The sequence below is a fragment of the Loxodonta africana genome, chromosome 23, assembly GCF_030014295.1.
Source record: "Loxodonta africana isolate mLoxAfr1 chromosome 23, mLoxAfr1.hap2, whole genome shotgun sequence".
Classification (NCBI taxonomy): Eukaryota; Metazoa; Chordata; class Mammalia; order Proboscidea; family Elephantidae; genus Loxodonta; species Loxodonta africana.
Genome location: NC_087364.1, coordinates 77,328,941 through 77,465,624, shown reverse-complemented (window position 1 = coordinate 77,465,624; position 136,684 = coordinate 77,328,941). Strand labels below are relative to the sequence as shown.

Below are 136,684 nucleotides of genomic sequence, written 5' to 3'. Positions count from 1 at the left end.
TCCCCTGTGCTGTTACCCTGCTCCTTCCAGAAAGGCCAAATTGAATTTCAAAAGTTTAACCTACTCCTTAAACAGGCCCCTTCCTTTTCTAGCACATGTAGGGCCGGAATTATTTTCTGGCCCCCAAAAACAATTTTTCTAGCATATTTCTCTAGAGTTTGATGTTTATGGATCTACCTTAGTGAGAGATACGAAATCAATAAATTCTAAGATGAACAAAAGCAACACTGTTCAAACAAATCTTGGCCACCTTTGTCCCATCAAACCAACATTCAGTCCGGCCTAGACTCTGTTGATTATTGTTCTGTCTGGCTTTCTATTTAATATGTCTCATCTCTGCTGTGCTTTCTCTTAAAATGCCAATTCCATAAATTTCCTGAAACCTTAAGGCACAGGAAAAATCTGCTTTTCACCTTCATTAACTGTCCCCAAATCCAACCCAAATAGCAATCATTTGTGTATGTTATGCTTATCTTCCTATTCCTCCCTCTCAATTTTGTCCAAATCCTTTGTAACCACTTGAGAGTTTGTTGTTGTTGGGTGCCATCATGTCAATTCTGATTCATAGTGACAATAGAAAGAAACACTGCCCAGCCCTGTGCCATCCTCACAATTGTTGCTATGCTTGAGCCCACTGTTGCACCACTGTGTCAATCCATCTGATTGAGGACCTTCCTCTTTTTCACTGACCCTCTATTTTACAAAGCATGATATCCTTCTCCAGGGACAGAGCTTTTCTGATGATGTGTTCAAAGTATGTGAGACGTAGTCTTGCCATCCTTGCTTCTAAGGAGCATTCCGGCTGCACTTCTTCCAAGACAGATTTATTCATTCTGTTGGTAGTCCATAATATATTCAATATCTTCACCAACGCCATAATTCAAAGGCGTCAATTCTTCTTTGGTCTTCTTTATTCATTGTCCAGCTTTTGCATGCATAAGTGGAGATTGAAAACACCATGGCTTGGGTCAGGCACACCTTAGTCCTCAGAGTGACATCTTGGCTTCTCAACACTTTAAAGAGGTCTTTTGCAGCCAATTTGCCCAGTGCAATGCATCTTTTGATTTCTTGACTGCTGCTTCCATGGGTGTTGATTGTGGATCCAAGTAAAATGAAATCCTTGACAACCTCAATCTTTTCTCCATTTATGATGATGTTGCTTACTGGTCCAGTTGTGCTTTTGAATGATCTTCAGCAAAATTTTTCTTGCATGTGCTATTAATGATATTGTTTGATAATTTCTGCATTCGGTTGGGTCACCTCTCTTGAGAATAGGCGTAAATATGGATCTCTTCCAGGGGGTTGGCCAGGTAGCTGTCTTCCAACTTTTTTGGCATAGACGACTGAGCACTTCCAGCACTGCAACCATTTGTTGCAACATCTCAATTGATGTTCCATCAATTCCTGGAGCCTTATTTTTCACCAGTGCCTTCAGTGCAGCTTGGACTTCTTCCTAAGGTACCATCAGTTCCTGATCATACGTTACCTCTTGAAATGGTTGAACATCGACCAATTCTGTTTGGTATAGTGACTCTGTGTACTCCTTCATCTTCTTTTGATGCTTCCTGCATCATTTAATATTTTCCCCATAGAATCATTCAGTATTGCAACTCAAGGCCAGAATTTTTTCTTCAGTTATTTCAGCTTGAGAAATGTTGAGCCTATTCTTCCCTTTTGGTTTTCTATCTCCAGGTCTTTGCACATGTCATCTTAATACTTTACTTTGTCTTCTTGAGCAGCCCTTTGTTCACTTCTTTTACTTCATCACTTCTTCCATCTGGTTTAGCTACTTGACATTCAAGAGCAAGTTTCAGAGTCTCTTCTGACATCCATTTTGGTCTTTTCTTTCTTTCCTGACTTTTTAATGACCTCTTACTTTCTTCATGTATGATGTCCTTGATATCATTCCACAACTCTTCTGGTCTTTGGTCATTAGTGTTCAGTGCATCAAACCTATTCTTGAGATGGTCTCTAAATTCAGGTGGGATATACTCAAGGTCATACTTCGGCTCTCATGGACCTGTTTTAAACTTCTTCAGCTTCAACTTGAACTTGGGTATGAGCAATTGCTGGTCTGTTCTACAGTCAGCCCCTGGCCTTGTTCTCACAGATGATATTGAGCTTTTCCATCATCTCTTTTCACAGATGTAGTGGATTTGATTCCTGTGTATTCCATCTGGCAGGGTCCACATGCATAGTCACCATTTATGTTGTTGAAAAAAGGTAATTAAAATGAAGAGGTCATTGGTCTTACAAAATTTTATCAGGGGATCTCCAGCATTGTTTCTATTACCAAGGCCATATTTTCCAACTACCGGTCCTTCTTTGTTTCCAACTTTCTTGTTCCAATCACCAGTAAATTATCAATGCATCCTGATTGCATATTTGATCAATTTCATACTGCAGAAGCTGGTAAAAGTCTTCAGTTTCTTCCTCTTTGGCCTTAGTGGTTGGTGCATAAATTTGAATAATAGTCATATTAATTGGTCTTCCTTATTAAAAAAAAAAAAAAAAACTCTTTGCCATCGAGTCGATTCTGCCCCATAGAGTTTCCAAGGAGCATCTGGTGGATTAAAACTGTTAAACTTTTTGTTAGCAGCCATAGCTCTTAACCACTACACCACCAGGTTTTCCAGTCTTCCTTGTAGGCAAATGGTATGATCCAGTCACTGACAGCATTGTACTTCAAGATAGATCTTGAAAAGCTCTTTTTGATGATGAATGCAACGCCATTCCTCTTCAAGTTGTCATTTCCAGCATAGTAGATCACATGGTTCTCCAATTCTAAATGGCCAGTACCAGTCCGTTTCAGCTCACTAATGCCTAGATATTGATGTTTAGGTGTTCCATTTCATTTTTGATGATTTCCAACTTTCCTAGATTCATACTTCGTACATCCCATGTTCCGATTGTTAGTGGATGCTTGCAGCTGTTTTTTTCTCATTTTGAGTCATGCCACATCAGGAAATCAAGGTCCCGAAAGATTTAATCCATCCGTATCATTAAGGTCAACTCGACTTTGACGAGGCAGCTTTTCCCCAGGCGTATTTGAGTGCCTTCTAACCTGAGGAACTCCTCTTCCAGCACAATGTTCCACTGCTATTCACAGGCTTTCACTGGCTAATTCTTTTCAGAAATAGGCCACCAGGTCCTTCTTCCTAGTCCGTCTTAGTCTGGAAGATCGGCTAAAACCAGTCTACCACGGGTGGCCCTGCTGGTATTTGAATAGTCGCGGCATAGCTTCCAACATCACAGCAACACAGAAGTCCCCACGTACGACAAACTGACAAATGCGAGAGTTATCATATGACCTAGCCGTTTAACTCCTAGGTATATACACAAGATAAATGAAAATATATGTTCATACAAAAACTTGCTTTTTCACAGCAGCATTACTTGTAATAGCCAAAAAATAGAAACAACCCAAATGACCATCAACTGACGAATGAATAAACAATATGTGGTATATCCATACAATAGAATATTTTCAGTCATAAAAAGGAATGAAGTACTAATATGTGCTAAAACATGAGCTTTGAAAATGCTATGCTAAGTGAAAGAAATCAGACACAGTAGGCCACATATTGTACAATTAATTTTATGAAATATGCAGAATAGGCAAATTCATAGAGGCAGGAAATAGATTCGTGGTTCCCAGGAGCTAGGGATCAAAAGGAGCCCTGGCAACACAGTGGTGAGGAGCCAAAGATCAGTAGTTCAAATCCAAGTCACTCCTTGAAAACCCTATAGGGGCAGTTGAAATCTGTTCTATAGGGTCACTGTTGGAATTGACCTCACGGCAACGGGTTTGGTTTTTGGTTTTAGGGGTAGAGTAAGGAGTGACTGCTAACAGGCTGGAGTTTTTCTTTTTGGGGTGATTGATGCATAACTTTGTAAATGTACTAAAAACCACAGAGCTGTACATTTTAAAATGGTAAAGTTTATGTTATGTGAATCATATTGCAAAAAAAAATTAATGAGAAAAAAAACCTAGCATCAGATCATGATCTTCCACTGCTTAAACTCTTCAGTAGATTTCTGTACCACTCAAATAAAATCCAACACTCTTACCTTGGCCTGTGTGGTGCTACATGATATGTCCCCTACCTGCTTCTCTTATCTCACCCCCACATCACTCCTCTGCCCCCCGCCATGTCCCATTTACATCACATTCCAGGCACACAAGCCTTCCCACTTAAAACTCAAGTCTTTATACTTAAATCTTCCTCCTGCTTGTAGTGTTTTTTTTTGAGAGCTTCTCACAGCAGCCTCCTTCTTATGGAGGTCTTAGATTAATGTCACATCTTCAGAGAGGCCTCCCTGACTACCCCCATCACTGTCTTATCACTATCTGAAATTATTTATTTATTTACTCTCTCCTAGGGAAAAATACTTTCCTGCAGAGCAGAAAATTTGTCTGTCTTGCTCACTGCTATAATCCAAGCACTGAGAACAATGCCTGGCATAATGTAACTGCTCAAAAAACATATATTTTGAGTGAATGAAGGGCTTAATTTGTGTACATTGGAAATTTAGACATTTCGGTGGTATTCAGGGTACTGACCAAGCTGGTGGCTTTGAATGAAAACCTCAGAAACGCTAATTTTGGACACATTGAGGCCATGTATATAGCATCGAGAATAGATTTGCTATGTTGAATACTAATGACCAAAGACCAGAAGAATTGTGGAATTACATCAAGGACATAGTACATGAAGAAAGCAAGAGTCATTAAAAAGACAGGAAAGAAAGAAAAGACCAAAGTGGATGTCAGAAGAGACTCTGAAACTTTCTCTTGAACATCGAGTAGCTAAAGCAAATGAAAGAAATGATGAAGTAAGAGAGCTGAACAGAAGATTTCAAAGGGCGGATCAAAAAGACAGAGTAAAATATTATAATGACATGTGCAAAGAGCTGGAGTTAGGAAACCAAAAGGGAAAAACACACTCGGCATTTCTCAAGCTGAAGGAACTGAAGACAAAATCCAAGCCTCAAGGTGCAATGTTGAAGGGCTCTGTGTGCTGGGTTTTCACTGGGTTTGGTGGGCAAAATATTAAAAGACGCAGGAAGCATCAAAAGAAGATGAAGGAATACACAGAGTCATTATATCAAAAAGAACTGGTAAACATCCAACCAATTAGGAGGTAGCATATGATCAGGAACCAATGGTATTGAACAAAGAAGTCCAAGCTTCATTGAAGGCACTGGCGAAAAATAAGGCTCCACGAATTGACAGAATGCCAACTGAGATGTTTCAACAAACAGATGCAGTGCTGGAGGTGTTCACTCGTCCATGTCAAGAAATTTGGAAGACAGCTACCTGGCCGACCCACGGGAAGAGATCCATATTTATGCCTATTCCAAATAAAGGTGACCCAACTGAATGTGGAAATTATCAAACAATATCAGTAATATCACACACAAGTAATATTTTGCTGAAGATCATTCAGAAGTGACTACAGCATTCAAAAGACAGGGAACTGCCAGAAATTCAAGCTGGATTCAGAAGAGGATGTGGAATGTGGGATATCATTGCTGATGTCTTATGGATCCCGGCTGAAAACAGAGTACCAGAAAGATGCTTTTCTGTGTTTTAATGACTATGCAAAGGCATTCGACTGTGTGGATCATAACAAGTCGTGGATAACATTGAGAAGAACGATAATTCCAAAACACTTAATTGTGCTCATGTGGAGCCTATATTTAGACCAAGAGGCAGTTGTTCAAACAGAACAAGGGGATCCTGCGTGGTTTAAATTCAGGAAAGGTGTGTGTCAGGGTTGTATCCTTTTACCATACTTATTCAATCTGTATGCTGAGCAAATAATTCAAGAAGTTGGACTACGTGAAGAAGAGCAGGGCATCAGGATTGGAGGAGGACTCTTTAACGACCTGCATTATGCAGACAACGCAAGCTTGCTTGCTGAGAGTGAAGAGGACTTGGAACACTACCGATCAAGATCAAAGACGACAGCCTTCGGTATGGATTACTCCTCAACATAAACAAAAATCCTCACAACTGGACCAATAAACAACATCATGGTAAATGGAGAAAACCTTGAAGTTGTCAAGGATTTTATTTTACTTAGATTCACAATCAACACCCATGGAAGCAGTAGTCAAAAAATCAAAAGATACATTACATTGGGCAAATATGCTGCAAAAGATCTCTTTAAAGTGTTAAAAAGCAAAGATGTCACCTTGAAGACTAAGATGTGCCTGACCCAAGCCATGGGTTTTCAATCACCTCATATGCACGTGAAAGCAGGGCAATGAATAAGGAAGACCAAAGAAGAATTGATGCATATGAATTACGATGTTGGTGAAGAATATTGACTATACCGGGGACAACCAAAAGAACAAACGAACCTGTTTTGAAAGAAGTACAACCAGGATACTCCTTAGAAGTTGAGGATGGTGAGAATTTGTCTCACATACTTTGGATGTGTAATTAGGAGGGATCAGTCCCTGGAGAAAGACATCATGCTTGGTAAAGTAGAGGGTCAGCAAAAAAGAGGAAGACCAGATGGATTGACACAATGGCTGCAACAATGGGCTCAAGCATAATAACAATTTTTAGGATGGCGCGGGACCGGGCAGTGTTTCGTTCTTTTGTATGTAGGGTTGCTATGATTTGGAATTGACTCAGCAGTACCTAATAACAACGTATAGCATATAAACCAAAACCAAACCAAAACCCCTGCGGTCAAGTTGATTCTGACTCATAGCAACCCTATAGGACAGAGTAGAACTGCCCCATAGAGTTTCCAAGGAGCACCTGGTGGATTCGAACTGCCCATCTTTTGGTTAGCAGCCATAGCACTTAACCACTATGCCGCCAGGATTTCCATATAGCATATAGGAAGGGGAATAAGGAGCAGGGAGAGTGGGAAAATGTACCCCACCACCATTGCAAATTTCCCAAAGAAAAAATTTTGTAGTTGTGGAAGCCGTAATAAAATTGCCCCAAGTTTATTAAATTGGCCATATAAATCATGTAATATAATTCCCAATTCTGTTTGTTCCCTGAGAGTGGAGGCACAGAGACTAGATGTGGGCGCACTGGAGATCAAAGGGGAGGATGGTTGTATGGCAGCACAGTGAGGTGTCCCTGTGATTGCTGCTCAGCTCAGCCTCCAGGCTCATGCTTTGCTCCCAGAAAGGGGCAGTAATAAAGAACAAAGGCCCTGTAAACCACAAAGCACAAAGCACATCTGCTCTGGGGCCCAGGAAGAAGATAAGCTAGGCGAGAAGAGTGGCATGACAGCCATCAAGAATGAAGGAGAGAAAATAAACACACCAGTGTTGGGAGTGGAAAGAGATATCAGGGCACCAGGCACCACATGGCTAATGCCAGGAGAGGCAAATGAGGCTGCCCGACCCTTCCCAGAGGAAGACACCATCAGGGTTCTGTGTAAGGTCTGTGTAATATCTGAGGCCTGGCGTCTCTGTATTTTGCTGGTAAAGACTAAGACACACTACTGTGTGTTACAATATAACATAGGAGACAGTCTTCATACTCTGTTATTCAAATGAGGGAAATATTCTGTTTTTATTCTGAGATGGTCTATGAATCATATATGACATAAATTAAGTGGAGGCAACATTGGGGGGACCATCTGTCACTGTATATTTCAGTGAATTTGATCATCAGGCAAAAGAAAATTCTTACCTCTAAACTAAGCTGGGTAGAAAATGAATATAAAGATAATTTAGGTTTAGATTATCAAATGAGGAAAAAAATTATTGAAGCAGGAAAAGAAAATCTTGGAGGGATGTGAAGTAAAGTGGTACAAGAAAGTAAAGACTAGTTTGGAAATTATAACCAACATTGTGGAATGTAATGAGTCAAGTTTTAAGCTCAAAAACAGAAGACTTTGGTAGGGGAAAAAAAAAACTATATATATACATATATGTTGTGGTGGTGGTTTGTGCCACTGACATGATTTGACTCATACAGATCCTATAGGACAGAGTAGAACTGCCCCATAGGGTTTCCAAGACTGTAATCTTTACAGAGCAGACTGCCACCTCTTTCTTCAGCATATGTGTGTGTGTGTGTGTGTGTGTGTGTGTGTGTGTGTGTGTGTATATACACCCATTGCCGTTGAGTCCACTTTGACTCAGTGACCCTATACATTATGTATATATACATATATCGGTATGTGTATCAGTTCGGACAATTACATGAAATGCTGTAAGTGAATGTGTTTAGAAAGGTTAGAAAGTTTAAATATGAGAAGGTGAGAAGGGCATAACGTAGCCCAGTCACCCAAACACACTGACATAACATCTAGGAACATCTTAAACCATGGATTAGACCCATTTCAGATTATAAGAAGGACCCTAGTGCTGGCTTGTATTGGTTTAGATTTCCAGAGCCGCTTGCTAGGTGGCCTCCATTGAAAAGCCACCCTGCACACTTCTATTGCCCAGCTAATCTGTCCAAAATAGGCCTTTAATCACTATAAAACTCAATGCCTTCCCAGGAGTTACTAAATCAACTCTGAACTCTGGCTCTCCAGCCCTCCTTACCTATTCAGCTTTCCTTCTTAGTACTCCCCAGCACACATCCCTCTCTCAGGTTTGTCTCTCCGCTGTCCTGCTTGTGGGCCTTTGCCCAAGATGCTGCCTTTTCCTGAAATGTATGCTGTCTCTTGTCTGACTAGCCAAATGCCATCCTTCTGTCAAGATAGAGCTGACATTTCAATTCCACCACAGGTCTTTCTTGATTGCCCCTTTCTTTGAACTAAAACACAATTGCTCAAATACATATATTCTGCCATGTAGTATACCATGGACTGCCAGAAGAATGAACAAATCTGTCTTGGAAGAAGTACAGCCAGAATGCACCCTAGAAGTGAGAATGGCAAGACTTTGTCTCATGTACTTTAGACATGTTATCAGGAAGGACATCATGCTTGGTAAAGTAGAGGGTCAGCAAAAAAGAGGAAGACCCTCAACAAGATAGACTGACACAGTGGTTGCAACAGTGGGCTCAAACATAGCAATGATTGTAATGATGGCACAGGACAGGGTAGTGTTTCATTCTACTGTACATAGGGTTGCTATGGGTTGGAACCAACTTTACAGCACCTAACTACAACAACATGTATTATTCACTATTGTTTTAGTTGTATTAGTTCCAGGGAATAGAAGCAAAAGAAGAGAGAAATTAATAAAAGAGAAGGAAGAATAAAGAAGAGTGAAAGTCAAGACAGAACCCCCATTTTAGATCTCCAGTTTGGACGTGGGTGTTTTGGTAGGTAGATAGAGGAAGTAAAGCAAGGGGTAAGAGTGATCCCAGAAGCCTTCGATGCACGGAATGAAGTAGAATTAGTTGTAATGAGCACCGTGCTTAACGTGTCTCTTGGCAATAATATATTAAGTGTTCAGCACTATGAGGAATAAGAAATTTACCACATGGATGCTCTGGAAGATAATGGAAGCTTGGAATGCAAATTCTCAGGTCCCATTCCAGACATACTTAATTAGAAACTCTGGTGGTAGGGCCCACCAATTTGTGTTTCAATAAGCACTCCAAGTGATTCAGATGCATGGTAATGTTAGAGAACCACTGCATTAGACCATAGGAACTTTAAAAAGTATATTTATTATACGAAAATACTTCTATAATACATTATGTACTTCATTGCCTTCTGGAACAGAAGTACTACTTTCTTGTGGAGCCAGAGTCACCACGATAAACATCACTCCTTGTCCAGTGCCATTGTAATAGTCAGCATACCAGACAGGAACTCTTGGGCACCACGCTGCCAGGCACACAGTCCATCTGGTCACCCTGTCCTGGGCGATGGATGGCAACTGTAGGTTTGGGTCCACCATCTATAACAATACTGCGAGGGTTCTTTAGCTTGAGGTTTATAAAAACAATATAGGGACCAATGGAAAGTAATTGAGTCACAGTATAAAAGAAAACTCAAGCAGTTACTACTTATACCCACACTTAATACTATAACAAATACTGCACAGAGGCATGATGGTTTCATATTCTAATGGCTCTTCACTAAAGAAGTGATGGCAATTCTTAGGAAATGTTTCTGTTCTCAACTGGGTTTCACTTCTTGTATTATCCAGGCTTTACAGACTCTCCACCAAGTAACGCGCTCTGTTCTTATTCCATACTAGTTTTCCCAGGAGCAAATGCCTACTTACTGGTCATTTGAAAAAATTCTCAAAACCTGCATCTGCAACTGCTCAAAGTTCAGATTTCTAATAAGACATCATCCCAGCTGTTGACTTTGAGAGTTTAGCTTTCCTTGAGTTCATTGTGCTGAACCTGCCACCAGCTTCCTACTACATGGGATCGGCTCCTTTTCCCACACTTGCATCTTTTTGCAAACTCAGGCCCTCTATATTCTGCCCATATGGAGGCTGTCAGTGAAGTTTATATCCAGTTCCTTCTGGTGAGGAATAACTTCTAGCTTGAGTCCAAACAAAACAAAATTTCCATGGGTCCAAGGGTATATGCATATGAAATTTTACAGATATTACCAAAATGCCTTTCAGAGGAATTATACCAGTGTTCCCCAGAAATGTATGAGGGTGCCTGTTTCCCCACAGCCTCATTGAGAGAGAAGGAAAATTCTTTTTACTTTGAATTTCTTAGGATGCTATGACAGTTACCATTAGAAGAACTTCAAGCATTTCTCTCCAGGTGCTGACCCTTTCATTCTGATAAAGTTTTCTTCTTCTTTTTTTTTAATTGAAATAATTAAATTGATTCCACCTAACCTCAAAATTTATAAAGCAAACACTGACATAATTAAGGGGAAAAACAGGTTTACAATATAGTAAAGAAGAAAAAAAAATCCCATTGCTGTCGAGTCATTTCTGACTCATAGTGACCCTATAATAGCAAAGAACTTTAATATACCACTCTCAGTAATGGATAGAACAACTGGAAAGAAGATCAATAAAGAAACAGAATACTTGAACAACACTATTAGCCAACTAGACCTAACAGACATGTATAGAGCACTGTTAGCCAACTAGACCTAACAGACATGTATAGAACACTGTTAGCCAACTAGACCTAACAGACATATATAGAGCACTGTTAGCCAACTAGACCTAACAGACATGTATAGAGCACTGTTAGCCAACTAGACCTAACAGACATATATAGAGCACTGTTAGCCAACTAGACCTAACAGACATGTATAGAGCACTGTTAGCCAACTAGACCTAACAGACATATATACAGCACTGTTAGCCAACTAGACCTAACAGACATGTATAGAGCACTGTTAGCCAACTAGACCTAACAGACATATATACAGCACTGTTAGCCAACTAGACCTAACAGACATGTATAGAGCACTGTTAGCCAACTAGACCTAACAGACATATATACAGCACTGTTAGCCAACTAGACCTAACAGACATGTATAGAGCACTGTTAGCCAACTAGACCTAACAGACATATATAGAGCACTGTTAGCCAACTAGACCTAACAGACATATATAGAGCACTGTTAGCCAACTAGACCTAACAGACATATATACAGCACTGTTAGCCAACTAGACCTAACAGACATGTATAGAGCACTGTTAGCCAACTAGACCTAACAGACATATATACAGCACTGTTAGCCAACTAGACCTAACAGACATGTATAGAGCACTGTTAGCCAACTAGACCTAACAGACATATATAGAGCACTGTTAGCCAACTAGACCTAACAGACATGTATAGAGCACTGTTAGCCAACTAGACCTAACAGACATATATAGAGCACTGTTAGCCAACTAGACCTAACAGACATGTATAGAGCACTGTTAGCCAACTAGACCTAACAGACATGTATAGAACACTCCGCCTGACAACAGCTCAGTGTACAGCCTACTCCAGTGCACACGAATCATTCTCCAGAATAGACCATGTCTTAGGACGCAAAGCAAGTCTCAATAAACTTAAAAAGATTGAAATCATACAAAGTGTATTTTCTGACCACAATAAAATGGAATTAGAATTAATAATAGGAAAAAAAAGTGGAAAATACACAAATATGTGGAAACTAATTAACACACTACTAAGCAACCAATGGAGCCCTGATAGCACAGTTGTTAAGAGCTTGGCTGCTAACCAAAAGGGTGCAAGTTCAAATCCACCAGCCATTCCTTGGAAACCCTATGGGCCAGTTCTACTCTGCCCTATAGGGTTGTTATGAGTTGGAATCAACTTGATAGCAACAGGTTTGGTTTGGGTTTTTTTAAGCAACCAATGGATCAAAGAAGAAATCAAGAGAGAAATAAAAAATACACTTAGAATTGAACAAGAATGAAAAGACAACATACCAAAACCTATGGAATACAAGGAAGGCAGTACTCAGAAAGAAATTTACAGTAATAAATGCTTACATTAAAAATGAAGAGAGGTCCCAAATCAATAGCATAACTGTACAACTCGAGAATTAGAAAAGAAAGACAAACTAAGCCCATAGCTACCAGAAGAAAAGAAATAATAAAGATCAGAGCAGAAATAAATGAAATAGAGAATAGGATAGCAGTAGAGAGAATCAACAAAACCAGAAGTTTTTTTTTTTTTTTTAAGGTCAATAAAATCAACGAATTTTGGTTAGACTGACAAAGAAAAAGATAGAGAAGGTGCAAATACTTAAAATTATAAATTAAAGTGGGGACATTACAACCCATCCTACAGAAATTAAAAGAATTGAACTGAGAACTTACTGTGAACCTAGTTTCTCACAAGTATAAAAATCACAGAATTTACAATCTTGACGTATTTGTAAAGAACTCTATCCTTTTTCGCTTTGAAGAAGAGTCAAGAGTTTTAAAATCAAAAGAACTCTGGCCAAAATGGTGGCTTAGTCAGACACACCACACCATCCCTCTACAGCAAAGACCGAAGAAACCAAGTCAAAGAGATATGGAGGACAACCCTGGAACCCTAAGCATCAAAAAAAAGGTTAAAGAAATAGATCAAACACTAATTGGAAGAAAAGACTCACTGAAAACAGCGAAGAAGAAGAGATGGAGTAGAGATGCCCTGCATAGCATGGCCATCTTGAGACAAAGACAGCAGCAATCACGGGTGAGGAGCAAAGAAGGCAACTTCACAGAATTCCCAACAAGACACAACGTATCTGTATAAACATACCCAGAGAGAAATAGGGTTCTGATCTCTGACTGTGCCCAGTGGGAAGACCAAGCACACCTGCCTGGTGACCAGAGAGGCATACTCCCTTCCACCCTCTGGTGATTAGTGCCACAACCCCCTCATCCCTGAAGCTCCAAGCACCGGCAACCAAGGTATGAATCCCACTTAATGCCCACCCAACCCCAACCGCCACCATCCTCCCCCCCACCCTGATGACCCCACTAAGTGGCAGCAGGCCATCCCAGCAAGGCACCAGCCACTTGCTCCCCCTACCCACCAACCCAGCCAAGCTCCCTCGCCCCTCCCCATGCCCAGTGAGAAGTGGCAGGAGTATGACCAAACGTGCACCTACTCACCACACCCTCCACCCTTCCTCCGCCCAATGAGAAGTAGTGGTGGCGAAATCATGCATGTCCCCGCCTGCTGTTTGCCTCCCTCCCCCCCAACCTGGTGGGGTGCAGCAACTGTGCACCCACACATGCACCCACCCATGGGTCATGACTCATCTGGTTTGGCAAGAGGTGGCAGCAGCACAGCCACACACATGCACACCTGCTGCTCCCTCCCCCCACTCACTACTAGTCCCTTTTCCCCGGTCACCTGGCAAGGGACGGTGAACATGCAACCATGTGCATTCCTAGCCAACAGTCACACTCACACCCTCCCCCCACTTGGTAAGAAGTGGTGGCACATGACCTCGCAGGCACCCATCTGCAACTCACCCTCCATCCAGTGGGAGGCAGTGACCTGTCTTCACTAGCCAGTCACACCCACAACACCTGCTACTCCACCCACTCACCAAGTGCCACTGCCCACTCCTGCACCACTGGACTGGTGACAGATGGCAGCCAACACCCACCCAACCCACCCTCAGCTGCACCACAAGACCAGTGAACAGACCCAGCCACTACCCCATCCACCCAGAGACAGGTGGTAAGTGCTCCAGCGTGGCCACACTAGAAACCAGAGTATCACATCCATTCCACCTGCCTGGATACATCAAAACAAAACATTAAAAAAATCAGGATACAGCAAACACACACACAATTAATAAATAAATAATAATAACACCTTAATGCCTCAAAAACAACAGACATTATCAAATTGCCTAAAGAAGCGGGACAAGATAGCTCCAGCAAGTGACCAAAATAAAGACCCAGGAAACCTCCCTGAGGAAGAAATAGAAATGGAGCTACCGATAAAGAATTCAGAAAACTTATATATAGGGCCCAGCAAGAGATCAAGAAAGAGATCAAGGAAAATACAGACAAAAATCAAGAAAAACACAGACAAAACTCTAGAAGAATTCAGGAAAATGATACAAGAACGAAATGACAAAGTAAATAGGCAATTAGGAATCATACAAAAACAGCATCTAGAAATCCAGAAGATTAACACTAGATTTTCAGAAATAGATAACACATTGGAAGGACAAATGAGTAGGATTGAAGCAATGGAAGACAGAATCAGTGAAGTAGAAGGCAAAGCCCTTGATACCAATCTGTTAGAGGAGCAATCAGAAAAAAGGATGAAGAGAGCCTAAGAGTTATGTGGGACACTTTAGAGAGGAATAATTTACATGTGATCAGAATTCCAGAACAGGAAGCGACCAAAAAAAAAAGCGGAGAGAAAATTTTCAAAAACTTGCTGGCAGAAAACTTCCCTAATATCATGAAAGACCAGAAACTGTCCATCCAAGAAGCTCAATGAAACCCAAATAGAATAGACTCCCCCTAAAATCAGCAAGACATATTATAATCAAACTTTCTCAAACCAAAGACAAAGAAAGAATTCTGAGAACATCTGGGGAAAGATGAAATGTTATCTGCAAAGGAAAACCAATAAGACTAAGCTCTGATTTCTTGGCAGAAACCATGTAGGCAAGAAGGCAGTGGGATGACATGTACAAAACCCCAAAAGAAAAAAAAATTGCCAACCAAGAATTATATACCCAGCAAAACTGTCCCTTAAATATGATGGCAAAATTATGACATTTCCAGATAAACAGAAATTAAGGCAATTCGTGAAAACCAGACCAACTTCACAAGGAAATACTAAAAAGAGTCCTTCAGACAGAGAACCAACATCAGACAACAACCTCAGATTAAGACACATGACAACATCACCTAGAAACCATATAAACCAGATAAAGAATTACAAAAATAAAACAAAGCTACAAGAGTGAAAATAGGGATCCAGAGATGCCAATCTTTAAAAAACAACAACTTCAAAACAAAACAAAAAAAGGAATAAATGGTGTAGTTACAGAACTTCCATATGAACAGGAAGTCAAAGTGATATCAAGATACAACAGACTGTTTTAAACTTAGAAAGATAAAAGTAAATTTCAGGCTTGCCACAATAATAATAATAATAAACCTTCTTACCAAAACAAAAAAGAAGAAAATCATAAAGACTCAGTACACACAATATCAACAGCAATGAAGGAAATGAAAAGGAAATTCATAACCAAAAAGAACTCAGCACAGAAAAGTATACAGAACAAAGAAATCTAGTACTAGCACCACACACACTCACAAAAGCACGACAAAATGACAGCAGGAAATTCATACCTATCGATAATTACACTGAATGTAAATGGATTAAATACACCATTCAAGAGACAGAGAGTGGCAAAATGGATAAGAAAACCTGACCCACCAATATACTGCCTACAAGAGACACACCTTAGACACAAAAATAAAAATAAGCTAAAAATCAAAGGCTGGAAAAAAATATAACAAGTAAACAGCAACAAAAAAGTGCAGGAGTGGCAATATTAATTTCTGATAAAACTAACTTTAAGGCAAAAACCAATGTAAAGACGAGGAAAAAGGGCCTTATATAATATTAAAGTGTCAATCCAACAAGAGGACATAACCAGAATAAATATCTATGCACCAAATGAAAGAACTCCAAAATACATACAACAAACTTTAACAGAATTGAAAAAAGAAATAGACAATGCCACAATAATAGTAGGAGAATTTAACATACCATTTTCAATGAAGGACAGAACAACTAGAAAGAAACTCAAAAAAGATGCAGAAGATCTAAACAAAAATATCAACCAAATTAATTTCATAGACATACGCACAGAACACTCCACCCAACGACAGCACAGTACACATTCTTTTCCAGCACACAGGGATCACTCTCCAGTATAGACCATATGTTAGGCCACAAAGCAAGCCTCAATAAATTCAAAAACATCAAAATAATACAAAGCACCTTCTTGGATAGCAATGCTATAAAATTAGAAGTCAATTACAGAAAGAACAATGGGAAAAATCAAATACATGGAAACTGAATAACACCCTGCTTAAAAACCACTGGGTAATAGAAGAAATAAAAAAGTGAAATAAAAAAAAAATCCTAGAATAAAATGAGAATGAAAACATACCAAAACCTTCGGGACACAGCAAAAGCAAAGCTCAGAGGTCAATTAATAGCAATAAACACACACATCAAAAAGGAAGAGAGAGCCAAAATCAACACCTTAACCCTACAACTCCAACAAATAGAAAAAGAACAGCAAAAAAAGCCCACAGTCACCAGAAGAAAGACAATAATAAAGACTAAATCAGAAATAAATGACACAGAAAAACAATAGAAGGAATCAATAGGACTAGAAGTTGGTTCTTTGAAAGGATTAATAAAACTGACAAACCACTGGTTAAATTAACAAAGAAAAAGGAGGACAAGATGCAGATAACACAAATAAGAAATGAGAAGGGTGACATTGAAATGGAACCAACTGAAATAAAAAGGATAATAACAGAATACTATGAAGAACTGTACTCCAAAAACTTTGAAGCCTAGAAGGAATGGATGAATTTCTAGAAACACACTATCTACCTAAACTAACACAAACTGAGGTAGAAAATTTGAACAGAACCATAACAAAAGAAAAAATGGAAAAGGATATTAAAAAAAAAAAAAAATCCCATAAAAAAAAAAAACCCTGGCCCAGATGGCTTCACTAGAGAATTCTACCAAACATTCAGAGAAGAACAGCCACCAATTCTGCCCAAACTATTCCAAAACATAGAAAAGGATGGAATACTCCTGAATTAATTCTATGAAGCAAGCATAGCCCTGATACCAAAGCCAGGCAAAAACACCAACAACGACATCAAAATTATAGACCAATATCCCTCATGAATATAGAAACAAAAATTCTCAACAAAATCCTAGCCAATAGAATCCAACACCATATCAAAAAAATAAAACATCGTGACCAAGGGGGATTCATACTAGGTATGCAAGGATGGTTCAACATTAGAAAATCAATCAATGTATTCTACCACATAAATAAACCAAGGGAAAAAAAAACACATGATCATCTCAATAGATGCAGAAAAGGCATTTGATAAAATCCAACACCCATTCCTGATAAAAACTTTCAGCAAGATAGGAATAGAAGGGAAATTCCTCAACACAATTAAGGGCATATATACCAAGCCAACAGTCAACATTATTCTCAATGGAGAGAGACAGAAAGCATTCCTCTTGAGAACGGGAACTAGACTAGGATGCCCTTTATCACCACTCTTATTCAGTATAATACTGGAAATCCTAGCCAGAGCAATAAGGCAAAAGAGGGAAATAAAAGGCATCCAAATTGGTAAGGAAGAAATAAAATTATCCCTATTTGCAGATGATATAATCCCACACATAGAAAATCCCAGACATTCTACATGAAAGCTACTGGAAGTAATAGAAGGAAGGATTCAGCAAAGTGGCAGGGTACAAGATCGACATAAAAAAATCAGTTTCCTCTACGCTAACAAAGAAAACTCTGAAAAGGAAATCAGGAAAAAAATACCATTTACAATAGCCCCCCAAAAGATAAAACACTTAGGAATAAACCTAACCAAAGATGTAAAAGACTTATACAAAGAAAACTACAAAACACTACTGCAAGAGACCTACGTAAATGGAATATTTCACAGATGAAGAAGAATTTTGGGATTTTGGACTTGGAGTGATTTAAGACTCTTGCTATGATATGATGGAGTGAATATGTATTACATGTGGCAAGGACAATAATTTGGGGGAGCCAAAGGGTAGAATGTCATGGATTGAATTGTGTCCCCCCAAAATATGTGTATCAATATGGCTAGGCCGTGATTCCTGGTATTGTGTGATTGTCTACCATTTTGCCATCTGATGTGATTTTTCTATGTGTTGTAAATCCCAGACCTATGATGTTAATGAGGTGGGATAGGTGGTAGATATGTTAATGAAGCAGGACTCAATCTACAACATTGGATTTTGTCTTGAGGCAATCTCTTTTGAGATATAAAAGAGAGAAGCGAGCAGAGAGACGGGGGTTCCTCATACCACCAAGAAAGCAGTGCCGGGAGCAGAGCATGTCCTTTGGACCCGGGGTCCCTGCACTGAGAAGCTCCTAGACCAAGGGAAGATTGATGACAAGGACCTTCCCTCAGAGCTGACAGAGAGAGAAAGCCTTCCCCTGGAGCTTGCACCCTGAATTTGGACTTCTATCATAGGTTGTGAGCGAGTAAACTTCTGTTTGTTGAAGTCATCCACTTGTGGTATTTCTGTTATAGCAGCCATAGATAACTAAGACAGTTCCTTGTGCTGCTATAACAGGAATACCACAAATGGATTGTTTTAACAAACAGAAATTTATTCTCTCACAGTTCAGGAGGCTAGAAGTTTGAATTCAGGGTGCAAACTCCAGGGGAAGGCTTTCTCTCTCTGTCGGTTCTGGGGGAAGGCTCTTGTCTACTTTCAACATCTGTGGGCCCAGAGTTCCTTGAAGATCTACATATATCTTGGCATACATCTTCCCCTGGGTCTAGGAAGTTCTAAGTGCAGGGACCCCAGGTAGAAAGGACATTCTTTGCTCCTGGCTCTTCTGTCTTGGTAATAGTCAGGTCTCTCTTTCTCTCCTGGCTTCTGTCTCCTTTTATCTCTTGTAAGATAAAAGGTGATGCAGGCCACACCCCAGGGAAACTCCCCTTACACTGAATCAGGTCTGTAACAGGAGTAAGGGAGGTAACTTAAGGAAGGGTGGTGCATCCCACTGAAATCCTCATTAACATAGCCTAGTCATGCCTCATTAACAGAACAGACAACTCACTCTGAAATGGGACCATAACCACAGGCATAGAGGCTAGGATTTACAACACATAATTACACCTGATCACAAAATGGATGATGACCACACAATACTGGGAATCATGGCCTAGTCAAGTTGACACAAATTTTGGGGGGACACAATTTGATCCATGACAGATAGGAAGACTTAACATTGTGAAAATGTCAATATTAATCAAAGAGATCTATAGGTGTAATGCAATCCCAATCCAGATTCCATCAACATTCTGTAAAGAGATGGAAAAACTAATCACCAACTTTAAATGGAAAGAAAAGAGACCTTGGATGAGAAAAGCACTACTGAAGACGAAGAGCAAAGTAGGAGGCCTCATAGTTCCTGATCTCAAACTAATCACCAACTTTAAATGGAAAGAAAAGAGACCTTGGATAAGAAAAGCACTACTGAAGACAAAGAGAGAAGTAGGAAGCCTCATACTTCCTGATCTCAAACCTACTGTACTACCACAGTGGTCAAAACAGCCTGGTACTGGTACAACAACAGACATACTATACAGCCACGGTGGTCAAAACAGCCTGGTATTGGTACAACAGACACATAGACCAATGGAACAGAATTGAGAATCCAGAAGTAAGGCCCTCCACCTATGGACAGCAGATATTTAACAAAGGGCCTAAATCTGTTAAATGAGGAAGAGAGGGTCTCTTTAACAAACGGTTTTGGCAAAACTAGATATCCATTTGCAGAAAAATGGAACAGGATCCATATACAAAACTAACTCAAGATGGATCAAAGACATAAATATAAAATGTAAAACTATAAAGATCATGGAAGGAAAAAATAGGGGCAAACCTAAGGACCCTAATTTATGGCATAAATAGACTATCAAATACAACTAAAAACGCACAAACAGCAGAAGATAAACTAGACAACTGGGACCTCCTAAAAATTAAACACTCATGCATATCAAAAAACTTCTCCAAAAGGGTAAAAAAGAGAAACTATGGACTGGGAAAAAAAAATTGACAATGATGTACCTGACAAGGGACTAATCTCTAAAATATTTACAGAAAACTTCAACACTTCAACAACAAAAAGACGAACAATCTAATTAAAAAGCGGGCAAAGGACATGAACTGACACTTCACCAAGGAAGACGTTAAGAGAGCCAACAAACTCGTGAAGAGATGCTCTCAGTCATTAGCCAGTGTTGTAGTTGTGGTGCCCGCTCCACCAGGAAGCCTCAACCTGAAGGCACACAACCCTTCTGCTCTCTGGGCCAGGAAGCCCACGGTGCGACCTCCTGCTAGTCTCCTGGTTCTGCTGCCACCACTCACTCCTGCTACTGCTGCGCCACCGTCTCTTGCTGTCTTATATGTTATAGCTCTCTCTCTGTCTCCTGGGTCTAGGAGGCTCCCAGTGCGGGGACCCTGGATCCAAAGGAAGCACGCCACTCTCAGCTCTTCTTTCTTGATGGTTGTGAGGTCTCTCCTCTGTTCTGGAATTGGTTCTCTTTTAAGTCTAGTGGAATGGCAAAACTGACCAACCTCCTCATTAGCGTTCCCATATGCCTTATTTGCATGGCCCCACCCCCACAAGGGTGCCATGCACCTTATTTGCATTATTAGAAACGCTGTCCCATTCTCTTGGTGGGCCACAAGCACCTAATTGCAGAGTCCTACCCAATCATTGTGTGGGAGTCACAAAGATTATGTCTAGAAGGGCCATATTAAGTAATTCATTGCTTTGCACTGGGAGAAGGGGTGAATAGAGCATTGTAATTGACAGCCTCTCTAGGGCTATGTGAAGCAGAGCTGGAGTTCTCCAATGGAGGGGATAAGCTAAGCAACAGCAAATAAGACCAATTATCATATCTTCCCAGCAATTCTGATTCAGAAATAACTACAACATTGGCTTATGGATCTTCATGATTAAAAAATTTTAAAAATCACTGGCAACATTCCCCAGTTCCCCATATCCTCTCTTAGTCTCCTGCTCTCTTAATTATCTGGGCTCTGTTATGTTCAGTCGGGGAGCTCACAGCAACTCCTGTCCCAGGTATGCAAAACAAGCATGCATTTAAACTTGCTATGTGTCTGGTTGGAAACCCTGGTGGCGTAGTGGTTAAGTGCTACAGCTGCTAACCAAAGGGCCAGCAGTTCGAATCTGCCAGGCGCTCCTTGGAAACTCTATGGCGTAGTTCTACTCTGTCCTATAGGGTCACTATGAGTCAGAATCGACTCGACAGCACTAGGTTTGTATGTGTCTGGTTTACGACTTTCCTTGGTATGCTTGGAAAAGAAATCGAAGATATTTAGGACACTGGGGTGTGCTGGACTTTGCCACATATGTTATCTCATTCAATTCTCACAACAATACATTTGACGAATCTAAGATGAAGAAAGGCAAGGTCACAGAGTATAAACATGACAGAGCAGGGACCTGAGCCTAGGCTTTGCACCTCCAAACTTGTGCCCTGTTCCAGGTGCACCACCTTCACAGGTAGTAGTAATAATAAAAATAACTCTTGTAAGTTTATAAGTACAGAAAATGACTGGTACTGAAATAAACACAATTAAAAAATATATATTATTAAGAAAAATGTTCTCCTCAGCAGCAACTAGCACACCCTGAGCCCAGATGGTGGTTTCTAAAACCGAGTGCTGCTCCTTTAAAAAATCATCTATATAAGACCAAACAGTCAACAATTACTTTAAGGCAAACAAAGGTGAGAGGGTAAAGGGACAGGGAAACTAGATTATTGCAAATGGAACAACCAGAATAGAAATAATGAGAATACTGACACATTGTGAAGAATGTAACCAATGTCACTGAACAATTTGTGTAGAAATTCTTGAATGGGAACCTAATCTTCTGTGTATACTTTCACTGAAAACACAATAAAATATTATTTAAAAAGAAAATGCACGGGAGCTAGCCTGAAAGAACTCCCAGTAGTCAAACCTGCAACACTTTGAGGAACAAAATAAATAATGTAGAACTAATAAATTATAACCCAAAGTCCAAACTTACATAACTAGATGATTGAATAAATAAACGAGGAAGAACAGACAAATGTGCCTTCCATGTTGTTGCTGTTAGGTGCCGTCGAGTCGGTTCCGACCCATAGCAACCCTATGCACCCTATCCCTTCCATATAAATTCCAAATAATTTTTGTAGATACCGCCACCTCTCCAGGAAGTGGAGCTTAATCCCCTTAACTCCTTGAATCTGGGCTGAGCTTCATGATTTCCTTCCAAAAACGAAGTGTGGAAAGGGGAAGAGAGTAACTTTACTTTGGAAAACCTAGTAAACACTACCTTAACCAAGTGACCCAGGTTAACATAACCAGTGATGAGTCACATTGATAGCATGTACTCCTGATATGGTGTAATGGGAAGGGCACATCCACTCTGTGGTCATCCTCTAAAAAACCCATAACCCCGGTTTAGCCATGAGAAAAACATCAGACAAACTCAAATTGAGGGACTTGCTGCAAAATACCTGACCAGTGCTCTTCAAAACTGTGAAGGTCAAGAAAATTAAGGAAAGCCTGAGGAACTGTCACAAACCAGAGAAGAAGACTAAGGAGCCATGACAACTAAATGTAATGTGGAATCCTGGGTTGGATCTGAGAACAGAAAAAAGACATTAGTGAAATCCAAATAAAGTCTGGAATATTAGTTTCTTATTATGACAGATATACTGTGTAAGATATTAACAACAGAGGAAACCAGGTGAAGGTCTCCAGAAACTCTCTGTACTGCCTTTGCAACTTTCTTGTAAATCTAAAACTACCCAAAAATAAAAAAAATATTTTTTGAAGAAAGGTACCAATTTACCAATCGCTTAAAATGTAATTAAAAAACAGAAACCAGAAAGAAGATTTCATATACATTCAGTAGGAAAGGAGAATAAAAATAGATTGCATATTTTTCATATTAATTATTGTACATATCTTTTTAAAAAATAATCCTGGGGTGATGCTACTGAATTACCGCACATTAGGAGAAAATAGAGAGGTAAAAGAGAGGACGGGGCAAGTCCAGAGATTAGAGTGTGGCTTAAGGAAGCCGGAGTGACAGAGGAAGCCTGCTCTGCCTCGTTTCCCGTCAACTCCTACCTTGCCCCACACTGTGACCCAGTTGGCATTGAGCTCTGTAACCCAGAAAGCCACACTTTGATTGATGAGGGAGGTCATTAAAATTGGGGAATGTGGTATCTACTCCCTTTCCACATCCCAGATTATCCAAAACTGTCTGGGTCAAAAGCTGGCAATTGGTGAGGGTGAGAAGAATCTAAACTACTCGGGAAATTTCAGGTACGATTGACCTTTCTACCCCAGGTGTGTCCAATCGGCTCCGATGAAAGTTGTTTAGAAAAATAAACTGCAGAGTCATTTTCCCTTTCATGGATGGAGGCACTGATTCATATCCAAAAACTATCTAAAACAATTATTCCCACTATTAACATTGATTTTCATAGATCCCTGGGGCTTAAATGACTACAAGTGTTGCTCTAGAGGAAAGCATTTAAGTAAGAATAAAAAACTTAACTTATACTTACTTCTTTGCTAGAAGCTGACAATCATAAAGAGTTTACAATTTAAAAAACTTAACTGGTTTTTAAGCAACGCTATAAGTTGGAATTGACAGCACTGGGTTTGGTTTAGGTATCTGGTTTTACTCTCCAGCGAGGCAGACATTAGCAGGTATTATTTCCATTTTATAAATGAGAAAACGTGAGGATCTGAGTAATTAGGTAAATGGTTGAGGGGCATACAACTAATAAGTAGCTAAACAAGGTTTAGAAGATCAGAACCCAGGCTATCTGGTTGTGATTCTTGACACTACCCACCAATCCACATGGTTTTCCATGCTGGTAACTGCGTGCTCTCAGCCTGCCTGGCATGACAGGTTCCTTCATAAGCTCAAAGCTTCTAGTTTGAATGGGGTGAAGGTAGACTCTGGTATGTTCTAGGGATAGATTGTGCCTCTCACACTGGCAGGAGAGCTTAGCCTCATCATGCATTGTCAACAAGGAGAAGTGGACTTTTTCATAGCCATAGTTGCACAAAAAGCACTGGGTTCCAGGAAAGGTAGAGGAGATTTCTTACATGGCATTTCAAACATCTCCAATGAAATGATATGATGTCTGAGATTTGCCTTAAAGCAATGCAGGGAGCAGAGGGGAAAGGGGCTCAGATGAAATAGAAATGGCTACATGTTGGAAGGAGCCCTGGTGGCGCAGTGGTTAAGAGCTCAGCTGCTAACCAAACGTTCAGCAGTTCAAATCCACCAGCCGCTCCTTAGAAACGTTATGTTGCAGTTCATCTCTGTCCTGTAGGGTCGCTATGAGTCAGAATTAACTTGATGGCAATGCGTTTTTGTTTGTTTATATATTGATAAATGTTAAAACTAATTAATGAGTACACACAGCTTCATTACACAATTTCCTCTACTTTTGTATGTTTGAAAATTTACATCATAAAAATTAACCAGATTAAGCAGCAAATATAGAAATAAAGAACAACAAAACTAGATCTTGGGAGAAAAAAATTAGGTACTAAATTTTGAAGGAAATAACTGTATTAGTTAGGGTAGGCTAAACTGCTTTAACAGCAGAGGCTCTGCTCCATTATAGGACTCAGCCTAATAGAGGTTCTGCCGTTTTCAACATGTGGCTTCCAAAGACATTCTGCTTGTCACTATCTCAGCTCATGGGAAAGAGGAAAGAAGCACAATGTCCAGTCTCTTGAAAGCACAGTCCAGAGGTGGCACACATTACTTCTGTTCACATTCCATTCACGAGGGCTTAACCCATTGCTGTCGAGTTGATTCCAATTCATAGCAACCCGTTTATGGAAGCAGACTACCGTATCTTTCTCCCGCAGAGTGGCCGGTGGGTTTGAACCACCAACCTTTTAGTTATATCAGCCAAGAGCTTTTAACCACTGGGCCACCAGACCTCCTTAGCAAGGGCTTAGTCACATGAAATACGTAGCTACAAAAGAGGCTGGGAAATGTGGTTCCTGGTTCCACAGGAATGACCTAGCTACATCTGCTGTGGAAGAAAGAGAGAATACATTTTGGTGCTACAACAATGTAGGAGACTTGGTTATTAACATAGAAGGAGGCCGATTTACCATAAAGCTTATGAAACTTAAACTTCAGGGCCTCTTACTTGCATGGGTTCCTTCCTGTTAGGGGCCTGTAGTAGTTACCTATTGGTATATAACCCATTACCCCCAAAACTTAAAAGCTTAAAACAATAAACTTTTTATGATTTCATACAGTTTATGAGAGTCGGGAATCTGGGGCAGCTTAGCTGGGTGATTCTGGTTCAGGATATCTCCTGAGGTTGCAGTCAAGCTGTCAACCAAGGATGTACTTACCCGAAGGCTTGCCTGGGGCTAGAGGATCCACTTCCAAGACGGCTCACCCACATGGCTAGAGGCAAGAGGCCTTAGTTTCTCACCATGTGGGCCTCTCCAGGGGGCTGTCTGAGGTCCTCACAACAGGTAGTTAGGTTCCGCCAGAGTGAGTGGCCCGAGAGAGAGGCTAAATCTATAATGTCTTTCATAGCCTAGCCTCAGAAGTGACATACCATTACTCCTACCGTATCCTGTTGGTTTCTTAGACCAAACCCAGTGCAATATGGGAGAGGTACTATAGGACATAAATACCAGAACATAGGAATAACTGGGAGGCGTCCTGGAGTCTGGTTACCATCAGGCCCTACTAATATGTTTACATGGTCATATGGTTTTGTAAAACTTGCCAAAATATCTTTATATTCTTTTTCTTAACGGGTTCTAAATTGTATAAACTTTTGCCCTCACAAAACAAGAATCCTTTTCTTATATGACCTAGCATGACACTTTTAAAATGGTTGTAGAACTTAGTGAAACTGTTCTACAAACGAAGCCACAGTAACTAAAGTCTGAAGGGAGTTAAGCACTTTTTTAAACGTATGTGTTTCGATTATCATTAGTGCTGTCTAGTTTGCACACTGATAACTTATTATCGATGCCGGGCAAGGAGATGGGAGATCTGGATTCTGATCTAGGCTCTACTTCTAGCAAACTAGGTGATATTCTTTTCATAAGGTACAGCTTCCTTTCTGAGCTGGCTTTTCTTGTCAGCACAACGCGGGCTTGTATTAACTGATCTGTGAGAGAACTTCCAGCCAGCTCTAAACATCTGTGATTTAATGATATCTCTCTATGCCTCAAGTTCTTCATCCATAAAATGGCAGTAATAGTACCTACTAGTTGCAGTAGTGGTTAAATGAAGTAGCCTATGGGTGATTCTTGGTGACCTTATTAAAAGCAGGAGCAGAGAAGGTAGGTGCCAAATTTCAGTGTAAGGGGTGAACGGGAGGTGAAGTGGTTATTGTATCTGATTCTCAATCATCCATCTTCCCCCCAAATTGGAGAATCTCATTCCCCTTGCTATTGACTTGTTTAGAAACATATTAGTATCCTAGTTTTAGACAATAGAGTATACTTCCACTAGTTTAAGTAGAAAGGACTTTATTACAGGTTATTGATTCGCTTACAGGATGTCTGGGAGGGCTGAAGAACCAAGCTCAGATGTTGCACAAACATTGACAAGTCAGCCAGAAGAAATGCCCAGTCATACCGTGGGAACTTTCCAGCAGATATGTCTCTGCTTGATACCCCTGAATCCAGGATCTGGTCACCAGAACGTCTACAACAGCTGCAGTAGAAAAAAATAAAAACCTCTACAACTGCACTTGCCAGAAGAATCGCATGGCCTCTGCCTTGTGATGCTCGCTTCTGCCTGCCAAGTCTGGCAGGGGTGTATCTGCTTGGCAGAAAGCTTGAGTAACCCTAGCTACACTTCAATGGAGTCTTGAATTACAGTCTTTAGCTTTCCAGCTTCTAAAGCTCAGGAAGGCAAGCTCCAATGGGATTGGAATAGTACGGAAAGAGCCAGTTAATAATACCTGCCACTGCCCATCACTTTGGCTACTCAGCATCCATTTGCCCTCTTCTCACACAAATTTTCAACCTACAATTGTAACAATAGCATACTCTTACCTCTAATAATGGAACTATCTCTTGTACCAAAGAAGTTACAATCATCTCTTTTTGAGGCACGGAATCTCATCAGTAACTTCATTTATCATTGGGTAATGTTTTTTCCTCCTCTGGTTGAGTCACAACTAAGTATTGATATAATGAAATCTGTGGACTAAATTGTGAAGTTAACCACAAATGACACGACAAGGGAGAAAAGAACACAGTAAGAAAGAAAATAAAGGCAGCTACTACAGGTCATGAGGCTATAGCTGGTATTCATAACTTCCTTCCTCCATGACCTATTCCATGCTTCCTTTGCCCTCAGCCAGAAGCTCAAATGGATGGAATCATTTATCTGATGAGATGACCCAAACCTTCCTTTCTAAAAGGTCTGAGTCTTGCATGATTCTGACATATAGATTCCACAGGTTTTTCACTCGTTTTTATCACCGGACATGGTAGCAGCAAAAGACAGAAGATGTCCTAGCTTCCAAATATGCTCTTTCTTGCCTTCGTTGTGTGGTAGAAACCCTATTTCCTCTTTAAAATCAGGATCAAACACCCCAGCAATTACATGAAAATTTTTTTTTCTTATTCATGAGGCAAGAAAAGTCCAAAATGATCAGTTGTCAGTCTCAATCTCCATTTCACAGTAACCACTTTTTAAAAAAAAATTGTGGTAAAGACAACCATTTGCCATTTCAACGCTTTTTACACGCACAGTTTAGTGACACTGATTACGTTCACCATGTTCTGCAACCATCCATCACCACTACACATTTCCAAAATTTTCCATCACACTTATCAGCTCAGTGTCCTGTATACAATGATTATCCCTTTCTCCCTCCCTCCCACCTGCCCCTGGTAACCACTGATAAACCCTGGTCTCTATACACTTTCCTATTCTAGATATATCATATAAGTGGAATCACACAATATTTATTCTTTTGTGACTGACTTATTTCACTCAGAATAATGTTTTCAAGGTTCATCCATACTGTAGCATGTATCAGGCCTTTGTTTTTCTTTATGGCTGAATAATATTTCACTGAGTGTATATACTACATTCTGTTTAGCCATTCATCTGTTGATGGACGTTTAGACTGTCTCCACTTTTTGCTTATTGTGAATAATGCTGCAGTAAACATTGATGTACAAGCACCTGTTTGCACTCCTGCTTTCAATTCTTTGGGGGTATATACCTAGGAGTGGGCTTGAGGGATGACATGGTAATTCCATGTGTAACTTTCTGAGGAACCATTAAACAGTGTCTATACCATTTTATAATCCAACTGGCAATGGAAGAGGATTTCAGTTTCTCCACATTATTGCCAACACTTGTTGTTTTCCATTTTTTTAATCACAGTCATCCTAGTGGTGGTGAAGTGATGTCTCATTGTGGTTTTGATTTGCATTTCATTAATCACTGATAACATTGAGCATCTTTTCATGTGCTTTTTGGCATTTGTATATCCTTTTTGGTGAAGTGTCTATTCAAGTCCTTTGCCCAATTTTTTTTTTTTTTTTATTTAGAAATTTTATAAAAAGTATTTTTGGTAGCTAAGGGCTATAATTTGAGCAGGCAATATTTTCACTGAGTTCCTGAAAAGGGGGAAAAAAGATAGCAGAAGAGAGGGATGATAAGCCCTGCACCATTTGAATTTATTTACTCTAAGCAAATTTTAAGCCTACAAATGAGGAAACAAGATTTGATTGTTATTTGGAAAGTCTTTAGCTGGAAAATGTTGGGTTTCTTGATCAAAGGACAAATCATTTAGACAAGTATGCCTGCCAGGCAGCTAACCTGTCGCTGGGATGTCAGCATTCATTTCAACAACAGGGTAACTAGCATCTTTCCAAATGGCCAAAGACAATTTTTAGGCTGGATCAGGGAGACCAGATGAAAACCCATTTTAAGTTTCTACTAGTGATGCTTACACAGAAAAGTATCTCCTACTCCAGGATCCTTCAGCATTCGGTCATTATCCATTAGAAGACCCTGAGGAGAGTGTTTTTATTTTTTATTCTGCTTTAAGGGAAAGTTTACAATTCAAGTCAGTTTTTCATACAAAAACTTATACATTGTTATGTGACCCTAGTTGCTCTCCTTATGATGTGACAGCACTCTCCTCCTCTCCACCCTGTGTATTTCCCATGTCCATTCAACCAATTACCATCCCCCTCTGCCTTCTTATCTCGCCTCCAGACGGGAGCTGCCCACATAGCCTCATGTGTCTACTTGAGCTAAGAAGCACACTCCTCACCAGTACCATATTATGCCTTATAGTCCAGTCTAATCTTTGTCTGAAGAATTGGCTTCGGGAAAGGTTTTAGTTTTGGGCTAATGGAGAGTCTGGGGGTCATGACCTCTGGGGTCCCTCCAGTCTCAGTCAGACCATTAAGTCTGGTCTTTTTTACTAGAATTTGAGATGTGCATCCTACTTTTCTCCTGCTTCATCAGGGATTCTCTGTTGTGTTCCCTATCAGGGCAGTCATTTGTATTTTGGACGGGGGCGGGAGGCACCATCTAGTTCTTCCTGTCTCAGGCTGATGGAGTCTCTGGTTTATGTGACGCTTTCTTTCTCTTGGGCTCGTATTTTCCTTGTGTCTTTGGTGTTCTTCATTTTCCTTTGCTCCAGGTGGGTTGAGACAAATTGATGCATCTTAGATGGCCACTTGCTAGCTTTTAAGACCCCAGATGCCACTCACGAGAGCAGGATGCAGAATGTTTTCTTAATACACTTTGTTACGACAATTGACCTAGATGTCCCCTGAAACGATGGTCCCCAGACTCCCACCCCTGCTATTCTGTCCCTCGAAGTGTTTGGTTGTATTCAGGAAACTTCTTAGCTTTTGGATTAGTTCAGTTGTGCTGACTTCCCCTGTATTGCGTGTTGCCCTTCCCTTCACCTAAAATAATTCTCGTCTACTATCTAATTAGTGAATAATTTCTCCCTCCCTCCCCATCCTCATAACCATCAAAGAATGTTTTCTTCTGTGTTTAAACATTTTCTTATAATAGTGGTCTCATACAATATTTGTCCTTTTGCAACTGACTAATTTCACTCAGCATAATGCCTTCCAGATTTCTCCACGTCATGAGATGTTTCACAGATTCATCATTGTTCTTTATCGTTGCGTAGTGTTCCATTGTGTGAATATACCAGATTTTGTTTATCCACTCATCCATTGATGGGCACCTTGGTTGCTTCAATCTTTTTGCTATTGTAAACAGTGCTGCAATGAACATGGGTGTGCATATATCTATTTGTGCGAGTGCTCTTATTTCTCTAGGATATATTCCAAGGAGTGGGATTGCTGGACTGTATGGTAGTTCTATTTCTAGCTTTTTAAGAAAGCACCAAATCGGTTTCCAAAGTGGTTGTACCATTTTACATTTCCACCAGCAGTGCATAAGTTTTCTAGTCTCTCCACAACCTGGAGAATGTTTTTAGAAATCATGTTGAAATGACCATGGCTTCATGATGATCTGTGTATTCCAGGCCCCAACTTTCCTTCCAAAGGCTTGAACAGCTGTGCAGCCTCTGAAACAAAACTGGTCCTAAAACATTATAAGGCAGAATAACTCTACAAACACCTTTCCTCCTCTCCACACACTTCGCCTTAAGAAAAGTCCTTCTGTACTCTTCATATACTGACAATAATTCTTAGTTAAATCAAGTATACATATGTAGGCATATGTGCTGAGTCCAACAACCATTACCTTTGTCCTTTTTTTGATTCGGTTGTCTTTTTGTTTTTAAGTTTTAAGAGTTCTTTATATATTCTGGATATTAAACTCTTATCCAATCTGTGGTTCTCAAAAATTTTTTGCCGATCTATAGGTCATCTCTTCACTTTCTTGATAAAGTCCTTTGATCAACACAAGTTTTTAATTTTGATGAATCCAATTTATCTACTTTGTCTTTTGTTGCTCGTGCTTTTGGTGTCATATCTAAGAATTAGTTTGTTAAAAACTAGGTCCCGAAGTATGACCCCTATGTTTTCTTCTAAGAGTTTTATAGTTTTAGTTCTTACATTAGGTCCTTGATCCATTTTGAGTAAATTTTCATATATGGTGTGAGGTATGGGTCCAGCTTCATACTTACGCATGTGGAAATTCAGCTGTTAAATGTAACTGCTTTTGTGTCTCCTGATAGAATTATTCCTCCCTTGAGTAATAAGACCACTAGACCAGCAGAGTTAAAAGTCTCTGGAATAGGAAACAAAAATTTAGTGGGCAGGCCATTAAATTTATTGGTGACTGTCTTAGTCATCTAGTGGTGCTGTAACAGAAATACAACAAGTGAATGGCTTCAACAAACGGAAGTTCATCCTCTCACAGTCTCATAGGCTAGAAGTCCAAATTCAGGGTATCGGCTCCAGGAGAAGGCTTTCTCTGTCGGCTCTGGAGGAAGGTCCTTGTCATCAATCTTCCCCTGGACTAGGAGCTTCTACATGCAGGAACCCCGGGTCCAAAGGACATGCTCTGCTCCCAGCACTGCTTTCTTGGTGGTATGAGGAACCCCTGTCTCTCTGCTCGCTTCTCTCAAAAGAGATTGGCTCAAGACACAATCCAATCTTGGAGATTTGGTCCTGCCTCATTAATATAACTGTCACCTATTCCACCTCATTAACATCATAGAGGTAGGATTTACAACACACAGGAAAATCATACCAGATGGCAAAATGGTGGACAATCACACAATACTGGGAATCATGGCCTAGCCAAATCGATATACATATTGTGGGGGACACAATTCAATTCATGACAGTGACTATGGAAGAAATGCATTTACTGCATCCTAACTTATAGCATTACAACCTCACAAGGTATTGTTCCCCAGTTGGTACATTAACTGGCTCTCCCAAAGAACCTTCTACATTTCTAAAAGCCCATTCATTTCTGAGTGATGGGCTACATGGTAAGACCAGTAAATCTCAATAGTACCAGCTCAAAGCTTTATTTCGTTTACCATTAAACAAATTTCCTAGTCAGAAGCAATGGTGAATGGGATATCATTACAGTGAATAAGGTACTTAGTACATCTATGAATAATGATGCAGGTAAAAATTTGGTGTGTAGGGGAAGTAAACCATATCCATAATAAATATATACAATCAGCTCTCAATAGTAACGGTAGTTATGCTCTATAAAGTGACTACAAACACTGAATTAGCAAATACTGAACGATTGCTCCTCGGGGAAATACAGGATTGAGTTTCTATGAGCCTCTGATCACATTTTCATTCACTGATCAATACATAACCTTGTTTTATGTGTGTTTTGTTTAAAGATACCTTATGTAATACACACTGTTGATTCAGAGCTCTGTAACTCAGGCTTGAACAAAGTTTATCTAACATGTATTTTCTCCATAAGGCAGGTCATAGCCTTCCTGTGCCTAAGAAAATTAGACAGCACTTTAGCACCATGGAAAATCTGATGGTATAGTGGTTAAGAGCTATGGTTGGCAGTTTGAATCTACCAGGTGCTCCTTAGAAACCCTATAGGGCAGTTCTACTCTGTCCTTTCGGGTCACTATGAGGTGGAATTGACTCAAAGGCAATGGGTTTTTTTTTTAGCACTATAGTTGGAGGTCATTTTAAACTGAAATCAGCAACACAAAAGCATAAAAATGTGAAAAACATGGCACTAGGTAGACTTTAAAAATGACACTTTTTCACAGTATCAGAGCTGAAACAAAGAGGCAGTGCATCACCTTTTTCAGTCTCAACTGGAGACATGTACATCGACCAACTCAAAAATTTTCACTGCTCTCTGCATGTCTGTAAATGACTGTAAAAGCGCTGCGAGTATTTATTTTGGGATTATAAATTTTAGTGATTAGGCAATTTGCAGGTACGAAATCTGTGAGTAATGAAGATCAGCTGTATTACATAAAATTGCTGCCTCCCTCCACAATGGAAAAAAACAAAACAAAAAACCTGTTGCCGTTGAGTTGATTCCGACTCATAGTGACCCTACAGACCTATATAATCAAACTACCACTAAATGGCTGGCTGGTATTCCAGGGTTGGGGAGTGGATCAGGAGATCAAATATTGATCACTGCTGCAGGTATTGTAGGCACTCAAGAGTGGAAGTAGCCAAATCAGCCCTAGTAGAGGGAGCCAATATTGAACCTATGCATAATCTCCTTCGCTGCCACCATGGGGACTTCCTAATGAGCCTATTGAACAAGCACTTAGATGCCTGGAGAAAAGCCATCTTGTCTACCTAATTACTGAGAATCTCCTCTACAGACGGAGTCCTTTGACAAGCATCCACATGATATACAGTGATTTTTATACTCTGGGCCCAATCTAAAGATATCCATCCACACAATTTTTCCCTCCCATCTCCTTGTCACAATCTTTCAGCTTTATTCTTTTCATAACCTGACTTACCTCTCCACCCAGGAATCAGTACAGGTGCACACCTCAGGCCACCTCCTTCCTGAGAAAATAGACCACGAGATGTTTCCTACAAAGCTCACACATGGGCATCTGCTTGGGAGAAGCTTGTTACGTAAGAAAACTTCAATGATGATTCCTTTTTCCCTGTGAGGTAGGAGGCCAGGTAATCTCCTGAAAGTGAGGAAGCATGTGACAGGGTCCAAGGTTTGAGGAATTCAGAAGATTGCAATAGCTACTCATGATACAGCGTGGATTTGGAAAACAAAGAAAGGATTTGGGGACAGTTCTGAAGGTGAATAGTGTTTTCCAAGAATTAACCAAGAATTATACGGTTGTGTGATTTTCTCCAGCAGCCCTACTATAAGCCACTGACAATACAGAAATCATCACAATAGACAAATACAGCATGTTTACTGCAGCCTCAAAACTATTCACTCATCTATGTTTAAATAAAGGAGTCCTGGGGTCCAGTGGTAAGTGATCCGCTGTTAACGGAAAGGTCAGTAGTTCAAACCCACGAGCTGCTCTGGAGAAGAAAGACGTGGTAGTCTGCTTCTGCAAAGATTTACAGCCTTGGAAACTCTATGGGGGCAGTTCTACTCTGTCCTATAGGGCTACTATGAGTTTAAATATGTTTAAATATAATGACTATTTCACAAAATCAATTTGCTGGTATGCTAGTTAAATCAGGGTTATTATTTAGATATTAGATTTTTAATAGCATCTTTTGTTAAGGCATGAGAGTAATGTATAAAAATTATTTTTCCAAAAAAGTATTATTTGGAATAATCATCTTTTAAAATCTGTAAAATTGATTGGTAACAGTGGTTGCCTCTGGGAGAGGAACTAGGTGGCTGAAGGACAAGGGCGGAGAGAGATTCACTTTTCTCTACATACTCCTTTGTTCCTTTTGAATTTTATGCCTATGCAGCCCCTTGGTGTGCCCAGCCTGACCTAGCACAAGTACAGCTCTCTGTAAGACGGTGAAAGGACAGGGATCTGTGCAGCCGTGGGCCTTCTGTCCATGAGGTCCTGCCTATACCAAACGACACCTACTGATGTCTTTCTAAGCCATTTTCTTGACACCAACTGATCAGGATATTTACCATACCTGTGTGGTGGAAATATGGATATCTCTGATGAGAATAGGAATGAATTTTTTCCCCTATTTTTCCAAACTTTCTATAAATTGCATGTTTATTAGTTTATAATCAGGGAAAAATGTATCATAAAATTTTTTGTTATATTTTGTCATGTGTTCATCCATTCATTTATCCATGCATTCAACCAACTTTAATTGAATATTTATTTTTTGTGGGTACTAGAAAACCCTATGCTATGTGTTCTAGGAAATACAGAGCTAAAAAGAGGAAGTGTCTAGTTGCCTCAATCTTTTTTGACCGGAACAGGTTATAAATAAGAAGTGATGCCTGCCTTCCAGTATTTACAGACATGTCAGGGATGCAAACATGTAGAAAAATACCCAATCAGACAGAATGACTTAAAAGCTCTATCCAACAAGCAATGTGCTGTATGAGTACAGACTACATGACTACATCCTGGGCATATCACTAAAGGTATCTAAGCTAAGTTTTGAAGGATGAGTAGAATTTTAGAGAAGAGAAAGAGATACGAAGTGCATTCCAGGTGGAGGAAACAGCACGGGCAACGCCATGGAAACGTGAACATGCACGGCAAGTTTGGAAAAACAGTCACAGTGCAGTGAGATAAGAATACAGGGAAACACTTAGTGGGAGAGGATGCCAGAAAAGAATGGATAAGTCATACAGGACCTTAAAGAGTAACCTGAGGTATGTATTGAGGAGCCACGTCTATGAGAAGGGAGGAACAAGTTCCACCCTGTTTTAGGAAGATGTCATGTTTTAGGCAGAAAGTATGATGACAGAAAGATCCTAGACTTTGAAGTTAAGGAGACCTAAATTTGAATCTTGTCTTTTACTCACTAGCAATATAATTTGGGGCAAGTTGCTTAACTTCTCTATTTCTCAATTTCCTCATCTCAGACTACAGTTGACAAATGAATGACTTGGCACTTTCATGACACATAGTAGATGTTAAAAAACTTATTACTATTATTCTGTGAGCATACCTCCTGTATAAACATTTCATAAAACTGATTTGTCCAAGTATGTTTTCCTTTTATGTTGGTTGGCCTCTCATGTGTTGTGAGGCTGCTAGAAACATTGCCATGCCTTACCACCTTTGACCCATAGCAGACCTTCGATAAATGTTTTCTGGTTAAAGAAATGGATGTTTATTGTGTGGATTGTAAAATGCAGTAGAGATCAATAATGGCTCTCCAAAATAGTGCAGAAATAGGACAGATGAATTCAATATAGATAAACGTTAATATAAAAGCACTGGAAGAAAATAATTCAGATCACGCTAATATTGGGTTCTTATCTGTCAAAACACAACCAAAGAAAATAATGTAAAACATAAATAATTTGTTCACAGAAACTATCTACCTATGTTCTCTCTAGGATAGTACCTCGGTGCCATGAACTGTAAAGGGAAACTCTATTCACCCTGATTTTAGAAATGTAGTATTCATATATCAAAGGCGAACAGGTATTGACCATGAAAAGACAAAAGAATTTCTTATGTGCAAAAAAAAATCAAGTAGCAGCAAATAAAATTATATAAATTTACAAGTAGGTTTATGAAAATAGAAAATAGACATCTTGTAATACTTCTTCAGAAAATCCCCCAAAAATCTAGGTCACGTACACAGGATTTCCTTGTTTGGTGCGGTGGGTTCACTTACAGCTCCAAAGTCCAGATCAGAAATTGCTTTGGAGAAGTCCAGGTTATTTTCAACAGCTCTTCAAATTCTGCAACACTGAGGGGAAAGGAATATTCCATAAACTATAAGGTAAAATGAAATTGTTTCAAACCTCTGATGAGTGTTGCACTTATTACTATCTGTGTTCATAGTTTGGTTTCTTTAGCACAGTTAAATTTTAACCTGAGCAATGCCTCTTCAATGATCCAAAACAGGGCATTCTAATTTTTATCGTGCAAGATACTGTATTGCTCCAAGATACTCTTTAAACCTTGAAGTCACCTTTAAACTAAATAGCATTTTAGCTCAAAAAGAATGCTACTCTTGAGAATTGTGCTCTTTTAAAAAATTGTCTCTGTAAGACCAAAGGGACAACAGTTACCATAAAGCATGGATGAGAAGTCTGTGGGCAGTGAGAGGAAGTTAACAGGGGTCTACACAATGTGATTATGTATTAGAATGTCGACACAATGTGAAGAATGTAACAAATGTCACTAAACATTATGCCTAGAAACTGTTGAAGGGCAGCATGATTTGCTGTACATTTTCACCAAAAATACAATAAAATATTTTTAAAAAAAAGTAAAGGATCTGAACAAATTGTGAAAGGATTAATTCACTGGGTAAGAAAAGACTGGCTGTGTGTAGTACTGAGGTTAAGGAGCTGGGAAATAAGGTAGGCGGAACTCACTTTGGGTCCAGATTCACATGCCATCACGCCTTCCATGAGCCACAGATAAACTGGTTAATGCTATCTGGGCTTACCCGTGGTGGAGCTATACTAGTACATTAACTTAATGAAGAGTGGACAGAAAGAGGTAGGTCACCTACCTCGGATTTCCTTGCTTGGTGAGATGGGTTCACTTAGGGCTTAAAGTCCAGGTCAGAAATCATTTTGGAGATGTCCAGATCGGAACCTAGAACTTATACGTTCATCAAAATCTGGATTAAAAAAAATATATATATATATATATTTTTCCTTTTTAAGCTCAATGTTTGTTTGGAGAACTGGAACCAGTTACAAAGAATTCAAAAACAACTTGCTAACAAAACTATCCTTTTTCCATTTAAGGGTGTTTCATCATTCATTTAATTTGATGTTTTTGTGTGAAAATTTTTAGGGATAGGAAAGTTTCCCAGATGTTCTACACCAGAAAGCACAACCTTTGCACTCACTCCAAAATGTCTCTCTAATTCACCTTAATATTTCACATTAGTGATTTTCAACTGGGCTGGCTGGATGGGCTTGATCTGTGTCTTACAGTTTGAAAAATCTACCAGTGTTTGGAATGCATAGGGTCTGTACTTTCTCACCTCCAGATACTATGTTCACATACACACACACTCACATACACACACTCTCTTACATACACGCACACACTCACATACACACACACTCACACACACACACACTCTTACATGCACACACTCTCACATACACACACACACTCAGGGTCTACATCACTACAGCTAGGATTTTATCCTATTCCATTACAGCACCTTGTCACAGAAGAAAAACATAGCCACCAAATGAGCAGATTTTATCAAGCTTAATTTTCTTGGTTTGTATTAGGAAAACAACAGTCATATTGAATACCCTTTTTAAATTACACATGCCCTCCCACCTTGAGAATTATTGTTCTAAGCTTACCATTCTATTCTTCTGCTAACTGCACCATTTCCTTAAATATATTCCTCACACCTTTATCATGGCAAAATTCCAATTTATAATAAAGCATGCGTGACATTATAAAAGATTGCTTTAATAAATTCTGGGTAAGTTTCTACATAAGTGTAATGTCTCCATAATACACTGTGACATTTGCTGTCACTTATTAAATTCACTTTTTTGGTTTTGGCTTCCCCCCAAATTTTATTCACTTTTCAAAAAATTGCATTTAATATAGTAAGGCACCACAGTCTTTTGATTGAATCTACAGGGCCAGAGATGTAAATTATAGATCTTACTGAAGCAGTCATAAAATTTTAAACATGAATTTTTTACTTACTTTATTTAAAATAATCTTTATTAAAAATCATTCAACTATTTGTTATTTAAAATATTTTAAAGCCACTTTTAAAAGTAATTCAGCACCATTATTGACAACTTCAGGGGCATTGGCGGTTGAGTGGTAGAATTCTCACCTACCACGGAAGATACCTGAACCATCTATCTGTCAGTTAAGCTTGTGTTGCTATGATGCTGAACAGATTTCAGCAGAGATTCCAGACTAAGGCTGACTAGGAAGAAAGACCTGGGTATCTCCTTCCAAAAATTAGCCAGTGAAAACCCTATGGATTATGATAGTCCAATCTGCAACGGATCACGGGAACGGTGCAGGTCCAGGCAGTGTTTCATTCCATTGTACGTGGGGTCACCAGGAGTCAGGGGCGACTCCACAACTAGTAACAGCAAGAATAACCTTTGTTATTCAGCCGACACAGGGGGCCTATGGTGTGGTCTTAAAACCAGTGCCATCCAGTCGATTCCTACTCATAATGGTGTGGTTATAGGAACACAAAAATCTCTAGCCAGGCTCTAGAGTGGGTACCCAAACACTGCAAAGTTTATTTCTAATTCTTTCTTGAGTATGTCACTTCATTATTGAATTCTAATTTGTTATTCTTTCATTTCTTATTTAATTTTCTTAAGGTCTTTTATCTTATTTTGAAATAATAGTGTTTTGGCCTGTGTTTTGAGTATGTCTTTTTGGTGTACTGTAATTATTTAAAGGGATATTATTTTTCTCCTTATTCTCTTTGTTCTTCTCATTCTTTTTTTTCCTATAATAATTTTGTGTGGCATTTGACATCGATATTCTTCCATTGCTCACTTTTATGTGAATTTAGTTCTCCTGAACTTTTAGGACGCTTAGTTCAACTTTGGTTGTTAAAATATGACAGCATGCTTTCTGAGGCTTCCTGGCTGTCCCCTCCCCCACCTTAGTCTAGGCCTGCTCTGTCATCCTTTGGCCCAGTCCTGCTGTGCTCCTAGCACTTTCTCCTCCACCAGAAGGAAGCCCTGGCAGGTCTGTTGGAGAATTCATGGGACCACTCCCTCAAGCCCTCTGTATCCTAGTTCTGCCACTTACTAGCTGTGTGACCTTGGACAAATTGCTCTACCTCTCTGTGCTTCCATTTACTCATCTGAAAAATGGGGATCAAGTAATAGGATAATGAGTTTTCATTCGTGAGGTTTTTAAAACATTGCTTGATGCTAAGCGAGCACTTTCTGAATGTTTCTTTAATACATAAAATATCCATCAGCTCCCTCTTTATGAACTTACCTTTCTGAAGTTGTAAAAGTTCTTGCTCAGCTGATCTCAAACCTTCAGCCCTCCTCAGTGCCTCTGGGGATCTATTCATGTCTATTCATAGGTAAAGCTTTAATTTGCCCTATCAACATATGTCACACAATTTTTGTTTTCCCTAACAAACTCAAGAGAAAGGAAAACTGCTCAGTGTCACCCAGCTAAAAACACAAATGCCCATGGTCTCCCTTGTAGTCAGGAAAGGACATTTCTCATTATATTTTGTTTCACTTTTCCCCTTCCCTAGACTCACTTGGGAGTTAGAGGTAACTTTACTTGCATGAGGAGCCCTGGAGCACATGCTGCTAACCAAAAGGTCGGCAGTTCAAACCCACAGAAAGATGAGGCAGTCTGCTTCCATAAAGATTTACAGCCTCAGAAGCCCTATGGGGGCAGTTCTACTCTGTCCTATAGGGTTGCTGAGTTGGAATCAACTTGATGGCAGTGGGTTTGGGTTATTTGCAAACAATCATAGGACTTCCCGCTGTTAGTGTGACCCCATGTGTGCAGAGTAGAACTGCTCCATACGGTTTTCAAGGCTGTGACCTCTCTGAAACAGATCGTCAGGCCTGTCTTCCCAGGTGCCTCTGGGTGGGTTCAAACTGCCAACCTTTAGGTTATTAGTTGATTGCTTAACCACGTGTGCAGCCCAGAGCATCCTCAACACCTGGTTTCTTTAGCAAAATTGGGAAACAATCTTTTGAGTAAAAAAGGGCTCTGTGAAACCTTAAATGTCCAGAACACGTTAAGGTTTTTGAAATTGTTGCTCTTTGTAGTTTATTATTTATTGCTGCAAGTTTCTGTTATCTCTAGTCAGTGTGCCATGTCTTCAACCTATAAATGACACCATTGGGACAACTGATGAAACTGAATAAGGTCCAAATTCAGGGTGTCGGCTCCAGGGGAAGGCTTTCTCTGTCGGCTCCGGAGGAAGGTCCTTATCCTCCATCTTCCCTTGGTTGAGAAGCTTCTCAGGTGCAGGGACCCCGGATCCAGAGGACATGCTCTGCTCCTGGTACTGCTTTCTCGGTGGTATGAGATCCCCAGCTCTCTGCTTGCTTCCCTTTCATCTCTTGAGAGATAAAAGGTGGTGCAGGCCACACCCTAGGGAAACTCATCACCTTGGATCAAGGTGACCTGAGTAAGAAGTGTGTTACAATCCCATCCTAATCCTCTCCACATAAAATTACAATCACAGATTAGAGGACAGCCACACAATACTGGGAATCATGGCCTAACCAAGTTGATGTATTTTTTGGGGGACAAAATTTAATCTATGACAGTCCAGTACAAAATGAAAACATGAGGCCCCTTGCTAAAAAATTAAGAATTTTAAGACAATGACAGCAGAGCTTAAACCAAGCATGGGGCCCTTCTAAGGGCAGAGCAGTTTTAAGTGCAAGCCCTGTATGACTGTACAGGTCACGCGGCCACGAAGCTGGCCCTGACTACACTACACACTAAACATTATACACGACAGTACTCTATACTCTTGGACATTCACTACACTCTGCTACACATTACACTATATACACTAAGATTACACAACACTATACAAACACTTAGGTATATGCTAAGTGGTTGTTTGTATACGGTCAAGTGGGTGTAAATTGTACATATTGTCTATCTCCCCCCTTGTTATTCTGAGTATTGTAATATGGTTGATACCTTGTGAAAAGAGCAATACAGCTGTTTAAATTATTCCTAAAGGGAGCTGGCACATCAAGGGTGCTGAAATGAGTGATCTGTGAGTGTACCCTTCGGAGTACTTCACATGCCACAGGAGTGCCTCCAAGAGGACTGACAGATTCAGCGAGGAAACAGATATGTGCAGGTATTAAGAGTTCTATGGCAAATTTAAATTACCCATCTGAAGAGTTTTTAATGCTAAGGACTACCTGGACTAGTGAATGCTAAGTAACTTTTTTTCTTCTTTTCACGTGGTCAATAGAAGTATATGAAAAAAATAAGAACAAAGATGTAACAGTTGAGCAGGAATTTCCTATCTCTAGAAATTAAATAGCTCTTCTAGACCATCTGGGTATTGATAAATATTTTTCTACTGCTCTAAGAGATTCTATAATATCCTTGAATTAATCAAGTAACAGTATTATTGGTCATTAGTTGGCTTGATCAGTCCACAAGTTAAATGTTTCCTCTGATGTTTCTACTTATAAGTAGAACTAAAAACTTGGCAAGTCTAATTTGGGATCAGCATGGTAGCTTATGTTCTGCCATGTAGAACATCAGAGTTTGATTAGACAAAAGGCAAAGAGTACATACAAGACATTCTAATACCTAATGGGCTCTAAATACGGTGGTCTAATACTTACCAGGCTCTAATTCTCGGTAGTAATAAAAACAGGAGCCTTTAAAAGGTCCCACTGAGGATGTAACCCTGGTGAAAATGTAACCCTGGGTGGTGCAAACCCACTGACACCTCGAAGGAAAGCCTGATGATCCACTTTCAAAAAATCAGTCACTGGAAAATGTATGGAGCACACTCCTACTCTGACATATATGGGGCTGCCATGAGTCAGAGCTGACTGGATGGCAACTGGCTGATTTTTTACCAAGAGTGTTGGGATAAGCCTTTAGGTGGAAGGACACGGGTTTCCAGGATTTCAATAGAGGGGGTAAGGAATGAGAAAAACATGGGAATACTTGTTGTTAAAGGTTTTTCCTAAGTCCATCATCAAGTTATCGGTGGTAACTAAGTCCAAATGGCACACCAGGAGCTACGGACCTTTGACTTCTGGAGGCATTCTGGAGACTGTTGAAACTCTATTTGAGAAGTTTATCCAAGACATTTCAGGGCTTTGTATAACATGGTGACAGACCTACAAATAGAAAGCTGATAAATCCTATGAGGTATGTATTTCAAGACTAACTTCTATGCCTTTAGTCAATCTTGCACTATTTTTTAATTCATGCTCTAGAATTATAGTTATATGCATATACATGGTACTGTATGTCACATATAATCTACGGCTCAGTGAAGAACAGCTGATAAATGCATTCAAATCCTACTTACATGTGATTATCCAAGGCAGCTATTGGTTTTAGGTCATCAGTTCTGTCTTCATTAAAGTTATTAAAGCCACTCATAGTCCCAAGAACTAATTTCCACCAGTCCTACACTACTATTCTCAAATTTCACAACAGAACCTATAATCCAAGTGTAAGATATTACTTAAGGTAGGACCCTATCATTTTTTACAAATACAAAAGGAGCTCTGTTTAATGCATTTGCCCTTTGCGATCTCCATACTTAACACCTTCTACTTTAAATACTACAATGAATTTTTAAAATTATTATATTATATACACTTGTGTATATGACATGAAGAATTTTCCCATGGTATTCACTGAAGACTGAATGGGCTACAACATAAAGAAATACTGAGTTCCCATTAATGAATGTTTTGTATGCAGAGGTTGGAAAATCAGTTGATGTGGATGTTGAAGTGAGAATTCAAGCACAAAATATGTGAACTAGATAACACTTACGTTCTCTTCCAACTCTGAGACATCATGAATATGAAAAAATTCTTACAGGTTTTGAACAAGGCAGAGGATGGGGCACTGGGAATTCAGAGGAGGCAAATGAGAGTTACACAGTGGAGATACCCTATTTATTCAAAACAATGTGGCACTGACCGGAAGTGGAACGCAGGAGAAAAGGAGGACAAAAATCAAAGGCCTCTATGTTTTCAGTCTAAGAAACAAGTAGAGTACCATTAATAGAAACAAGAAATGAAAAGAATTAAGAATTAACAGATTTTTCTTTTTTCGTTGTTTTGATTTTGAAGGAACCCCCCTGAACAAGGTGACTAAAAATAGCGGTTAACCCTGTATTTGTTCTGTTTGTTGATATCAGAAGTGATTCCAAGAGGTCAGTCCAGATGTGGCAGGAAACCCCACTTGTGCTTGGACTAGTGGGGGCAAGGCCCTGAGAAAGGAGCTAGTACAGGAAAACTAAAATACCTGGCAAATGGGCTGGAATTCCAGACCAGAGGTAATTCAAGCCTGTATTCCCAGAAGAGTTAATGGGGATACATTCTCTTTGAGGATTGACTCAAGAGCTGGGACAGGCTTGATCCTTGAAGGAGCTGTAGTGGCAGAGTATATGAGATTCAAGATAACACTAAGGAACTCAAAATAGACTCAACAGGTTCAGTGGAACGTCTTTTTTTTTTTTTTAATTAATTTTTATTGTGCTTTAAGTTAAAGTTTACAAATCAGGTCTCTCATACGAAAATTTACATATGCCCTGCTATACACTCCTAATTGCTCTCCCTCTAGTGAGACAGCACAGTTCTTCCCTCCACTCTCTCCTTGTGTTCATTCACGTAGCTTCTGGCCCCCTCTGCCCTCTTATTTCCCCTCCAGACAGGAGATGCCAACATAGTCTCATGTATCAACTTGATCCAAGAAGCTCATTCTTTACCAGCATCATTTTCCATCCCATATTCCAGTCCAATCCCTGTCTGAAGAGTTGCCTTTGGGAATGGTTCCTCTCTTAGGCTAACAGAAGGTCTGGGGACCATGCCCTTCAGGGTCCTAAGTCTGGTCTTTTTATGAGAATTTGGGGTCTGCATCCCACTGCTCTCCTGCTCCCTCAGGAGTTCTCTGTTGTGTACCCTGTCAGGGCAGTCATCGCTTGTAGCTGGGCACCATCTAGTTCTTCCGGTCTCAGGCTGATGTAGTCTTTGGTTTATGTGGTCGTTTCTCTTAGGCTCATAATTACCTTGTGTCTTTGGTGTTCTTCATTATTCCTTGCTCCCAGTGGGTTGAGACCAATTGATGCATCTTATATGGCCACTTGCTAGTGTTTAAGACCCCAGACGCCACTCTCCAAAGTGGGATGCAGAATGTTTTCTTAATAGATTTTATTATGCCAATTGACTTAGATGTCCCCTGAAACCATAGTCCTTAAACCCCCACCCCTGCAATGCTGGCCTTTGAAGCGTTTAGTTTATTCAGGAAACTTCTTTGCTTTTGGTTAACTCCAGTTTTGTTGACCTCTCCTGTATTGTGTATTGTCTTTCCCTTTCCCTAAAATAAAACTTATCTACTATCTCATTAGTGAATACCTCCTCCCTTCCTCCCTACCTCCCCCCTCTCATAACCATCAAAGAGTATTTTCTTTCTTTAAACTATTTCTCCAGTTCTTATAAGCGGTCTTATACAAAATCTGTCCTTTTGCAACTGACTAATTTCACTCAGCATAACATCTTCCAGATTTCTCCATGTTATGAAATGTTTCATGGATTCATCATTGTTCTTTATCGATGTGTAGTATTCCATTGTGTGACTATACCACAATTGATGTAACCATTGATCCGTTTGATGGGCACCTTGGTTGCTTCCATCTTTTTGCTATTGTGAACAGTGTGGCAGTGAACATGGGTGTGCATATATCTGTGTAAAGACTCTTAATTCTCTAGGATACATTACAAGGAGTGGGATTGCTGGATCGTATGGTAGTTCTATTTCTGGTTTTTTAAGGAAGTGCCAAATCAATTTCCAAAATGGTTATACCATTTTACACTCCCACCAGCAGTGTATAAGTGTTCCAGTCTTTCCACAACCTCTCCAGCATTTATTATTATGTGTTTTTTGGATTAATGCCAGCCCTGTTGGAATGAGATGGAATCTCATTGTAGTTTTGATCTGCATTTCTCTAATGGGAGCCAGTCTTTGAGAAGAATGTCCCAAAGAAAACTGTGTTTGAGAAAACTCAAAACTACAGAGATCCAGGAAAATATTGCATAAATCTATTCAGAAAGTAATATGGAATTGGATATTATTGGCCTGCAAATTTTTTCCTTGAAACACAAAATATTTAGTACATTCTCCAAGTAAGAGATACAAAACCATTATTTTAAATACTCATAACCTTGAAATTTTGCATGTCATATCATCTATTACTGTGATGCCTAATCACCCTTATTTTAACTCTTTACTTACTTTAGGGTTGAGACCACCTTACAATGAGACCTGTTAGACCTGTTCTCAAATGTGTCCTGTGGACCAGCAGCATCAGTATCATCTGAGCTCGTGTCAGAAATTCAAATCTTTAGGCCCTATTCCAGACCCACTGAAACTGAAACTCTGGGAATGGAGTCCACCAATCTGTTTTATGCCCTCCAGGTGATTCTGATGCACTCCAAAGTTAAGAACCACTGCATTAGGCATTTCACCAAAAGGTCAGCAGTTCGAATTCACCAGCCACTCCTTGGAAACCCTATTGGGCAGTTCCACTCTGTTCTATTGGAATCGACTTGATGGCAACAGGTTTGGTTTGGCTTTTTGTATATTGTACTTAAGAAGGAGCCCTGGTGGCACAGTGCTTGAGAGCTACAGCGTGCTATGGCTGCTAACCAAAAAGGTTGGCTGTTTGAATCCACCAGCTGCTCCTTGGAAAACCTATGGGGCAGTTCTACTCTGTCCTACAGGGCCACTATGAGTTGGAATCGACTGGACGGTAGCAGCTTTGGGTTTTTTTTGTCTGTTTTTATACTTAAGGAGCCCTGGTGGTGCAGTGGCTGAAGCATTCAGCTGCCAATGGTTTGAACCTACCAGCTGCTCTGTGGGAGAAAGATGTCGTAGTCTGCTTCCATAAAGATTTTGCAGCCTTGGAAACCCTACGGGGTGGTTCTACTCCGTCCTATAGTGTTGCTATGAGTCGATGGCAATGGGTTTGGTTTTTTCTTTTTTGGTATACTGTATTTGGTTGATACTATAGAGACGCTATGAGTCGGAATTGACTCAAAGGCAGTGGGTTTGGGTTTTTATTATTATTAAGGCAAAACTTTAAATTCGAGGGAGGACAGTGATCCGTCTAGGCACACTGATTTCAAGTTTCCAGAAACTATTCTGCTTAACACTAACGTCTCAAGGTACACCCTGATAAAGTTCCTAACATTATTAGAACAAGGAAACTTTTCTTTTCTTTTAAAAGAACACCTACTGCCATCTAGTTCTGGGGACTCCTTGAGAAACACTACCCCAAGTCATAATGTTAGTCTCCTTGAATATCTGGCTTCACAAGTAACTCCTCTGTGTTTTTCATTTTTTTTTAATTAAACACAAATAATATATGTCTTTTGTTTTCCAGTATTTTAGGCCCAAATAAAAAGCAAGTGCAAAAAGCTATAGAAAGTCTATGCATGTCTGCCTGGCAGCAATACAAATAGGTATTGTATTCATTCTACACATGAATTCTAGGTTTTTCAACAATTGAATAAAAAGTCAAAGTTAAGTTTTTTTAAAAGAGAAAAACTGGGTGGCTCATTACAATCAAATTAATATCAGTGCTAGCATTTTAATTCACAATCTATTGCCATTTGGGGACTTCAATCAAAATAGAGTAGTTTTCTCCATGCTCCTCAAGTTATAAGTCAGATGAATAAACCAGTTAGGCCAATTGTTGTACCTCGGATGGCCACTTGCAAGCTTTTAAGACCCCAGAAACTACGCAACAAACTAGGAGGTGGAACAGAAGCACTGAACACATTACTAGGCCAATTAACTGGGATGTCCCATGAAACCATGACCCTAAACCTCCAAACCAAGGAACCAAATCCCATGAGGTGTTTGTGTATAAGCAGCCTCAGCACCTACATTTTTTTTTTTGTCGTTGTTGTAAATATACCACACATCTTTTGCAATTTGACTTTTTACAGGTGTACAACTTATTGACAGCAATTACATTAATCGGCTGTGCAACCCTAGCCTTAATCAATGCAGTTTTTCCATCACTGTAAACCAAAACTCAGTACTCCACAAGCAATACCCCCCACCCTTTCTGCCTTCCTTCTGCCCCTGGTAACCACTAATAAACATTGGTCTCCAAACATTTGCCTGTTCTTGTCTTTTTATACAGGTGAGGTCATAAAACATTTGTCTTTTTGTTGTGACTGACTTTTTTCACTCAGCATAATGTCTTCAAGCTCTATCTATACCATAGCATGTATCAAGACTTCATTTCTCTTACTGGCTGAGTAGTATTCCATTGTATGTATATACCACATTTTTTCACCCATTCATCTGTTCACGGGCATTTAGGTTGTTTCCACCTTTTGGCTATTGTGAATAGCGCTGCAATGAACACTGGTGTACAAGTATCTTTTTGAGTCTCTGCATCCAAGTCTTTTGGATATGTACCTAAGAGTGGAGTTGCTGGGTCATATGGTAGTTTTATTTTTAGGTTTTTGAGGAACAACCACACCGTTTTCCACAATGCTATATCATTTTGCATTCTCAGCAGCAATGGATAAGACTTCTAATTTCCCCACATCCTCACCAAAAAAAAAAAAACATTAAACATCTGAAACCTCTTAATCGGAGTTAGGCCTGCCATATTATGCCAGTTAGATTGCTGATCTGCCTTTTAGACCTATTATCAAAGAACTTCTTTGCCCTGCTGATAAATTCTGTTTCTTCTGTCTGGAAAGAACTGGGAATAAAGACACTAAACATTAAACTAGGTAGCAAATGGGTGGTGTGTGAGAAAATTTCAAATGAAAAATTTAGGCTGGCAAAGAGAGTACCTAAGACTTATAATCAAAGACAATTGTCTTAGCAAAGTGTCACAACTATTTTTAAACATGTAGGAGGTTTTGCCCTGAAACTTGTATCTGAGCTATTCCCTTAACTTTAACCCTGGAATGAGCATGATACCAAATCCAAAATTCTTAGCACAGAGCCCAGTGTAAATTAGAAGCCTTAACAATTCAATTTATATTTTTATCAAAAAATGTTAACTTGCTTTTCAATTATAAGAACAAACATTTTAGGAAGCTTAGATTCAAATCAGTCATTCATGCTTGATTTGACAAATAGTCACTAAGAGCATACTATCTGCCAAGTACTGCTAGGTTTTGGGTATAAGGTAATGTGCAGAATGCATAAGGTCATTGACTCCAGGGAGCTTACTGTCTAGAGACGGAGACAGTCCTTAAAGAGACATTAAGCAAATTAAATTACAAGCAGCGGTTATTATTTATATTGCATCCTCCTCAGTTAGTAGCTGTGATCACACCCTTCTATTAGGAGTATTCTGTAGAGAGAATCTCAAGTTGTTGTTTAACCATCAGAAACAAGTACTTGTAGCTGGGAGACATGAAGACTTCTGTAATAGTAGACATTCTATAACCATCATGAAAGCCATCATGGAATTTATTCCAAGGAGTACTGTCATCTATACATGCATGTTGACAGGATAACTTTAATCATAGGGTGAGAATTCATCTGTAATCTGTCTTCCTGAACTCTGCTCACAATCAACTGAAAAACTACTGGAGAGCACACACATGCTACAACTTTTCAGCTGCAATTTCTAAACTAATTTTGAAAAAACATCAGCGCTCCAGCATGCAAATACAATGTTTATTCAATCAAATATTTCGCTGGAAAATAAAGATTTATAATGAGCTTCATAATCTGCATTTTAAAATTTGCATTGAATTTTACATTCGAGTTAACCTTCTGTGTGAATGCACAACTTCTGTTTGCCATAGCCCAGTTGAAGGCACACAAGTATTGAGAACTGCAAAGGTATTATTCTGCTCAGAAGTTTTACCTCCCCCAACCCACACACACATTATGACACCGCATGTGACTCCTAGGAGCCCTGGTGGAAGTGGTTAAGCATTCGGCTGCTAACCGAATTAGGCTGCTAGCCAAATTCGTATCCACCAGCCGCTCCTTGGAAACCCTGTGGGGCAGTTCTACTCTGAGTCGCTATGACTCAGAATCCACTCAACGGCAGCGCGTTTTATGTGACTCCCAAAGTCCTCCCGCTCTTCATCCCCATGCCCCGAAACGAACTCAGCGCGTTTATACTCTTTTTTATTTTTATTTTTCCCTCCTTTGACATTAGAAGTGTTTCCTCAACGCACATTTGCCATTTTAAACGTTTTATCGCTGCACGTTGTTCTATTAAAAAAAAAAAAAAAAAAACCAGTAAAGAAGTGGGAGGGAAGGGGACACGGAGTTACAGGCCCTGGAGGGGTGTGCACCAAGGTGTCCCCTACCTGGCCAAGTTCAAGCACCCCTAACCCCGCTGCTCCTCCTCCCGGCCTGAGGTGCCGCTCGCTACCTCACGTAGCCCTGCACATTTCAGCGCCATTATTGGCTATTTAAATATACCTTTAAATCATTTTCTCCTTCCCTTTTCTAAAACACTTGAATATGTTCTTTAGTGTCTGTGTTATTTCTGTCTCCGGTAACGACGGTCCCGGTACAGACGTGTACCCTCTCTCAGTAGCTGCGACTTTACCTTAGCACGTCAGGTGCGATGGTCCCCGGCCTCCAGGGCTTCGTACAGTGCCTTGTGGCCAGGTAGCTTCTTGAACTTCCGAAATCCCTGAGGTGAGTCCGCACGGGCGGCCTTCCCAAGTTCCTACCTGTTGGGGCACCTGGTCTGAGGGGAGCAATCAGGTTTGTGCAACTGGCCTCTTGGCGTTCCACCCACCGTGCCCTCCGCTTTCCGCTGCGCCGCCGGCACCCACCTGGTCCCTGCCGACCTAGGCCCTGAGGCCCGGCCGCAGGCGCCGGGGATCCCCTCCCGGGGAATGGTGCTGGGGGTTCCCCGAGCCGGCACGGGCCCGAGGTGCAACTCCCTTCCCCGCACAGCCGGGAGAGAGCAAGGAACGCCCTGAAGGAGAGGGCTCGCCGGCGGAAAAAAAAGAACGTGCCCGTGCCCTGACGTGTGGGGACGCCCAGACAACCGGGAGAACCACCTAACCCTGCCCAGCACCAGGCCTCCCCTGCCCCTCAGAATTCCACTTCTCCTCAGCTTCCTCCCCTCAGGCCCCGGCTTCCTCCCCTCAGCCCTCGGCTTCCTCCCCTCAGGCCCCGACTTCCTCCCCTCAGCCCTCGGCTTCCTCCCCTCAGCCCCCGGCTTTCTCCCCTCAGTCTTCGGCTTCCTACCCTCAGCCCTCGGATTCCTCCCCGCAGCCCCGCGGCACGTGGTCCCTCCCCTCAACCCCGAGGCACGTGGCCCGGCCCCGCCCGGCCCCGCCCCTCCCAGCCCTCCAGTCCGCGGGCCCTTTCTTCCCAGCGCCGCTCGCTTCCTCTCTCGGTTCGCTCTTCCGCCCCCGTTCTCCATCGCCCTTTCGGATTGGTCGAGCGCACCGGGGCCGGGTTGGCCAATCGGCGAGCTGGGCTGGCGGGGATGGGCGTGGCCGCGGCGCCGGGGCCCTCACATCGAGGCTGCCTCCCCCTCTCAGCCGGCAGCACATTCCGCCGCCGTTGCCGCCGCCCGGCCCGCAGTTGTCTTCGCCGGAGCTGCCGTCGCGCCAGGGTTAGGGCGGGGGGCGGGCGGGGAAAGGAGGAGGAGGCCGAGGCGGGGGCGAGGGGGGAGGACGCGGCGGCGCGGCAGGCGTAGCGGCTCAGGCGGCGGCCGGTTCCTGGGAGTGTCGGTGCGGCGCGGTGGTTGGGCGGATCCCGCGGGGCCCGGGCGGGGGAAGGAGGCGCCGGCCCGGCCATGGCGGACAACGAGAAAGTGGACAACCAGCGGCTCAAGAATTTCAAGAACAAAGGCCGCGACTTGGAGGTAGAGTCGGGGGCGCCGCAGGGTGGGGGCCGGGGCCTGGGCCTGGGGCCGGTCTCCGCCGGGACTCGGAGCGCGGGCAGTCGGGGCGGGCGCCGCCGCCGGGCCGCGGGGGAATGGCGCTGGGCCGGCCGCTGCGTGACGCTTGTGCTCGCGCGCCGGGAAGTTTGTCGGGCCTGCTCCGCCTCCGCGGGAGCGACGTGCGGTGCGGCCGGTGCGGCCGGCGCGGCCTAGGCCCGCCCGGGGGAGTCGGCCCGGCGCGGCGGCCGCGAGGGGCCGGGCGGCGGGTGCGGGGCCGGCGTGCGAGCGCGGCGCGGCCGGGCCCGCTCCCCGGCCGCCGCGGAGGTTCCGGCCCCGGCTCGGCCCCAGGTTGGACGCCGCGCCTGCGGGGAGGGCGGCGTGGGGCGAGCGAGCGGGGCGCGGAAGTTCCTCGGCGAGGCCCCGGGCGGCCGGCGGCGTCCGAACTGCGGGAGCCGGGTTCCCTGTCGGGGGCGCGGTTCCCTGTCGGGGGCCCGGTTCCCTGTGGAAAGCCCGCGGGCGCGAGCGCCGCCCTGCCGACGGTAGCAGCCCTTGCAGCCGCCCGTTTGACCCTGGACGCGGCCGGTTCGGGACCCGGCTCGCCGGGTGCGCTCTTCAGGAGAGGCTCCCCTTCCTTCAGCCAGCCCTCGGCTCTCCTGACTCCCTCCTGCCGCGCTGCGAGCGCTGAGGTCCAGACGGGTTTACGGACCTGTCATCCCTCCACCTGCTGGTGCTGGGGGAGGGGGCGGGCTCCGGAATGGCCCAGTCACGTTCGATTATTAAAGAACGGAAAAAAAAGAAAAAGCTTCATTGTCTTAGCTGCTGCTGCTCTCGAAGTTCTCAGGCTACAAAAGGTGTGTGGGTTAGACACACGCAGAAATCCCTGCGATTTCTGGCAGAAGACGTGTTCCCTTCGGCCTTCAGACCGAGTGAATGGTGTGGGGAGGCTTTGGATGCCTCCCTTCTGCGTCCGAATCCAGGGCCTCTTTCTGAAGACACAGTGGTCGGTGGTGTGTTTTATGTTGCTTCTCTACACATTTTTATACAGAGGTCTTCAAATTCGCACCTTATGGTTTCTGAACTTAGAGCATTTGCTTGACTGAGTAATAACAATTTTGGGGGCTTTCCACAAAGCCATTGCATCTTTTTTTTTTGTTATTCAATCTTAATATAAGGTAGATTTTGCTGTTTTAGTGGCCATTCAATCTTACTATAAGGTAGTTTATACTGTTAATGGGTTTCAATATGGGAGTTAAGTGTCTGGGAATGTGGTTTATTTTAAAGCTAATCTTTGTGATCTTTTTATAAAAATTTAAATATTGATATATAATTTACATACTATAAAATTCACTCATTTAAATATACAATTTATGATTTTTAGTAAATTTTCCAGGTTGTGCAACAATGTGATGAACAATTTTTTATTATATTTATTTAGAATGAGAAAAAAAATCACTAATTGTAAATTTTAAAAAGCTGCCCAAGTACTACAAAGTTACAAAATCCTGAAAAATAGCAATTACATGCTTAAAAATATACTATAATCCTTTTTTTCTCTTTTCTGACTGGATTTTTTAAACAGCTTTATCCATTTTAGGGTGCAATTTAATGGTTTTTAGGGTATTCAGAGTTGTGCAGTCATCGCTGCAGTCAATTTTAGAATGTTTTCCTCAACCCAGAAAGAAACCAGTCACTCTCCAGTGCCTCCTCACCCCATCTCAGCCCTAGACAATCTCTGGTCTACTCTTTGTGTCTTCAGACTTGCCTATTGGGGGCATTTGATACAAATGGAATTACATTACATGGGATCTTTGGTGACAGGCTTCTTTCACGTACCATATTTTCAAGGTTGATCCATGTTGTGGTAGGTATTACTTACTAGCTCATTCCTTTTATTGCCGAGTAATAGTTCATTGTAGGAATATAACAGGTTTTGTTTATCCATTCATCTCAGTTGGTAGACAGTTGGGTTGTTTCCGCTTTTTAATTGTTATGAATAATACCTCTGTGAATATTCATACACAAGTTTTTGTGTACACGTTTCAATTTCTCTTGGGTATATACATACCTAGGAGTGTAATCGTCGGGTCATAAGGTAACTTAATGTTTATCCTGTTGACAGACTGTCAGACTATTTTCTAAAGCAGCTATCCCATGATCCTTATTTTTTAGATGGATATTTCCCATAACTCTATACCCCTTATTACTTGAGTAAAAATAAGACAAAGTAGTGAGTCTATAGTAAAAGAATATTGTGCTTTGTGATTCTTAAAAACGTAACTATAAATACACATTAGGCACATTTTTGAGAAGTTCATAGTGTCTTATGGGCGTCATCTGGTGACTTTGATATCCTCCTAAGTGCACTAAGGATAGGATTATTTTCACATTCTATATAGGGAAACGATGTATGACTTTGATGAAGAGTCATACTTTCTCTTAATTATGACTTACTCAGAGTCACATATATAGCTGTAATGAAATAGAAACATCTTTTATTACCCAAGAGAGCACTAGAGTGGTCTCCTTTGTGTATTTGTTAATTACACACATGCTTATATCTCTCAAAATGCCTGTTATGCCCGTGCCTCCCACCCCCGGGCCCATGGCTACTGTGTTGTGTTACAACAAGGTTTAGGAACAAATTGCTTTTTGGTTATGTCTTACCATGACATCTGAGAACCACATATGTAATTTAAAATTTTCTGCTAACCCTAACCCTGGTGGTGTAGTGGTTAAATGCTATGGCTGCTAACCTAAAGGTCAGCAGTTCAAACCTGCCAGGCGCTCCTTGGAAACTATGGGGCAGTTCTACTCTGTCCTGTAGGGTCTCTATGAGTCAGAATCGACTCGACTCCAACGGGTTTTTGGGTAGCCACATTAAACAAAAGTTAAAAGAAACAGGTGAATTAATTTTAGTAATGTTTATTTAGTCTAGTATATCCACACTAGCATTTCAACATGTGATCAGTGTAAAAAAATTTGGTAAGATTTTATGTTCTTTCCATACTAAGGAAACCCTGGTGGCATAATGGTTAAGTGCCACGGCTGCTAACCAAGAGATTGGCAGTTCACATCCGCCAGGCTCTCCTTGGAAAGTCTATGGGGGCAGTTCTCTTCTGTCCTGTAGGGTTGCTATGAGTTGGAATCGACTCGATGGCAGTGGTTTTTTCCATACTAAGTCCTCAAAGTCCAGTTTGTAATTTATACTTAAAGCATATCTCAGTTTGGACTAGTGCTTAAAAGCCACATATGGCTATGGCTGTCATGTTGTACAGCACAGATACAGAGGATAGCATATAGAGTGAGGTAATTGTATTACTTTTTGGTTAGAAATATCACCGTTTGTTTTATTAGAAATGATGACGAGTACAGAGTCCTAGGGTTTAGTTTCTCTCATCTCTAACTTTATTTGTGACCTTGGGGGAATCACTTAGTTTTATGGTTCTTTCATCCGTAAAACTAGAGGTACTTGATATCGGCTTCATGAGTGTTGTGAAGATTAATAGGTGAAGATGCCTGGCAATTCTCTATCACTTTCAACTTTCCTGTGTGGGAGGAGAGAGGGGATTTTATGAGATTAATTGTAATTCTCTTACTCTTATTTTGAGTTGGTTCTCTGTGTGCATATATAGCTTAAGTTACATTGAATTTACAATTAATGGGGAAATTTTTAAATACAGAGACGTGTAATTGCTTATATTCCAATCATTGATGGGCAGTTTGGGCTCAAGAAATGAGTGACCCTTCAAAAGTCATAATTTCTAAGTTATGTTGCTGAAACTGATGCATGACTTCTAGTGTACCGTTCTGGCTACTCCACAGTGTAACTTTAATGAAAGACAGAAACATCAAAGAAGGCATATGTGGATATTTCATTTAAAATAATTTTCAGAAACTGTCAGATGATACTCACCAAGACATGCCTCTTCACTAGTGTGGTAGAAGGATCACCACTATTAAAGAATAATAACCATAGAAAGGGTATACAAAGCAGCACAGGAAATGAATAGTGACCAATCTTCAAATAAAAAACTTGTCAGAATAAAGCAAACTGAGCTCATCTAGTTTATGTTTTAAGGAGCCCTGGGGGTGCATTGGTTAAGGGCTCCGCTGCTACCTGTGGCCCCAACCCACCAGCGGCTCCAAGAAAGAAAACACCTGGACCTGGCAATCTGCTGCTGTAAAGATTACAGACTAGGAGACCCTGTGGAATGGCTCTACTTTGGTACGTTGGGTTGCTGTGAGTCGAAATTGACTCAGTGGCATAGAACAACAAGAAGCTTGTTTTAAAAGTAGAGAGGAATGCTCTTGTAGATTTTTAAAATTATTTTTACAGACGTCCCTAGAGTACCCACGTTCAAATAGAGTTGATACATAAAGCCTAAATGTTACGAAAGTAATTACATCCTATAAAAAGGGAACTTCAGAATGCAATTTATCATAAATATAAAAGAATGTTAAAATGCTACATAATTAGAAACATGTGACTGTCCACAGAACATAAAATATCAAGTCAACCTGAACTTTTAAAATCATGTTAGCAAAATTACTTGCTTCGTTGGCAGAAGTTTAATAAATTGATGAACTGTTTTGTTTAGGCATAGCCTTAGTGATTTGCTAAACTGTACAGAGTGAGAAGCATTGTTAAGCTGTTAAGTCTGGTTAACTTTTAGAGACTGACCTCTCTCATCACAAATCTTGGACCATATGTACCATTCTTAAAATAACTACTGTCTTATTTTTCATATAATAGTCCAAGCATGTGACAATATGAAATATCTGATAAAAATATAGTTAAGAATTAATTATATGATGGTTTTTCTACTTCCTCTCACTTTTCATGTATGTAGTAAAATCTGTCCTTGAATCCTGATTTTGGAACAGAGGGAGGAGTGTGACGAGCACCTACTGTATATGCTTTTGATATAACTTCTGTATATGCTCTTAACTTTATTCTCATTTCTTGCAGTCTTATATAAATAGAAATTATTATTACGTTCATTTTAAAGAAGGAAAAAGTAGCTTAATAGCATAACAGTCAAGGGAATGATTTTAACTCGTGAGTTAAAGTAAAGCTTACCTTTTATTATGCCATACTACTTCCTTTGAACTTTTCTCAGCTTCTCTCAAAACAACAGTAATACAGGTCTAAAAAGCTGATGAAGAGAATAAATATGAAAGCACGTAGCACAGTAAGTGGGGTATAATAGGTGTTCAGTAAATGTTTCCCTTTTTCCCTAGAAAGGTTTTTGGAAATTGTGTATCATTTGTGGACATTAAGCAATAAAGAATACAATCAGTTTTTTATGCTTTCAGTTTAGGTTTAAGTACAAGGTACTAAAAATACAGGGGTGTTTTCTTCTACAGTTACATGAGAACAATCCTTACACTGATACCTACAAAATAAGGCAATATAGACTTGCTTGTAATGACTTTAGTTCAGAAGCTTTCAAACCTTTAGGGCCCAAGACCTGTTTACACTGTTAAAAATTAAGGCCCTCGAAGAGCGTTTGTAGGTTTCTATTGATATTTACCATTTTAGGAGTTAAAAATAAGAATTAAAAAAATTAATTCATTTAAAGTAATAAACCTGTTTTATATTAATGTAAGTGTATATTTATTGAAAAATAACTTTTCCCAAACAAAAAAAAATTACTGAAAAGAGTAACAATGCTTAACATTTTATCCACTTCTCTTTAACAGCTGGGTTCTCATATGTACTTCTGAATTCAGTCTTCTTTGTTATGCTGTTTAGGTTGAAGTATATAAAGAATATCCTCCTTCACACAAATAGGCAGTTGAAATAGAGTGTCTTAATAGCCTTTTCAGATAATTATGGAAATTATTCTTTATTACTACATGATAAAAAAAAAAACCAAACCCACTACCGTCGAGTCGATTCTGACTCATAGTGACCCTATAGGAGAGAGTAGAACTACTAGGTGATAGCTCCACAAATTGTAGCTTCATAAAGGTTAGTTGCAGTGCACATTCTGAAACCACGTCACGGAACTTTTATTACATGAAAATACACTGGTCTGTCTTGCACTTTGTATCTTATACCTGATTTTGTAACATCATGTAATGGTCATTTGGAAAGTATTGGACACAGTTCATCAAAAGAATAAGTACTGGAAATCTGTCAAACTCACAGTGCTGTATACGTGTGATGCGATTGATTACTTTTGTGTGTGGCCTTTCTAGCCATTGCCTTGTAACTCCCACCTTGGTGATTGGGCAGGTGATTGCGTGATAAGGTAATTGTGGTCCACCAAGGGGATTGGCCAGTCTTCCCTTAAAAAAAGAGCTAATTCCAGAGCAGAGAGGAGGATCCTACCACCACCAAGGAAGAACAGCTAGGAGCAGAGAGCACAATCCTTTGGATCCTGAATTCTTTTGCTGAGAAGCTCCCAGAAGTGGGAGACCGTGAGAGAGAGCAAGCTGTAACCTTGAAGATGGTGAGAAGTGGTGGCAGGAGAGACCCGGCAGCAGGGAGGTGGCCCCAGGCCAGGGAGGGGGAAAGCTGAATGCCTTTCGGCAGAGGCCTAGGGCCGGGGAGAGGCATGCCTACAAGTACAGCTGGGGAGAGGTAGTCCTGATGAAAGAACTGTATCCTGAGCATTCCTGAGCCTGCGCTGTAACTTCTGTCATAAACCCCGTAATCATGAGTGTGGTTTGAGAGTTCTCTGTGGCCGTTGCAGTGAATAATCAAACTCCCCAGAAAAGTAGAGAGTGCTGTGGGAGGGCCAGTTGGGGTCAAAATTGGTAAAGATGCCGGAGAGAGAAGGCATGTCTGACCGCGACCTCATGGGAATCAGCCTTGGGCGGTTGATCTTAGTTCTCCTTCCCCCTTGTGAAGTTAAAGGAGGTCAGGCACTGCCCTCATGTCATTTTTACAATACAGGTTTTCCAAAATTCAGAGTTGCACTTGAAAAGCTTGGATTTTATCATCAACAACTAGTACTGTTATTTGTAGTCCTTGAAACCATAAGCTCACATCATTTATTTTTGGGAAAACATCTGCCAGACACTAAGTCTGAATAACCATTATTTGTCTGTCATTTGTTTTTTCAAGTAGAGACAGTGTTCAGTGTAAAAAGTGGCTAGTTGAATTTGCAACTCAAACAATTGCACAAGTACTTTTCCTTGAGAACATCAACTGCAGGAGTGCGTATGCTGTAGAAGTGTTCTGTGCTAATTCCCATTTTTATCACATAGAATATTAGAAAGGGCCGGTGTTTAATAACAGTAATTTTTACTGCTCATCGAGGGCATCCTTCAGTGAAACTGGCCTTTTTTTTAACTTTAAAATAGTGACGACTAATTCATTGCCTTACATAAGCTAAGGCTTCAGCAGCTTTACCCACCATTGCATCAGTGCAAATGTTAACACAATAAAAAAAAGTACTGATGTTAATTAGTATTATTTTAAAAATAGTTTTGACCTTGTAGACCTTCAGGAAGAGTCTCAGAGCCCTGCTGAGGCATATGGACCAGACTTGTGAGAAACACATTCTTAGTTATTATACTTGGTTCTGTTAAAAGTGACTGTCATTTTTTAATTAGTGTATACTCTTAAAAGACACCAGAGTATAGGGGTTAAAGTATAGGCACCGTGGAGTCATTTAGACCTGGGTTTGAATACTGATTCTTCCATTTAATAGATATGGAAGTTACTTACTCTCCCTAAACCATTTCCCCTCCTGGAAAATCAGTAGAAATTCCTGCCTTATAATATCGTCAGAGATTAAATGAAACATATGTAAGTGCTTAACAGTGCCGGGCATATAATATAGAGTGAATGGAGACTTTTACTACTGTCAACTTCATCATAAACTGCATCTAAGTAAACTTCTCTGTCTTCTGTCAGAATAGCATTTTGTTTGTGATTCCTTGTATAGAACTATGTGCTGTAACCCAGAGGGCATCCCAGGAACTGGGGAAGCCTTCCTTTTCCCCCAACTTAGGCCCCAACGGAAAGCTTTTTTTTCCTCTCCCACCTGCTTCAGCCAAATTGTCACAAGATTACTAGTTTCTGGTTCCATTTCTCCAATCCTCTGTTGTAAGTAGGTTAATAGATACTTTGTTTTTGTAGATTTTAAAACTTTTCCCACAATATTGTAGATTTAACCAGAAAACATCTTTTATTCACATGCTTATTAGAGATCTGTGATTTTTCAAATTTTATCAGGTATTTGCTGATAATACAAGAATTGTTTGATTACTAAAAAGGTTAAACTTTTTTCTATGAGTGTTCATTCACAGGTAGAACAGGATTTGGTCACCTATCCCTTTTACTTTAAATTTAACTTATGCTCAAATGAATGTAAATTACATTTATAATAGTGGGGTTTTTCTGTTTTGTTTTTTTGCAAACCTGGAATTTCGGTAAATTTTTTTTAACAACTCAAAATCCTAAAGATAATGCATTTCCTAATTGGGTGGTGGACGTACTTTCTAATAACCCAGTAACCCAGTGCCCTCCAGTTGATTCCGACTCATAGCGACCTATCTCAGTTTTCTGTTCTTTGATGAAAGTTTATTTGCCTAATATCAACTCTTAATACTTGTTTTAGTTTTTATAGCGAATCTTTGTGGTTCTTTAAATTTGGTGTTAGATAAATTTTATTTAGTAGTTGTATCCTGAAAGCCTTACATTAAGTGGTCTCCTATTCACCATCCTTCCTGCCTCTTCCTTCACCTTGGTCCTTTCTAGCCAGTTTCAGCTGTTACTGGTTCAGAAAAATAAGCAAAATATGTTCTTAAGAATTTCAAGTTATTTGCATTCCTCCTGTTGCTTTAGTAAATATGAAACACAAGTATTTTCTTGAATACTTTTAAATAATGGCTTTAAGGATACTATAAAGTCCTTTCAGATAATGTCGATATTAAAAGTTAGGGCTGATACTTTAGGTTAAAAGAGCTGATCTATTTTAGGGAACGAAAACCCAGCTCAGATTAGTTTTGGCATAACGGGGGTATCTGGCTCTCATTACAGGGGTAAGTGAGAGCTAGAGCTGGCATTTAATAAGAGGAAAGTGCCAGTGAAAGTCTAGGAAGGGGCCTGAATGGCCAGTCTTTTTTTTTTTTTTTTTAATGGTTTTTGTTGTTGTTGACAATGCGCAGCAGAACATACACCAGTCCAACAATTTTTACATGCACAATACAGTGACATTGACTACATTCTTGAAGTTATGCAACCACCCTTCAACCCTTTTTCTGAGTTGTACCTCCTCCGTTAACATAAACTCATTGACCCGTACGTTTTCTACTAATCTTGTGAGTTGCTGTTGTCGGTTTGGTCTTTTGGCCAAACTCTGATTGCATGCTTATACTAAATCACCATGGGCTGAGGAATACAGTACTGTGATTGGCCATGATGAGGTCATGTACCATGTGTCCAGCTGTGTGTGGGGCGGGGGGATGAGACGGTATTGGTAGCTCCACTTTAAACCACAGGTTGGCCACAAGAATGAGGGGTCTCTTAGAATAAGAAGAAAGGAGGAAAAAAGGCCTGTTGAAGACTATAAAGTGCCACCATGCAGTACAGATACACAGTGGCTCCTTATTTCACCTCTGAGTATTACGTGGAGGTGTTCATTGTGTTACAAGCATATACTTTTTCCCAACTCCCTTTTGTTCTCTAGCTTTAAAAGAGTAACAATTTTTAAATGATAAAAAGCTTAGTTAAGACCAATAAACAAATGCTAAGGTGAACATCATCATTAGTCATTAGGGGAAACGCAAATAAAACTACAATGAAATTATCACCTCCCACCCACCAGGGTGGGTATAATCAGAAAAGTAAAAAATAAAAGGTTGGTAAGCCCTGGTGGCACAGTGGTTAAGAGATCAGCTGCTAACCAAAAGGTCGGCAGTTCGAATCCACCAGCTGCTCCTAGGAAACCCTATGGGGCAGTTCTGCTCTGTCCTGTAGGGTCACTGTGAGTTGGAATCCACTCAATGGCAACAGGTTTTTTTTTTTTTTTTAGGGTCGTGGAGAAATTGGAGCCCTCATACATTGCTAGTGGTAATGTAAACCAGTTCAGCACTTTGTAATAATAGTTTGGTAGTTCCTCAAAAAGTTAAACAGAATTTCTGTGTACCCCAGCCATTCCACTCCTAAGCGTATAACCAAGAGGATTGAAAATATACGTTTACCTAGAAACTTGTACGTGAATGTTTATAGCAGCATTATCCATGATGACCCAGAAGTATAAATACCTCAAATGTCTATCAGCTGATAAATGAATAAACAAAATGTGGTATGTCCGCATGCAAACCCAGTGCCGTCGAGTCAGTGCCAACTCATAGTCATCCTGTAGGGCAGAGGAGAACTACCCCGTCGGGTTTTCAAGGCTGTGAATCTTTTTTTTAATTTTTTTTTTTTATTGTACATTAGGTGAAAGTTTACAGAACAAACTAGTTTCTCATCAAACAGTTAGTACACACATTGTTCCATGACATTGGTTAACAACCTCATGACATGCCAACACTCTCCCTTCTCAACCCTGGGTTCCCTATTACCAGCTTTCTTGTTCCCTCCAGCCTTCCAGTCCCTGCCCCAGGGCTGTGCACCCCTTTAGTCTTGTTATATCCCGTGGGCCTGTTCAGTCTTTGGCTGAAGGGTGAACCTCAGGAGTGACCTCATTATTGAGCCAAAAGGGTGTCGGGGGCCATACTCTCAGGGTTTTTTCAGTCTCTGTCAGGCCAGCAAGTCTTTCTTTTTGAGTTAGAATTTTGTTCTACGTTTTTCTCTAGCTCTGTCCCGGACCCTGTCAGAGCAGTCAGTGGTGGTAGCCAGGCACCATCTAGTTGTACTGGTCTCAGTCTGGTGGAAGCTGTGCTAGATGTGGTCAGTTAGACCTTTGGGCTAGTCTTCCCTTGTATGTTTAGTTTTCTTCGTTCTTCCTTGCTCCCGAAGGGGCGAGACCAGTGAAGTATCCTAGATGGCTGCTCACAGGCTTTTAAGACTCCAGGCGCTACTCACCAAAGTAGAATGTAAAACATATTCCTTGTAAACTATGTTATGCCAGTTGAGCTGGATATTCCCAGAGACCATGGTCCCCACAGCCCCCAGCCCAGCAGTTCGGTCCCTCAGGGCGTTTTGGATGTGTCTCTGGAGCTACCATGACCTTGCCTTGTACAAGTTGTGCTGGCTTCCCCAGTATTGTGTACTGTCTTAACCCTTCACCAAAGTTTCTACTTATCTATTAAGTGCTTTTCCATCCCCGCCCCTTCCCTCCCTCATAACCATCAAAGATTGTTTCATTTTATATATAGACCTTTTTATGAGTATTTACAGTAGTGGCCTCATACAGTATTTGTCCTTTTGTGATTGATCTGTTTCACTCAGCGTAATGCCCTCCAGATTCGTCGTTGTTCCTTATTGTGTAACACTCCGTTGTGTGTATGTGCCACAGTTTATCCAGTCATCTGCTGATGGGCATCTAGGTTGATGGGCACCTTGGCTGTTTCCATCTTTTTGCCATTGTGAACAGTCCTGCAGTGAGTATGGGTGTGTATATGTCTGTCTATGTGACAACTCTTATTTCTCTAGGGTGTATTCCTAGGAGTGGGATTTCTGGATCATATATTATTTCTATTTCTAGCTTTTTAAGGAAGCGCTATGGAAACGCTGGTGGCGTAGTGGTTAAGTCCTACAGCTGCTAACCAAAGGGTCGGTAGTTCAAATCCGCCAGGCGCTCCTCGGAAACTCTATGGGGCAGTTCTGCTCTGCCCTATAGGGTTGCTATGAGTCGGAATTGACGCGACAGCACTGGGTTTTGGTTTAAAGAAGCTCCGTATTGTTTTGCAAAAAGGCTGTATCATTTTGTATTTCCACCAGCAATGCACAGGAGTTCCGATCTCCCTGCAGCCTCTCCAGCATTTGTTATTTCCCGTTTTATTGATTCGTGCCAGTAAGGCCGGGGTGAGATGGTATCACATTGTGGTTTTGATTTGTTATTTCTCTAATAGCTAAAGGTCGTGAGCATTTCCTCATGTGTCTCTTGGCTGCTCAGATATCTTCTTTGGTGAAGTGTCTGTTCATTTCCTTTGCCCATTTTTTAATTGGATTATTTGTGTTTTTGTTGTAGAGGTGTTGGATTTTCTTGTAGATTTTAGAAATTAGACTTTTGTCTGATTTGTAATAGCCAATTTTTTTTTCCCAGCCTGTAAGTTCTCTTTTTATTCTTTTGGTGAAGTCTTTTGATGAGCCTAAGTGTTTAATTTTTAGAAGATCCCAGCTATCCAGCTTATCCTCTGGCGCTTGTGTGCTGTTCGTTGTGGTTTGTATTCTGTTAATGCCGTGTATTAGGGCCTATGAATCTTTTAAGGAAGCAGACTACCACATCTTTCTTTTGCGGAGCTGCTGGTGGGTTTAAGATGCCGACCTTTCGGTTAGCAGCCGAGCGCTTTAACCACTGCACTACCAGGGCTCCTTATATCCATACAATGGGATATTATTTGGCCATAAAAAGCAATGAATTAGTGATACATGCTCCAGCATGAATGAGCCTCGAAAACATGCTGCGTGATAGAAGCGAGTCACAAAAGATCATATATTGTATACTTTCATTTATTATATAAAATGTCCAAAATAGACAGATTTGAAGAGACAGAACGTACATGAGTGGTTGCCTAGAGCTGAGGTAGTTGGAGGAATGGAGAGTGACTACTAACGGGGAAAGGGTTTCCTCAAGGTGTGATGAAAGTGTTCTGGAATTAGACAATGGTGATGTGCAACTTTGTGAATAAAGTACCTACCACTGAATTGTACGCTTTAAAGGAGTGAATTGCATGGATTGTATCTCAGTGAAGCTGTTATTTATTTTTAACAAAGAATCAAGACAAATGAGTGGGGGTCGGGTTAGCTTTCCACTACCTTAGGGTCACTGGGAAACTCTAAGCAGCTCTTTTTCACTGACTTCCTCTTCTGTTCTTCCCTGTATTGAATTCATTTTTTCTGCAAATATTTCTTCAGCATCTGTGTCCCAGTTCTGTTGCAGGCAGTGAGGACAGAACAATGAATAACAAAGGCTGAATCCCTATTCTAAGGGAGCTTACATCCTAGCGCAGGTCAAGATCGCTCAGATCTCTGACCTTAAACTGATCCTGTGGAAATATTCAACCATTGTGAGCTAGGGTTGTAGCGCCTCCCTTATCTTTCTTTCCTAAACTCGATTTTGCAACAGATAATCTTTTAACTTGAAGGGAAAGGAAATCCTAAATATTTTGTGTCAGATATATAGCTCTTCCCTTGGGATTTATGGGAAAGCTTGATTTTGAGAATGAGAAGACCTTGGATTGCATTTCGATAGCTATATGCAACTAAAACGAACAAACAAAAAAAACCCTTGCCATTCCGACTCATAGCGACCCTATAGGACAGAGTAGAGCTGCCCCAGAGGGTTTCCATGGAGTGGTTGGTAGATTAGAATTGCCAGCCTTTTGGCTATCAGCTGGAGCTCTCCATAGCTCTTAGCTTCTGTGCCACCAGGGCTCCTTGTGCCAGTAGAAAAGTTTAATAATTTTTTTTTTCAGCTTCAATTTCAACATCTGTAAAATTAAAATTCCACCTTCGAGGTGCTTGTTTTGATTAGGCTCTTAAAGAATGTAAAACCAAGGAGCACCTGGTGGACTCAAACTGCGGACCTTTGGGTGAGCAGCCGTAGCTCTCAACCACTACACCACCAGGGTTTCCTTAAGAATGTGAGGAGCACCCTTATTCTGACTAGCTTTAAAGTAAAGGTGTGGAGTGTTAGGAAAGGGAAGGGACCAATTCTCAGAGTATCCAATCTACTTTAGTATGAGTGTCCTGCTGGTAGGAACTCATAGATCTTGACTGCTGTACTGTTCTGGCAGCTGCTAACTCAGCTGCAAAGTTGTCTTTTTTTTTTTTTTTTTTTGATACTGGCTTAGTCCTTATGTAATACTGTGTTAAATTACTAAGAGAGGGAATCTGACTGAGCTGATAAGCTCTGCCCAAGCAGCATCAGATAGTTTTTTATCGCAGACCTGCGCATAGATGGGCTTCCCTGGAGTCAGGTGCTTTTCCTTTTACCACCAGTCAGCTGTGGTGTGTCGCTGGGGAGGGGGTGGGCGAGGGATGTCACATGATAAGGAGCGCCCTTTGACTGCTTCTGCAGCAGCATCTCCAAAAAGAGCAGTTTCTCTTTAGACATTTTAAGTGTGACATTATTTAGTTAATGTGACTTCTGTTAATCTTCTACACACTGTTCTAATCTAGGGCAAATCATTATTACCCCATCTCTCCACAGTGGTCACCTTGTTTCTGCTGTTACTCCTTTCCAGCTTATAAAATAACCATTGTGGTTCTTTAAAAACATAAATCATGCCCACCCCTTCCTCTACTTCAGTAGCTTCTTATTGTATTTAGAATAAAATCCAAACTCTTTACTGAGATCTTCAAGGCCTTGGCAAATCTGGTCCCTGGCTACCTTTCCAACATCTCTCACTTCAGAGAGACCATCCCTGAACAAGCTAATTAAAAGTTTAGCACATTAAGATGTTTTCTAGTTACAACCTCATCTCAAATCAAGGACTTGTGTTTTTCTGGGGTTCTACGAAAGGGGTATAAAAGAAGGCTGTTTTTTTTAAGTTAGCCCTTATGTTACAGAGCAGGCTGTGTATCGTACATGCAAATATAATAGTTGTTTAGCAGCATACCTTGCCTCTACTCACAAGATGCCAGTACTTCCCTCTCCCCTCAGTTGTGGCAACCAAAAATGTCTCCAGAATTGCCAAATGTCCTGTGAGTGGCAAAATTGTCCCAGAATAGAACCAGTGGTACACAGTTACTTCAGTAAATGTCCCAGAGCACCATTGTCATTCTCACTGTTCTACTTAGAAACTTCTATTGGCTTCCTGTTATCTTACACAAGAGGCAGTCAGCAGTTCTTAATAAGCTAGACATTTCAGGCTCTCAGTTTAGTTTAGCAGATACATTTGAGTGTTTGCTGCATATGAGGAACTCTTAAATGCCAGTGAAGATGCAAACATAAAATTTCCTGACCAAATTAGTGCTTACTTTTTTAGTTTATGACTCCCTATGCATATAACTTCATCTCTGACTCTCCTACCACTTCAGGTAGGTGAACCCCCTTCACCTTTAGCATTTAGTACTGCATTCTATCTTTGGTTTTGTTGGGTCCCTATTGGAAACACCTTCTAGTCTTCCCTTTACTTTCCCATTTTTTTATTTATGCTTACAAGTCGAACTTAAGCCTCCAGGCCTTGGTTAAATTTTCCCTAATCTCATCAATTCATATCACTCCTTCCTTTATTGAACTCTTAGTTATTTCTGTACCCATGTTTGGATATTTTGTTTTTACTTGTCATGTTTTTTGTAGAGAAAAGAGAATTGCAAAGGATATGTATGGCATTATGCCATTCATGTAAAAAAATTTTAAATATATAAAACTATTATTGACATACAGTAAAGACATGAGAATTACACTAATGAAATCAGAAAAGGGATTGCTTCTGGAGGAAAAAGAAAATGAGAGAATGGAGAGCGTTGAGGATGTAATGAGATTTTAGCAGTATCTATAGCATTTTATTTTTATTTCTTTAAAAATCAAATATGACAAACAGTAACATTTATTAGTACATAGGTATCTGTTATGATTTTCTATACTTTTATATTTTACACATTTTGTGGTTGATTTTTAATTAAGTTCATTCTTGTAGAAGTGGCTGATTTGGAAAGTTCTGTGTTAAAATGTAGTCTGCTCCATTGGCTGCATTGTAGAAGGAACACTTATGGACACTTGACACAAATTTAGTCAAAGGCATGTCCCAGAAATACCACAACTTAGTCAAAAGTAGGACTTTGTCCGCAGAGTGACTTAAGCAAAGGAGGGCAGGAGAGTGGATTTTGTTTTTGTTTGGTGAGATCTCAGTGTTTTATGAAATGCTGGGACATTTGTTTCTACGACAGCGATTAGCCGTATTAAATTTGTAAAGTAAGTGGATGTGTATTTAGTAATCCAGTGGTTAGTTCTCAGCTCTCTTCTTATTTCACCTGTTAGTAGCATGTGACACAGTTAATCATGCTTCCTTGAGAAATAATTTTTTCCCTTGGTTCCGGATTGTCACAGATCCTGGGTTGCCTTAATTCTGAATTCCCCCGGGTTGTGCTAACTCACAGAGCATCCCACCTAGTCTCCTAGCTTTAAATAGCATGTATATACTGATGCCTTCCTAAGTTCATATTTATAGGCCCAGTGTCTCCCTTGAACTCCAGACTCAGTTCACTACTTGACAGCTTATTTTGATACCATTGTATGCACCGTAAACGTAGCGTGTCCAAAACTGATCATGTCCTACTTCAGTGAATGGCAGTTGCTTGGGCCAGAAATCTTGAAGCCATCATTGTCTCCTCTTTTTCAGTCTTATTAAGTCTATTAGCAAATTTTGGAGGTTTGATTTTTAAAATATATCCAGAATTCAGCTGCATCCCACAACGCCCACTGCCACCACTCAGGTACAAGCCACTGTTCTCTCTTGCCTGGATTACTGCAGGTACAGCGTATTGCCAGCACAGCCCCTGGGATTATTCCGAGTCGGAATGCCCAAACCCACTGGGAGTAAATGCCAAAATGGCCCATCCATTTCCTACTACTTTCATTGCCTGTCGCCTGCCTCCTTGCTTTAAATTCTTTCATATTTAGGCCTCTTTTACTTGCTAATCCCTCTACCTTGAATTAAAAAAAAAAACCAAATACCCACATGGCTTTGTGTACTCACTTACTTTCTTAAGGTATTTATTTAAAATTATCCCCCTTCCCTGCTTTATATTTTTCTCCCTAATATTTATCACCATCTTGTACACTATACATTTTAGTTTTATTTATTGTCTCTTTCTTCCCACCTAAAATATAAGTTCCGTGAAAGCAGGAAATTTTCTCATTTCGTTCCCTACTATATCATTAACAGGAGCCCTGGTGGCACAGTGGTTAAAGCAATCAACTGCTAACCGAAAGGTCAGCGGTTTGAAACCACCAGTGACTCCTCAGGAGAAAGATGTGGCAGCCTGCTTCTGTAGGGATTTACAACCTTGGAGACCCTGTGGGGTTGCCGTGAGTTGCAGTCGACTCGACGGCAGTAGGCTTCTGGGGTTATATCCTTAACGCCAAGAACTATGTAGGACATAGTTCAGTAAACATTGTTGGATGAATGAATAGCTTTCCATGTAGATGTACATATCTGTTTAGTTTTGTGAGCATAACTAAAGAGTTATGCTTTTAAAATAGTAAAGTAATTCAGTAATTTGGCTTTTAATGAAGGTTTTTCGTTTGTTTTTTATTGCCAAGTTCGAAGTCATTGAAATAAGCTTACAAGTAAAAATTAAAGAATTTTTTTTAAATAAACATTGAGGGAAAAGGGAAGGAAAAATATCTGAAGATAGACAAAAGTACATAAGAAAAGCAGACTAAAATGAAAAAGTAGTGTAGTATAAAGAACATTGAATTGGGCCCCAGCTATCTGAGCCTTGGTATTTTGGGGAAGTCAGTTATAAAATTCTATAATGCTATTTGTTTAATTTTTTTTCCATAGGAAAACCATGAATTTGAATGTTCTTTAATCATATAGCATAGAAGGAAAGCATTCCTTAATCGTGTTTCATTTTAACCTGATGTTGTTTGGTAAATGGAAAAAAAGAATTGTTTTTCTTATCTGAGAATACACCAGATCAGCAGAGAAATCATATTTTTATTTTCATTATGTTCATAATAATATGTTAAGTTTCAATGCTTATAATTTGAATGTAGGTCATTTTAAAGTATGGCTTCTGTAGACTAAAATTATTTCTTAAAACTCTTGCAGTAGCTTGTCAAAGTTAACTTTCTGGCTTCCTACCCTACGCATCTGTTATACTGTGGGGGCTTGTGTGTTGCTGTGATGCTGGAAGCAATGTCACCGGTGTTCAAATACCAGCAGGGTCACCCGTACCGGACAGGTTTCAGCTGAGCTTCCAGACTAAGGCAGACTAGGAAGAAGGACCCGGCAGTCTACTTCTGAAAAGAATTAGCCAGTGAAAACCTTATGAACAGCAGTGGAACATTGTCTGATAATAGTGCCGGAAGATGAGCCCCCCAGGTTGGAAGGAGCTCAAAATACAACTAGGAAAGAGCTGCCTCCTCAAAGTAGAAATGACCTTAATGACATGGATGGAGTCAAGCTTTCAGGACCTTTATTTGCTGATGTGGCATGATTCAAAATGAGAAGAAACAGCTGCAAACATCCATTAATAATCAGAATGTGAAATGTATGAATCTAGAAAAATTGGTAACCATCAAAAATGAAATGGAATGCATAGACATCAATATCCTAGGCATTAGTGAGTCGAAATGGGCTGGTACTGGCCGTTTTGAATGGAACAGTCATGTCGTCTATTGTGCCAGGAATGACAGCTTGAAGAGGAATGGTGTCGCATTCATTGCCAAAAAGAACATTTCAAGATTTATCCCGAGTAGGATAATATCCATATGCCTACAAGGAAGACCAGTTAATACAAATAGGATTCAAATTTACCCACCAACCACTAAGGCCAAAGATGAAGAAATTGAAGATTTTTACCAACTTCTGCGGTCTGAAATTGATCAAACATACAGTCAGGATACATTGATAATTACCAGTGACTGGAATGCAAAAGTTGGAAACGAAGAAGGGTCAGTAGTTGGTAAATATGGTCTTGGTGAGAGAAACAATGCCAGAGATCGCGTGATAGAATTTTGCAAGACCAATGACTTCTTCATTGCAAATACCTTTCTTCATCAACATAAACGGCAACTATACACATTGACCTCAGTCCCTGGAGAAGGATATCATGCTTGGTAAAGTAGAAGGTCAGCGAAAAAAAGAAAGACCCGCAGTGAGCTGGGTTGATATGATGGCTGCAACAATGGGCTCAAACGTAACGATTATGAGGGTGTCGCAGGACCGGGTAGTGTGTGCTTCTGTTGTACGTAGGGTCACTGTGAGTCAGAAGTGACTCGTTAGCACCTAACAACAGCCCTAAATTTAGTTTCAAAGCCCTCTTTACTTACATTTACTCTACCTCCATTAATCTTTTCACTAGTTGAAAAGAGGTAAGAACTTTGTTCTGTTTATGAAGACTTTTGCCCATCACCAATAGTACTAATTAGATCTTTTCTCCATTACCGCTACTACTAATACATACTCTCTCTTAGGTAATAAATCCAGTTTGAAAATTAGAACTAAACTTCCTACTTAAATGAACTTTTCTAAACCAAAGATTAGATGTTTTTAACTAGACTAGACGTCAATTATTGACCCATTCGAGTAAGCTTTTAACAATATTGGGCATTTAAAATTTTCCCTTTTAATGTCATAAATGTAAAATTCAGAGTTTATCTGCTAATCACATGCAGTTCGTCAGCACATATACTATCTGGCAGAGGTATAAATAAGCACCATGGGGGCTGGTGGTGAAGAGATGTACAAGTACAGATGAAAGGAGGGAGAAATAGGAAAAAAATGGGAAAACAGACTTCTGTAGTTATGCTATTCTTAACTGTTGATATACTACATTAATTGGGTTGAGCAGCTGTTGTACCTACTAAGTATGTCTCTTGCAATAATCATCTGTGTTTAAAACACCAGTAACTCACTTTTCTCTGAAATGCCGTATAGCTTATGATAGATACGGTTACTAGATTTGGCTTCTTGACTGTCTTTCCATTCCTGGCTTCTGACATTCTTCAAAACATCTCTGCACATGCCATCTTTTGTAATTCTCTCTTTGTATATGCTGTCTTTTCTACCTAGAATGCCTTTCCTTTAAATGGCCTTCTGGAAGATTCCACTTACATATCGTCTTTAGTATTGTCTGCTGTCAGGGTACCTTGTGTGCACATTATAACACATTTACAGTTATTAAATGAGTTAAGCCATTTAACATGCTTAGAATGGTGTTTGGCACCTAATATTTACTAAATATTTGGTCTTGTTATTTTACTGAATTATAATTGTATTTCTGTACCGTAAGAGTATTACTTCCTTAAGGGCCTGGATATGTTATGTCTGGTGCATCTTTGTATTTCTAGTGCCTGGCAGATAGGCGAGTTGGTAAATGTTTGAATGAATGACTGAATCATTCCAGGAGGCTCTAAATGGTGTAGTCATAGAAGAGTAACCCCTGCTGGGCAGATGTGTGTGTGATTTTTTACAACTTTATAGAGATATATAGATACATATTTGTTTGTTTTTTTTGTGCTTTAAGTGAAAGTTTACAAATCAAGTCAGTCTCTCATACAAAAATTTATATATACCTTGGTGTATACTTCTAATTGCTCTCCCCCTAATGAGACAGCACACTTCTCTCCACTCTCTATTTTTGTGTCCTTTCGGCCAGCTTCTGACCCCCTCTGCCCTCTCATCTTCCCTCCAGACAGGAGCTGCCCAGAGAGTCTCACGTGTCTACTTGATCCAAGAAGCTCACACTTAACCAGTATCATTTTCTATCCCATAGTCCAGCCCAGTCCCTGTCGGAAGAGTTGGCTTTGGGAATGGTTCCCACCTTGGGCTAACAGAAGGTCTGGGGACCATGACTTCCGGGGTCCTTCTGGTCTCCGTCAGACCATTAAATCTGGTCTTTTTACGAGAATTTGAGGTCTGCATCCCACTGCTCTCCTGCTCCCTCAGGGGTTCTCTGTTGTGTTCCCTGTCAGGGCAGTCATCGGCTGTGGCCAGGCACCATCTAGTTCTTCTGGTTTCGGGCTGATGTAGTCTCTGGCTTATGTGGCCTTTTCTGTGAGATATAGTTTACATATCCTAAAATTCACCTGTAAACTAAACTATGCAGTTCAATGATTTTTAGTTAAAATTTCAGGATTGTGTGCAGCCGTTACCACAGTCCAGTTTTAAACTATATCCCATCACCTCGAAAGAGATTCCTCCTGCCTGTTTAATTTTTAAAATTTTTACTTTCTCTTGATTGTAGTGCTGTTAACTAGTAATCTTCCTAGGGTATGAATGACAGTCAGGCTGGGTGAAATAAAATCAAAAGTATTGTATTTCTTTGTATGATGAACTCTAGGAAGAATTAAAGCTAATTCTAAAGAATTAATGAGAAAAAATTTAAGAGTTTCTATAAGTTTCTTTCCTGAAATTAAGTCTTAGCTAATCTAAATCCTGTTACTTTTTGTTCAAGAATATTCAAAACATCTGAATTTCATGAAATATATTATTGCATGAACATATTGTAACTTAATGACTTTTTGGATTTTTAAAGAACTGTGTATTGGTTAAACTCACCTGAAAATTAAAAGAAATTAAGTAGCCACTAATTGGAAAGAAAGTACTAGACCCCACACCCCAGAAGAGCAGAGAAAGTGTTCAGCACCTAGTTGGGCACATAGTAAATATTTGGGACCTTAGTAAGTATTTGTTAAATATAAATGACAATCCTTTTTGATAGAGATAGCGTTCTGTATTTATGTGAGATTAATTCGTTTGAATTTTTTGGGAAAATTTCTTGTCCTCTTTTGCCTGAATTTAGAATTTTGTAACTGTATGACAAAGAAATAAAACATTGTAGGTGATCTGCCCTCATTTACAGCCTTGGTCCTTTAGATAGCTCTCTTTGTCCCATAAGCCATTTGGCAAGTTTGGCAGCTTTTTTAAATTCTAAGGTTAGTGACCCTATAGGACAGAGTAGAACTGCCCCGTAGAGTTTCCAAGGAGCGCCTGGTGGATTCGAACTGCCGACCTTTTGGCTCGCAGCCGCAGCACTTAACGACTGCGCTACCAGGGTTTCCATTCTAAGGCTTACTACTTGCTATATCAGTGTAAAACCCCATTGCTGTCGAGTCGATTCCAACTCATAGCGACCCTATAGGACAGAGTAGAACTGCCCCTTAGGGTTTCCAAGGAGCTCCTGGTGGATTTGAACCGCTGACCTTTCAGTTAGCAGCCGTACACTTAACCACTATGCCACCAGGATTTCCTGTAAGTAGTGGAAATTCACAACTATTATATCTGTGTGTATGATACACAGCCTGCTCTCTAACGTAAGGGCAAACTTAGAAAAAACATCCCTCTCTTTATACCCCTTTCGTGGGACCCAGAGCCCTGGTGGCATGGCAGTTAAGAGTCTGGCTACTAACTAAGAGGTTGGCAGTTTGAATCCACCAGCTGCTCCTTAGAAACCCTGTGGGGCAGTTCTACTCTGTCCTATAGGGCCGCTATACGTCAGAATCAACTCGACACAATGGGTTTGGTTCATGGGATCCGAGAAAAATAAGAGTCCTTAATTTGAGATGAGGTTGTGACTTGAAAATGCCTAAATATCTAATACCACTTTTGAGGGTTTTTTTTTTTGCAATAAAAAACATGGATAAATGCTGCCAAGCTGAGGTGCATAGACTACTTTTCTACCAGTTTATTCAGTGTTCTCTTTATCTTGGAGGTGGTAGTTTTTTGTTTGTTTTTTTAAGGGAAAAAAACTCTTTTCTTACTCTATAATAAAAGGATTGTCAAATCTCTTGTTTTACAATTCCTGTAGGTAGTAATAGACTCAGTCTTATGTACAACTACAGTGTTAAATTGGTTTAACAAATCCTTTATTCATAATTTTGTATTATCAGAAATTCCAAATTTAGTAATAAGATTCACTATAATGGAAAAATTCTTTTTGGGGTAAACAAAATATGGAAATTTACAGTAATTATTTTGAATTTAACAGTTCCTCTACTGAAAAGTTAGTCAGAGTTCATTCTACCTTAATCCTGCTACTTTGGATGGAGCAGTCAGTAATAAAAGACTAGAGATACCTCTCTCCCTCAGAATTCCACCTTATTTAATTTATTGAATAGTAGTACGTTTTATAAATTTTATTTTCTTTGTATGGTTTTTTTGTTTCCTAGAGTCATTCATTGATTTTTGTTTTTTGCTTTTTGTGATACTGTGCAAAGCCCTTGCCTTGATAATAGTTGTTTTTAGCCGCCATCAAGTTGGGGCCTACTCATGGCAACCTCATACACAATGGAATAAAATGCTACCTGGTTCTGTGCCATCCCCGTGATCAGTTGTGGATCAGACTGTTGTGATCCATCGTAGGGTTTTCATTGGCTGATTTTGGGAAGTTGATCTCCAGGCCTTACTTCTTAGTCCATTGTAGTCTGGAAGTGCTGCTGAAGCCTGTTCAGCATCATAGCAACACACCAAGTCTCCACTGACAGATGGTGGCAGCTGTGCATGACATCTCATGACGGCAAGAATTGTACCACTGAACCCACAGTGCTACAGTCTTGGTAATAGTACTTTTGATTTAGTGTGAACCAGAGACTCTGAAGCTGGCTGGAACTATATTTGGTTTTAAGACTTGTAGAAGACAACATGGCTTAGTGATTAAGTATATGGGCCTTGTATCCAACTGTCTGGGTTCTAATGTAATGTAATGCTAGCTGTCACACTTACTAGCCATGTGACCTTCGACAAGTTACTTAACCCCTCTAAGCCTTAGTTTCCTCATTTGTAAAAAGAAATATTTCTTCTTATACCTATAATAATTAAATGAGATAGTGAATGTTAAAGCTCCTATTGTAGTGTTTTGACTATTTTATTCATTTTGCAGCCTACTTACTAAATTTTAAATTGAGTCTTGATATTTTTAAAATCCATATCTGTATCAGAGCTCTGAAGATCACTCAAGCTTCACTTAAGCAAAGATAAATTGATCTGACAAAAAAAAATTGCGATAAAAGATTTATGCGTATGTAAGATTAGCTAAGACATTTTGAGAAAGAATGTTTTAGTTTCCTACTGCTGCCATAACAAAAAATACCAGAAATGGGTGGCTTTAAAAAACAGTTTTGGAGCTTGGAAATCCAAATCAGGGCATTGGCTTTGGGGGGAGTCCTTCCTTGTAGGTAGTCCCTGGTTTTCCTTGGTATTCCTTGGCTTGTAGATGGTTCCTCACATGGTCCCTCTACCTGTCCCCCCGCCTCCGTGAATCTGTGTCTGTTCTCTTTTTATAAGACACCACTCAGAAGGGATTAGGCTTAGAACCGACCCTACTGGAGTATGATATCACTAACCTTTATAGAAGAAAACTGTTTCCAAACAGGGTCGTGTTTGTAGGTGCAGGAGTTAGGACTTCAGCGTAACTTTCAAGGGATGCAATTTGATCTATAACACTCCACCTTTTAGCTTCCCCTAAATTCATGTCTTTCCCTCATGCAAAATACATTCACCCCAGCCCGGCATCCCCGAAAGTCTTAACCCATTCCAGCGTCTGCTCTAAGTCCAAACTCATTTTCTGAATCATCTAAATTAAATATGGGTGAGACTCTGGGTAAGATCTATCCTGAGGCAAACTTCCTCTCCATCTGTAAACCTATGAAACGTAGGATGCAAGTTACCTGCTTCCAAAGTACAGGCACGAGGTAGACATTCCCATTCCAAAAGGGAAAAGTTAAAGGGAAAGAAAGGGTCACAGGTACCAAGCAAGTCCAATATCTAGCAGGACAAATTCCATTAGATCTCAAGGCTAGAAAATAAACCTCTTCTCCAGGCATATCTAGGTATTGGCCCCACCCTCCATTTTCTGAGCAGAGGCCCTACCCTTCAGATTCTGGGCAGAGGCCCCTCAGCTAGCCCCCTTTCTAGGCCCACTAGGACAGCAAACATGCCCCTCAGCCCTGGGTGGCCCTATTCTGTCCTGTGGAAACAGCAGCCATGCCCTCCGGAACTCGAGGTGGTAGCCCTACCCTTTCAACCCTAGGAAGCAGCCCCACCTTTTAAATTCAGCTATGTCATAAAACTACTGTAATTAAAACAGCTTGGTACTGGCTCTCATATAGACAAAAATAAAGAGTTCAGAAGTAGACCTGTGGCTATAGGAATTTAGTACATAGTAAAGTTGGTATTTCAGATCGGTGGGGAAATTATGGACTAGTTTATAAATAATGTTGAACAATTGACTATCCATTTGGAATTCAGCTGGACTCTGCCATACACTGTTCCCAAAATAAACTTCAGACAAATCAAAAAACTAAAAAGGGGAAATAATTTTTTTTAAGTGTTATGAGAAGAAAATAGAAGCCTATTTTTATAATCTTGGGGAGTTTCCAAAAAAAAAACCCAGAAGCTATTAAAAAAAAAAAGATTGACAGATATGCTTTATAGAAACAAAAAAAACCTTTATATGGAAAAAAATAGCAGTAAAGTCAAATAATAAAGATTGGTGTCCAGAATTTAACAAGAATTCCTACACATCAGAAACAAAAAGATAAATCACAAAAGAAAATTTGGCAAAGGTTCTAAGAAGTCATCTTACTAGTCAAGGAAATAAATGCAAATAAAAACTACAAGATGGGCAAAAATTGGTTTGGTGAAGCTTTTTCTTAAATGGTAATAGCTAGTGTTTATGAGAATGTGGGGAAATGGATCCTATGGGACACTGCTCGGAGAAATCATTTGGCATATGCACTTTTCAGAGGACGATTTGGTAGGCTCTCTTGATTTAAAATGTGCGTATTCTTTGAGCTAACAAATACACTTAAGGACTCTGTCCTTAAAAAATGCTTGTATGAATACAAAAATTTGTATGTACAGTCTTCTTTGTTTTTTTTTTTTTTTACATGGATGAGATTGTTTTTTCATTTGGTAGATGTTTGTTGTGCATCTGGTACGTCAGGCACTGCTAAGGGTACAGTACTTACACAAAACAGGCGAAAATTCCCCTCCTAAGGAAGACAGAAGAAGAATTGATGCATTTGAGTTGTGGCGTCAGCAAGGAATATTGAATATACCATGGACGGCCAGAAGAACAAACAAATCAATTTTAGAAGAAATCAACTAGACTGCTCCTTAGAAGCAAGGATGGTGAGACTTCAGCTTGCTTACTTTGGACACATCATCGGTAAAGACTAGAAAAGGACATGATGTTTGGTAAAATAGAGGGTCAGTGAAAATGTGGGAGACACCCTCCATGAGCTGGATTGACAGAATAGCAACAGCGGACTCAAACATACCAATGATCGTGAAGATGGCACAGTCCGCACAACCTTTCTTACTGTTACGTGAGGTCTCCGTGAGTTAGAGGCAGTGCGCCAGCGACTGACGACAACAACAGTGTGGAACTTATGTTCTAGTAAAGGCAGAAACAATACGCAAAATAAAGTTATATGGTTTATTAGGATGTGATAAGTGAGATGGAGAAAAATAAAGGGAGAGAGTACCCAGAGGGAGTGTTGCTGGATGGTCAGGAAAGGGAAGACCTCACAAGGGAGGTGATATTTGAACAAAGACTCAAAGGAGATGAGGGAGTGAGTCCTGCAGATACTGGGGGAAGAGCATTTCTACTTAAGGTAATAGCAGTAACAGTGATAACTAACATTGCTGTGTGCCAGGAACTATTTAAATATACCAAACCAAAAAACCACACCTGTTGCTGTCGAGGCGATTGTGACTCATAGCAACCCTGTAGGACAGAGTAGAGCTGCCCCATAGGGTTTCCAAGGACTGCCTGGTGGATTCGAACTGCCGATCTTTTGGTTAGTAGCCATGGCTCTTAACCACTATGCCACCAGGGTTTCCATACTGTACATGCATTGACATATTTAATCCTTACAGTGACTTCATGAAGTAGGTATTTTATCCCCATTTTTTTAGATGAGGAAACTGGGGCACAGAGAGCTGAAAGTTGAACGTAAGTAGTTTGGCTCTGAAGTTAACTTCCTAGCAGTTGCTATATAGTGTATTAGTTAACAACTTGAGGCAAGAGAAGTACCAGTGTGTTAGAAAAATAGCAAGGTTAGTGTGAGTACAGCAGAATGAGTGAAGGAAAGAATGGTAGGAGCTGAGGTCTGACAGGTGGTAATGGGAAGGGGATGAGATGGGAAGATTTGACTGGACTTAAGCTATTGTAAAGACTGGGCTTTTACTCTGAAGTGGGGAGCCGTTGCAAAGTTTTGAACAGGGGAATGATGTGATCTGACTGGCATTTTTAAAAGGAGATTCTTTAAGGGGTCCATGGACCTTTCTTCCCACAGAGTCTGTGGGTAGAATTAAGGAGGGCCTGGGATCTTTAAAGGTAGAATTAAGGTGGGCCTGGAATCTTGAGGGGGGAAACCCTGGTGTCGTAGTGGTCAAGTGCTATGGCTGCTAACCAAAGGTTAGGCAGTTCAGATCCACGAGGCACTCCTGAAAACTCTATGGGGCAGTTCTGCTCTGTCCCATAGGGTCGCTATGAGTCGGTATCGACTTGACGGCACTGGGTTTTTGAGGATCTTTAGAGAAAAAAATTTTATCTTTATTTTCACTAACTTCTAACTGAAATTTAAAACCCCATAGGATTTCCAAGACTGTAGTCACAGGAGCAGATGCCCCATCTCTCTCCTGGTAGGTTCGAACTGTCATCCTTTCAGTTAGCAGCAAAACCCTTAACTACTGCAGAACCAGGACTCCTTGAAATTTAGTACTTCCTTCATTTAATAATATAGCCAGTAAACCACAGTAGTTTTAAAGATACTTGAGACTTTGGCGCCACCAATAAAAACCACATTGTTGTTGTTGCAGAAATCCTGAAATGCCATGTATACTTACCATTACTTTGAAATTAAAGTAGTTATTAAGGAGCCCAGGTGGCACAGTGGTTAAGCACTCGGTTGCTAACTGAGAAGGTTGGTAGTTAAAACCTACCCAGCAGCTCTGTGGGTGAAAGACCTGGCAGTCTGCTTCTGTAAAGATTACAGCCTAGAAAGCCCCATGGGGCAGTTACACTCTGTCACGTGGGTCACTGTGAGTCGAAAATTGACTTGACAGCACACAGCAAGAACTAGATCTTATTTAATGTCATAATAAAAAAGCTCATGCACTACAATTTGGTGTTTTTTTTTTTTTCATATTTAGATAATTCTGTTTTTATATTTTGATATATTTTGTTAATAAAGGATCTTTGGTGGCATACTGGTTAAGTGCTCAGCTGCTAACTGAAATGTTAGCAATTCAAACCCACCAGCCGCTCTGGGGGTGAAAGATGTGGCAGTCTGCCTTTGTAAAGATTGTAGCATTGAAAACCCTATGGGACCTTCTACTCTGTCCTGTAGGGTCGTTAATGAGTAACAACCCAACAGCAATGAGTTTGGGGTTGGTATATATCAATACAGTTGGTTTCCTTTGCAATCTTATGTTTTCTTTTTTCAATTTTGTTTATTTTGTTATTGTTGAGAAAATACACAGCAAAACATAACACCAATTCAACAGTTTCTACATGTACAGTTCAACGACATGGATGAGTTGTGCAACCGTTCTCACATTCATTTTCTGGGTTGTTCCTCTCTCATTAACTCGTTGCCCCCTAGGGTTCCTGTCTCACCTTTCGATTTGCTGTTGTCAAGTTGATCCCATACAGGTAGTTCTCAAAAGAGCATAATGCTCAAGGCAGACTTTTTTTTACTAGTTAAGCTAAAATATTTTTTGGTTTTAAGACTGCAGGCGATATCTTTTGGCTTAAGGTTTAAAGATTATCTCAGGGTAATAAATTCAGGGGTTTATCCAGCTACCATGACTTTAGAAAGCCTGAAGTCCATGAGAATTTGAGATTCTGTTGTGCATTTTCCCCCCTTTTGACCCAGGATTCGTGTATTGAATCTTCTATGAAAATGTTTAGAAATGGTAGCCAGGCACCATCTAGTTCTTCTGGTCTCATGGCACATGAGATAGTTGTTCATGGAGGCAGTTAGCCACGTTCCACTTCTCTTGTTCCTGACTCTCCTTCTTCCTCTGTTGCTCCAGGTGAACAGAGACCAGTTATTGTACATTGGCTGGCCATTGCAAGCTTTTAAGACTTCAGGCACTGTGAAATGAACTGGGAGGTAGAACAGAAGCACTGACCGTGTTATTAAGCCAGTTAGTTGGGATGTCCCATGAAACCATGACCTCGAACCTCCAAACCAAGGAACCAAATCCCATGAGGTGTTTGATTGTACATAAGCAGCCTCAGCACCTACACTTTTTTTTTTTTTTTTTTTTTGGTCGTTGTTGTAGATATATCACTCAACTTTTTCCAGTTCAACTTTTTCCAGGTGTACAGCTTATTGACAGCAATTACATTAATCGGCTGTGCAACCCCACCCTTAATCAATGCAATTTTTCTATCACTGTGAACCAAAACTCGATACTCCATAAGCAGTAACTTCCCCTTTTCCCCTACCTCCCACCCTGGTAATCTCTGATAAACTTTAATCTCTATACATTTGCCTTTTCTGATCTTTTTTTTATAAGTGAGGTCATACAATATTTGCCCTTTTGTGATTGACTTTTTTCACTCAGCATACCATAATGTCTTCAGGCTCCGTCCATTATTACTTCTTTTCTGTATTTAAAAACACTATTCTGAGATGGTATCCATAGGTTTTACCAGACTGCCAAAGGAGTCTGTGGTACACAAAATTTAAGACTCTTCGTGAGGATTATTCTGGTCGTTTTGATATAAATGAACTGAGGAGGACGGTGGGGGACAAGCGTAGAAGGAGGATACAAGGTGTGAGGTTTGTGCAGTGATTTAGGTAAGAGGTCATGGTGAGATGGATCAGAGTAGAGGCCGAGGGGAGGTGGTGATGTGTAGACAAGAGTGTGTTTAAAGGTCGAGCCACCAGAGTTTGCTAACATTGAATGTCAAATGTGAGAGTAAAGAAGAATCAAGTCTGGCTCTAAGGTTTTTAGCCTGCACAGTTGGGAGGATGGAGTTGCCATTTGCTGAGATGGGGGTGGAGTAGGTTTGTTTAAGATCAAAAATTCAGTATTGGATGTAAGTTTAGGATATTTATTAGACACTTAATACTTTGTAACTTGCTGTTTCCACTTAATGTGTCTTGACATATGCAGTCATTAGAAAGAATGAGGTGAATCTATACACAGACATGGAACGTATATTGCTGTGAACATTTGAATGCTTTACAGTAGGCATGTGTCTGTGCGGTGGGTGACTTAAAAAAGAGAAGAGTATATATTCAAAAATAAGAGAGTGGTTACAGTATGTGATAGAGCAGTAACATGGTCATTAGAGAGAATGAAGTAGATCTGTGTATGCCACCATGGAAGAGCGCTAAGATCTAAAAATAAACACAAACAAGGTAAAGAGTAGGAAAAAAAAAGTCAGAAGCATAGTAAATTTAATAGTGCTTACTTTTAGGGGAAAAGACTGTGGGTTTCCCCCTGCCCCCCCCCCCCCGCTTCAGTTGAATTTACTAACCTTGTCCAGGTATTGTCTTTGTAACGTCATCTGTGCGACTATAGCTTTTTTCGAGGAGAGCCTGTAACGTACCTCTGTATTTTTATAAGCCTTACGAAAAAAAAAAATTTTTTTTTTATGCAGTATTATAAAGCTAGTAATAATTTTGATGAGCTTTTCAATACTTGGGACTATGAATGTGCAATGAAGATAGAAAATCATCTATATATGTTGTTAGGTGCCGTCAAGTCAATTCCGACTCATAGCGACCCCATGTACAACAGGACAAAACACTGCCCGGTCCTGTGCCATGCCCACAATCATTGTTATGCTTGAGCCCATTGTTGCAGCTACTGTGTCAATCCACCTGGTTGAGGGTCTTCCTCATTTTCATTGACTCTTTACTTTACCAAGCATGATGTCCTTCTCCAGGGACTGATCTCTCCTGACAACACGTCCAAAGTATTTAAGATGTAGTCTCACCATCCTTGCTTCTGAGGAACATTCTTGTTGTACTTCTGAGACGGAGCTGTTTGTTCTTTTGGCAGTCCATGGTATATTCAGTATTCTTTGCCAACACCTCAGTTCAGAGGTGTCAGTTCTTCCCGTCTTCCTTATTCATTATCCAGCTTTTGCATGCATATGATGCAATTGAAAACACCATGGGTTGGGTCAGGCGCACTTTAGTCTTCAAGGTGAGGTCTTTGCAGGACATTTGACCAACGCATTGCATCTTGATTTCTTGACTGGTGCTTCCATGGGTGTTGATTTGAGGATCCAAGTAAAATGAAATCCTTGATGACTTCAATCTTTTCTCCATTTATCGTGATGTTGATCATTGGTCCATTTGTGAGGATTTTTGTTTTATGTTGAGCTGCAGTCCATACTGAAGGCTGTGGGCTTTGATCTTCATCAGCAACTGCTTCAAGTCCTCTTCACTTTCAGCAAGCAAGGTTGTGTCATCTGCATAACGTAGGTTGTTAATGAGTCTTCTCCAATCCTGATGCCCCGTTCTTCTTCATATAGTCCAGCTTTTCGGATTATTTTCTCAGCATACAGATTGAATAGATATGGTGAAAGGATACAACCCTGGCGCACACCTTGCCTGACTTCAAACCATGCAGTATATCCCCTTGTTCTCTCTGAACAACTGCCTCTTTATCTACAGGTTCCTCATGAGCACAATTAAGTGTTCTGGAATTCCCATTCTTAGCAAAGTTATCTGTAATTTGTTATGATCCATATAGTCAAATGCCTTTGCATAGTCAGTGAAAAACAGGTAAACACCTTTCTGGTATTCTCTTTCATCCAAGATCCATTTGACATCAGCAGTGATACCCCTTGTTCCACATCCTCTTTTGAATCTGGCTTGAATTTCTGGCAATTCCCTGTCAATATACTGCTACAGCCTGTGTCGTTTAATATTTTCCCCCATAGAATCCTTCAGTATTACAACTCAAGGCTTGAGTTTTTTCTTCAGTCCTTTCAGCTTGAGAAATGCCAAGCCTGTTCTTCTCTTTGGTTTTCTACCACCAGCTCTTTGCACATGTCATTATAATACTTCGTCTTCTCGAACCTCCCTTTGAAATCTCCTGTTCACTTCTTTTACTTCATCATTTCTTCCTTTTGCTTTAGCTACTCAATGTTCAAGAGCATATCTCAGAGTCTCCTCTGACATCCATTTAGGTCTTTTCTTCCTTTCCTGTCTTTTTAATGACCTCTTGCTTTCTTCATGTATGATCTTGATGTCATTCCACAACCTATCTGGTCTTCAGTCATTAGTGTTCAACACGTCAGATCTATTCTTGAGATGGTCTCTGAATTCAGGTGGGATATACTCACGGTCATACTTTGGTTCTTGCAGACTCGTTCTAATTTTCTTCAGTGTCAGCTTGAACTTGTGTGTGAGCAATTGATGGTCTGTTCCACAGTTGGCCCCTGGCCTTGTTTTGACTGATGATATTGAGCTTTTCCATCGTCTCTTTCTACAGATGTAGTCGATTTGATTCCTGTGTATTCCATCTGGCAAGGTCCATGTATATAGTCGCCGTTTATGTTGTTGAAAAAAGGTATTTGCAGTGAAGAAGTCATTGCGAAATTCTGTCTTGTGATCTCTGGCATCATTTCTACCACCAAGGCCATATTTTCCAACTACCAATCCTTCTTCTTTGCTTACAAGTTTTGTGTTCCAATCACCAGTAATTATCAATGCATTCTTGATTGCATGTTCAATCAATTTCAAATGCAGAAATTGGGAAAAATCTTCAGTTTCTTTATCTTTGGCCTTGGTGGTTGGTGCATAAGTTTGAATAATAGTCATATTAACTAGTCTTCCTTGTAGGCATATGGATATTATCCTATCACTGACAGCGTTATACTTCAGGATATGTCTTGAACTGTTCTTTTTGACCATGAATGCAACGCCATTCCTCTTCAATTTGTCATCCCTGGCATAGTAGATCATATGATTGTCTGATTCAGAATGGCTAATACTAGTCCATTTCAGCTCAGTGATGCCTAGAATATTGATGTTTATGTGTTCCGTTTAATTTTTGACGATTTCCAGTTTTCCTAGATTCATACTTCGTACATTCCAGGTTCTGATTATTAATGGACGTTTGCAGGTGTTTCTTATCATTTTGAGTTTTGCCACATCAGCAAATGAAGGTCCTGAAAGCTTGACTCCATCCACATCATTAAAGTCAACTCTACCTTGAGGAGACGGCTCTTTCCCAGTCAACTTTTGAGTGCCTTCAACCTGGGGGACTCATCTTCCAGCAGTATATCAGACAATATTCCACTTCTTTCATAAGGTTTTCACTGGCTAATTCTTTTCAGAAGTAGACTGCCAGGTCCTTCTCCTTAGTCTGTCTTAATCTAGAAGCTCAGTTGAAACCTGTCCACAGTGGGTGACCCTGCTGGTATCTGAGTACCGGTGGCATAGTTTCCAGCATCACAGCAACACACAAGCTCCCACAGTACGACAAACTGACTGTATATAGTATACTTAATATACATATAAAACTAGGAAAAAAAATTCGGGGGTGTGTACATTAAAAATATCAATAGTGGCTTTCTCTGGGTGATGGGGATTTGAGATGATTTAAAAGTTTTTTTGTTTAATTTCTTGTAGACCATGAGAAGACAACGAAATGAAGTCGTAGTTGAGTTAAGGAAGGTGAGTCTGACTAATATTGGGTTACTTCCAGGAATAATTTTAACAGCATTATAGCGTGTACATATACATTTCTCCAGAAAGGTGTCAAATGTATATTATATTTTTATGTAAAATATGTAAATCGTATAACTAAATTTCATTTACTGAACATAGTTAAGCTTTTTTTAAAGATCTCAAGTGCTTAGTATTTCTTTTCCTCTTGAAAAATGAAAATTTTTTACTAAATTTGATAAGCTGTTGAAGTTGGCAAGATATAACTTGCCCACTATCCTAAGATAGAGATAACCAACGAGTTTCCAGATGATTTTATTGTCTGTAATTTTTAAATATTTATATAAAGTATAAATCATAGAGATAGTTGTACTAAATAGCTCTGCTCTTTATAGGTTACTAGTTACGCATGAAAAGAACTTACTTAAAAATTTTATTCACTTTCTAAGTAGGTTATACTGAAGAATATATTTGTAAATTTGTCCCAGCCGTTTTAAGTGAAGTTTCAGGTAGCGCTTGGTTTTTGAAAGGCATTGCTGGTTTTTGTCTGATTTTGAACTGCCCAACTTTTGCTTTGACTTTGCTTTTAGGTGAGAAAGAGAAGCTCCCAGATGATGTGTAAAACGGTTTAGTACTTCTAAAGAAATATGTATGTTTGGTTCCGACTTAAACTGTACACTATTTTAATTTTAAAAAATTCTTTTTTTTTTTTAATAGATCACAGTTCATTAAAAAATGCAATATTTGGGGTTTGGGGTTCATATTAATGTGGCGTATTTAATTCACAGTTTAGTTTAATTATCTGCATTTGAGTTTTACTTTTAAAAAGCACTTAATATTTCAGTGTGTAGGCATAACAATGCCTAACCTTTGTTTTAAAAAAAAAAGTGTTTTTTTTTTTTAATTGAAGTTCCTTTTTTATTTTTTAAGAATAAAAGAGATGAGCATCTCTTAAAGAGGAGGAATGTACCACATGAAGATATCTGTGAAGACTCTGACATAGACGGTGATTATAGAGTGGTATGTTATTGTTATTCTGATGATATAAAATTACTAGCAAAATATTTTGCATAAATACAGAATTTCAGGATGACCTTTTAACTTCATTTTCACTTTATCTTTTTTCCCAGCAAAATACCTCTTTAGAAGCTATTGTTCAAGTAAGTTTTTTCCTCTCCCTTCAATTGTATTTCTTGGACTCAACAACTGATTGTTTGTCTACATCATAAATTGTTTTTCTTTTCTTTTTTTTTCTTTAATAGAATGCTTCAAGTGATAACCAAGGAATTCAGCTAAGTGCAGTTCAAGCTGCTAGGTAGGTTAAACTTCGAGGATATATTTTAACTTCCACTGGAACAGGGGTTCCATTTTGGGCTTTTACAATATAGTAGCCCTGTCAGTCAAATGAAATTTTGATGACAGCAATAGAAAACAGTCATACACCAAGTTGTTCTCTAATTTAGAGTATTAAAATTGGTGGCAATTTTTTAAACTCACAAATATGTTAAAGCTTTAGTGCACAGAAGAGATGCTAGGGAAAAACTGATTTGACAGGTTAATGACAAACGAATTGAAAAACATTATAAAATCTTACCTTTACTAATTAATAGGTTTAATCTTATAAAAAGTCAGGCTCTTCAAATCCTGCCCAGGTAGCTAATTTTTCTCATCATCTTCATATTGATAAAACAATAAATCAAGAGTGATAAGCTTGTATCAATGTTATAGGCAAGAAGATTTAGGGGTAGAAACACTCCTATTCTCTTTTCCAGGGAGAAATACCAAGTTATTTTGCACAGTTCTCTTGTGAAACTCATTTTCTCATAGATTGTTTACAGGAAAAGCCAGAAAAACTGATTACTAAGACCTTCATATTAGTTTGAGGAAAACATGTTTGTGTCATAGTAGAATATAGTGGTTCGTTTGTATATTCGTGAATTTAAGAGTAAATATTCTTGTGTTGTGATATCAGTGAGAAATTGACTTGTAGAATTTCAGAATTGAAAAAGATTTCACAGGTTCATCAAGTATCTTATTCAGTGCATAGAATCTCTTATATTTATTGGAGCTTTCCTACTTTTGTGTATTCAACTTTAAATAACCTAGAACAGATAAAGAAATTATTGAATTACAGTGTTATCCACTGCAGGTAAAAGAACTTCTTTGTTAAGTAGACAGAAAATTGCAGAAGTCACACCTCAGAATGGCACATAAATGTTTATACCAAAACCTATTGCTGTGGAATCGATTCCAAATCATAGTGACCCTATAGGACAGAGTAGAACTCCCCCATAGTGTTTCCAAGGAGCCCCTGGCGGATTCAAACTGCCAACCTTTTGGTTAGCAGCCATAGCTCTTAACCACTGTGCCACCAAGGTTTCCAGTGTTTATAGGAAGAAAGAATTAATAAGTGGTTAAATTGGTCATTAGGTTCACCATCATCAGAGTTGATTTTTGACGTACAACAAAATGAAACACTGCCTGGTCCCGAGCCGTCCTCACAATTGTTATGCTTAAGTCCATTGTCACAGCCACTGTGTCAGTCCATCTTCTGGAGGGTCATCTTCTTTCCTTACTGACCTTCTACTTTACCAAGCATGGTGTCCTTCTCCAGGGCCTGATCCCTCCTGACAACATGTCCAAAGTTGTCTCGCCATCCTTGATTCTGAGGAACATTCTGGTCGTACTTCTTCCAAGACAGATTTGTTTCTTCTTTTGAAAGCAGTCCGTGGTATATTCGATACTCTCCAATGGCACAATTCAAAGGCGTCAGTTCTTCTTTGGTCTTTCTTATTCATTGTCTGGCTTTCCCATGTATATGAGGCAATTGAAAACACTGTGGCTTGGGTCAGGCGCACCTTAGTCTTCAAGGTGATAAGGTGATTTCTTTGCTTTTCAACACTTTAAAGAGATCTTTTGCAGCAGATTTGCCACATGCAGATTTTTTGATTTCTTGACTGCTGCTTTCATGGGTGTTGATTGTGGATCCAAGTAAAATGAAATCCTTGCCAACTTTAGTCTCTTCTCGGTTTATCATGATGTTGATTATTGGTCCAGTTGTGAAGATTTTTGTTTTCTTTATGTTGAGATGTAATCGATATTGAAGTCTGCAGTCTTTGATCTTCATCAGTAAGTGCTTGAAGGCCTCTTCACCTTCAGGTTGTGTCATCTGCATAGCACAGCTTGTTAATAAGTCTTCGTCCAATCCTGATGCCCTGTTCTTCTTCATATAGTCCAGCTTCTCGGATTATTTGTTCAACATACAGATCGAATAGGTATAGTGAAAGTATCCAACTCTGACGCACAACTTTCCTGACTTCAAACCATGCAGTGTCCCCTTTTCTGTTTGAACAACTGCCTTTTGATCTATGTACAGGTTCCTCGTGAGTGCAGTCAAGTGTTCTGGAATTCCCGTTCCTCACGATGTTATCATAATTTGTTATGATCCACACAGTCAAATGCCTTTGCATAGTCAATAAAACACAGGTAAACATCTTTCTTATATTTTCTGCTTTCAGCCAGGATCCGCCTGACATCAGGTATTATATCCTTTGTTCCACATCCTATTCCGAATCCAGCTTGAATTTCTGGCAGGATACACTGCTGCAGCCACTTTCGAATGATCTTCAGCAAAATTTTACTTGCATGTGATATTAATGGTATTATTCAATAATTTCCACATTCAGTTGGATCACCTTTCTTGGGAGTAGGCATAAATATGGATCTTTTCCAGTCAGTTGGCCAGCTAGCTGTCTTCCAAATGTCTTAGCAGAGGCAAGTGAGCACTTCCAGCACTGCATCCCTTTATTGAAACATCTCAGTTGATACTCTGTCAATCCCTGGAGACTTGTTTTCGCCAGTGCCTTCAGTGCAGCTTGGAGTTCTTCCTTTAGTACCATTGGTTCCTGATCATATGCTACCTCCTGAAATGGTTGAACGTTGGCTAGTTCTTTTTGGTACAGTAGACTCTATATTCCTTCCATCTTCTTTTAATGCTTCCTGTGTTGTTTAATATTTTCCCTGTAGAATCCTTTAGTATTTCAACTCGAGGCTTGAATCTTTCTTCAGTTCTTTGAGCTTCAGAAATGCAGAGCGTGTTCTTTGGTTTTCTAACTCCAGGTCTTGGCACGTGTCATTATAATACTTTGTCTTCTCGGGCTGCCCTTTGAAATCCTCTGTTTAGTTCTTTTGGTTCACCATTTCTTCCTTTCGCTTTAACTACTCAGCGTTGAAGAGCAAGTGTCAGAGTCTCTTCTGACATCGATTTTGGTCTTTTCTTTCTCAGGTAGAGTGAATCCCTGGAGGACCCTGAGATAAGAGCAAAACTACTTTCATAATAATTCTAAGACTTTATTTGCCGTTTTTCACTGTGTTAGCATTGAAATTAATATTGCAAAAACAGTGGGGGGGGGGGTAAAGTTGCTGGCACCTTAGCACAGATCAAGACAGTGCACCAAACTGATTTTGTTATGTTTTTTGGATTTTGTGTTTTTCACCATCATGCACTCAGAGGAAAAAAAGGGCCATTTCTTTTAAGATTAGTCACAAAAACAGTAATTAAAAAAAATAACCTTGATGCTTAATTTTGTGTCTTTAATATTATATGTTACAAAAATGAGAACTGCATAATGAATTAACTTCTCTCTATTGCATGTGGAATGGTACTAGCTATGTATCATCCTTGGGAAAATTGAGAAAATTTCACGGAAATCATTTTCTGTAAGGCTTAGTTCTCTTGTGGAATCTTGGCTGAGAAAGGCTGCATTAAAACTTTTACAAGTTTGGTTTCTTTTGCTTACTTTGATCTAAGTACTATTCAGTGTTTTACAGAAGATGCTGTGAAAATAGCACGTGTTATAATTCTTGCTTTTTAAGAAGCTTAGAAGCTAATTGCGAAGGCAACACTATACAACAGAAGTAGTGATTCTCAACAGCGGGTGTTAAGACTATGATGTATGAATACTCTAGGAAATCAGAGAGGGTATTAAGAAGAACATAGAACTTGAAATGGACATGGAAAGGTATTCAGAGTTTGGGTTAGATAGAAGAGAGGGCATCTAAGTGAGATGAGTAGGATGTGAAAGGCTTGGAAATGGATTGAAATTGTGCAATAGAGATAACTGACCTGTTGGTGAGTTACAGAGAATAAGATTAAAAAAAAAAGTTACAGAGAATAAGATTAGTTAGGTAAAATATAGCCAACTCATGGAGCAGTTTAAAGCTAGGTCAGCGTTTACATTGATAGGGTAGTAAATGAGCAGCCAGCAGTTGGTTTATATAGATGAATGATCAATAAAGCTTTCTTAAACCTTGCCTTTATCTAGTAGTATGGGGAATTTGAATGGGTAACCATTTGTGTTAGGCCACGGAGAGGACTTATCTGCTGATGAACCTGAAGTCTGCTCTATGTATATGTGGGCACATAGAGAGAGGACTTACCGGCTGAACCTGCAGTCTACTCTGTGTGTGAACAGGCACTAGATTTTCGTTTTTGTTTTTGACATCTAAGCTCTAGCTCTAGTAGTGCAGGAATGTGTTTGACTTTTTCACTTCGTACCTCCAGCACATCTTTGAATATTTTTCTGTGTGTTCCTATGCTTATCCTGTATCAGTTTAGTTTCTGAAATGAGAATGTTGTTGGGCTTTTATGGCCTTAAATTGAGTGTGTGGAGTAGGATGAAGAATTGGACACTAGAATTAGCTATGAATTTAAGCTAGCGGCCCATCACTGAGATTGATCCTATTTTTGTTCTTTGACTCTGTTGTGATGTATTATGAAAAATTTCAGATATTTTGGTGACCTCTTAATTCCTTTCTTAGCAAGGTAAATGCCATATTGAAGGAGTCTGCCCACTTTTTTTCTCTGAACTCAAAATTAAGTCCAAAGGTAAAACATATAGAACATTTGTTGTTGGGTATCATCAAGTTGATCTCAACTCATAGCAGCCCCAAGTGACAGAGTAGAACCCCCCATAGGGTTTTCTTGGCTGCAAACTTTTACAGAAACAGATTGCCAAGTCTTTCTCCTGCAGAGTTGCTAAGTGAGTTCAAACTGCCAACCTTTTGGCTAGTGGCCAAGCTCTTAACCATTGTACCACCAGGGCTTTATATACAGTGTTTTGTTGTCTTTTTATGCCATATTTGGGACATTATAGAGGGAATAGTATTACTGTAGTAATGAAAATGGTGAAGTGGTTCGTGTCTATATATTCTTCTAATTATTGATCATCTCTGCAAATTTCATTTATAAATTAATCTTTTTATAATTAGAGAAAAGGTTGTATTATAGAAATTATAAAGTAACTTTCAGAGAGGATACTTGTGCCAAATATTCAGGTGTTTGGTTATATCTATAAAAAAAATCATATATGAATTCAAATTTAATTATAATGTATGTCATTAAGTTTCACAAGGGGTATATGTATCTCTCATAGGAAGCTTTTGTCCAGTGATCGAAATCCACCAATTGATGACCTAATAAAATCTGGAATATTGCCTATTTTAGTCCATTGTCTTGAAAGAGATGACAAGTAAGTACATTATTAAAAAATAATAGTACTTTTACAATGTATCCTTTGTAGAAGACAAGATTTTCTAGTAGTTAGTTTGATCTTTAAAGAAAAAAGAAAAGGGATATGGGATGGAGTTGAAAAGTCAAAGAGAAAAACAATACAAACTGTGGTAAACCCAAGAGATGACGGTAAAGGCCAGAGAGCAAATTGAGAATGAGACATTTAACTTATTTGTAAACTTTGAAAATTTGTAAGAACTGATTTGGCTAAATAGGTACTTGAGAAAACTGGGGAGTGATGTATAGATAGCTTAATAGAAAGTTTTTACAGAAAATAAGAAGAGCACTCGGGGAGGTTGTATGCTTTTTATACTGAAGAGATTGTTTTAAACAGTCTTTAAAATTAAAAAGATAATAAAAATGCTGAATGGATATGTTTTGAGACAAAATGTTTAATATCTTCAAAAAGCTGGAAGGGAGAAATGATTGGTAGACATTTGGGCCAATGTAAAAAATCCTTAGTGTTAAGAATATTTGTTTTTTTTTAGTCCTTCTTTACAGTTTGAAGCTGCGTGGGCTTTGACAAACATTGCGTCTGGAACCTCTGAACAAACTCAAGCAGTAGTTCAGTCCAGTAAGTTGATTATTAATAGACAAAGTTGTGATTTTTAAAAAAGAAATCTGTAAAAAGTAAACAGTGATTCTCCTAAAAGAATTATAGGTACTGTTATTATAAAATTACGGCTACCCAATTAGATAGTTGAAATAGGCCAACTTAAGTATGTCTCTTTTAAGTGACTGACATTTTCTGTTTTGGAAAATTCATTTGATTCATGAGAACATTTCCTAATTATTGTAGTAGATTAAATTATTGATTTCTGTTGTACATGGTAATCTTTTACAAAGTAGTCGTATTGAAAGAATGATGCGACAGTTTTTCATCGTCATTATAATAAGATTGATTTTCATTTATGTTTCAGAAGATGTGAGTGGGAAATAATTATTGAAGCTAATAATCTGAGTATATTGTTTTCATGTCTCCGTAGTCCCCCAACTTACAATGTATTCAAGTTACGATGAATCACACTTAACGGCTGTTTTTTGTGTTTTGTTTCGTACATTTTGTAATAGTAATATGTACTACCTACCATGCTGCAGCATGTAATTTGCTAATGTTACCGTTCTCAGATACTCACTCCCACATGTTCTATTTACTGTTCAAAACATTGATGGATAGGTTGCACAGCTCATTATCTTAAATACTGTCAATAAGTTGTACACCTGTTAAAAGTTGAATTGACAAAAGTTGTGTGATAGTTTTTACAACGATGCTAAAAAAAAGTAGCCGCTGAGGCTGCTTATGTACAACCAAACACCTCTTGGGATATCGTTCCATGGTTTGAAGGTTTGGAATCATGGTTTCAGGAATTATCCCAGTTAACTGGCATAATAATGTGTTCAGTGTTTCTCTTCTACCTGGGGTCTTAAAAGCTTTTAAAAGCTTGCAAGCAGCCAGCCAAGGCGTAACAATTGGTCTCTATTCACCTGGAGCAACAGAGGAAGGAGAGCCACAAATAGGAGGAGGATATGGAGTGCCTGGCTAATTGCCTCCATGGACGACTACCTCCTTTGTCACAAGACCAGAAGAACTGAATGGTGCTTGGCTACCGTTACTGAACATTTTAGTCAAAGATTCAATAGAAGAATTCTGAACAAAAGGGGGAAAATGCAGAACATAATCTCAAATTCCTGTGGACTCTATAGACTTTCTGGAGCCATGGAAGGCAAGATGAACCCCTGGAACTGTTGCCCTGAGATAATCTTTAAACCTTAAACCAAAAATACCCCTTGAAGGCTTCTTTAAACCAAATAACAGTTTAGCTTAACTAGTAAATAATGTCTGCCTTGAGCATTATGCTCTTTTAAAAACTATCTACATGGGATCACATTGACAATACCTTACCTTACCCATTGCTGTCAATTCTGACTCATAGCAACACTATAGGACAGAGTAGAACTACCCATAGGATTTCCAAGGAGCACCTGGTGGATTCGAACTGCCAGCCTTTTGGTTAGCAGTCACAGCACCACTATGCCACCAGGGTTTCCTAAATTGACAATAGCAACTCGAAAGATTAGAGAGGAAACCTAGGGCCAGTGAGTTTGTTACTGAGGGAGGAACAACTCAGAAAAGGAGGGCGAGAATGGTTGCACAGCTGGAGGAATGTAATCAGTGTCACTAAATCGTATATTTAGAAACTGTTGAGTTGGTGTATGTTTTGCTGTGTGTATTTTCAACAACAGCAAAATAAAATTTAGGAAAAAAAACTGAGATAAAGCAGGCTATGGCCTGGTCCGCAATGAAACCTGTGTTGGTGTCAGTGTAGGGAGTTGTAAGGGATAGAAAGCTGGGCAATGTTTACCTCTAACAACTTAAAAATGGACTGTGCACTCGCCCGACAGCTGTTACGACTCTGACTTCATTGTTATGATGCTGTCTCCAGCAAATAAAGATCAGATTTATAAAGATACTGATAATAAAAGCCAATAATAATTTTTAAAAAATAAGAGAAAAATGTATTCGACTTACGTCAGAACTGACTTACGAGGGTGTCATTGGGATGGGAACCCAGGTGTAAGTTGGGGACTACCTGTGTACTTGTCTAAATTTGTTAAAATCTTAAACACTATGTATATAGACACTTCTGTTATAATTTTATTTAGGAAAGATAATTACCTTAAGTCTTAGTAAAACAGGTTTAGTTCTGAGTTTTGGTAGTTTTTTTTTTGGCTTTGTTTTGTATGGTTTACTGTTAATGTAAATTTCTTAATCCCTCTCATTCTTTTTCCATTCTGTTTTATATAATCTTTAAAGATTAAACAGGCTTACAAATTAACACTGTTAGTCTGTTTGAATATACCAAAAATAATAAATAAATTACCTTTTGTTACAAGTAAGCATGATTTATCTACATATACACAAATTGTGTTTTTCAAAGTAATATTAGAAGAAAGTAGAAGTCATTTATTCATTCAGTGCGTTATTTCTGTTCAGATGCAGACCTGTTTCAGTGTTTCCCATCCTCTTTGTTGAACAATAGAATCACTTTCTGATTCAGAAGATTTCATGTGGCCCAAGATTCACTGGCCTGTTTAATAGGTCTATTTAATGTTACCTTAAATTTCTATATCCATAAGTTACTTCAACAATTAGGCTCCCCCCCCCCCCCCCGTTTTGAAGATAATACTTGACCTTAAGTGCGTGGTAAAGAACAGGATGAATCCAGTCCCTATAATGTGAAGATTGAGCCAATACATTCCCACTTCTCTGTCACTAGCTGCCTCTCTGGCACTTTTTTTGTCTGACTCCGGTCACATGGAGCTAGGCCAGAGCTCTCAAATTAAAAGGAGACTGTCCTTCAGACCACTAATAGGCAGGCAGTAGCTACAAGTTTGGGGAGTTCACATGACATGCCAGCCTTCTTACCTGCCAGCCACCAATTTGGGGCTGGTTTCCCACTACCTCATCAAGATGCCCGCTGCAGGTTCAGGAGTCCACATGACACCTTTGCTTTCTGACCTCCTGACTCCTCCTGCCCCTTTGGGTTCAATAATGTACTAGAATGACTCACAGAATTCATGGGGAATGTACCATAATTATGACTATGGATTTATTATACCCAGAAAGGATACAGCTGAAGAGACGGCTCTGGGAGGGTTCTGAACATAGAGCTTCCATGTCCCAAGGGATGTACTATCCTCCCAAGAGTGAATAGTTCTCACCAACCAGGAAGCTGTCTGAGCATTTTTGTTGCCCAGTCCTTCATGGTAGTCTAACTCATGCCTTCTGAGGCTGGTTTATCTTGGCCCCCCAGGTGAGTCTCTTCTGGTCTGGCCAGCCCCCACTTGCCAGCACAGATTCTCTGGTGTGGCCTGGAAGTTCCAGACCAAGGCACCCCAGTTATTCCAAGGGGTATTTCTCTGGAGCCACCTTACTTAGGGTAAAACTAGGTCCTTTAACCCACAATAAGGAACTAATTTTAAAATTAGAACTAAATCCAGGTTTCATTGTAAATGAAATGTGTCGACATAAATTTGATCTTTGTCCATATATTAAGAACTATCAAAATTCTAGCCAATAGAATTCAACAACACATCAAAAAGATACTTCACCATGACCAAGAAAAAATGTAATCTGTTGTATAAATGAAACAAAAGACAAGAACCACATGATCTTATCAATTGATGCAGAAAAGGCATTTGACAAAGTTTAACACCAATTCATGATAAAAACTCCCACCAAATTAGGAATAGAAAGAAAATTCCTCAACATAATAAAGGGCATTTATACAAAGCCAACAGCCAACATCATCGTAAATGGACAGAGTCTGAAAGCATTCCCCTTGAGAATGGGAACCAGACAAAGATACCCTTTATCACCACCCTTATTCAACATTGTGCTGGAGGTCCTAGCCAGAGCAATTAGGCTAGATAAAGAAATAAAGGGCATCCAGACTGGTAAGGAAGAAGTAAGAGTATCTCTGTTTGCAGATGACATAATCTTATACACAGAAAACCCTGAAGAATCCTCAAGAAAACTACTGAAACTAATAGTTCATCAGAGTATCAGGATATAAGATAAACATACAAAAATCAGTTGGATTCCTCTACACCAAGAAAAAGAACATCGAAGAGGAAATCACCAAATCAATACCATTTACAGTTGCCCCCAAGAGGATGACGTACTAAGGAAACCAAGAGACCTACATAAGTGGAAAAACATACCTTGCTCGTGGATAAGAAGACTTAACATTGTAAAAATGCCTGTTCTACCAAAAGCGATCTGTGGATAAAATGCAATTCCAATCCCGAATTCCAATGACATTTTTTAATGAAATAGAGAAACAAATCACCAACTTCACATAGAAAGGGAAGAGGCCCTGGATAAGTAAAGCATTACTGAAAAAGAAGAACAAAGTGGAAGGCCTCACTCTACCTGATTTTAGAACATATTATACTGCCACAGTAGTCAAAACAGCCTGGTACTGGTACAATAACAGATGTGTAGACTAATGGAACAGAATTGAGAATCCAGACATAAATCCATCCACATATGAGCAGCTGATATTTGACAAAGGCCCACAGTCACTTAAATGGGGAAAAGACAATCTTTTTAACAAATGATGCTGGCATAACTGGATATCCATCTGCAAAAAAAATGAAACAAGACCCATACCTCACACCATGCACAAAAACTAACTCAAAATGGATCAAAGACCTAAATATCAAATCTAAAATGATAAAGATCATGGAAGAAAAAATAGGGACAATGCTAGGAGCCCTAATACATGGCATAAACAGTATACAAAACGTTACTAACAATGCACAAACACCAGAAGAGAAACTAGATAACTTGGAGCTCCTAAAAATCAAACACCTGTGCTCATAGAAAGACTTCACCAAAAGAGTAAAAAGATTACCTACAGACTGGGAAAATGTTTTTAGCTATGACATTTCCAATCAGCACCTGTCTCTAAAATCTACACGATACTGTAAAAACTCAACTACAAAAAGACAAATAACCCAATTAAAAAATGGGCAAAGGATTTGAGCAGGCACTTCACTAAAGAAGACATTCAGGTAGCTAACAGATACATGAGGGAATACTCACAATCATTAGCCATTAGAGAAATGCAAATCAAAACTACAACGAGATTCCTTCTCACTGCAACAAGGCTGGCATTAATCCAAAAAACACAAAATAATAAATGTTGGAGACTTTGTGGAGAGACTGAACACTTATATACTGCTGGTGGGAATGTCAAATGGTACAACCACTTTGGAAATCGATTTGGCACTTCCTTAGAAAGCTAGAAATAGAACTACCATAAGATCCAGCAGTCCCACCCCTTGGAATATATCCTAGAAAAATAAGAGCCTTTACGTGAACAGATATATGCACACCCATCTTCATTGCAGCACTGTTTACAATAGTAAAAAGATGGAAGCAACCAAGGTGCCCATCAATGGATGCATGGATAAATAAATTATGGTATATTCACACAATGGAATACTATGCATCAATAAAGAGCAATGATGAATCCATGAAACATTTCATAACATGGAAGAATCTGGAAGGCATTATGCTGAGTGAAATTAGTCAGTTGCAAAAGGACAAATATTGTATGAGACCACTATTACAAGAACGTGAGGAATAGTTTAAACAGAGAAGAGAATATTCTTTGATGGCTACGAGAGTGGGGAGGGAGGGAGGGAGAAAGAGGGGTTTTCACTAATTAGTAGATAAGAACTATTTTAGGTGAAGGGAAAGATAACACACAATACAGGAGAGGTCAGCACAACTGGACTAAACCAAAAGCAAAGAAGTTCCCTGAATAAACTGAACGCTTCAAAGGCCAGCATAGCAGGGGTGGGGGTTTGAGGACCATGGTTTCAGGGGACATCTAAGTCAACTGGCATAATAAATAAAATCTATTAAGAAAACATTCTGGATCCCACTTTGGAGAGTGGCATCTGGGTTTTTAAACACTAGCAAGCAGCCATCTAAGATGCATCAATTGGTCTCAACCCACCTGGAGCAAAGGAGAATAAAGAACACCAAGGACACGAGGTGATTACGAGCCCAAGAGACAGAAAGGGCCATGTGAACCAGAGACTGCATCAGCCCAAGACCAGAAGAACTAGATGGTGCCCAGCCACAACCGATGACTGCCCTGAAAGGGGACACCACAGAGAACCTCTGAGGGAGCAGGAAAGCAGTGGGATGCTAACCTCAAATTCTCATAAAAAGACCAGACTTAATGGTCAGACTGAGACTAGAAGGACCCTGGAGGTCATGGTCCCCAGACCTTCTGTTAGCCTAAGACAGGATTCATTCCCAAAGCCAACTCTTCAGACAGGGATTGGACTGGAGTATGGGATAGAAAATGTTACTGGTCAAGAATGAGCTTCTTGGATCAAGTAGACACATGAGACTATCTGGGCAGTTCCTGTCTGGAGAGGAGATGAGAGGGCAGAGGGGGTCAGAAGCTGGCTGAATGGACATGAAAATAGAGAGTGGAGGGAAGGAGTGTGCCTGTCTCATTAGAGGGAGAGCAACTAGGAGTATATAACCAGCAGCCGTAGCACTTAACCACTACGCCACCAGGGTTTCCAGGGAGTATATAGCAAGGTATATATAAGTTTTTGTACGAGAGACTGACTTGATTTGTAAACTTTCAGTTAAAGCACAATAAAAAATTTTAAAAAACTATAATTTTGGTCCTGAATAAATAATTTGTTAGTCAAAATTCTGCTAATGTTCTAATAAAAAGCACTTTTATTAAGTGGGATATATTTTAAACATTTTTGATAGATTTTTTTGCTTTTAGATCTCAGGCAACAAAATTGATTTTTGGTTTAGAGTATAAAATGAGTAGTATCTTCAACCTAAAGTGATAGTCCCACCCCTGCTTTTTTTTTTTTTTTTTTTCCTTCAGATGCTGTGCCACTTTTCCTGAGGCTTCTCCATTCACCTCATCAAAATGTTTGTGAGCAAGCAGTGTGGGCATTGGGAAATATCATAGGTTTGTATAAAACTTATAATGCTAGCCCAACATCTGTTGTTATCAAATACTAGGTAATTAAAATGACTATTAGTAGTCTAAAAGAAAAACTATTTGCCTTTTTCTGTACTAATTTTTATCAAATTCTACTAGTTTCTGTACTAGTAGTTTTATAAAAATTATGCTGTTTAAGTGTAAACCCATAGTAAACAATGAAAATTTTTGTTGCTTATGATACCATTATATCAACTTCTGATATTTCAATAATCGTGAAGTATGTATATGATTTAGATTCCATCTCCTCTTCCTCCTGACTTAAGCTGAAGTCCATTTTGTTCTTTGACTCTCTGCATCAAAGAAAGAGAGAATTAAAAAAGAGGCAGCAAAACCGTACACCAGTAATTTTCTGCATGACAATTTTGAGAACATCTGAAGTGAAATTTTTATCTCTTGGTGATTTCAGTACATTAAGATATAGCAATGTCACCCCCTATTATCATAAGTTATCAGAGATATATGTAGCCTGTGGCCAGTCTGGTTGTATGTTGAACACTGTAATCGCCATACCTTTTGGATTTTCTCTGATAAATAACTGAGGACAATTCTGTTATTTCAAGGATTTGTATTTATGTAGAGCCTAACTTAACCCAAAATCAAAAACTCAAAGAACTGTCTTCCACTGGAGAATGGAAAAAATCTAGGGTCTGAACTGTATTATGTCATAGCTCAGGTGCTTTTTGTAGGATTCTTAGTAATTTCGTAAAGGAGAAGGATATTCTTGCTTTTGCATGGAAGTAATATTGCTTTCATATAATTCTCTTTATTGCCCTTTACGGGGCCAAAGCAGGGTGCAGGGGATCATTACTCTACCACAATTGCAAGTTTTCAAAAGGGTGGTGTCTTGGGCTGGGTTCTCTAGAGAAGGAAAACCAGTGAAGTGTATGTTGTTGTTGTCGTGTGCCTTTGAGTCGATTCCGACTCATAGCGACCCTATAGGACAGAGTAGAACTAACCCATAGGATTTCCAAGAACAACTAGTGGATTCAAACTGCCAGCCTTTTGATTAGCTGCCTGAGCTCTTGACCACCTCACCACCAGGGCTCCAGTGAAGGGCATGTGTGTGTGTGTGTGTGCGTGCGTGCGTGTGCGTGTGTGTGTGTAGAAAGAAAGAGATTGATCTCAAGAAAACGGTTCATGCGATTGTAGAGGCTAGCAAGTCCCAAGTCCCTGGGCCAAGCATCAGGCTGGAGGCTTCTTCTGACTCATAGAGTTACAGGGGCTGACGAACCCAAGATGGGCAGGTCAGATGGCAGGCCACTGGCTCATGGGCTATGGAGGCTGATGAATCCAAAATCAGCAGGTAAGATGACAGGCTGCTGACTTACAGGCTGCAGGTTGATGAATCCCAGGATCGGCAGGCAATATGGTAGGCTCAAGTCTCAGGAACTGGAGGTCAGATGATGACAAACCAGAAGTAGGATCCAGAGCAAACAAGCAAGCTTTGCCAGAATGTCCATATATATTGGATGCAGGCCACACCCATGAGGAAACTCCCCTTACAGCTGATTGGCTGATACACCAGATCACAACATGGAAGATGACTGTATCATTGCATAACTGCCAAATTACATCATTACATAACTGCCAGACCATTGAGAATTGTGGCCCGGTCAAGTTGGCACACAACCTTAACCATCACAGGAAGGTTCCTCTGTTCTTTGCATAGGACATATTGTTATTAGGAATACCATTTTTTGCATATCCAGGGTCCCCCAAATCAGCCTGGTACAGAGTTCTGTGCTCCTTTGTTTTTATGCAGAATTTTAGATTTAATACTGGTAAAGCTGCGTTTTGATTTTTAATTCCAGTGACATCCTAGAACTGATTAGAATACGTGGATGCAAAAAGAGCATTTTACCTCCAAATACTATAGTGCAAGAAAAGTGTTTCCATTTATGGAATGTAATTCTTCACCATGGCTTCAGAAATTAGAGTGATATGCTTGGTACAGAAATTAATCCTGCACCCCTAGAGTTTCTGCTTCAGTGGATGTGAATGGGTCCCCGGGTGGCACAGTTAAGTGCGATAGTACTAGCCAAAAGGGTGGCAGTTTGAACCCACCCAGAGGTGCCTCAGAAGACAAGCCTGGTGATCTGCCTCTAAAAGATGACAGTGTTGAAAACCCCATGGAGCAGTTCTGCTTTGCACACATCATGTCGTCATGAGTCTGAATCGACTTAACGGCAGCTAACAACTACAGGACTGAATAGTTGATATACTCTTGGTGGTCTGAAATAGGAAGGTCAATATGAACTCTACAGACATTTTCTCTTTAATAGTATTTTTATTACATGAACGTTTGAGAGAGATGATAACAGCAGCAGTTCTCTGCTCTTAAAGCATTTTAAGGGAACCTTGAGCTTACTGAGTTTATATGGCAAGTGAGCAACTTACTAACCTAAAGACATGAGTAATTTCCAAGAAATTTCCGTACCACTTCATGTTGCTTCTCTTGGTTTCAAAACCTGGAAAGTAAACTTGGGTATTACTGCCTAAAATTTTTATGTAGAACGTAACTGTATTATCTGGTTAAAATACAGAAAACAGCATATTGTACCTAGTGCTTCATATTTCCTCAACTGTGTATTGTCAATATATTTTATTGAATTAATAAATCCTCCTTCCTACAGGTGATGGACCCCAGTGTAGAGATTATGTCATAAGCCTTGGAGTTGTGAAACCTTTACTTTCCTTCATAAGTCCATCTATTCCTATAACATTCTTAAGAAATGTTACTTGGGTTATGGTAAACTTATGTCGCCACAAAGACCCACCACCCCCAATGGAAACCATTCAGGAGGTAAACAAGTTTTCTTTTTTTAAAGTGGAGTAGATACAATTATGTGTATTTTTAATCTATATATTTTTATAAAAATGTGTATATATTTTTCTCCTCAGATTCTTCCAGCCCTTTGTGTTTTAATTCATCACACAGACGTAAATGTGAGTAGAAGCTTCCCATCATGTATTGACATGTGTATGTATGTATGTCTAGGTCTACCCCTCCTAAAAAAATAGGGGGAAAATGTTATACTAGACATCATGTCAGTGCACTTTATCAGATTTTTCCATTTCCAGAGCTGTAATCAATTGTTATTTGTTAAAAAAAAAAAAAATAGGTTCCGTCAAATCATCAAACTGACTCATAGCAATCCTGTGTACAACAGAATGAAATACTGTCTGGTTCTGTGCCATCCTCACAGTCATTGCTATGTTTGAGCCCATTGTTGCAGCCACTGTGTCGGTCATCTCAGGTCTTCCTCTTTTTCGCTGACACTTTACCAAGCATGATGTCCTTCTCTAGGGACTGGTCTCTCCTGATAACATTCCAAAGTGTGTGAGACCAAGTCCCGCCATCTGTCGTTGCTTCTAAGGAACACTCTGGCTGTACTTCTCCTAAGACAGATTTGTTCATTCTTCTGGCAGTCCACCGTATGCTCGGCATTCTTCACCAACGCTACCATGCAAAGGCATCAGTTCTTCTTCAGTCTTCCTTACTCATGGTCCAGTTTTTACACACATATGAGGCGATTGAAAATACCATGGTTTGGATCAGGTGCACCTTAGTCCTCAAAGTCACATCTTTGCTTTTTAACCCTTTAAAAAGGTCTTTTTGCAGTAGATTTGCCCAGTGCAATAATACATCATTTGATTTCTTGACTGCTGCTTCCATGGGCGTTGATTGTGGATCCAAGTAAAGTGAAATCCTTGACTTCAGTCATTTCTCCATTTATCACGATGTTGCCTATCGGATGTTTTGTGGATTTTTGTTGTCTTTGTGTTGAGGTGTAGTCCATCCTGAAGGCTGTGGTCTTTGATCTTCGTCAGTAAGTGCGTCAGGTCCTCTTTGCTTTCGGCAGGCAGGGTTGTCTCGTCTGCGTTCACAGGTGGTTAATGAGTCTTCTTCCAGTCCTGATGCGGTGTTGTCCTTCATACAGTCCGGCTTCTCAGTCCTGATGCGGTGTTGTCCTTCGTACAGTCCAGCTTCTCAGTCCTGATGCGGTGTTGTCCTTCGTACAGTCCGGCTTCTCAGTCCTGTGCGGTGTTGTCCTTCGTACAGTCCGGCTTCTCAGTCCTGATGCGGTGTTGTCCTTCGTACAGTCCAGCTTCTCAGTCCTGATGCGGTGTTGTCCTTCGTACAGTCCAGCTTCTCAGTCCTGTATGGTGTTGTCCTTCGTACAGTCCAGCTTCTCAGTCCTGATGCGGTGTTGTCCTTCGTACAGTCCTGATGCGGTGTTGTCCTTCGTACAGTCCAGCTTCTCAGTCCTGATCAGCTTCTCAGTCCTGATGCGGTGTTGTCCTTCGTACAGTCCAGCTTCTCAGTCCTGATGCGGTGTTGTCCTTCGTACAGTCCAGCTTCTCAGTCCTGTGCGGTGTTGTCCTTCGTACAGTCCAGCTTCTCAGTCCTGTTGCGGTGTTGTCCTTCGTAAAGTCCAGCTTCTCAGTCCTGTGCGGTGTTGTCCTTCGTACAGTCCAGCTTCTCAGTCCTGATGCGGTGTTGTCCTTCGTACAGTCCTGATGTGGTGTTGTCCTTCGTACAGTCCAGCTTCTCAGTCCTGATGCGGTGTTGTCCTTCGTACAGTCCAGCTTCTCAGTCCTGATGCGGTGTTGTCCTTCGTACAGTCCGGCTTCTCAGTCCTGATGCGGTGTTGTCCTTCGTACAGTCTGGCTTCTCAGTCCTGATGCGGTGTTGTCCTTCGTACAGTCCGGCTTCTCAGTCCTGATGCGGTGTTGTCCTTCGTACAGTCCGGCTTCTCAGTCCTGATGCGGTGTTGTCCTTCGTACAGTCCAGCTTCTCGTCCTGATGCGGTGTTGTCCTTCGTACAGTCCTGATGCGGTGTTGTCCTTCGTACAGTCCAGCTCCTCAGATTATTTGCTCGGCAGGTAGATCGAGTAAGTGTGGTGAAAGGATGGGGCCCTGATGAGCACTTTGCTGACTGTAAACCATGCCGTACCCCTTCGTTTCAGTGACTGCCTCTTGTTCTACGTAAAGTTTCCTCATGAGCACAGTTAAGTGTTTTGGAATTCCTATTCTTCGAAATATTTTCCATAATTTGTTATGATCCGCACAATCAAGTGCCTTTGCATAGTCAATAAAACATGGGTAAACATCCTTCTGGTATTCTCTGCTTTCAGCCAGAATCCACTGGACATCAGCATTGGAGTCCCTCGTTCCATGTCCTCTTGTGAATCTAGCTTGAATTTCTGTCAGTTTCCTGTTGATGTATTGCTGCAACCATTTTTTAATTATCTTCAGCAAAATTCTACTTGAGTGTGATGTTAATGATAACCTAGTACCTGTTGCTGTCACGTCGATTCTGACTCATAGTGACCCTGTAGGACGGAGTAGAACTGCCCTATGGGGTTTCCAAGGAGCAGCTGGTGGATTTGAACTGCCGACCTTTTGGTTAGCAGCCGAATTCTTAACTACTGTGCCACCAGGGCTCCATGATATTAATGATATTATTTGATAGTTTCTGCATTCTGTTGGATCACCTTTCTTTTGAATGGACACAAATATGCATCTCTTCCAGTTGGGTGGCCAAGTAGCTACCACATTTCTTGATAGAGATGAGTGAGTGCTTCCAGCATTGCGTCTTGTTGAAACATCTCAGTTAGTATTCCGTCAGTTCTGGAGATTTGTTTTTCACCGATGTCTTCAGTGCAGCTTGGATTTCTTTCTTCAATATCATCAGTTTTTGATCGTATGGTATCTCCTGAAATGATTGAATGTCAGCCAGTTCTTTCTGGTACAGTGACTGTGTGTTCCTTCTTTATGTTTGATGCTTCCTGCATTGTTCAGTTTTTTGCCCATAGAATCCTTCAATATTGAGGCTTGAATTTTTCCTTCTGTTACTTCAGCTTGAAAAGTGCCAAACGTGTTCTTCCCTCTTGGTCTTCTAACTCCAGGTCTTTGCATATTGCATTATAATACTTTGTCTTCTCGAGCTGCCCTTTGAACTCTTCTGTTCAGCTCTTTTATTTCATCATTTCTTCTATTCACTTTAGCTACTCCACAATGAAGAACAAGTTTCAGGGTCTCTTCTGAAATCCATTTTGGTCTTTTCTTTCTTTGATGTCTTTTTAATGATCTTTTGCTTAGTTCATATCTGTCATTTTCACACATGCCTTTAATGTCATCCCACAACTCATCCAGTTTGGTCATTAGTGTTCAACTCGTCAAATCTATTCTTAAGATGGTCTCTAAATTCAGGTGAAATGTATTCAAGGTCATACTTTGGCTGTCATGGACTTGTTCTGATTTTCTTCGGCTTTAACTTGAACTTGTATATGAGCAGCTAATAATCTGGTTGGCCCCTAGCCTTGTTCTAACTGATGGTATTGAGCTTCCCCATTGTCTCTTTCCATAGGTGTAATTGATTTGATTCCTGTGTATTCCATCTGCATGTTATACTAGGTGGTTGGTCTTGCAAAATTCTATCAGATGATCTCCAGCAATATTTCCAACTGCTGATCCTTCTTTGTTTCTAGCTTTCTCATTCTATTCACCAGTAATTATCAGTGCATCTTGATTGCATGTTTTCAGTCAATTTCACAGAACAGAAGTTGGTAAAAGTCTTCAATTTCTTCATCTTTGGCGTTAATGGTTGGTGCGTAAATTTGAATAATAATCATATCAGCTAGGGTTCCTTGTAAGCATATGGGTATTATCATTGGCAGAGTCGTACTTCAGGTTAGATCTTGAAATGTTCTCTTTTTTTGACAATGAATATGAAGCCATTCCTCTTCAGCGTTCATTCCCGGCACAGTAGACCATACATACAATTGTCTGATTCAAAATGGCCAGTACCGTTCCATTTCAGTGCACTAATGCCCCTAGGATGGAAACCCTGGTGGCTTGGTGGTTAAGAGCTATGGCTGCTAACCAAAATGTTAGAAGTTCAAATCTATCAGGAGCTCCCTGGAAACCCTATGGGGCAGTTCTGCTCTGCCTTTAGGGTCACTATGAGTCGGAATCAACTTGACTGCTCCGGGTTAACGGAATGCCTAGGGTATCTGTCTTCAAGCATTCCATTTCATTTTTGACGACTTCCAATTTTCCTAGATTCATACTTCGTGCATTCCACATTCTGATTATCAGTGGATGTTTACAGCTGTTTCTTCTCATTTTGTTTTATTTCGGTAGTTTGGTATTTATTTAGTATATCCCCACCCCTCAAAATATAACTAAACCCATTGCCATTGAGTCGATTCTGACTCATAATAACCCTATAGGACAGAGTAGAACTGCCCCACAGAGTTTTCAAGCTGATAATCTTTACGGAAACAGACTGCCACATGTTTTCCCTGTGGAGCAGCTGGTGGGTTTGATCCACTGACCTTTTTAGTTAGCAGCCAAGTGCCTTAACCACTGCACCACCTTTTTAACTATATCACAAAATTTAATTTTAGTGAAGAAATCAAGACTCACTGTTGCTTTAATCAGGGCTGTTATATGTTAGTGTTATGCAAACTCACAGTAAAAGTTTTTGGTATTGCTAATATGTGATCTTTCTCACTAAGGTAGTAATTGTTCATAAGCTTTTTGTGGAAGCTCATTTGGACAGCCTGGCCAACGAGAGCACATACACTTAGAGATATTTTTGGTTTAAAGATAAAAGAGAAATATTTATGCTTATGTCCATATTCATAGGCATTTGTGTGTGATTTTGGTAGTGACTTTGTGTGGAAATGTCTCTTAGTTATCCAAACAACAAGGGGGAGCAATAAGTGCAGAAAAAAAATTAAAACATAATAAATATCCTGTTCATTCATTCTAACACAAATGGCAAAGAAAAAGCAAGTCAGAGAGGATGAATGATATGGAAGACCGCTCTGACTGCTTATGGAAGCGAGACTACCCCCCCCCGGCATGTTAGGGAAGCTAGGGATATAGTGAATTAGGGAAATTACCCAGATAAAATGTATAGCAACTATCAGGAACTTTCCTGGTCCTTTAAAAACAGTTTGGTATAGTGATCAGTGTTTGATGAACTGATTTATTTCTTTAAAATTTCTAGGGTAGGCCTTTTTTGCCAGGACCTCTCTAAAACATATGGAACAAATTTTAAGGTTAGAATTAGATTACATCAAGCAGTGACAAAATGAACATGATCTTTGCTCTAAAGATTTTTTTTAGCTTCAGATTTTCTAGGTTCTTAAAAAAAAAAATGTAAGCAGCTTTTGTTGTTTGCTCTTTTTAGTCAAGTTGAGGCCTGGTGGCACAGTGGTTAAGTGCCTGACTGCTAACCGAAAAGTCAGCCGTTCGAACCCACCAGCTGCTCTGCAGGAGAAAGATGTGGCAGTCATCTTCCGTAGAGATTACAGCCTTGGAAACCCTGTGGGGTGGCTCTGCTCTGTCCTGTGAGGTCGCAGTGCATCGGAATCAACTTGATGACAATGGGCGTGGCTTGGGCATAGCCAAGTTCTTTGATTAAATTATTTTAGTTATTTGCTTTAAAAAAAATTTACAAGAAAGATTAATCTCAAAATTCATAACTCTATCTAAAAACTACACATCTTGGTTGACTTTATTCACAGCTGTGTGTGTTGTCTCCACCTGATTACCCTAATCCAGCTGAACTTTATGACACCATTTTTCTTGCTTTTAATTGATGTGTCTTGAATTTCTCAAGCCATTTTACATTGTGTTTTTTAGTAACACATTTACTAAGTAATGTTTACTGAAAAATAAAATACTAGGTAAATACATAGCAGCAAGTTCTTAGATCTGGCCGTCAAAGTTTAAAAACCACTGCTTCCGTGAACCGTGAGTGAGACGCTGTGGCAGTAATTGATAAATTCACTATGAAATGTAAACTTTCTGATAAAAAATGTGTAGGAGATCTAGTCTGATTCGAATTGTAAACTTTGATCTGAGCATATTAATGACATGCTTAGCATTGGGCCTTTAAAAAAAAAGTACCTGTTTTATGTACAGTCGTGCCCAAGTAACTTCTTGGATTTTTTTGCTTGTGTTAACAAATTTTGGCTCGTGTTGCTGTGCCCGAGGAAAAAAAGTCCTAGTTACATTTGCACATTGAGCTTAGTTGTTTCACATATGGTTGACAGCCGTTTATATATTGTTTCTTATTTTTGATATCTTTGATGTCTGCTTTTTACACTAAAAATAGTTTCTGAAGGAAACTTTTCTCTTTCCAGGAGCTTTTTGGGAATCATAAGCAGAACACTGGGTTTGAGTTTAAAAGGTTTCAAAGTTTTCTGGCCTGTCCTTTGAGGCAGAGTCCATGTTCCAGGCACAATTATTACCCCACTGTCTTTGTTAATGATTATACTATTTATGCAGCCGTCTAGTAGTTTGTTATACTTCTCTTTGACCATCACCTCTACTTAGGACTTACACATACAAAAAAAGATCACAACACAGTGGTGTGCTATACTTCAGAATACAAATGAAATACAAAACAATTAAAAATTATAAGCTGTTGGTATAATTACAGAGGTTTCTTTGTGGGTTATTTTATTATTTTTTTCTTTTTGTAAGTTCTGGCAGCTAGTGTAAGGTGTGTATTTTTAACAAGAAATATATTTTTTTTAATTATAGATGTTACAGGTTGACTTGTGGTTGTTTTTAATGTCTTGATTGTCAGATGTAGGAGACTTTACCACTACTTAGAAAGCTACCTAATAAGGCAAAGCAAACTAGTTGGAGAAGATTATACTACTATAATCCTGTTACTGGTCTATTGGCTGTAGACATACCTGTATGATATTGGTGATACTAGAGAACACCTTGAATATATCCATTTACCTAGCCCAGATGTTAGGCACCACTGTGCATGGTGGGTACATACAGTCTTTCTAACTGTGTACATTTACCACAATAGTTTTGGACCTGTCATCTTTCAGCATGAACATTTGGGAAAGAAAAAAGCTTTTTACCCTTCTCTCATGTGCTATGTAGTGAGTATATCTTAGTGTGAATTAAGATTCGGTACTAACCTGGGATCAGGATCATAATATAAATATTCTGAATGTGGCTAAAAGATACATATGCATGATAAAGACATACATAGATGATGTTTTTAATACCATAGAGAAGGTTAAGATTTCAGTGAATTGAGGTGAGAGAAGAATGGAGGAAAGAAGGTAGTAGAACAATCTTAAATTAGTCTGAATGATTAGGAGTTATTGAAATGAAAATTATTCAAAGGCTATTTGGATTTTCATTCTGTTCATTAGATATTGGTAGATACTGTCTGGGCCCTCTCTTACCTTACCGATGCTGGCAATGAACAGATACAGATGGTAATAGACTCTGGAATAGTTCCTCATTTGGTCCCTCTGCTCAGCCACCAGGAAGTTAAAGTTCAGGTAAGTTTCTTCCTGATAAAAACATAACTTTTATTACCACTAATTGCTTTAAGCATGGCATTCAAAGATGGACAATTTCAATATATATTTTTTAATTGTTTAAAGTATATTCTTAGCGACAACATATCTGTGATGAAAAAAGGGAATTGCTATATCTCCATTGTAAAGATAGAGAAAATGAGGTAACATTACTACAGGGATTGCCCTCCCCCGCCCCGCCCCCCCCCCCCCCATGTGCACGCGCACACACACACACACAAAGGCAGAGTTCATTGTGGAAAAGTGTTTTCTAACACAGACGAGGGCAGTTCGGTGTAGCAACTTGGGTAATATCTGAAACAAGTACTGCTGCTTTTGTTTTTCCTGCTGTTCTTGTTTTCCCTTCTCTTTCACTCTCCTTCTCCAGTGCACCTGGCAGGGTGAGTTAACGCTTAGCTTCACTGGCACTGAGATGAAGGTTTTTTACCTTGTACTGAGATGCGCTTCTCAGGGGCTTCCTAAATTGTGTCCTTTCAGGTATTTAAATTTTTTCTTTTATTCTTTTATAATTTTTTTAATCCTTCCAAGTAACATTTATCCTAAAGAACTTGCATCTAGAAAGAGCCAGAAAGATAGAATGAGGAGTTCTCGCAAATCCAGTAAGCAGTAACCGCAGCGGTAAACCACAGTGGTGATGGGGGTGCGGCAAGATCTCCCTGTCCCCCTGAGGTGACGGTTTAACCTGGTGATGGCTTAGAATCCATAAAGTACAGTAATTGCGTAAGGAACACTGTTAACCTAAGTCACTGGTTCTCTCAACCCTAGCGGGGCATCAAAGTCAAATGTGGAGTTTTTAAAAAAAAAGAAAAACCCTTTTTTATTCCTTTGCTCAGCCCCCAGGTATTATCTCAGTAAACCTAGGGTGTTTCCCAGATTCCTGAGCTTCTGAAATCTCTACGGATGGTGCTGCTGTGCGGCCAGATTGGAGACCTGCTTCCCACTTGAAAGAGGGTGAACTTAGCTGAGTTCAGAAAGAATTGATTAGTAGAACATGTTGTTTATGCTATTTGGGAGTATTTTTTACTTAATTCAAATATTCTTACTAGACGTTTATCATTAGTTTGCGTTTTTTAAGTGTGATGCTTATGTCTTGGCATAGGTTTTTGGTTTGTATTCTGTTTTTGTTTTTTCAGAATGTGTCTTCAGCTTTAATACTGGACTTCACTGAGAAAATAGGGCTTGGGGTTTTTCTTTAGCCGACTCTCAAGGGAAGTTAATGTTTTATATTTCACCTGATAACTAATAGAGATTTTTTTTTTAAAACTTTTCAACTTTCACGCCGGAATTTAGGAAAGTAGAAAGACTAGTGTAATGAACTCTCATGTTTATGTTTGCCCTCAGTCACTCCCCCACAAAGTATTTTGATACTAGTAGTTTCAAAAATCAAAATCCAAACAAAGTCCATGCATTGCATTTGGTTGATATGTCTCTTACGTTTTCCTTCCTGCAATTTAAATTTATTTGTTAAAGAAGCTGGTCACAACAAAAAATTGTTGAAAGAAGTTAAAGAAGACCTAACTAAATGGAAAGACATCCTGTGTTCATGGATTGAAAGACTTAGTATTGTTAAGATGACAGTACTCCCTGTCTTAGTTATCTAGTGCTGTTACAGCAGAAATACCACAAGTATATGGCTTTAGCAAACATATTTATTTTCTAACAGTTCAGGAAACTAAAAATAAAAAAAACCCTTTGCGATCGAGTTGTTTACAACTCATAGCGACTCTATAGGACAGAGTAGGACTGCCCCATAGGGTTTCCAAGGAGCAGCTGGAGAATTTGAACTGGTAACTTTTTAGGTAGTAGCCAAGCTCTTAACTACTGTACTACCAGAGCTCCATTTAGGAGGCCAGAAGTCCAAATTCAGGGTGCTAACTCTAGGGAAGTGCTTTCTCTGTCAGCTCTGGAAGAAGGCTCTTTTCTCTTCTGAGCTTCTGTTCCTGGGCAGTCTGCATGGGGCTTGGCATGTCTCTTCCCTGTTTCTGCTTACTAGCTTGCGTGTAATCTGTTTTATCTCAAAAGAGATTGACTCAAGATACACCCTACACTAACCCTGCCTCATTACAAAGACAACACTTTCGCAAATGAGATAACCACAGGCATAAAGGTTAGGATTCACAACACGTATTTGGGGGCCCACATTTGAATCCGTAACACTTCCCAAATTGATCTACAGAGCCAGTGTAATTCCTATCAAAATCTCGAGTGCCTTTTTTGTAGAAATTTATAAGCTAATCCTAAAATTCATATGGAAATGTCGGGGTCTCAGAATAGCCAAAGCAGTCTCGATAAAGAACAGAGTTAGAAGACTCTCACTACCTGATTTTAAAAATTTACTATATAGCTACATTAAACAAGACTGTGTGGTACTGACATAAAGTTAGACCTATCGATAAATGGAATATAACCAGGAGTCCAGAAATAAACTCATACATTTATGATTAATTGATTTTCAACAATGATGTCAAGACAATTTGATAGGGAAAGAATAGTCTCTTGAACAAATGGTGCTGGGACAACTGAATACTACATGCTAAAGAATGAAGTTGGACCTCTGCCTTCTACCACATATAAAAATTAACTCAAAAATGAATCAAACATCTAAATGTAAGAGCTAAAACTATATAAAACTCATTGAAGAAAACAGGAATAAATCTTTATGACCTTCAGCTAGACGGTGGTTTCTTGGATATGATACCACAAGCACAAATAATAAAGGAAAAAATGGATAAATTGGACTTCATCAGAATGACAAACTTTTGTGCTTGTAAGCGTGCCAACAAGAAAACAAAAAGACAGCCCACAGAATGCACGAAAATATTTGCAGAACATTTATCTGAAAAGGGGCTTATATCTAGAGTATATAAAAATGTTTTCAACTGAACAATAAAAAGACAAATAACCCAATTTAAAAATGAGCAAAGATTTTGAATAAACAGTTCCCCAAAGAAGACATACAAATAGCCAATAAGGTTCTTAATATCATTAGTCATTAACCCCCCGCTATTGAGTTGATTCTAACCCATAGCCACCCTGAAGGACCAAACAGCTGCCACATCTTTCTCCCCGGAGCAGCTTGTGGGTTCAGACCACTGACCTTTTGGTTATCAGCCAGACATTTAACCACTGTACCACAAGGGTTCCTCTCCCTCGTTAGTTATTAGGGAGATGCAAATCAAAACCACAATGAGATACCACTTCACACCTGCTAGGATGGCTAGAATTTTTTTTAAAAAGTCATAACAAGTACGGTGAGGATGTAGAGAAATTGGAATCCTCATGTAATGCTTGTGGGAACGTAAAGGGGTACAGCTGCTTTAGAATACAGTTTGGCAGTCCCTCAAACATGAGAGTTTTCGTACGACCCGGCAGTTCTCCCCCAGGTGTATATCCAAGAGAGATGAAAACACATGTCCACATAAAAACTTGCACGTGCATGTTCATAGCAACAGTATTCATAATAGCCAGAGTGGAACCGACCCAGATTTCCATCACTTGCTGAAAGGATAAACAGTATGTGGTATATCCATACGATGGAATGTTATTCAGCTGTAAAAAGAACGAAGTGTTATTACGTGCTTAAAACTTGGATGAACCTTTAAAGCACTGTGCTAAGTGAAAGAAACCAGACGTGATCGGGCCAAACATTGTACAGTTGGATTTGTGTGAAATGCTTAGGCAGATCCGTAGAGATAGGAAGTAGATTAGTGGTTGCCAGGGGCTTGAAGGTAACAAGGATGGGGCTCCGAAGCCCGGGAGTGATTGCTAATAGGTACCGAATTTCTTTTCGCAATGATGAAACTTTTGGAATTAGATACTTACAATGGTTGCATAACTTTGAATATACTAAAAACCCCTGAATTGTACATTTTAAAAGGATGAATTTTGTGTTATGTGAATTACATCTCTCTCTCTCTCTCTCTTTTTTGGTAAACTGGGTCATTTGTTTTGTAGAAGAAAAAATTTAAAAAAGCTCTAAATTGACAGAAAATGACCGAATAGAGCTATAGAAAAATAATTAAATCCATTTGCTAGTGAAATCTCAAGTATCTTCTTGCTATCCTTCAGAGAGACAGTGTTTTTTAACACACACACACCCCCCAAAAAGACCATATACATACATCAATATTAATATAAAGTAATGTGTTTTTCAGCACCCGGAAGTTTTTTTTTTTACCCGCTGACCCAGCTGGTAGTCAGTAGTAAGGTAGAATGCTAACAGAAAACTTTCTCTGAATAAATAGCCAAATGGGTCGTCTTTCTGTCATTAAAAGGGCGGGGGGAGGGGGGGAAGAGGAGTGCAGTTCTGTTTACAAAGTACATGTACGGATTTGTGTGTGTGTGTGTGGTGGGATAAATATAACAAAACGTTTGCTGTTTCAGCCATTTTTACACGTACAATTGACTGGCATTCTTTACAGTCCCTGTGTTAGGTTGTGCAGCCGGCCCAACTGTCCAGTGTTTGAAATATTTTGATGTGCAGCATTAACGTTAAGTTATTTAGAAGAAAAAAGTCAGTATTCAAATTGTTCTAGAAAAATACGAGATTATTCCATCAATCAGCACCCTACTCCTTCCACGACCATTCTTATTTTCTTTATGGCACTAATTGCTGTCTGAAAGTATCCTTCTCATGTGTCTGTCCTGTTTATTAATTGACTTTATTCTGTATGAAGCTCCATCAGGGCTGGAGCTTTTGTCTGTCCTGTTCAGATCAGTTTTCAGATCAGTGCCTGACACAAAGTATTCAGAAAGGCCAAGATGGCTGAGATGGCTGAATGAATGAATGAATTTCGCTTTCCTAAGTTCTCCCTGCTTCCCTTTGTGGTAATAAGGAGCACTTCACATGGAACAACATCTCATTAAATCTTCGCACATTTCAGACTGCTGCGCTTCGAGCTGTAGGCAACATCGTTACTGGAACTGATGAGCAAACACAAGTGGTTTTGAACTGTGATGCTCTTTCACATTTCCCAGCACTTCTGACACATCCCAAAGAGAAAATTAATAAAGTAAGTTTTATTTAATAGATACAGCACTTTCCATTTGTAAAACTGGGATCTGAGAACTATCTGTAATATTGATAGTTAATACGTCATTTCAACTTAAATAGACTGTAAAATATCTCACTATTTATAACGTGGATTAATTAGTATCTGGTTTTTTATAAAACAAGCTAGTTGTAAAGTGCTAATTTGGCTCTTTTGGAAATGATGAAATAGAGATAATTGGGTGTTGAGTGTTGGATGATTGAATTTTTCAGTAAGTGTTTTAAGTAATTATTAGTCTCAGTGTAATATTTTATGTAATTGTGTGCATGAGGGTGTGTGTGTGTGCGTGAGTGTGGAGCTATGGAAAGGGGGCACTGACTGGTGATGCTGATTCCGGAGTGCATCTGAGGCTGTTGTAGAAATACCTGGGTGCTGATTACAACACTGCCAGTGATTATAACCCAAGAAGAGCTCACCTGACTAGCCTAGCACCCTAAAATCTCTAACAGGTTCATTAAACATGGCCCTGTGATCTGATCCAAAAGAGCCTAGTGTACCTTAGCTAATGCTAACATTTTTTGGAGTAAAACTTGATTACTGGTTTGAAACATAGTAAATCACTAAATTTAACATATTATTGAGCTTGGTAAGTTATAATATCCTGCATTAAATGTTGGGTAAACATTTCCACTGAAATGTGGTTTCAGTGTACATTTATTATTTATGAAAGTTACAAAACACTTGGGGCGAAACCACTGTCTTGGTAAACATGGCACAATTACGGTGTGAGGGGCAGCATAAAACGACCATTAAAGTGAATCAGGAAAGCAGGCAAACGTTTGGTTTCGCTTTAGCTCTTGAGGAAATGGTGTAGTATGAATGACTATTACAAGTCAGTATACTGAAACAACCCACTACTTCATTTTTCTTATCTTCCCATCCTCATGGATAATTGAGATTTATATCTGCTTTGGCAGGGACTTTTGATCAGAATAGAATAAAGCACAGTATGGAGGGAATCTTTTGAGACTTGAATTTACAAATTTTTCATCAATTCCTTAGTACTTGTGGAGCCAGCATTCTTTTGAGTCGTAGGCACTGTTTGAGAACCTTGCTTTCAAGAATTCTTTAGAATTCTGTAGTTTATCATAAATTTGTTTAAAGCAAATATAGAAAGGAGGTGGAGGTGTTCAGATTCCTAAAATTTTTATTATGGAATGGATTCTAAAACGAAACTAATTGGACAGTATAGTGAATGTATTTTCTCTTAGCTCAAGTGTGGATTTTATTTTTTTAATGAGGGTATTGAGAGGGTCTTCTTCTACAGGAAGCAGTGTGGTTCCTCTCTAACATCACCGCAGGAAATCAGCAACAGGTTCAGGCAGTAATTGATGCCAGCCTCGTACCAATGATAATACACCTTTTGGATAAGGTAAGTCATCTCGTATGCATCTAAGAATGGGGTAGGGATTTAAACCTAACAAATTAGGTGAATATATATGTTTCTGTTTACTTGATTAGGACCTATAGAGTAGCATGAACACTAAAGTATTAAAATTTGATCCCAGCAGTGTTTTATATACAAGAAAACTGAAGTATTAAAATTTGATCTCAGCGGTGTTTTATATGCAAGAATGCTAAAGTATTAAAATTTGATCCCAGTAGTTTTTATATGCAAGAATTCTAATGTATTAAAATTGATCCCAGCAGTACTTTATTTACAAGAAACATTCATTTTTGGAACCCCCTGGCCATTCTGTATAGTTCTTTTTACCAAAATTGCCATTATCTTGGAATTTATTAGAAAACAGTATTGTTACTACCAATAATAAATGTTTGTTTATAGTTCTAAGCACTTTACATTGAAATTGCATTTAATACAATAACCCTCTGAGGTTAGATACTACTATTATCCTCATTTTACAGATGAAGAAATTATGGTGTAGATAAATTGGCCAAGGTCAAACAGCTAAGTAAGTGTGCTATTAACCATGTGCTATATCATCTCTCATACTCCTATTAACATTTGGGAAACAAGCAATTTATAATGTTGCAGTCACAGCATGAGGGTTTTTTCCTGAAAACCGACCTGTAATAAAAGAGAAAACATGTCTGTATTTCCTCTGTGTTTCCTGTAAATTGGTGATGTAGCTGCTGTCATGTCAGTTCCAACTCACAGCGACTCCCATCCATAACAGGACGAAACACTGCCCCATCCTGCACCATCCTCACAGTCATTGTTATGCTTGAGCCCATTCTTGCAGCCACTGTGTCATTCCATCTTGTTGAGGGTCTTCCTCCTTTTCACTGACCCTCTGCTTTACCAAGCATGATGTCCTTCTTCAGGGACTAAATAGTCCCTCCTGATGACATGTCCAAAGTAAGCAAGACGAAGTACTGTCCTTGCTTTTAAGGAGTATTCTGGTTGTACTTCTTCCAAGACAGAGTTCTTTGTTCTGACAGTCTATGATATATTCAGTATTCTTCATCAACACTCTAATTCAGAAGGGTCAATTCATCTTCAGCCTTCCTTATTTGTTGTTTCCCATGCATGTGAGGCGACTGAAAACACTGTGGCTTGAGTCAGGTGCATCTTAGTCCTTAAAGTGACGTGTTTGCTTTCTAATGCTTAACAGACGTCTTTTGCAGCAGATTGGCCCAGTGCAGTACATGGTTTGATTTTTTGACTGCTGCTTCCATGGGCATTGATTGTGGATTCAAGTAAAATGAAATCCTTGACAACTTTAGTCTTATCTCTGTTTACCATGATGTTGCTTATTGGATGTTGTGAGGATTTTTGTTTTCTTTATGTTGAGTTGTAATCAGTAGGTGCTTCAAGATCTCTTTGCTTTCAGCAAACAAGGCTGTATCATCTGCATAGCACAGGTTTTTAATGAATCTTCCTCCAATCCTGATGCCCTGTTCTTCTTCATATAGTCCAGCTTCTTGGATTATTTGCTCAGCACATAGATTGAATAAGTACAGTGAGAGGATGCAACCCTGAAACACACCTTTCCTGATTTTAAACCATACAGTATCCCCTTGTTCTGTTTGAACAACTGTGTATAGGTTCTGTATGAACATAATTAAGTGTTCTGGATTTCCCATTTTTCACAATGTTATCCATAATTTGATATGATCCATACAGTCAGATGCCTTAAAACACAGGTAAACATCTTTCTGGTATTCTGTTTTCAGCCAAGACCCATCTGACATCGGCAGTGATATCCCTTCCTCCGTATCCTATCCTGCATCCAGCTGATTTCCTGGCAGTTCCCTGCCAATGCATTGCGGCAGCCATTTTTTAATTCTCTTCAGCATCATTTTACTTACATGTGATATTAATAATACTGTTAGATAATTTCCACATTCCATCAAATCACCTTTCTTTGAAATGGGCACGATTATCTGTCTCTTCCAGTGGTTGGCCAGAAAGCTGTCTTCCCGATTTCTTGGCATAGATGAGTGGGTGCTTCCAGCGTTGCATCTGTTTGTTGAAACTTCTCAGTTGATACTCTGTCAGTTCATGGAGTTGTTTTTCACCAGTGCCTTCAGTGCAGCTTGGACTTCTTCCTTCAGTGTCACCAGTTTTGATCATATGCTGCCTCCTGAAATGGTTCAATGTCGACCAATTCTTTTTGGTACAGTGACTCTCTGTATTCCTTCCATCTTCTTTTGATGCTTCCTGCATCATTCAGTTTTTTGCGTATCTTGTTAGGTGCCATCGAGGCAGCTCCGACTCGTAGCAACCCCGTGTACAACATAACAAGACACTGCCGGGTCCTGCGCCATCATCACAATCATTGCTATGCTTCGGTCCATTATTGCTGCCATTGCGTTAGTCCATCTTGTTGAGGGTCTTCCTCTCTTTCACTGCCCATAGAATCCTTCAGTATTGCAACTAAAGGCTTGAATTTTTTTTCTTCAGTTTTTTCAGCTTGAGAACTGCCATGTGTGTTCTTCCCTTTTTGGTTTCTTACTCTGGGTCTTTGTACATTTCATTGTAATACTTTGTCTTCTCAAGCTGTTCTTGGCTGTCTTCTGTTTATCTCTTCATTATTTCTTCCTTTTGCTTTAGCTACTGTCTGTTCAACAAGTTTCAGAGTCTCTTCTAACATCCGCTTTGGTCTTTTTCTGTCTTTTTAATGACCTTTTGCTTTCTTTATGTATGATGTACTTGATGTCACCCAGAACTCAGCTGGTCTTTGGTCATTAGTGTTCAACGCGTCAAACCTAGTATGGATTCAGCTCGGGTGTCCGGGTAGTCAGTCACTAAGTGTGTGGTGCAGACTCTCACCTGCAGTCCTGGATAAGCAGGAGTGATTGGTGTAGGCACAGGTATCTGGCAGCAATAGGCGGTCATGTACTGAGCAAGGCAGGGGGCTGATAGCTGCCCATGTCTGTAAGGAAACTGTGTCCTTGTTCCCTAGAGCACGTAGGTGGATAGATTTTGCAGTTGGCCTATGGGTACCCAGTGCTGTTGGCTGTAAGGACTGGGAGGCACCACTTATTCTTGGACCTGTGTCGCAGGTGGCTAGGTGTCACGGATGGAGCCACCAGTCCTCAGGCCCCTGATATGGGTAGGTGAGGACCCTGCTTAATAGGCAGAGCAGTGTCAACTGTTATGAACCTGCTTCTCCACCATGTAGCTGAAACAGTTGGAAGTTAGACTTCACGTATATACCCTGTTGTACTGTGCTAATGAGGGCCTACACTGTTGAAATGGGCCCACACAGGTCCACGCAGGGGTGAAAGGCATTCAGAGTCCATAGACCCCTTATGCCTGTGCCTAGGAAAGGGAACCGTTTCTGCCCTGAGTTCCCGGCTTAAGGGAGCTGGCAGATTATTTTTTCCCTGTTTGTTAATTTGTTCCCTCTCCAAGGATGGAAGAATGGCTCAGGGAGAGTGCAGGGTCCTTCTTCCAGCCCAGGGGATGCAGCTGGCTGGGACCCAGTGCAGGGCGGGAAGATAGGCGGTAAATGGGAGAGAGGTTTTTCCCGAAGGGGTATTTTTGGATCTCAGTAGGTTAAACGTAGGTACTTATCTTCTGCTGATTGAGGGCTGCTTTGCTCTTGTTCTGGAGGGTTGAGCAGACTCTGCTGCTCCTCCTTTCCCGTTGTGGAAAGCGCATCCCAAAGGCCACTGCTTTGCCTCTCTGCGCTCCCGGCAGTGGAATCGGCCTGCGGGGTGTCGGTTTCTGCCGGGTCAGGTGTGGCAACTCCTCTCTGCTTCTGAACCATTTCTCCCTTCCCCTGCTGCTCAGTCTGATTCCTCAACTTTGCCTTTGATATTCAGGGCTCCTAGCTTGTCATAGATAATCAATCCACTTGGTCTTATGGGTCTTTGTTGTAAGAGGGACCACTGGAAGCAGCTGACTACTCTGCCATCTTGGCCCAGCCCCCTCAAATCTGTTCTTGGAATGGTCTCTAAATTCAGGTGGGTTATACTCAGGGTTGTACTTTGGCTCTCTTGGATGTGTTTTAATTTTCTTCAGCTTCAGCTTGAACTTGGCATATGAGAAACTGATGGTCTGTTCCATAGCTGGCCTTGTTCTGACTAATGATATTGAGCTTCTCCATCATCTCTTTCCATAGATGTAGTCATTTTGAGTCCTGTGTATTCCATCCGATGAGGTCCATGTCTGTAGTTGCCGTTCATATTGTTGAAAAAGGTATTTGCAATGAAGAAGTCGTTGGTCTTACAAAATTCTGTCATGCAATCCCCGGCATCATTTCTGTCACCGAGGCCATGTTTTCCAACTATCGATCCTTCTTTGTTTCCAACTTTCACATTCCAATCACCAGTAATTATCAATTGCCTCTTGATTGCATGTTTGATCAATTTCAGACTGAAGTTGGTAAAAATCTTCAATTTCTTCATCTTTGGCCTTGGTTGGTGTGTAAGTCAGAATAATAGTTATATTAACTGGTCTTCCTTGTAGGTATATGGGTATTATCACCGACAGCAGTTCAACTTCAGGATATATCTTCAAATGTTCTTTTTGACAAGGAATACGTCCCTATTCCTCTTCAATTTGTCATTCCTGGCATAGTAGGAATCAGATGATTGTCTGATTCAGAATGGCCAGTACCAGCCCATTTCAGGTCACTTATGCCTAGGATATCAGTCTTTATGAGTTCCATTTCATTTTTGATGACTTCCAGTTTTTCTAGATTCATACTTTGTACATTCCACATTCTAGTTACTAATGTATGTTTGCAGCTGTCTTTTCTCATTTTAAGTCGTGCCACATTAGCAAACGAAGGTCCCAAAAGCTTTAATCCATCCAAGTCATTAACGTCTACTCCGCTCTGTGAGGCAGCTCTTCCCCACTCATCTTTTGAGCGCCTTCCAACCTGGGGGCTCATTTCCTGTAAACTGCTGGATCAGGTTCTGTTTTTTAGATCAAAATACTTTGTGCACAGCTTTTTTACTTGCAGATGATTCCCATGAGGAGGCACGTACTGTCTGCCTTGCGTCTGGTGCGGTTGGTGAGCGAGTTCAAGTCCTACCAGCCTAATCGAGCTGGTTATGGTAAAAGTGACCGTAAGCCTTTGGTGAGTGAGTTCAGGTCTCACCAGCCTAATTGAGCTGGTTATGGTAAAAGTGTCCGTAAGCCTTTGGTGAGCGAGTTCAGGTCCTACCAGCCTAATGGAGCTGGTTATGGTAAAAGTGTCCGTAAGCCTTTGGTGAGTGAGTTCAGGTCTTACCAGCCTAATTGAACCTGGTTATGGTAAAAGTGTCCGTAAGCCTTTGGTGAGCAAGCTCAGGTCTCACCAGCCTAATCGAGCTGGTTATGGTAAAAGTGTCTGTAAGACTTTCACCTGATGGTTTTTTGCTGCCATTGACAATTATTGTCTGGATCTGTTTTTTCATGAGGAGCTGCAAAGTGGTGACTCTGTAGTTCTGTCGTTCTTTATGTATTACCCAGATTCTTCAATAAAGGCTTTTCTTATTTAGGAAAGGCAGGAGAAATGCTGATCTTTTTATTATTAATCAATTTTTAGAATGACATGGTTTCCTGGCAACCTTGAAATGTTATCAGAGTGAATTTTTTTAGTGTCATTAGGAAAGTTTGGATTCTTACGTATTTGATGAGCTTGAGTCCATTATGGTTGTTACTCTTTTTTGACACTCCTTATCCCTGATCACTGGGTACCTTTTATAGTTTGTGCCTGTGTCTTTTTTGACATTACACCAGTAGTTTTTGAGAGTTTCCTACCTACCATTTGGATATGACATGTCCCAGGCTTATCTTACATATTTTCTGACCCAGGCCTGGAATAAGTTCATGAACATGAGAATTCAGAAGAAATGAATCATGAATGAAACGTAGGAAGTTTTTAAAGATTGTTATTTAGGATAATGAGGTTTTTCTTTTCAATTATTTGATTTTATATCTTTTTTTTTTTTTTTTTGCTAAAAAATGTGAACATATGTGCTTATTTGCCTTATGATGTATTGGTACACACACACATATACATATATAAAACATCAAAACAACAAGACTAACATTGCCACTAGCACGTGACTACTGGATGCAGTTTTAAGATTTCCTTGAGGTTCTTTTTGTCCGTAGAGTATATCCCACCAGTGATGTACTTGAAAATACTGTGTCACTTGAAATAATTCTTTTATGTGTGATTAAGCCACCAACTTGATAAATAGGTTTGTTCCTGATTTTTGTTATTGTTTTCTGGGATTACTTTTTTATTTTATTATGAAAAGTACTAATATGGTTCCCAAGTTAAAATATGTACCTTGTTTTCAAGGTACATACACAGAGGTCTAGACTCCAATTCTGTCCTTCCCCTCCACCCCATCCTCTCCCTTTCTTTACAATTACTCATTTTTATTTTTGTTTATCCTTCCATTGCTTATTTTTAAAATAAAAGTAAATGCATATGTTTATTCCTGTTTCTCCCCTTTCTTACACAGAAAGTAGCATATTATATATTCTTGCATTGCCCTTTTATTTTTCTTTATCCTGGAGTCACTTCCATAGCACTACACAGAGAGCTTCTTCATTCCTTTTATCACAGCTACATGGTACTCTGTTGTATGAATGTACTATAGTTGATTCAGTCAATCCTTTATAGTTGATTCAGTCAATCCTTTGTAGGTTTTTTCCATGTTTTTGCCAGATTATATTTGGGGTTACTGGATGAGAGAATAAACATACGTAAATTTTGCTATAGAATGCCAGTTCTCCTTTTTAAAGGTTGTACCCTTTTTCGCTCCTACCAGCCTCACTGGCAAATATTTGGATTTTATCAATCTGATAAATAAGGAAGGATAGCTCAGTGCAATTTTAATTTGCATTTCTCTTACTTTACTTTTTTTTTTTTTTTGCTTTATTTAACGTCATAAGCATTTTTCCATGTCCCTAGTCTTCTGAATATTTAATTTGTTCTTGTTAGTTGCCGTTGAATCGATTCTGACTGATAGCGACCCCATGTGTGCAGAGTAGAACTGCTCCATGGGGTTTTCTGTGAAGACAGCCCAGGCCTGTCTTCTGAGGTGCCTCTGGGTGGGTTCGAACCATCAACCTTTGGTTAGTAGCCAAGCCACCCAGGTACTAATAGCAGCTTCTTATCTAATTAAGTAGATTTATTATGGTTAGTCAACTGTTGCCCTGTTGTTAAGAGTCATACCTGCTTGCGCTTTTTGGCTCTTATAGTGATGCTATGACCATATGTAGAAAGATATACGATTATGCTTTGCTTTATTTTCTTACAAATCTCAAAGGTGAGATTACTAAATCATATTTTCAAATGATTCTTAAATATATTTTGCCAGTTTGTATTTGAAAGGCAGTGTATTTGAGTAACATTTTATCATAGTCTCCTTAATGCTGGGTATTATTTTAAAATCTTTGTTAGAAGTTAAAAAGGATACTTTAACTTAAAATTCTTTTGGTTATAATGAAATTGTATATTTTTCCATTTTGTTCAACAGTAATATCAAGTGTAACTCTATGGGGCAGTTCCACTCTGTCCTCTAGGGTTGCTATGAGTCAGAATCAACTCGATGGCAGTGGGCTTGGTTTGGTTTTTGTTGTTGTTGTTGCCAGGAAGCTTATAAAAAGAAGTCTCCATTTGTATAGGGTAGATTGGGTATAGTTCAAAGACTTACCTTAAAAATATATATATATAAAAATTACGTGTGCATGTAGAAAGGCTAAAAAGAATCCTGGGGAAATGAGCAGTTGATAGATCATTTCAGAAAACCTTTATTCCAGTAAAATTTGGCATATGTTACAATTTATATCCATTTGTTTTGCTTTTACAGGGGGATTTTGGCACTCAGAAGGAAGCTGCTTGGGCCATAAGTAACTTAACAATTAGTGGAAGGAAAGACCAAGTAAGTTCAGCTTTTTTTATTTCTAAAAATTGATAAAATAACAATATAGTTAATTCTAAGATTTAGACTTAAGTAAATCATAACTTAAAATAATAGCAAGATAACAGGCATTCTGTGATCCCCCCCCGCCAATATGGTAACCTCACCTTGAGTTCCTTTAGTCATATTCCATAGAAGAAAAGTATTCTCTTTCCAACTTCTTGACCTATAAGAATTTTCTAACCCAGGGTAAGGTCAAAGGTCAAGGCTTTTACAGTCAGGGTTGGTTTTTTGCTTGCTTGTTAGTTTTTTTGTTTGCTTTGACAATATTAAGAAGGAACAGGACTTTTTATTTTAATATGGCAGAATGAGACCACCTTACAAATTCTCCTAACAAATGAACTAAAATTTATAAAAAGGCAAGCAAACAAAAATTCACCAGCAGCAAACCAAACAAGGAACTAAACTAGGGTGAAGCGTGTGAGGCATTTAGGACATAACATTTAAAGAAGCACTCGCTCATCCTCTGGGTCATGTGGGTGATAAAACTCACCCATTGTACTAACTGGCAAAGAAAAAATAGTTTTAAGAGGCCCAGATCTGTTTCACAGAGCAGGTAAAAAAGGGTGAATTTGGAGCTCAGAAACAAAGACATTGATAACTGTCAAAAAGGAGCCATGGACCGGTAATGACAGGTAAATCCACTTAAATATGAATGTAGAGCAGAATATAGATGTAATTCGTGAAAGTAAAATTCATGACACTATTATAATGTTCGAAAAATATTATGAAAACAGTGGAATCAGGAAAAGTGGGCGGCATGTGAGAGTGCTAATTACCCTTCCCTATTACAGCAATTATTACAGCAAAGAGCCAGTAGACTCTGTCAAGTTGAGCCATTATAGTTTAAAAAAAAATAAAATGTTCAGCTGCTTAACTGATTTCATAACCTCTTAATCTTAGAGGGGAAAGGATCTTTGAAGGAAGTTTTCCTTCTGGCAAAGAATGTTTAACATGAAGTACAGTGATGCCTTCATTTTTACTTTAGTTTTGCTTTCTAAATTCCAGAAAAATAAACTTACCTGCATTAAAAAGGAGAAGAGGTTTAATTAACTTGTAATCTAGTTTAGTAACATGAGAGATGAGGTCATGTTTCCATTCTCAAATTTTCAAAATCACAGTTACTTCAGTGGAATAATACAGTATACAAACTAAGTTTCCTTATGTGTATTGTTTCATTGTGTTTGTATCCCTCAGGTGGCCTACCTTATCCAACAAAATGTTATCCCACCTTTTTGCAACTTGCTGACTGTAAAGGATGCACAAGTTGTGCAGGTAGTACTTGATGGACTAAGTAACATATTAAAAATGGCTGAAGATGAGGCAGAAACCATAGCCAATCTCATAGAAGAATGTGGAGGTAAGTTTATTACAAGCTAATTTTCTACATTTCAGTGTTGTTGCTGAAACACTTTTATTTTCTGACTAATGCAGCATTTCCGTATTTTTCTTCATTAAGGTACAGATATTCTATATTCTGTATGTGCAGCCCTGCCCAGTTTTTAGCATATTCTTAAAACCAAAAAACCAAACCCGTTGCCGTCAAGTCGATTCAGTCTCATAGGGTTTCCAAGGAGTGCCTGGTGAATTTGAACTGCTGACCTTTTGGTTAGCAGCCGTAGCTCTTAGTCACTACGCCACCAGGGTTCCCAGCACATGCTTAGGTAACTGAATAGCTGCTGTGCATTGAACAGGCACCATGCTAAGGTACAGGAGAGAGAGTGGTAAGCAAGGCATCATCGTTGCCCTCAAGGCCTGTAGTCTGGTCATGGAGATAACCATGAACTGATTCAGTGTGCTAATTATCCTAATAGAAATGTACAACAAAATGGGATACCTAATCCATCCAGGAAGAAGCAGGAAGTGACACCTGAGCGAGATTTTGAGAGATGAATAAGGATTAATGATATAAAAAGGGATGAAAGGTGTTCCAGGCAAAGATAACACCATGAGCAAAGTCCGAGGTGAGAAGCAGCATTCAGCAAATTATGAGTAGTTCAGTGTTGCTGAATCACAAAGTGTGGGATAGAAGCTGCCAAGAGGTGAGGCTGGAGAAGTAGTCACCAGACCCCTACCAAGTCTTGGAAGCTTTGTAGCACTGCAGATACTTTATTCTGTAGGGAATAGTTCCCAAATCTGACAATTACCAGAACCATCTGGGGTATAAAGAACAAGGATTATCTACAACTCAGAATTAACGTAGGGACAGAACATGGGTGTCTCATCCAGTGTGGCTGTCAGAATATAAACACTGTCAACCTGGGTCAACGTTACGGTATTTCTGACACGTTGAGAAGGAAATGAAAGGAGAGAGCCACAAGAGTAGGGGAAGCCGTATCTGATCTTACTTAGTCGGGGAGTCAAGAGGCATGAAAATTGATGTAGGAAGAAATAGGTGTACAGGCAGTCCCCAGGTTATGAACGCGATCCATTCCTGGGTTTTTAAGTCCAACTTGTAGGTAAGTCAGAACAGGTGCATAGGGTTCTTATTTAGCCTGACTTTAGTGCATGAAAAGGCTCAAAGCCTTTCCAGTGATTTAAAAGCTGCACCTGCAGCAAGCGAAGGTGATTGTGATGAAGAATTTTGTGTGACTAGGGATTAGTTGGGGCTGGTCCGTTTGCTTCAAAGCGAAGGCAAATTTATGTAACTCTAAAGGGCAAGTATGAGTTGTCTGTAAGTCGGCTGTTCCTAACCAGGGACTGCCGTCTTTAAATCTACTAAAGTGATGAACAGAAGAACAAAAAAGAGTATCAAGGTAGGATCAGGAGATTAGGAAGTATAAAAAAAATTTTAAACTAGTCTTTTTAAAAATTATTATTGCTGGGTTTTTTTTTTTTTTAATTATGTAAACATACCTTAATTATTAAAATGTCTTTGTATGTTAAAATCAAAATATGGGCTCTTAAGCATTACGTGCCTTACTGGAGGCAGGGCCTAGGAATCTGTTTTATATAAGCTCCCCCAGTGGATTCTGCTGTAGGGTAAGACAGGCAGGCCATTGAAGGATTTTATATGTTGAGGGAATGTGGGTATCAGGGAAATGGGGCCGTTGGAGACAGGAGACAGGGAAGCCTGTTAGGGAAGTCTGTAATGGTCAGGCCACACTAAATGAAGGCAGCCATAATAGAGGTTTAGGGGAGATGACAAGGTTCAAGAAATGGATACACTGACATTTTTGATATTTGACTGTGGCGTATTAGGGAAAATGAAACTTAGGCTTTCTCTCAGATTTCCCAAGCGGTTATTATCACCAAGTAAGGATACAGGAGAGAAAAAGAGTTTACATGAGGAAACAAATAAAACGAGCTGTTTTGGACAGTTTGAGTTTTAGGTACTTGTGAAATGTCCTCATGGAATTACCATACAGGCATTTGAATTGTATGCATCTGACACTAAGAAAAGAAATGTAGTTGTACATGTGCAAGTCTGCAGTTTATACGTAGTAACTAAAATTTTTTATTGGAAGGGTTTTACCAAGAGGGGGCAGAGTATAGAGTGAGAAATGAGCCCAAGACAGTTCCTTCCATTTAAGGATAGGATAGAGGAAGAAGACTCAAGGGGCCATTTCATTTTATTTCAGAGGCCTTAAAAGTAATTATTACTCCTATAAAGCAAAACAAGATAGAGCTTACATGTCAGCAAGTTACGTATGTATATTCTTTTTAATGTTTCTGCCTTTGATTTAATAAACTTATTAACGTTTACAGGGAAGATTTGCTTTTCCTCTGAAATACTGTGGTTGATCTTGATCATTAACAGATGTCTTCAGTGTATTTATTTATTAATCAACTGCACTTTTTAATGTTCCTCCACCCCCAGTATATTCTCACCAGAAAAACTTGGCAGATAATAGAAAGAAGGAAAGAGGAGAAATTACCCATAGTCCTGCAGTGCAAACCACCTCTGTGGTATCTCGCGAGTCTTTTTTTCTGAATGGCTGTAATCAAGTATATAGGGAGAATTTTATAATCTACTTTTTACTTCTAACAAATAAAAGCAGCTGTACGTTGTTATTCTTTATAAACATTTGTTATATTCTATTGAACAAAAAAAAAAAATTTTTTTTTTTTTTTTATTGAACATGTCCCATTGCTTGCTTAAACATTTAATGCAGTTAGACACTAAGGCTAATTTTTTTAAGATAATAAGCTTTATCTTTGTGCATAAAATGATTTTTATTTAAAATTCATCTTTGGAACATATTCCCCAAAATTGGACTATGTGGTCATAAGATTATTGTAACATTTTTGTTGTTACTTTTCAAATGTCACCATTGTTTCACTTCATAAAATATCTTACAGGACTGGAGAAAATTGAACAACTTCAAAATCACGAAAACGAAGACATCTACAAATTGGCCTATGAGATCATTGATCAGTTCTTCTCTTCAGATGATGTACTTAGTAATTTTGTAGTGTTCTTAGTTTTATTTATAAAACATAAGTCTGGATGAAATAATACAGTAAGCTAGGATATACAGTGTGCATTTTTTAAATGAAATTAAAATAGCTATTAACAATAATGTCATTTGCTTCAGAAACTGATAAATACTTCAGTATTTTAAAATCCCTCAGGGCATTACAAAGTACCACAAGCCCTAATAGTAAAAAGATAAGGATTTTTTTGACAGGGGGTGAGTCGAGCTTTATTCTTACTTGATATCTTTATAGTTTTCATATGTTTTATTAATGGCATAGTGTATTTCTAAACAGAACAGTGATATCGGTATATCCTATAATAAATCCTTCATGACAATATTAGTTCAACTACATTTGAATATAGCATCACTGTTATTTTTATTTGGTGACCCAAAACAAATATGAAAATAATAAACAGACAAAATGAAAACAATAAATCATCCTAAAAAGATAAAGTACTATGAAAGTGGTGGGCGTACACACACACATACACAGTCATGGGCCGCATAACGTCCATTCGGGCAAAGTCCGACCACATACACGTCTGTGGTCCGGTACGCACCCTCCGGGGAAGCCCACAGCCCAGCTCGGCAGCAAGCCCACCCCGCTGCCCCCCACCCACGGGAACAGGTGCCCCTGCCACTAGGAGGGGCAGACACCTGATCTGCTTCTGGGTGCCCAAGGTCAGTAGGCATCACCAGGGCCCTGCCAGGACCAGGTGCCAGGTGGCTGAGACCACTTCCTTGCTGCTCTGGCGCACACCCGGAGCCTCCATGACCTTCATGGGGTAGGGATGGCATGCTGGGCAGGACCTGGCCAAGCGCTCACCTGAGGCATCCGCAGCAGTAGCTGCTCAGGCCTTGCACCCCACAACAGCCCCCAGGCCTGTGCGCTTGAGAGCCCCACGCTCGGCAGACCCAGGTGTTGGTACGACATCCACATTACATAACATCCCATTTCACAGGACGTATCATGGGCGTTAAGTGATGCGTGACTGTGTACTCATCGTACCAACAAAAAAGAGAAGGCATAATACAGTCTAAGATAGACTAGAGTATCTTCAGATTGCCAGTATACAGTAGTTTGAATGATAGTATAATTTATTTTTAGTATTTCCTCTTTGGAAAAGTAAATCTAAAATTAAAGGAATTGTCATTTAGAAAATTATAATGGTTCGGTACAGCCACCAGTATATTTCCTAAATGATTTCCTCAGTTTTTCAAAGAATAAGTCTTACATCACAAACTTTTTCACGAAAGAGTGCTGTGTTATTAAACATTTTGTTAGATGTGTGTGGTTGAACATTAGTCTAACAAGGACAGTACTAGGAAATCATAGACTACTTACACATGTCCAGCCCAAGTCCTATTTAGAATAGAATGCCGACTAAATAAACCAGAAATAAAATCCAGAAGAAAAGTCTTTTAAGGATAGCATGTCTCAAAGTTGCATTTCTGGAGGTTCTAATTTGCAAACAGAGTGTGTCAGGATCTCTGATACCTCCGCGTGTAGTCCTGTGTTAGTCACTCTTACGCTGTGGGAAGGATAATTCAGCTGGTATACATGGTTATAGGAACTGCACTGTAGCTTTGTAATTTTGTGGTATTTCAAGAAAGGACCTTAGATATAAAATACATTATTAGAGCTATTATTTAACCACCTGCCTCTAATTGTTATCAAAAGGTTAGCCAGAGATTTCACTTATTCTCCAAAAGTGCTGGCATTAATTTTTTTCAGTATCATCAACTGTGTCCACTTTAAAGGTACGTGGACACTGTCGTGAATACCAGTGAGTGGACCCTCACTTTCTGAGAACTAGGACCGTCTCCAGTTTATTGCTCCTGTTTCATTATTTTGGCAGATAGCCATCTCGTATATCCTCTTAAATTCCCTTTTATTTTGGCTTCTCTTATAAAAAGCCTTTAAAAGTGTCTCAGTTTCCTATAGGCAAGATAGAACAGTGTCGTGACGGGAATACGGCTGTAGTGCCATTTATGGGTGCCCGTCGTTTGACAGTGACTTTCTTCTTGTCTCCCCAGATCGATGAGGACCCTGGCCTCGTTCCAGAGGCCGTACAAGGTGGAACGTTTGGTTTCAATTCATCTGCCAACGTACCAACGGAAGGGTTCCAGTTTTAGACAGATGTTGTGGAAGTTAGGTCCATGCAGCACTGAGATATATATATATACACATATATATAAAAAGGTTTGATCCATCAAGCTTGGCTCATGGGATCTGCTGCTGCATTAAATCGGGAAAGAAAATGTGAAGATTTCATTTGGAATCACAGAAAATGCCCAAATGAGGTCAGGATGGCGAGTGGATGCGAGTGAGAATGAGTGGCAAAATGTAATGAAAACTTTACATGGATGCTTATTTAGGTTGTTAAAAGTAAAAAGGGCTACAGGTCACAGATCTTTAGTGCCTGAGAAGGAACACTGACTTACTCTGTATCAGTCGAGGGGAAAGTGCAGTACTGTCATCTTCAAACCTTGTAAGCATAAAAGAGAATAGGATGCCCGTATGAGTCAAAGGAAAATGAGCCCAGGCCTTGCTCTGAAGCAGTGTGTGAGTGGACAATGTTGGATGAATGTCTGGCTCAGTGATGGAGAGCCAGGTTCATCTTTCACATCTAGGGCTCTTCACTCCTGAAGCAGACTCCTAGAGCTGGAGTGACTGTGTACGAGAGTATGGTTGTAGTGCTGTATGTGAACGCATGCAAGCTTGATTCGCCTTCAGGGGGCTGATAACAAACCTAGTAAATCATCAAAGTGAGATCCTAAGTGTTAAAGTACACTGGACATGAAAACAAAGACCGGTTTAGCAGCAGACATCGGTTTACTCTGCAGCCTGTGTTTTCTATCCCTCCCCTTCCCTTTTCCCACCTCCCGCTCCCACCCACCCACCCCCCCCCCCCCCTTTTTTTAAAGCCTTTATTTACTTTACCTAGTATGGCTTTTTAGTTGCTTCTCAAGTCAGAAAACTTTTCAGGAAGGTTCCCTGTGCATTTGCACCAGATGAGTGTTTGATGCTATGAAAAGCTTTCCATATCATCAAAACGAATTTGTGTAGATTTTTGCATGAAAAAAAATCATAAATTTCCCTCAAAATAGACTGTTGCAGTACACAAGTTGCCATAATAGTATAAAACAGTAAAATGTACTTTAAAAGCCGTCCTTTTCATTTTCAGAGATAACATAAAGATCTTTGCATGAGGTAAATCTACAGCATAGTTCATTTTTAGATTTTGTTGAGTCCTGTAAAGAAGAAGAAGAAAAAAGTTTCAGTTGTGGTAGAATACCGTGCTGTGTTTAAATGTTACTTGTTTTCAAATTTTGTTTTCTATGAAAATGATATGGAAACTTCTAAAATGGAATTTGGTGCATATGTACTGCCGAATAAAGACCGATGAAGAGGTTTGAGTAGATGTACAAATCAAGTAATGGTTTGAACACCTTTAACTATGCCTCATCTGTTCAGTTGTTTTAGAATCTTTTTATCTTAGATGTAGGCAGCCATGAACAATCTATTTTGAGCCACTTTAGGGAGAAAACTTTGTATTTTTAAAACTTGCATAAAAGTTATGCAAGTGGTTTTTATAAATTGGAATAATGCCTCAGTTTTGAGGTTATGCACACTAAATTAAATGTGACATAAATTAATTTGTACAAAAAGAACTCTTTATAAGGTGGCTCATTGTAGGAAATCCTGTGCCTTCCCCTTTGAGCACAAGTGTTGCATGAACAACAGTTTGCTGTAAGAAACACACACGATTAGCCACCATTAGCATCTATATCTACTTTGTGTTTAAAAATCAACTGGTAATTCTGAAACACTGTAGAATGGATAAAAATTATTTTGTGATCATAACTCTTTGTTGAACTAGAGTATTTTTGCAGCATTCCTTGTCATCAGAAACATGGTTAAAGTTTAAAACTAGAAGCAGCAGAAAACTAGCTTGTAAAATTTATCCAAGTAGAATGCAGGCTAGGCTGTCTTGGGGAAATAAACATTAAAACTTAAAGCAATGTTTTAAATGAGGTGTGTGTGTGTGGTGTGTGGGTTTTTTATGTTAATGTAGAGTATAATTCAAGGACTTAAGTTAGCATCTTTCTTAAGCTTTTGACCTAAAACCAGCATAAGAGAAGAAATTTTATAAGTTCTGTAATTTGGATATGGACATAATAATATCCTAACCCACTGAATTTGTTCACTTGACACCATCCATACTTCTTTCTCCCTGTCCAAACCAAGGTTTTGTCCTGCCTTCCCTCTTCCAGCAAAATGGACTGAGAGAGATAAAAGTATTACTGTAACTTCAACAGATGGCTCCAAGTGACTGCATTACAAAGTGTAGTTTTTACAGAAGGCTTAAGTTACCCCAGAAGGTGAACATAACAAAACTTTGTGTGATTCATGTTCTGTTTTTTAATAAAAAATCTGGGCGAAAATGAGCCATTGAGCTTATAATAGGCCAAATTATTTACTGGATTAGGTTTTCTTATATACATAATAGTTACGGTAATCTTAACCTTTCTGAGTACAAGGGCTGCCAAATGATCTAAATATTTTATTTTTACCTGTGGTCTCATGAAATTCATTTCAGTTACCCACAGTTAACTGATTTTAATACAACTCTATTTTCCGATCATCTTAAACTGACTTTTTAGACTATCAGGCCATTTGCAAGTGTATAAGAATACTATATTAGAGGTATGTGACTAGCCCTACTCTAAGACAGTATCTTTAAAGATACTTCTAATTTTCAAAGAGTCCAGTAATTGTGTGACGTGGTGGAAGCAGTACTTTCCACATTGCTCTGGACCAAACCCAGAGCAGTCCTTTAATTTAAGCTATCTAATAATCATTAAAAATACATCTGGAAGATTTTTTTGTCATTTAGTTCAGGCTTACCTCAATGACTGCAGATCATAGGTTGAGGCGTTTTGTATGTTTAAAGGTATAACGGCATTTCCTTATGAGATGACTGCCTTTATTGTAACATTAATGGATTCTCCATTGCCTCAAGTCTCTAAAGAAAAAAGTTATGAGAAATTAAGCTTTGGCTTTAAAGACTAAAGAGGGAGGGGTATATTAGTTTTCTATTGCTGTATTAACAAATTGCCACAAACTTCAGTTACTTAAAACACATTATTTCACAGTTTTCTTTGGCTCAGAGTATGGGTACAGCTTAGCTATGTCCTCTGCTTAGTGTTTCACAAGGCTGCAATCAAGGTGTCAGTCAAAGGTACAGTCTTATCTGAGGTGCGAGGTCCTCTTCTGTCCTCGTGTGGGAGAATTCCTGTAGGACTCATGGCAACTTGCTTCTTCAAAACCAGAAGTAGAACTTTGAGATCAGGGAAGGCCCTAAGCCCTCATGTAAAGGGCTCACCTCATTAGGTCAGATGCACCCAGAATAATCCCCTTTTGATTAACTCAAAGCCAAAATTATTAGGGACCTTAATTGCACCTGCAGAATCCTTTTACCTTTGCCGTATATTACATCTATAACCTAATCGTGAGAATGATGTCTTCCTTCGCAGATCCTGCCCATGCCTAAGGGGTTTGTACAGAGTGTCTACACCAGGGAATCTTGGGAGCCATCTTAGAGCTCTGCCTACCACACGGAGTATCAGTGTTTAGAACTGGAGCATTTTAGAGGTGATGACTTAATGGAGGAAGTTTGTTTTTGGATTAGGGATGCCTGTGAGAATGTTAAATGCTGGACAGCTTCCCCCAAAAGTGTACCTACATGCAGTTCTCTATACAGTTTTAGGGGATCTTCAGGAGCCGGTGAATTTCAGAGTACAAATGAGTGATCTGTCTCAACTCTCCTCTTCAGATGACGGAGTTGCCAAGAGGTGACTTGTCCAAGGTCACACAGCTAGTGAGAGCCTGATAAGACCCTGATCTCAACTTCTAAATCATGCTTGCTTCCAACTATTTTCTGAAACTAAGTTCATTTACATTTGTGAACCTATGCAAAAAAATGTTTATTCAACTTTTCCTATCTAGTATATAACTAATAGGTTACAGGAGCTTTCCTGAGAGTTTTGAAATTATTTGATTTCTCCTTTTTGAGTTTTCAATATTGAATCTTCCATTGTAGATATTAAGCAAGTGAACTATAAAACAGGCCAACATAGCTTTAATTAATAACAATTACAAATTGTTAACTCCTTTAACTGATTAGGATTATTTACCTCAACTATAAAATCCATTGTTAACTATTTTGAAGGCCAGAATACCTGAGTATTCTTGAACCTTTTTTCTTGATTATTTACTCAGATTGGCAGAATTCATTAGATATTAGCCAATAATTTAATATGACTAGGATGGGGAAGTTTGCCCAGATGATTGATCCGATATTACCAAACACTCTGCTAGCAAATTCATGCCTAACAAACTTGACATCTTGACTTTTTAAATGAGAAAATAATTTTTCTCAAAGTTTTAAATGACCATTAATAAAGTATGCTTTTTTCAAAAATATAAGTACAGTAATAAAAATTTTGCTTCGTAGATGCCTTTAAGTCAAATCAAGGTGTGCCTTGATGGTCTTAGTGCGATCAGAATTGATTCAAAGGAATAAAGGAAGATGGGAAAAAAAAAATTGTAAATTCTGTATTCTGGTGTGATGAGAAGCAATTCCAGACCGCAGTGTCACGTTTCCTATTAACCAGCACATCAGTAGTGTACGGGAAAGTAGGTTTTTTTCCCTAAGGGCTTAGAGTTTTGAATATTCTTTCTAAATCTAGGCCCTTTTGTTCAGAATGTCCATGACTTGACAGCTGCTGGTTTGTGCACAAGAGCGGTTAAGTGTGAGGAAAAGTAAATGACTGCTTCTACAGGTGTTCCTGACCTACCTCCCACCAGAGGACTGCACCACCCCCTGGTCGTCCCTGATCTCTGCCGCCCTTTCTGCCTTAAACCCTCTACCAGGCGCTCCTTGGAAACCATATGGAGCAGTTCTACTCTGTCCTACAGGGTTGCTATGAGTCAGAATCGACTCAACAGCTGCAGGTACCCTCCACAAATTTTCTATCTTTTGTAGCTCCAGATATGCTGCCTATTCCAGGTTGCTTAGCTTTTCCAAACTAAGTCTACCAGTCCTATTCTTAGAAATTTTCTGTTAACATTTTCCATTTGTGCTTTTCTTTCTGTCCTCTTACCTGATCTGGATAGCTGATGGACTCTTTGACCATGGTAGTTCTTAACCGTATAACTTTACCTAAGATTTCTCCAGTGTGTTTCTACTCTTAGTTTGAAACAACTGTTACAGACTTCTAACAATCTGCTGGAGTGTACACGCTCCTGTTTAGTCTCAGTCATTAATGGTCATCGTTCAGCCCTGATTTTAGTGATGCCCTCGATCTCCAGTTAGTTACCTGTCTTTGAGGTCGTTCCCTCAGTGTCCTTCCATTCTTCTGATTTTTGAGCCTGTTGGCTACCCTTCCCTCATCGTTTTTATGGGTTACTTTTTTACTCTGGCTACTTTCAGTGATAATTTCCAAATCTTAGACTTGACTTAGAAGAGTATTTTTCTTTAGGGAGGGGGCTCCACATTTTGGGTCGTAGTTCTGAAGGAATCAAGTTAACCTTATTTTCTCCTTTACTGTTTTTCTCTCTTGTTTCTTAGGGGGTGTCACCTGTTGAACTCATTAACATAAAACTTATTCCTTACCTGTTCTTGGTATTTTCTACCTCCAGCCATTTCCCTGTGTACTGGCAGATACACTGGCTCCGTAAACAGGTTATATCCTGCCTCATCCAGTAGCTATCAGGGAGTCAAGTACAAACGGCGGGCCACCTGTGTCGTAGCAGTTCTGCCCTGTCTGTACTGATACACCTCGTCCAGTGGTCTTCAGCATGAGTGGCAGTTCTGGGCATTCTAACTTTTCAATCCTTGGCATATAATTGGTAGAAAAAAAAAAAAACAACTGGTTTTTTACTTTTTTTTTTTTTAAACCAAGTTAGGGTGGTCTGGGACAGCTGTTAGGCTACCTAAATAATAACTTTGTTCCAGTCCAAGTCAGGTAGTGGTCAGAGGTGCTAAAAGGGTACTGAAAGTTTGTCACCCTGTTACCTCTACCCCATATCCTTTGTTTGGCAGTTCTCCCCAGCTACAGGGAGTAAGAAAAGAAGCAGCAGATGGGAAGTGGGTCTTGGTTCCTTCCTGGTTTTCTCAACTCCATTGTCTGTCCTTTGAATTTCCCAGGTATCTGTTGCCTTCAGGAAGTCAGGACTATCTATATCTAGGCTATCTACAGCCCTGGCCATCACCCTTATTTTGCAGTGTGCGTGTTACGTTTGTGATAATTTCCCGTTCTGTAGTGTCTGTTGAGTCATTGCTTTATCATGTCTGCATTTCTCAGTCTCCACTAGATTGTAAGCTCCTTAAGGGCAAGGTCCGCCTACAAGCAAAGCACTGTAAACTCCATGAAGGTGCCATGAGTCCTTTGGGCACTCAATAAAGGCTTGTGGTAATGATGCAGCTTCTCAGATTAACTCATTGTAGCGATTGCCTCTAAACGTCTCCAATTTAGAATTTTTTGATTTGCCTC

General features: G+C 39.7%; 1 protein-coding gene and 1 non-coding gene across 3 annotated transcripts; both read left to right on the top strand.

Moving 5' to 3' along the window:
* Positions 1-51,217: 51,217 nt before the first annotated feature.
* On the top strand, positions 51,218-132,157 carry KPNA4 (karyopherin subunit alpha 4). 2 transcript variants are annotated; one of them, XM_064275667.1, is made up of 18 exons: positions 51,218-51,382; positions 84,763-84,807; positions 85,729-85,818; positions 85,929-85,958; positions 86,061-86,113; positions 91,233-91,328; positions 91,858-91,943; positions 98,809-98,895; positions 101,565-101,734; positions 101,833-101,877; positions 109,138-109,269; positions 114,192-114,320; positions 115,627-115,731; positions 120,725-120,856; positions 123,591-123,662; positions 124,899-125,061; positions 128,004-128,098; positions 130,160-132,157. In XM_064275667.1, exons 1-18 carry the CDS (start codon positions 51,314-51,316, stop codon positions 130,256-130,258), a joined length of 1,698 nt encoding a protein of 565 aa, XP_064131737.1. In that variant the 5' UTR covers positions 51,218-51,313; the 3' UTR covers positions 130,259-132,157. The 2 variants fall into 2 exon arrangements, with proteins under 2 accessions (XP_064131737.1, XP_010594226.2); XM_010595924.3 differs by lacking the exon at positions 120,725-120,856 and having other exon boundaries at positions 51,219-51,382.
* On the top strand, positions 114,514-114,841 carry LOC111752312 (small Cajal body-specific RNA 7). The gene has a single exon (XR_002787277.1). It is a non-coding gene; the product is annotated as a small Cajal body-specific RNA 7 (non-coding RNA).
* Positions 132,158-136,684: the final 4,527 nt, after the last annotated feature.

What these genes read in the sequence shown, in the direction of transcription:
- KPNA4 (XM_064275667.1), top strand. Translation starts at nt 51,314, where the DNA reads ATGGCGGACAACGAGAAAGTGGACAACCAGCGGCTCAAGAATTTCAAG. An exon ending in ACAAAGGCCGCGACTTGGAG is followed by an intron (nt 51,383 to 84,762) that starts GTAGAGTCGGGG and finishes AATTTCTTGTAG; the next exon opens with ACCATGAGAAGACAACGAAA. An exon ending in TAGACGGTGATTATAGAGTG is followed by an intron (nt 85,819 to 85,928) that starts GTATGTTATTGT and finishes CTTTTTTCCCAG; the next exon opens with CAAAATACCTCTTTAGAAGC.